Below are 141445 nucleotides of genomic sequence, written 5' to 3'. Positions count from 1 at the left end.
CCCCCCCCCCCCCCCCCCCTCTCTCTCTTACAGACACACACACACACACACACACACACACACAACCATATCGATGTCACAATATTTCATTCGAACGGCCTCTTTCTAGCAAAAACTGCCATCAGAATTTAGTGCCCCTTGGATTTGTCCCATACAGCTGTCAAACGTGGCCAGTCCAGCCATGTTAAAGCATATTGTGCGTCTCTGTCCTGATGGCTCCTGGAGGGAGAAGCAGCGGAATGATCAGTGACACTAAAATGGTAGAGGAGGAAACATGGAGGAGGCCAATGGCTGCAGCACGTAACATAGGAAGTAGATAAGAAGCCTGTAATTACAGAGAAAGAGAAAACCAACCAGGGCGAAGCTGAGAGATGTGCAAGTATGCGTGCGTGTGTGTGTGTGTGTGTGTGTGTGTGTGTGTGTGTGTGTGCGTGAGAGAAAAGAGAGAGAGAGAGAAACTGATAGTGTGCACAGTGTGTGAGAAAGAGAAACCGGACCGAGTGGGAGAGATATCTAAAAAGAGCAGGTGCGCCAACACAGAATAGATCAAAAAGGGTTCAATTGAAAAGAGGAGGAAGATAGAAAATGTGTTGTACTGTGAAGTGAACCAAAATTAATTACACACAGGTACAGAGATTAGCCTATTATCTCAGCACAGAATCATCTACGCTGAAAGTTAAGTCACATGTGTTTCTATAATCACTATTCTTAAAGATACTTAGGTATGCGCCTCTGAGTCGTTTTTCATTGTTCTTGGCATCTCGACTGTACAGTGTGTAATGCACCTGGTTTTAATGACCGTTAGTCTGAGCAGTTTTACATAACACATGGCTGCTCTGGGGTTCAAACTAGAGTCCATCCGTTTATTAGACTAGTCTCTAATTGCCAGACCACCAGATGATATTAGGACTTAAATTTGTGCTCCTCGAACAATAAACTGCAGTCCATGTTTGTTGTTTTGTAACTGTGTAGTTCCTGCTCAAGGGTTTTGCAAATGGATGATCTAAAGATAGAAGGTGTCATATGTTGCAAAGACTCTGACACAAATCTGTGATCTTGGGCTCTGGAAACGTAAATGACTTGGGTATCGTCGCTATGCTTTGAGAACCATTTATCTCCAAACCATCAACTTTTAATGAGCTAAGAAAAACATACGATACTGTACATTTGCCTATTTACATCTTAAAATAGCATTATGTATAAATAAATCATGGCTTCCAGTGTGCAATTTAGAGAAAAAGACTTCTTTTACCTCGTACATTACAGATATAGTTAATATTTACTGCTGAATCCCTGCAGTGAAACCAACAGACAGACGTATGATAGACAGATGAGGAAGAAAGAAATAGAAGGTGAAGAGAGGACTTCGCTAGAAAAACCACCGCAGAGGTTTTCAAAAACACTTCCTATTGGCTCCGAGTGTGTCATCTATGATTGCCGAGTGTGAGGCAGCCATCTTGAATTAGTCTGTCGATTCCCTGCATGTCATGGCTATGGCTGTCGTCTCACTCCACTATGACTAACTGGAGTGATGCCTCAAGGATAGAGAGTTTGGTGGTGTGGGAGCGACGGCGAGCCTTGAGCCAGTGTCAAGACCTGTGAGTAACGCGACACATACTCAGCCGGACAGATCGGCTGGCCTGCGTAAACGCTGGTATGCTCCGCACATGATAAACAACCTGCGATCCCAGAGATAAGAGACGAGTCGTGACTCAACGTGGGCTGCTGCGTCATCGAACACTCGGTGCAGCCAGTGTGAGATGATACCGAGGGCATGCTTGAGACAGAGCGTCTTAAGAGATACATGCTGCCAGCCGCAGCAGCGGCAGGGCCCTGTGCCCGATGGTGGAATTTATCTCTGACAGCTAAGGCCATTAGTTAGATCTTCTCAGGCCGCTCAAATGAATAAGCAGCTTTACCATCTTTCAGGGAGGAGGCAGGTATAGCGAGAGTCATTGTTAAATATCAGCTGACATGTTAGCATCCCAAAGTCCCATAAATGAGCGGAGAGGCCTGCGCAAGGCGGACAACTGTGATGAAGTGTTTTCTATTACCACCACAAGCAAAGCCAAGGTGCAGGGAATGATAAAGTGGCCCGTGCAGGCTGCGGCTGTAATGCACGGGCATGCCAGGTAACATCCGAGATGAGATGAGATCTCATTGAAGGAATAAGAGACTCAAGAAGCATCCTGGGTAATCCTGACACACAGCCAGAAGCTTAAAGCAGCAGAGGGGTGAGTGTTCTCGTCCATCTCAGGAGGATGAAGAACAGGGCAATTAGTCACCTCACAAAACGACCCCCAGCACACACAGATACCGTCAACCTTGTTATGGTCGTTTCCTCTTTGGCACGCTAAAGAAAAGGCGATCACAGCACAGCTCTATTCATTTACTGCAGTATTACATTTGCTCTGTTTTTTTATTTTTTTATTTGGAGATTAGAAATGACATTACGAGGAAGATCTATTGTTGTCGGCGGCAATTATTTCCACAAGGAGGACAAAAAATATTTAGCTGTAGTACAGACAAATTTAAAATCTTCATATAGAATTTGTTTTTCATTTGATGGCTCCCCCTTTTATTTAACTCGTTTATCTCTGGGTGAGACATTATCTCACTGGCATTAAAACGCTATACGTCATACTCTTTCCTCCCTCTAATCACGGACTGGCCGTGTTAATGCAGCAATGACTGAGAGGTCTCTGCTGGTTGCACATGACGTCTTCTTTGCTAGCACAAGAAACACCTGCCTTGTTTTCTCCGGGCATGGCCTTTGCAAAAGCATTGGACCATCAACTTCTGTTCACAGAGCACAATGATGTCACTGCATTAAATGGAGCGGTAGATGATGAGAGGAAGTGAAGAGGACAACAGAGAAAGACATACAAACAGGGCAAGATCCATTTATAATGCACTCTGGTGTGTGTGTGTGTGTGAGGTAGGGGTGGCTATGGCGTTATGCTTACGTGCGTGTTCAAAACATGTGCCTCAGGGTGTGTGTTTGAGCGTCAACGTGCACATGTGGACACATGCCCATACCTGTGTGGGCGGATGGGACCAGCGTTTAACAAGAGAGGCTCAGAGAGGTTTGCCCAGTTGTAAAATATGGTGAAGAGAGATAAAGAGAGGAGAAAGCTCATCACTAATGCAAAGGTTCAAAGACTCGGTCCCCGTCTCATCATCAGAGCCGCAACAAACACAAAGGAGGTGACCAACTGACCCCCCATATTTACCACCAGCAAGCAGAGGTGGACTGTACACTCTTCTGTGAAAAGCATTCAGAAACAGTTTCAAGAAGACCATACTCTGAAATGTGATCACCTCACACCATCTGCACACGGACAAAAAAGTTGAAATACACACAGGTAACCTTTCAGCGTAATTTAATGCCGGGAATATCCCTTTATATTCCACACCAGTAACACCGAAATGGTTCATTTCTGTGTCCTCAAGGTGTAGCTATGTCAGATAAGAAAATTCATCCCTGCAGAAAGAAAGTCGTGCACTAGTGCCGTAAGGTGTGACAATGCAAATTAGTTGGGCTTTAAAAGGTTATTAGCTACAGATATTAGAGCCTGTAATTGCATTTTCATCATGCAATCTTTTCACACCCCTCTTCTTTTTTTTTTTTAACCAATACTGATAGAAAAGAGAATGAAGAGAAAGGAAAGGGAAGGCATACCTTTTATCTGATGGAGGTTGCACACGCAGGCTCTCTCGGAGCAGAAGGCACATCAACGGTGATTATAAATGACAGCAAGAAAATCAATAGTCTCCTACTAAGAATAGGGGCTCTCCCAGTCATTGCGGTCTCCTGTCGCTTGCAGCATGGACTAACGGGGAATACACGCTCTGAATTCTTGCAAGCACATGCTCAGCTTATTGTTACAGCTATTGGCTGCTCCCTCTTCTTTCCTTGTGTATGTTCTCCCCATGTCCTCCAACTGTTTGTGCTCTGATAAAAACCGGGCTATATAAAGTCTATTTTATTTTGTATGATTTGAGTCTGCAGTGAAATCTCATTCCCACCTCTATTTTCAAATGAATCATTGGAGGGGCATTTAATATGGTTTACAGTAGAATCGATACAATTTTTTATCAATTCAGGACGAGAACATAAAATCTGACACGGTGTGGGTCTCCTAAAAAAAGCTGATGGGAGCTGTGACAAATCAAGAAAAGCACTGGAGGGGTTTTATGACCTTGTGTGTGCGCTGACGTCCCTCTTCCTCCTCCCTCTGAATTGATGCGGGGATTCCTGATGCTATTTTTAGCCTCTTGGTCGTGGAGATCCGTGCGTGGGTGGAGGAGAGAAAGAGAAGCAGGAGGAGAAAGAAAAGGAGGGAGAGATGGAAGAGGAGCAGAGAAAGAGGAGGAGGAAGGGGGGGGGGATTTGCATGGGGGGGTTCCCATGCGGACTGCAGCAGCATCAACACAAAGCTCCCCGTTGTGAGGGCTTTGAATCGTGACCAGACAGCCAGGAAAAACAGAAAAGGGAGCGCCGTGTCATTTTCTCCAAACAGGACGGTACCGCTTTCATTGATTTGGCATGATTTTATTTACACCAGACTTACAGTACACAGCTCTTTGTAAAAGATGGTGGGGGGGGGAACAACATTTAGAATTATAGAGTGTAATTATATTGTGGGAAATGAGAGGGATATGAAGATGTTGATCAGGCAGAGTTCAGTAATAAAACTGTAATGGCATTTAGTTTTAATACACAGTATTTTCACAGCTATTATTACTAATGCCAGCCTGTATGTCATAGCTCTTTCTCATTTAAATGCATGATTTTATGTCCACAACCCTTTACTAAGAGAAATATATGAATTTCTTCGAAAACTGAATTTAAATGGGCTATGGAAATGCACACCTGATGGGGTATACCCCGTGTGTCTAAGAACACACAGTGCTTGCGCTTATTACCATTGTAAAAATTCAAGATTTATTAAAGCTTTTAGGTCTATTCTCCCATCTTATAATAGCTGAACAATGCCGACCATAAACAGTCTGAACACTTACATTTCTCTTCAACAAGAACCCAATTTAAATGAAGTCATACAATTAGGCGCACACACTGAAATCAGGAGGAAAGTAAAGCGATGCTTGGCATATGGGGAGGGGTTTTATTATTTATCACCAGCTGACTATTTTTAGCTCATGCTGCCGTGTTGACGTCGAGGGTTTCCGGGCACATTGGTGGCAGGTTTCCCCGTCACCCGCAGGTCACACGGCGGGGGGAGACCCAGGCATACCATACCGCAGAAAGGGGGAGGGGGGGGGGGGAGAACGCAGGCATCAGAGAGGACTCCAGCTGGTTGAATTATTCACTCACGCACTTAATCAGAGGCTTATAATCACTGAGAGAAACAAGAGCAGCCAAACTGCTGCAGAGGGGGCGTATATATATACTGAAGACACTAAAATACCGAAACCTTAAAGCTTGAAGCTAGCCGCAGGCCATCAGACAAAAAGCACACCTGTGACTACATACCAGTTAATTAGAACAGGACATTACTGCTCCAAACTAACACATAGCCACTCATGTAATATGCTATTCAAATGGTGTTTACCACAACCTCATCTTTTAGACATTGTTTAATTAACTTGAACATCTAGAGGCAAGTTTTACTTTCCTTGCTTGTTGTCTGGCATTTTGACTGGACTTTAAGTTACCTTGCTGTGTTTCGACAAAAATAATTAGCCCGAACTTCTGGGAATGAGAAACATCCAGTCACAAGGATTTAGGTTTAGTTCTCAGCATAGAGGCGTTAGGCCAACAATGGTGTGAAAAACATAGCTGAAAGGATCTTGAAAAGTACACTCAATGATGCTGTTTCCACCTCCTAAATACTAGAATAAAGAGAGGAAACAAGAGAAGAATAAAGCAAAAGACATGAAGAGAAAAGATGGAAATTGAGAACAATAGGGGACTCTGAGGTAGTAGGGGATAAAAACATGGTTGTGTGATTGAGTGGGAAACGTGGGAGGGAGAGGGGAGGGAGGGCGACAGTGCATCAGAAATGATTGGAGGGGAGCAATAGAAAGGATGGGGGTAAATTCAGATGTTCTGTGTGATAATGCTGCCTCGTGTCCTAATGAAAAAAAACCCGACAGACGCTATCTGACTGCTGGGAAATGCTGGACCTTTTCTCCCCCCCCCCTCTCTCTCTACTTGGTGGGGTGTAAAGCTACTTTCTCTCCTCTTGAAGGGCTCTAACTGGCAAAGCACAGCGGGGGGATTAGCTTTAGCTTCTCTTTACTGCCAAAGTGTCCTCGAGGTGTGGCAAGGCAGCATGGTCCGTCTCTGTCCCTCCACTCTACCCGCCCGCCTGCATGTCGTCTTATCAGTCAATTTGTGTGTGTGTGTGTGTGTGTGTGTCTCAACTCGGCTGTCCGTCTTTGTCTGGCGAGCTGTTTGTCCAGTCTGTGTATTATTTATATTCCATGTGTATTTTTTACCTGACAGCCTCCCTCTCATGTCTCTCTGTATATTGACGCTGGGTGCCTCTCTCTGTTTGACTACCTCCATTTTGTTGGACGTCTCCGCTGCTCGCTTCATGCCGGGCAGCCCGTCTGCTTCACTGCCTCAGGAAAACAAAATAGCGTAGAGAAAGAAGGACTAAGCCCCGCCCAAAAGCAACGTTACGGCTAATTTTAAATGGAGCTAAGGGAAACACGGAACAATGACACTGACACAGATCTAATTAAGGAATTAAAGCAGCTTAGGTTTAATTTGTAACAAGGTCCGTTCATCAAAGAATTCAACCCGTACATACTTAGAATCAACTGTTGTAGGACGGGGCTCTAATTCACAGCTGAGGTCATCTTCATCAACTTTAAGTATGGTGGAACAACTATTAGCTATTAGCAGCATTGTTTTAACCTTCAGGGGACACAGTGGCATTTCGAATTTTGCTCTGTTGTATTTTTTCACCAAGCCCTTAAGGCTACAGAGTATTTTTAGCAGACAACCACCCTGGAGATTCACTGCGACCACGAGGATTTCAACTTTTTTCAAGCAAAATGAAGAAAGGTATAAAGGATTTTAGACCTGCACACATAGCTTCATGTTTTTGTTATTTTTACGTTTTGTCAGGTGGTTGATTTCTGGGCATTAGAGTCCAAACAGCAAACACAAAATGTAGCAACTACATATTTGGTCAAAAATTAGATACGACCTGAATCTCACAGCCCGAAAATATGTAGCTATCTGATCTAAAACTGGTCTTTTATTCAAATAGAAACGCATGTGAGGACATTAGGATGTCCCTTATTAAAGAAGATGTGTTTCCTAGACACTATAATTATATCAGATATATAACTGGACATAAAATAATGCGGACAGCTCGTCTTTAGTTGACTGAAGTGCAGGAGCCTCTTCCAGACTGCTGTGTTTTGGGCCTGATGCCGTTTGTTGGTAATGGGCCACACAGATCCATCAGCCCACAACATCCTCCATGTGTCACTAACAGTCTATTTCCCTGTGGTGCTGCCTCTCTTTAAAATGTGTCATTTTATTGTTCTGATTCCTCTCTCTTCTCTGGGGAGTGGAATATGATTTCACAGAACATTAAGTGGATGGTATCTAAGGGAATAGTGTGGGGACTGGGGATGGGTGGTGGTGGAGAGTGGCAGTGATCTGGCCTAATTAAGCCCTCTTCCCCATCTCCCTCCTTCTCCCCCCGCTCCTCCACCTTCACTCCCACCCACCCGCCTTACACCCCCCCTCCCCCCCAATCCCTCCGTGTTCTCTGTAGGTCGTGACTTTCATCATGGCGTGTGAAGGGCGAAGGAGTACTCCTCAAAATATAATCCACCTGACATTGGGAGAAAAAGGATTAGTCTAGTGGAAGCCATGCAAAGGCACACGCTTCAGCATCCTGTCTGTGTTTAACCCTTTATGTCATCTATAAAAACACAGAGCAAGTAAATGGACATATTAAGCCATCACAGCGGTGAAGGCGTATTCCTCCATGGTCATGATGGACTGAAATTATATCAGGCCACAAATCAAAGCACTGCATTGCATCCAACCCCCTGATGTAGTGAGTAAGGCAATCTGCTGTCAGGTCATGGTGCTCTCCTTGCTAGCTATATGGGGTTTACATACATTTCATATGAGGGCTTGAACTCATTTTCTAAATGGCTCTGACCCAAATATCGCTGCACGGGTGAGTGGTGCCAGGTGGGTCAAAACCAACATAGTTGTCCCCCCATTCTGCACAATCATTACCCGATTGCCTCCCGTCATTACAAGCACAGGGTCCTCCGCAGTGACCGGCAGAGGTCACGCGCGGATGATGACCCCAGATATAGAACACATATAACCGCACCATTCAAATGACGAATGACCGAGCGTGTTGGCGTCACCATCACAGAGAGGCGGAGGGAGCGGGAGGCAGGGAGTCCCGCAGCCACAACACATGCCCCCCCCCCTGCACATCGGGCACGGGGCTCGGGCCAGCGTAGGGTGATTGATAGCGGTGCCAAGACAAGATCTCGTCAGGGCCCCAGTGCACAAGGGTGCCTTTGCGGAGCAATGATGGACGAGCCTGTAGACGCTACATAAAAATCGAACCCGGCATATATAACACATTCCCAGCTCCCTTTTCTTAACCTGTAATGTATAGTGATAGAAATGTGTTTCGCAGTCCATTGCCGCAGACAGTGATGAATGCCAAAAAGAAAGAGAGGGAGAGAGGGGAGACATGAGGGGAAGGGGGTGATTCAGTTGTGTGTGTGCGTGTAGACACACAGTGGGATCATATCCGCTGTTGAATGGTTTGCAGTCGTACTTTTTGTTTTTTGGCACTTATGCAGGTATCAAAACATACGTATAGAGACAAGTGTGTTATGCAGTGCCAGTGTTTATCCGTTTTATCATTCAATAGCATTTTTTTTTAAGAATATTTACCTTTATTAACACTTCTATAAAAAGATATCTCATGTTGTGCACTACATTTTGTATTATTTACTACATGGCCTATGTATTTGCAGCTTTTCCAATAACTCGCCATGTTTGACCGTCATATGTTCATCTCATGATTTTTGTCACACGTCCTTATCCGATTGATGATTGTGTCTTTTAATAAGATCAAAGAGAAAAAATAAATTAAAATGCAAAGTCACTTTGTAGTGTAAAGATTGGGTTGATGCCATTTTGAAAGTCAAGTGGTGGCATGTTAACATACATGTGATCCATCACATGTCATACTCTCCAAAACACATGCACTGACGGACCCTTTTATTTCAAAATGGTGGTGAATTATTAGCAAATTATAATTTTTTTATAAATAAAAATGCATTATAAAGTAATTTACTACATTTGCATTAAAAGTTCAGTTAACAAATATGTAATAAAATGATTCAAATTAAAAGTAATAATTTCATGTTATTGTGTCTTTGAAATGGTAGATAAATATTCAATTATTCATTCAAATCTTAGAAACATTATTTCAAACATGTGCATACTGTTTGTACCTTGTTAATGTGGACTCGCATACCTGCATGCGCACACATCAACAACGACCACCGCGGTGCATTGTTAGCCCTTCATATTGACGTCGCATATTGAATCTCCCATAGCTGATGAATATTAGATGGTATAGCGGATAATACCTCGACAGAGGAGGCCTCCCCCCCACCAAGGCAAGAGGGGCTGCACACTCAGCAGTGAAGCGCTGCCTGCTGAGACCAAACCCAGGCGCTGCTGAAAGATTTCCTTTTGCAGTTGCGAGCGGGATGCTGTATAATTGTGGGTGGATGTCATCTAACTCTGAAAGTTGTGTGTCCGTGTCTTTGCGCTAGTCCATATTTGTGCATTTGTTTGGCAGAGAGAAAGAGGGATGACGAAGAGAGGTGTTCATCTCCATCCATCTCCATGAAGTCTTCAATTGGATTTTAGAGCAGTTGCCTCTTCATCATGAACTGCGATGGATTGTAGTCCAAAGCCCCAGCTGTCAGAGGATTTCAAGGCTTACATTTTGTTTTAGTTATGCGTGAGAAGGACAAAGAGGGGTGAAAAGCTGTATGTCAGAGATTTTGTATATACATATGGATGTGTGGCCTTGGAACGCACTCCATGCATGTAATTGGCTGACTGTATGGGCAGACATGCAGCTGGGCATATCAGGATGCATAATTGAATTACTCCGCATATATTTGTCACCGGATAGCTTCTTTCTCCAGTTTGCCCATTTCTTAAAGCCAAAATCTGGGATTTGAATACAAACATTTTTTAAAAATCCCAATCTCAAATAGATTGATTCGACACATTTTCAACCCTAGAGAACAACTAAATCTAATTTCATGTTTTAAGACACTATAAAAAGGTTTGATTACGAGAGAAATGTTTGTAAAACTGCTCATTCATAAATTCCGATCAATTATGAAGCAACACAAAATTCTGACTTTTTCATCCTTAACTCAAAACACTTTATTATGTATGTGGAAATTCCTTAACGTATATAGTCAACAGAATTACTGATTGGGCCTTTAAGAGAAGAGGTAAAGATTGAGGTTGTTCCGACAATGTTCCCATCATGTCAAGTTTTTTTTTTTTTAGAAACTGACCAAAGCTCTTGCTGGAGATTTGAATAAGCAGAGTGGTTAAACTGAGAGAAAAACATGGAATGAAACAGAATCCACATGCGATTTATTTAACACTGTGTGGTTACATTTTGATTTGTTGACATCGTTGCTTTTCATTTATTTTGAGATCAAAAAGAACTGGACTTGAGTAATTGATGCTGACACATTACAAGGCTGTTTCATTGTGCATGACTGACATGCTCGGCATAGCAACATATGATACAACCCTAATGATATCCAGCTACGTCCTGGCACAGACGAACCGTACACATGAACAGGCTTGGACTTTAAGTAATGGACCTATACACAATTTTGCAAAGCACTGTACTACCATGCAGATGCACACACATTAAAGAACAAGTTTCCCACAATGGCCTCTAACTTTAGTGAAAAATTGCTTTCACTCGGTGGACATTTCATCATGACTTTCTGTGTAAGGCAGAACGCTGGAACACACTGTTGTGTTTCCACTACATCAGAGAGTAGTGGGTCCAATCTGATCAACCAGGCAACATAACTTGTGCACAATTTGTTTAATTTCCATCTGATCTGTAATGAAGTCCAATTAAAGGATTAGGTCGATACATTTTCTTATTTTATTTAGTTGGATGAGAAGATTGATAACACTCATGTCTGTGCGATGGATATGAAGCACAGAGACTGGAAACACAAGCCTGACACATAGGTGTCATAAAATGTATTCATTCAATTTTAATTATTACATTATTAATGCAAACCAATCAAGTGTAAAACAAATGGTTTTCCACTGATAAGACTTTTGTAGAGGACACTCTCCTGAGGAACGGTATAGGAGTACCAACACATAGCCACATGTACAGGAGAAGGTTTCTACTGGAACACTGAAGTGTGACATCATCGAGCGATCTTTATTCAAATCTTTACTCCACACACTGCCGGAGGAACACCCTTGTGGTTACATTGTGTGTTTGTTCCGTCTGCTTACTCCTCTTGTTTCCAGCCTATTGGGAGCTGCAGCACACTTGGTAAAACTACTAGACTTGGGTTTGTTCCTATATTCAACGTAAAACAAGAAATCAAGAATTTTGCTGTTTTATTAAAGTTGGATGTTGTTGTTTCTTTTGTTTGCTTAGCCGTCTTTACGATTCATTTTCTGCTCCAAATCCTCAATTTCCTTTTGCGAATAAGAGAATACATCTTTAGTACTCAGGCACTTCTCGAATAAACGTTACATCTTCTGAGTGAAAGGTGTTGATGAATTTACTGGAAGTCTCAAATAAACACTGCATCCAACAAGTCACATTCTCACAGATTTTCTCATAGTAATTGTAGACAGAAGACTACCATCACCAAAAATAACAGGATTGGTCATTTTTAAAACCAAAAAGCCAACAACCAAAGCAAACAATGTCATGCTACTGGCGTTACATTATACACCTCAACGAATCTACAGATAATTATTCCCCAACTCTAAAGTTCCAACCAGCTATACAAATCTTTGTATTGGCCACCCACAACTTTACAGTTTAGGTTCACACTCGACTCTCTCGTCAGCTTTGTTCTCAGCAGAAGTAGGACGTTTTTTCACAAGCAGGTACGAAAAAAAGTACAATACTGCACAACAAATCTGGATGGAATTTAAAGAAAACACCGATACAGGTCATAAACGAGCATACACCATCAATGTTTGCTGGGGAAGTCAGCTGAGGGGGGGTCTTCGGTGGACCTGTTGCTGAGGGACGCAATAGAGATGTTTTCTATAGGCTAGCTTTGGTTTGTGGTTTTGGCCTTCGGTCTACTCAGTTTGGGATTTGAGTTTGAAATGTATAGCATGGACCTATTGCTTGTACCATATTGTAATTTTGATATTGTAGAATGACTCAATAAATTTGTTCGATGACGGCGGTGCATGTACATGCTGTGGCCAGTAGCTTCCATAAATTTAATTTCAAATTTCAACATTTTTTGTCTTAATTTGTTGTCTTTTCATGTTTATTACTAGAGCACGTATGGCATATGTTAAAATACATGTGCAGCGGATCATGAGACAATCACCGGCCACGGCCGACCAACCAGCCAGACCTGCCGGACCAAACGCCACCAACCTGCCCCAGGGAGGAGAGCCGAGATGGAAGCTAAGCTAACCCAGCTGGGACGCAAGGCTACTCCACTACCCAGCCCACTGCTGATGTCCGGTCGCAGAAAAATAAAATGGATGAAATAAGACTTCAGGCAAACCCAGCCGACGGAAGGTCTGTGACTGTTGAGCCCACAATCTTTACAGAGACCTGGCTCCATCGTGGCATCCTGGATCAAGATGGTGAACCGCAGGACAGAGCGCAGGACTCCGGTGGGACGAGAGTAGGGGTGGGGGAAAAAATCGATACAGCATAGTATCGCGATATTTTGCGTGGCGATATTGTATCGATACATGGACGCCAAGTATCGATCTTTTATTATATAAAACTATTATTTTTTTTTTTTTTTAGAAAAATCAAATCAATTACTTTTTCAGTCCACTAGATGGTGCTGATTTATTTTCTGGTGAGGTCAGCAAAGGTCCCGGGTCAGCATGATTGGTAGGAAGTTGGTCAAAACAAAGATAGAGACATGTGGCCTCACAACGGGGTTAAATCTGCCAACAGTAGCCAGGCTCATGGGGAGAGTGCGGTGCATAACTGTCTCTCTGCCCTTGACGTCCACGCATCGCAAGTTATACTGAGTTATATAAGTCTTATATCCTACTTATATAAGTTATAGTTCATACACTGAGTCCACACGTTTGCATTTAGTTAAGTTGACTATATAGTAATACAAACAGTTCAGTTTGTCAGGTGCAACATTTATGACATTGTTGGTCAGTCTGTCTGCTTGACAATCCTATTTTGCTGCAATAAAAATGATTGAAGTGAGATGAACAGACTGAAAACTTTATCTTATTAGATAAAACATGTTTTCCTTTGGGGACATAATTTGAAGTTGAAAAAAGTAATAAATCGCAATATATCGCAATATCGTGATAATATCGTAACGTGGCCCAAGTATCGCGATAATATCGTATCGCGGGATCTCTGGTGATTCCCACCCCTAGACGAGAGGAGGTGGACTCCGTTCACACCAATGATGCTTGGTGCTCAAACATATAGAAAGTTGATGGACAATATTTTCCTGATGTCGAATTTTAATTGTTAAGATGTCGGCCATATTATCTGCCCAGAGAATTGTTTTTGTTGCTGCTGTTAACATTCCTCCGTGTGGCTCAGTAATGGTCATACTCTAAGGGCCATTTTCTAAAGCGTCATCCAGAAATGTGCTGATTCGGATTTGCTGAAACACTGTACTGTACATATCCATCATCACAGTAAAAATCACCTGATCTACTTTCCCCTTACCTTCACAAGTAAACGTCTTCCATCAATTAAAAAAACAATTACCAGGTAAATTCACATAGTTAACATAGTTTACCACAGGTTCATTTTAAACTTAATTTATATTAAAATGCATCTGTGACATAGTAGAACTCCCCTATTCAAAGACACTGTCAGGCCTCAACTGTAAAAAGAAAAGATTGGCACAACCTAATTAGCATATTGAAGGATCTACCCAACAAATGGCCTTGGATTATATTCAAGACTTGGCTCAAGTGAGTGCGATGGAAATGTCTGACACAGGAACTGCCTCTGTGTGCTCATGGCTACTAGATACATGTTATAATCATGAATAGACACTTAACTGATCTCCAGTAGAGGCAAGCGAACAGTTAACTTTGAGTGTGTTCTGTTCAAAAGGATGATTTAAGACTGAATCATTCTGTCTGTAGTGACTCGGAGAGAGTAGTGTCCAAGCCTTTGCCAACACTTAAACATTTTGATACAATCCAGACATTCATGCCTATATAATGAATCGGCAATATCCTACCCTAATGGGCTACGGCTGAGCAACCAGCCAGGTACATTACCAGTCTAAATGCTGTAAAGTCTTAAAGCTGGTGACAGGGCCACCAGAGGGTCAGTGGTACAGTAGATGCTGGAAAATGCATTAGCTGATAAGATGGACTATGTGTAATAGTACTAAAACAGTATAGGCTAACAAGGGAGTCATCCGACGTTTTGAAGGGTTGGGGACTGACCCTGAGAGCAAATGTGATAAAGTCCCGGTTAAACTTAAGTAAAAGGGTTGATTACCGAATTGTATTTTTGCGTGAAAAAGCTGCATAGTTGAGTTCTACTTTTTAAATCAGATTATGACAAGATAACGTCTGATGTGAAATATATTTGAGTAAAATGAGTATATATTGTTTTGTCTAGACTAGATTGACTGAAACACCTAAGCCCCGCCCAAAGCTGCCAGTAGCTCCTCACAGAACGCCGATTGGTCCGTGCTCTGGCTTACCGGACATAAACGCATTACTTGAAGCCCGACAAGACGGATCGTCATGTGATCTGTGATCCTGCGATTCTCGCATGATCTCTTGGCATCACGAGAATCCAGCTGAGGCACTTGGACCGACAGCCTGATATAATAGAATGCACGAGTGTATGTAATTTGGCAACACAGTTTATTATATACCTATTATAGAGCTAATACAGCCAAAATGATTGAAAAGGAAAAAAAGCCAAAAATGTCCCTGATGAGCAGCTAGCTTAACATTGGCCTGCACGTTCACACAAGTCTGAACAAAACCATATGTTTCCTGAATGTTGGCGTAATAGTAGCTAATGTTAGCAAGCCAGCTTAAACCACACATGTAAGTAAGACAACTTCGCTGTAAGCTGGCATCACATTTCTACACGTTTGGCTTGCTGACTCAAGCCCCTTAAGCCAACACACATTGTACAGCAGTCTGCCCGCTGAACGTAGAAAGACAAAACTGATACCAACCCTCCATCAAACTCTGAGTAAACCAGTGAACAAGCTGACTCCCTTAAATGTCAGTTACTGGGTTAGTAACTGACATTTAATCATTCGATTTCTCTACCAAACAGTGTGACATTACTCGTCACAGAAAAAAGTAATCACATTACCGTTACTGCTCAACACTACATCATACTTGGCTAAGAAAAGGCAAAGCCTCTACTTTCATTATAACTGGTGCTAAATGAAAGTAGTCAATTAACCTTTTAAGCTCCAACCTTTTTGTAATACCATCATCTAAAACCCATCATTCAGCCCTAGCCCAACAGAGGGCAGCTTTACTTTAAGAGGTTAAACGGCAGACATGTGCCTTTATGTGAGGTGGAGGGTGCAATTCTGTTTCAACAGCTCAAGATTTGAAATTCTAATAAAGTCCCATATCTTAAATCAGTGAATGTTTGCTTTGAGTCAGAGTGGTGCATAGGCTATTCACAAAAACTGACTCTATACCACATGAATATAATCTTGCGGATATTTAAAATACTGTATTCTGCTGTCTAGTGGAGACAGGATGTGGGAGGGAAAATGAGAGACCCTGGATTTGACCCAATGTTTTTACTTGCTGAATAAATGAAAGACATGAAGCTGAAGAAAGGAGGAAGTCCGATACTTCAAACTCATTAACATGCACATTAACATGGAGTTGGTCAGGCCCCAAACATCACCTTGTCTAACGCTCCAAGAGAAATACACAGGCTGATGGAGCTCCTGCATTGCGTATTGATGAGTGGGACTGGATAGGATGACAGAGCAAAGGGAAACCGGAGACCCTTTGCAGAATGAGACGGGGAGGGAGGCGGCGACAGTGGTGGCCATGGTGGTGTGATTTAGCATTTTAACATCATCACTTAACAAGACAGGCCTGGCACTCGGTCCCAGTGTAGGTCCAAGGAGAGCAGGAGGTAAGAGAAGGAAGGAAGGGAGAGAAATAGAGGAGGAAAGAGAGAGGGAGGGTGCTCTTCCACTTGAAACTTAATTATGCATGGCAGGGCAGCTAGAGCGAAAGAGAGGAAGAGAGATGGATGGAGAGAGAGAAAGAGGAGAGGACCCACCTACGCAGAGGGATAGGGGGCAGGTGGAGAGGAGGGGGAGTAGGAAGGGCAAAGGAGATGCACATGAGTAAGAGGCGGGGGGGGTGTTTGCCCATTGTGTCAACTGAGCTGCAGGTGATTCTTCTGATCGGTAAATCTGGTCTGATCAAGAAAGGACATTATGAGCAAGCACAAAAATAAACAACGGCCATTATTCTGTATATTTTCTGCAAGGACGCAGACAGCCACATTAACATGGTGTCATCTATCAAAGAGTGTAGATGTATGCTCAGCAATAGATAATATCATCAGATCATATTTTTATTACTAGACTATACTAAACTAAACTAAACTATTAAAAATGTTGTTTTTTTAAAAGCAGAAAAATAAGATGACTAACTTGTGCCCCCCCCCACCTTCAGGTTCAGGTGAACCCTCTTTAATAGAAAATTTACCAGCGAAAAGCCAAACCCAGAACAATTAAGCCTCTGTATTCATTAATGGGTCCACTTAGCTGTGTTTCAATTTCTTAAAAAGCTACCTCACTGTACTGAGATACTGTACCTTGCTGTTCTATTCCTTAGGGCTGAGGTATCCCACAAGTGTGCTCCACGAAAACACAGAACATGCACACCTCAGCTTGCCAGGAGACCCCATGCACCCTCGTTCCGTCTTCATCACACACCCTGATGGGGTGGAGAACTGGAAGCTACACGAGCAGCTTAGCTTTGATTAGGTAAAGTGTATTGAATGGACTGCTCATGTTTTAACAGCAGCCTCCTGCCTGAGATGGACCCGGCTGATAACAGTGACAGGAATATCGAAGGAGGCAAGCCAATGATGCAGTGTCTGTGTGTGTGTGTGTGTGTGTGTGTGTGTGTGTGTGTGTGTGTGTGTGTGTGTGTGTGTGAGAGTCAATATATAACACACTTAAAAGACAATTGTTTATTCGCCAGAAATAATGTCTACATATTTTAATACTGCAACGCATTTAATAAAGTGATAGACAGCCATAAAGGCAATGATTCCTCCACTCCATCATTTAACAGTGTTTTACCATCACATCAAGTGTAATCATCTCCTACATCCTCACAGCGACGTCTTTAAAAACTGTACATCATTGAAACAGTGCACCGCACCTGCTAAGTACTCCCACTCAGGAGTATTTTGTCAACACTACATCAGCTACAAACAGGCCAGTCACACATGAGTGTATGGAGGGATGAGACGGAGGGAGTGATGGACGGAGAGAAAGAGGTGCGTTAGAGCAATTGGGAGCAGCTGTGAAAGAGCAGCTCGGGTAATCATTTTTCTGGGCCTGCCCACCGCTTTCTCCAACCCTCTCTCTCTCTCTCTCTCTCTTCTTACTCACTCACACACTTTCTACAGGTGTGTGTGTGTGTGGACTTTGAAATACAGAGAGCATCTGTGTACATGTCAAACACATGACGCGGACAGATATGCATGTACAGATGCACCAACCAGCTGAGTCTTGGCGCTTACGCCATTCAGCGTCAACTTCACGAGACAACCGTGACTTCCAGCATCAGACGTTTGACTGCCAGGTGAAGTGGCATCGCGTCACAGTTATGGTCAGGACAGCTCACGGGGAGTTAGCAGTAGATTGATGAAAGGAAAGGGTGCAAGAAGGTACAAAAGTTTGTAATCTTACACAGCTTCTGAGAATATTAAGGGTGGGAATCACCAAAAGCCCCACGATACCATATTAACACAATACTTAAGTTACGATACAATCCTATTGCGATTTTAAACATTTCGCGATATGCCGAGTATCGCTATAACATATTATGCAGTTTGTCTTTTTTCCACTAGGTTCATCTCACTTTTCTGACCGTCTTCCTGCCAATCCCGCTGACTTTACCGCACCAGAAAAAAACATAGCACCACCTTAGTGGAGTGAAAAAGCAATTGTTAGCAAAAAGTTAGGATTTGTATTTGCAATATTTATAGCTTTTACAATAAAAGGTCTATATATCGCGATACTATGCTCTCCGTATTTTTTACCCCACCTCTAGAGAATATAGTTTGTTTATTCAGCATAAAAATAATTTGGAAGTACAGGATTCACTTAAATAGTACCAGCTCACACACAAAAGGTATATGCTGAGGGCAAAGGTGAGACTTCTGAATGGTTCATAAGGGATGTTTAAGAAAGGGTGTATCTAATTAGTTTTATCTTAATCTAATGTAGATCACAGAAGCAACTGAAAATTAGATATAATAACAATCGTCTTTCCAAATAATCAGAAAAGAGAATTTTAAAAAAATTCAGACGAAGCGGACACTATAGAACGAGGTTTAAATGTATCGCTACGGTTCTGGCTTAGTATCTCAAATGCAAAACAAACTATAGAGTCTCAACGATTCAGCATGCAATGCCATCAGATTTGTCTGTGAGCAGCAGTGTGACATTATCTGTGTGCTGCGCGGTGGCGTTCAGCTCTGCAGCTGCAGAAAAGTCGCCTGCAGTCGGTTTAGCGGCGGCTGCTGCTGCCACACTGCCCTCTACCAGCTCAGCTCTATTAGTTCAGCTCCACCACCTCCCCGTGGCCCCAAGGTTGTGACAAAGTGGTAGTTAATGTCTCTGTATGCGGGTGTGTTTGCTGCATGTGCTCCTATTCTTTCACTGGACAGATTAAGCGGGTATAATGACATGCATATGGAAGACTGTATAGGGCGAGAAACTAATTAAGGAAGTTGAGGTAATAATTGGCTTTGGTTCAGAGGCCACCCGCTATGGGAATCTGGGGACATTTAAGTAGTAGAGGAATAAAACTGAAAACAGACACTATACTATACTATACATGGTCGATTAGAACATAATAATAATAATAATAATAATAATAATAATAATAATAATAATGAAGAGCTCCAAACAACAAATGATAGTGACAAAAACAGCAAAATACTTCTGAGGAGCCATATGACATTACACAGACAAACGTACTGTAAAAATGGCATGAAATGTAGAAAGAAATACTAAATGGGCAATTACAGAGGATGATGAGGATGATATGAGACCACCGATGACCTCCAGCGATTTTCTCTTTTCTGTTCCACAGCATCAGTCTCCAGAGTTAAACATTTAGACTGACACAGCTTTAATAGAGCTTTATTATAAGATCTTAATTTATGCGTCTACATTTAATGAAGGGTTTCCTGGCAGCCTGTGATTTATTAGATAATATACTGTTCGGTTTTTTTTCCAATTACAGCATGGCTATTAAAAAGTGTAAACGTGTGCATCATCTGCTAAAATAAGGTTGAATATGGAAAAATATGAAGATACATGTATTACTTCACAACAGTTATCTCATAGTAACAATGCTAAAGATAGTGAAAAACTGTCACCAGGCATGCAGCTAGGTACATGAGGGGAGATCAGAGACAACTAGAAAGCTCTGTCTTCCTCTCCCTCGTCCCCTGGGAGCAGCAACGTCACAATGCTCCATGAAGCCGTCGCTGCTGGTCAGGCCCTCTAAATGTTGTCATGCAAGACCGAGGACAGACCTGTCTCATCCCTGTAGGAGATGGAGGATGGTGCGAATAGAAAGACAGCCAAGATGGGATTATATTAGGGGGCCGGTTTACTAGACATGGATGAAGAATTTAGGCCTTGACTGTAACGTGTGCATTATAGTGGAGGTGTTCTTTGTCTTTTCTTTTTTAGAGCTTTCAGGTTCACAAGCAGGACCACATATATTCAGTTGATGGTGTGTCCATTGGATTATGGAGTCGAAATGGCCTCATCATATGTTCAAAGGTGATCGATGTGAAGCCATGGAGGCATTGAGCGGGGCTGCAAAACCAAGATGCGACGTGAAGGCTTGTGAAAAGAGGCAAATGTGTCATCACCAAAGGACACAGAGCCACAGTGGGACATTTAGTACCTCATGATTCTAGTATGTACGTTGCAGGGGAAGAGGAAGAGGAAGAGGAGGCGCTATTATCTGTACTTTACAAGTTTACATAAAGTCAGGGATTGAAAAAGTACGAGATACTCAGATAAAAGATATTCAAGTCAAATTAAAAGTAAGCATATTTAAGTAAAAATCTAGCCTACTAAGATAAAAAGTCAATTTTTCAAACATGCTCCTTCAGGCTACATAAGTCAAACTATAGTGCCACAATGCCCTCATGTCCAAACCAACAACATGCGTTACTTCTATAGATGGCACCCCGCAGCCAAGTGTCAACTATAATTACCGCCTTCCTTCGTATAGCCTCACCACTACCATTACCAGAAAAAGAGGACAAAACTCCAACAATTGAACAATGTTGACCAACACTGAATAATAGGAGCTAATAGTATAGCCGCTGCGTGTGCAACAAGCAATACAAGGCTACAGAAATGAAAAAGCCTGACACATAGACTCAACAGCCGGATGAAACATCACCAAAGCACACAGCACAGACATTAAGGCCAATAATATAACAATATCAACCCCGCAGCGGCTGCAGCCACAGCAAACACGCACATATCGAAGCAAATGAGTTCGCCGCAGGGAGTTACATGTCCTCACCTGCCTGAACTCGAGTCTTGAGCAACAAGTACGCCACAATCTGCTCCAGGTACAACTTTTCTGCTCCTTAGTCCTCCAGTCAGTCTCTATGTCCCACTTCGCTCCTCAAGTTCCCAAACATCTTGAGCTAAAGGCTCTGCAGTCCCAGCTGTTACTGTCAAGAGCAGCAGAAAGTCCCGACACAGCTCTCTAAACGTGAAGGATCCGCTGCTCGTATTTTAGCTGTAAGCATGTCAACGCTAGCGAGATGCATCTATTGATGACCCAGAGTGGGTGTGTTTGATTTGGGTAACTTGACGTGCTCGCCAGGTGGTGCAATAAATCAGTGAGTAATCAAGCTAGATGTAAGCTCTGCCCTCCTGCTGATAGCAGATGTATGGAGACGGGTTTGATTGCAGGTCCACATGGAACATTGGTTTATTACATGGATGTATACATGTTTATTTTGTAGAACAAAATAGCTACTAACTTTGTTTTTTTTGCCTTGTAACTTATTGCCCTATTGGTGTCAGTGAAACACTGGCTGCATTTGGTTACGATTTAATAATTGTTTTGTCAAATACTTAAATCATTTTATCATTACTGCACTGCCTGCCTGCAGCAATTTTCCAGAAGGCCAGACACGGAAACAATGTATGTAAAGTCATGAGAAAGTTTGATAAAAGTTCAAACTGCGGCATCTGAAATGTTACTTGATATACAAACCTGATGAAGGTTTTGGAGGACTAGAATGTATATGAATGCAAGTAGATGTGTGCCCTACAAAATACAACCTGGTTATATTTCAGACTTTATGTAGTTTGATGTTGTCGCTTCACTTATTTCTCACATAAGCAGAGTGGATCAGGTCTACTGTTTGTTATTTACAGCAGGATGAATTTAATAAGCTTGCTGTGTACATCTCATTTTAGAGTTTCAACTCTCAGTAAAGATTGAGACACTTCATGCACGACAAGACAAAGACCCTGTTTCTGTGGATTTGTTTGACAGATGTTACGTAGAAACATGCCTCCAGCACTAATAATAATGAACACAGAAACGGATACGTCAGTCACAGTCTTCTGCTCCCACACACAAAAGTGTGCCTTAATAGAAAAGTATAGACATGACTATAGCTGGGTGAACATGAAAACATGAATGCACACACTTACACCAAATAAAGCATGTTTTGCTATGCCACTTTTACTGTTGAAAACAAGAGCACTGAGAGCCATTTCATTTACATGCAAATTGACACCCACCGGTACGTGTGTTCATGTGGATGTGCGTGTGTGTGTGTGTGTGTGTGTGTGTGTGTGTGTGTGTGTGAGTATAGTGTAGCTGCTCTGCTGGCACTCAGTGAAGGTGCTTTTCTGTCCTGCTGCTTTTCCTGCTCGATGAAACTAGACACAAAGAGATAGAAAGACAGAGAAAGAGATAGAGGCTCTGATTTCATCTTCCCTATTCAGTTTAGCAGCTTTTTAGCTGGCGAAACCGCCATAAACAGGAGCCATCAAAGAGGCCCCATGCAGCCTGGTGTTTGTCATCTCCTGTTAGCTCTTAATAATGATGGGCTGAGGCCTAGAAGTGTCCTCTGATCAGATTTCTCCTCTTGTCACAAGGAAATAAAGGATCACTTGAGGTGATTGAGCATTTTAAAATAATGAGCTTTGAGAGACTAATCATTACAGCAGGAGGGGAAATGATACAGTTACAATGACATTCAACGGTAACACCCCCTGAGTTGGCAGAATGAACCAGCTCATCGCCAGTGTCAACTGTGAGAGGTAAGTGCTACTGTCAGATGAGGAAAGGCAGTGCAGAAAGATCACCGTTTGAGATCAGATATCTGTCTCTCTCTGCTGGTTAACAGGAGGTACAGCATACAATTTCTCCATTAAATCACTTCCTGCTCTCTCTTACGTGCACTCTGTATAAAAGGTCATGCATGTGTTATATATATTTCTGGTTACACTTTATTTGAGCTTATTTAAAAGCAATTTTCTAATAATTGTAATTATTTGGTTTGGTTTAATTGAAGGGTAAAACGTTTTATACAGCTTTTGATTTCCAGAAGAATATCCGAAAAAGAACTTCTCAATTTTAAACACAAGCAAATATTTGTTAATTATTATTTTGTTATTAAAAAACTTGATTCTCCAGGAATTAATTACCGGTAGTTAGAAGCGTACCAAGTAAACACACTTTCATTTACCCCCTTTAATTAGTACCACATATTTATCTTGGAAAATGATCAGGAAATTATAGACTTGCAATATATAGTGTTAATTTATATTTTCATTTTTAATAGTTTCTTTTTATGAAAATGAGAAAATGCAATTTCTCTGAGTTTAGATGTCCTCAAATATCATAAAATCCATTTATTCACTTTTTTCCTTAAGGCAGATTCAAGGGCACAACTCAAGAAATTGGTTTATTGTTTAAAACATTAATGATGAAACTTCAATCTATTTCATGGCCAAAAGCAGTTTGCTCGATGTAGCCTATAGTTATAAACATTATCAGAGTGTTGTACTCCCTAAGTATCTGCAACTAAACACCTTCCACACTAAATTATCTGTTTACAACTTGATCTAAATTTAAAATTCATCTTGGGGTGTTTTGTCTGATAACGCAGCTAAAACCAATTACACAAAAAACAATTGTACGCACAACGCAATCCTTCCCTCCCCAAATAAAACCAATTAACCAATCAGTCACTGTAGGCTGATTTCATTTGCTATTAAGCTTCATTTAGTGAAGGCTGCAGTATAGAGTGGCAGATAATCAGCAACACATTTGATTATCCATTGAGAGAATTATACACTCCTCAGCGTGAGGAACTAGCCGGTTTACAGAGATTATTTCTGTTATTATGGAGCTAAATGGCTCGGCCAAATGACTCAATCCGATTTAGCACTATTGGAGAGAGCGCCAGTGTTGTAAACTGCACTCACACTGTCGCATTACTCAAGTGTGGGTCTTATATTTGTGTGTGTGTACGTGTTCCTCCATGGGTCTATACTTGCAATCCAGTTTAATTGACTCATTTGCAATTTCAAGGTTAATTTCTCTTCAGGTTTGATTTTTTTAATTAACAATGGAAAAACCCAGTGTTACTTAATGTTGATTGATGCGTTGCTGGGTAGTTTTTTTAATCAAGATGTATTGAATAAACTAACAGGCAACATTTACATATATATATATATATATATATATATATATATATATATATATATATACATACATATATAAATACTGATTTGGTTCAAGTATGGGAAGTACATGGTCATTATCTTGCAGAAGTTGTCCAGGCACCAACGCCCCTGACTCATCCAAAATAGGTTTTAAGCCTCATAGAAATATATTTGGAGTTTAAGCAGTATAGAAATGTCACATTTTAAACATTTTAAAAGGTGCTATTGAGTTGCATTGTGGGAAGTGTAGGATCCAGTGTAATTAGAGCTTGACTATTCTTTGTATGTGTCTTGCAAGCCCCCCAACTTTGTTTTTTTCCAATAATAAATTGTTAGAGTAGCCCTTTGATGTAGTTATCCCATACAATTTGGGTTGCAATGTTGTGACCTTGCATTTATAGTTTTGCTTTGCATTTATTAGGGTGGAAACATGTCAAAAAACAGCTGAGGAATAACAGATAACAAATTAACCTTGATAAATAATCATCAAAAGCTTTATTACAGTGTCATCTGAGGGTGGTAAATAAATTATATTACCACAAAATTCTTCCACAATTTTTTGTATAAAACAGGTTTGTATATAAAACCTGCGTACATTAAGATGTCATTTTTCTGCCCTACGGTATGGCATAGAAAATAATTTATTAAATATAATCACTGATGTGTAGTGTTTGCAAGGATGCTACATAACTGGAAATATTTCAAAATCCTTCTTCTCAAGGATAAGGCAACTTGGTAAAGGTTCCTTTACGGTCATTGCATGACAAGTATTGGACTGCATCTAGCAAAACTGGATCAACTCTTTCATGCTGCATCCTTTCTCACAGCAAATATCAGATATTTTTCCAACAGCTCGTCTGACTCGAGAGGACAGGGGGTACCAGGAGAAGACACCCTTCTCTCCGTCAGATTCGGGAGGGATGTGGACCGTCTCCGTAGCCTGGTGCTCCTCTGCGGAGTGATCCTGGCCCCCTGTGCAGAGGACGGGGAAAGACATCTGGGATTTAGCCCTGGAAATTTATAGTATTGTGCTAAATAAATTCTTGTGGAACTCCAAATAGATTGATTGGAGTTAACTCAAACAAGACACTGTATTTGTTAAATTAACAATTTAAAAGATTCAAAAAGTTCAACAAGAAAAGTAATATTCCTTCAGCAACAACTCTTGAATCTGTCTCTAAATGTTTAAAATGTAGAAATATCTCTCAAATTGATCCACAACACAGACGGTTAAGGTAAGAAATGGCTCTCAATCAATGCACCTGATATTGGAAAATACATCACAAAGTACTTACATTGAGAGGTGTATTGATGCTGCCCAAGCTCTACGTCCGGGATACTTCTCCTCAGCCGAGAGTTACCACAGGACGACACAGCCAGACGTATCAGCTCTCTCCCACACATCTTAATCCTCTCCTGTGCATGAACCACACACACTGCAGCCACCAGCACCACCATGAGAGACAACAAACACTTAGCAGCAGACATTGTATGATTATTATTGCTCCTCGGTTGGTCAGAGTGGACGGTTAGATGAGAGGTGAGGTTGGGCACGCAGAGAGCAATGAGGACATGCGGTGAGTTATGAGGTGAGCTTGAGGGGGCTTATATAGTCAATGTGTGTTACCCGGAGCGGTGGTGTCAAAAATGCTGAGGCCACAGAGTCTTTGAAAATATGTATTCAGCCTTGGTAAAGGAAAAGCATGTCCTGATCTAGAGCTCAACGAAAGTGATGCAAAGTCTTCTCAAGGCTTAAACTCTGATTGAGATAAAAACCTGGCAATGATCTATGGTTCAGTCTTAAAAACATCAGAGGTATTAAGTGAGACATTTTGTGAATTGTTTATGCCATTAAGACTCATTGTACAGCTCTTTGGGTCACAACAGAGGTCTGAATTTGGTCATTCGTTGACAAAAGTAGATGTGAATGCTATAAACCCTGTGCTTGCAGATCTTAATGTGGTAAGGAATCTTGATGTAATTTCATTGACGTCCTCCAAACTTGTTTTTACAGTCCATGGATGGATTACTTACCAGGACAACTGGGCACAGGCCCAGAGGCCCAGAGTGTCAGGGGCCACCCAAGCTTTCACCTACAAAATGTCACTCATAGAGACAGATATCAACCAGGAAAAGACTGAAAATGACCACAAACATAAAATTAAATGGCTATGAAAAGGGGCAAAACAACCTGAAAGAGACTCAAAATGACCACAAAGAGACACAAAACAACCACAAAGAGACACACGACGACAGGTGTGTAACGACTACAAAAGAGACACAACAACAACAACAAAAAGATGCCTAACAACCATAACGCCTGTGCGTCTTGTTCCAATGTAGCAGTAGTGGTGGTGCCTTTTCGCCAAGGGCCCATTGTCCCATGTGAACTATTTCCCTTCAATATGAGTTGCTTTTGCACCTTATCTTGACACATCTTAAGGGATGGGAGCTAATTGGAACAGAGTGTTACTGGCAAAAAGATGTCAAGGTTATTGACGCAACTATTCACACACATGGTCACCTCAGGTCACACTGTAGTTGCATAAACAGCCAAACACAATTCATAATTCCAGCACTGATGAAAGAAATTAAAGGTGGCACTTTAATGTCATAAATGTACTTCTGGCAATGCTTGGCATGTTCACTTCTAATGATGATGTCCTTCACCGGTAAGCAGTGATTATTAAAGAGTAGGATAGTGAATTGAAAACTCCAGCCGTACTTGTTTATTTATCTTTACCGATACCATTACTGCTTTTATTGTCATTATTGTTCTACTACTACTACTACTCTCATTATATGAATCATTTATGTCATATGCGTTGAATGTGTTGTAACTCTGTTATGTTGTTCAGTCTGTACACATCACATCTATCACACTTCTGACCATCCTGGGAGAGGGTTGGACTTTTGTTTTTTTGCTACAGGGTTTTTTGGGGGGAGTTTTTCCTGTTTCGATGTGAGGGTCCTGGGACAGAGGATGTCGTATGTGTACAGATTTTAAAGCCCTCTGAGGCAAATTTGTGATTTGTCATTTTGGGCTAAACAAAATAAATTGAATTGAATTGAATTATTCTATTCTTGTTGAGGCTATCAAACTAAAGGAAAAATATCTACTGTGTCTATGCCTCTGGGTTACCTGTTTTGTTGTTATGTCCTCTGATACATCATTGTTTGCTGGTGAACATATTGGAGCTAAAAGGAGAATGAATACAGGTTTAGATTTGACTCCAAATAAATTCAAATGTTGCTGTGTCTGTTTGAATACCACCAACCTTCAGACAAGTTGTTGATCTTTGTCTGTTCTACAATTGTATGTGTGCATGTATCTGTGTCTGTCTGTCTGTCTGTCTGTCTGTGTGTGTGTGTGTGTGTGTGTGTGTGTGTGTGTGTGTGTGTGTGTGTGTCTGCATCAGTCCTTTGCCTGGTGTCCCTCTTGACTGCATCTATTCCTGTCCTTTCAGTCTGGCTGCGTCAAATGAGACAGCCAGAATCTCTCAGAACTCTTGAGTTTTAATTGATGCTGACGACACTATTAAACCCCTGGCATCTTTCCCATTACCTTATCCTGTAACACCATTAGACAGGCCGCATCGTCTCTGAGACGAATGAGCCAAGTATCTGTTAATAATGTCTGTTAATCTGTCTGGACTTCAAGTTCCACTTCTATCTAAAGGGAATGTGGATGGTCATGACAATAGTTATGATAATACAAGAATGCTAGGCAGACGAACAGATATTTTTATTGAGCAAGGAATACTCTTTTCCTTGAGAACATACATATATTCTTATATGTAATTATAAATCTGTGTTTTTTTAAGTTTTCCAGCCTGTTGTTTGTTTTGGGGTTATATTGTCTTGCGTTTTTATGGTCAACAAAGAAAAATAATGACACAATAAAATATTGACACATTTATGGAATTTGCACGTGAAAGATTTATTTTCTCTTATAGCATTGAGTAATAGATTGGACTCTAATTATTGAAAAGAAATACAAGTCCATGAATTGAAAATGTAATGAAATAACTAAAAATGTCTTTAAAATTAAATACATATCATAGTTATTGTGTCCTTCTTTTAGGACCTTTTCTTTTTACCATATTCATACAGTTACACATGTTAATGCACAAGAGCTGTCAAATTGCTCTTCAGATTTCAATTATTAGGGATATAAAAAAGAATGTAAACAGAAATTTGACACACTAGTGGACAAAGTGGACTGCATGCAGAACACTCGGAAAACAAGGAAGCACTAGTTATGCTATTCTGATGATCCGCCTCTGATCACATCAAACCTACAATAGTCTTTGTAAATATACAGTAATTATGTTCCATATAAGTCAAATGCTTTACAGGTCTCTGCCTTCGTAAATCAGGGGTGATCAGTGGAGGTACAGGCTGTTTCGTCATGACCAGGGACACAACACATCTTCAGTACAGTTGCAAAGGTGGTGTGAATCAGCTGGTGTTGTGTAGTAGGGGCTGGTATCAGACATGATATAAATGTGTCCACCTCTCCTTAAACCATCAGGACGGTCTTGAGAAGATCTACTACAAAAACTTTCTTCTAGAGAAAGCTGTATAAAGTAAATAGCCAACATGGCACGTAAAAATATGTTTGGATGAGATAATACATTTGCTTACTATAGCTCTCTTGTATGGTGGCCATGACAGGAGCTGGTTTAATATACTTAGCCGAAGAGCTGAACACAGCCAGCAGGACACTGCAAGGACTGTTTGACTACAGGACAGGGCCATGCTTGATCCTGACATCTACAGGAACACAGAGCTCAGTTCTTCACTCCCTGCTCGTGATCCCTTGATCATGCCAAATACTGACATGTTAGAAAGTGCCTTTGCCCATGTAACTTGCATGAAAAGCAGTGTTTTTAATTGTTCTGCTTTTACAAATTAATATGCCATCAATCAAACAGAACCTGATTGTGCACACCTGATCCGATTATCTGTGCCACCAAAATAGCCCAGTACATGATTGACTTTTGACCCTGTCTTACCAGGCAGGAGGCGCAAGCGCAAATCCCGATAATCCTTGTCAACAAAATTACACCTATATGGTCTTGATCACTACAGACATCCCCCCTGCTGTACCTCTCCTTCCACTTAGGTGCCGTCAAGAGCAGGCTGAGGGACTGTACAGCGAGAAAGCCAAAACATGAAGCATGGCACATGGAAGAGCTTTCACTGGGGAAGTTATATATTTATCAGGAGCACGTAAATCTGAGGGATTTTTATTGTATTTCCTTACATCAAAACAGTGGAAGAAAATGACTACAATTCACCATGGTGTTTAAAATGGGTGGTATTTAAAAGAAAGTCATACTGTTTGTTGAGTATCAAGAATAAACATGTAGTTATCCAAAAAACATTAATAGCACTTCCAATGAAAACAGTTCTTCAGAAGTATCACACTCATGTTAAAGTGATTGACTTTGTCTCGTTAATAATGTTGCTACTTGACCTACTTGTGTCAAACATCTATTTCCGTTTAGCCGGACTTAGTTGCGGCCGAGGACTATTCTTGGAAACAGACAACAAGCTGTCCAATATGAGAACCTTGTCCATTTGACAGAGGAGTCACCACCCATATAGCATGCAAACAGCACCTACTGTAAAGCTGAAGCTTAAAGCTTAACTCAACTTGCTGCTGCCTCCATTTTCCCCTCCCCTCGATTGTTTATCTTAAATCCCATAGGCTCAGAGTTGGAGGCAGATGGGGTCCTACAATATCCAGACCCGTGGGTAATAAAGCCATTTAGGGTGAGCGAGGTCACAGCAAGTGGGAGGCTGAATCCTCGTTCTCGTCGATAGTTTGCCTGCCACTGGGCCGATAGTGAAACTCGTCATCAGACTCCTCTGGCTGGGGTTCGAAGCAGCTGTCAAACTTGCGCCTCAGACGTTTCTTGAGCTGGAAGGTGCGCTCGGTGTTTGAAACTGTGTATTCCTGTTCCTTCAGTTTTGCGTAATAGTCAGAAAACTTGTTGAACAGGATGGAGATGGGCATTCCGTTGAGGATGATGCCGAAAGAGATGCAGCCGAACGCCACACAGCGGCCGAGATAGGAGATGGGGACGACGTCTCCATAGCCCACAGTGGAGATGCTCACCTGTAGGAAGAAAAGAGTAAAGTGAGTCAGCTTACATGCATTACTTCTACTCTACTATTTTAATCAGAAAATGCAAAAGAAAATTGCACCCCATGCTCAATCCTCCTGGGCTGTTGTTTTAGTCTTTTTTTACATTTAACATGAAGGGCTCACCCTCATGGTGCCTTTCAGTCTTCCTGAAAACAACCCCTTGGCCATGGAGAGACTAACAATTAAAAATATTTATTGTACTGATCAGTTGGTGTGTTGGAAAGTTGAGAATGAACAGGATCAAATAAACCTCCAAGAAAGCCCTGCAACACTTTCCATCTCTTGAATGCAATCACTGTGTCTGCCACAAACAAGACGCATTACATCGTATTAGAGGGGATTAGACACATATAAACTAACAGCTGCCACCAGATGAATAAAATCCACATGTCCCTAAAAACCAGACTGATGACTGAAGACCCTATTAATTAAGTAGAAACGGAATCCAAAGAAGTGGTGGATCCTTTGAATATGACTTCCTGCACAATGCCTATCAGATACTAGAAAGCTAATTAGCTAAATATACTGCACCATATGATTACATGGTCAATTGCCAAATTCTATCAACTAGAATTGAATATATTGACTTTTTTAGCATTCAGATTGGGTTTTCTTCAATATCTTACATAAGAATGAGTCCTTTATATTATATTAGTAAGTCTGGAAAACATCCAAGGCACTCTGATTTAAGTAACAAATCCTTTATTACATAATGGAAATCCAACGTCTTAACAAGTCTTCATCCGGGTATATAATATATCTTGTATTTTCAACTTAAAATCAGAGGGCCAGAGAGGCTGCGTACTAATATCACAGACTTTTTTCTTATGTAAGTTGGACAGTTGTTGTTTTTTACTTGTACTTGATTGCTAGCCCCATCCTTGAAGAGCACCTGATTTTCTACTTCAACATTACAATCACTGAGTGCCTTGAACCAGTGCAGTATTCCTTATTTTTCTAAATTAATGTAATAGTTTCTGAAATACGTTAATTTACTTTCTTGTGGAGAGTTAGATGTGAAGATTGATACCACTCTCATGTTTGTCTGTTAAATGAAGCAAAGCCAACAGGCAGTTAGCTTAGGCCAGCATAAAGACCACAGTGAAAAACATCCAGCCTGGCCCTGCATGTCTAAAATGTTAAAGATCCGCCTACCAGCACCTCTAAAGCAATTAGCATGGAGTGTCTTGTTTGTTTATTACATACACAAACAGAAATGTAGAAACAACACGTAATTGTTTTACAGTGAGTTACACTCTGTTACATCTTGGCTGGGCGCAGAGGTTTGAGGCTGGACACAGTCATGGGGTAATCAAATCACATGCCTTGCCACAAATCTGCTCACAGGAGGAAACTGATGTTCTCAAGTAGAAGGTGCATAATTATAAAGAGCGAACAATCACTTAGCAGAATACCCACACTACCATACTATTAAATATGCCAGGAAAAGATTTAGTATGTACCAATACATAGTATGTCATATGCAGCGTGCCAAAAATACCAGGATGTCATACTACATCCAGTCGCTACATCCACGCTTATCTGGCTATTCTGACCCACAATTCTCTGCACAGTGGATATTTGAACAAGAGGGTCAAAGTTCAAGGTGCAATGTTTTGATGAAGTAGTATATCCCAATCGAATGCATACTGCATGCAACAGTATGTACTTTGCCAGGGCAGCTGCAGTAAAAGTAAAAGTAAAAAGAAAACAAATGCAATTTGGAACGCAGCAACAGTGTGTTGCCCGAAAATAATTAGCTTGGGAGAAGAGAACAGATTTGGTTACCATGTTTCTTTAGTTGTAAGAGATCTGCTGCCCAGTGAAGGTGAGAATTCACTCATTTTTGTAAAATCTCATCATGGGTTCATTGCTTGGTGGAGCCACAAAAATAGCTCAGAACATGCTTCTGTCTAGCACTGTGCACTTTTGTCTTGTCTGACTAGGCAGGCAGCACAAATCATTAGGCCTAATCCTTGACAACTGAAAGCCACCACACTGCTGGATCTTACTGACACCCCCTACTGAGCTCTTCCTCGGTCTCTTCAGCACAGTCAAGTGGAAGAGCTTACCAAGGTTCATAACCAGGCTAATTGATCCGGAAGAATCTCAGAGATAGTCATAAGAGCTTGTCAAATCCTCTAAATGCTGCGCTCCAAATTATAATGCAGTCCAGTGAAAAAACTCCAGGAACCAGAAATTTTACTGAATTGCATGTTGAAGTTTATCCTACTCACCGCAGCCCACCACCAGGCATCTGGTATGCTGCTGAACGGTGTCCCAGGCTGATCCATCTCCACAGAGTGCATCAAAGCAGAGAAGGTGAAGATGCCCATGGCAATGAACAGAAACAAACAGCAAACCTAAAGAACGACACAAGGGTATATGTTAACAACAGCGCCCATTCATATTTGAAAATCAAACAGCAGTACAGTAGTTACCAAGAATTGAGACAGGAGTGACACATATGCTTGTTTGGATAAGGTTGAGGTTTTGCCTTTAAAGAAGTTTGTCTCATATCTGTTATATTCGTCTCACCACAGGTGGCAGCACTGAGGGGGAACAGTTGTAAATTGGACAACAGAAAAGAAGAAGAGCATCCTTAATTCTTATACGATCTATGGATATATAAACCTATTATGCTGTTAAGTGACCGTTTATCCCCTCAACTTAACCACTGACAAGACTATGGCATCTTGCTGGCTATATGAAACGTGTCATAACCTCTTCCATGCTGCTTTTTCTTAGTTAAAGTTTCGGTCCTGCAGCTCTCTACAGGGACTGTTTACCTGCATTCAATCAAAGCTTGCTCAAATGTGATTGGTAAACACAACTCCAAACTCGACTAAAAACGGAAACCATAACGCTTCCACTACCAAAATCTTGTCCTGTTGTCTACAGATTTCGTATATGAATGCAGAATCTGTTCATAGAGATTAGTCCTGAGCAAGCAAAAAGCCAGTGTAAACAATAAACCTCCATCAATTGATTTTTTTTGGCCACTCAGGTGAAAAGGGAAACAAGTTCAAAACCCAACATTGGCATTCTATCATCTTATTAAGTTACTATGATGACTTATTAGCAAAATGTTGCAGACCTACACATCCAGCAGTTATGGAGCAACAGTAGAATTCATTTGGACTTGTGCGTTTGGCCACCTGATAAATATTAGTCCAATATTCACTTTTAGCCACTAAATTCTGTTCATTTTTATATTCACCAGCTAGCAGTTTACTTTGCCTGTCTTCAATTTGGTGTGGGGCAGATAGAACAAAGCTAAAAACAGCTGAAACAACTCTGATAAGAGCAGTGAGAACAAAACAGTAAAGTTCTAGGCTGAAAACAAAAACAACCTGAAAGAAGCTAAAATGGGTGATAATTCTGTGCGAGTTCATTACTACGAGTTTCGTATACAATTAGTCATGTAATCCACTGATAAAGGGCTGATTGTAGCCGTTTTAACTCTAGCTCATGTGGGAGTTACCTCCAGTTCCATTGTTTTATTTGTGCATGTGCTGTAAATAAAGCTCCTATTTTTGTGTTTCTGTTAGATTTGCGTTGTTTCATACTTATCCATACCTGCTCAGAGCACTGTCGGATGGTAAAACCAAACGCCCTCATGCCGGTGGAGTGACGGGCCAGCTTCAAGATACGGAAGATGCGCATCAACTTGACGACCTTGAGCACCTTGCTGATTTTACTGACCCTTGCCATAGTCTTCAAATCTTCCTTTGCACTGACGTCTTCTGAATCCATGACAAATGTCTCAAAAATGATCTGGAGGAAGTAGGGCATCACAGCCACCACATCAACAAAGTTGAGGCCACTCTTCACAAAATGTTTGATGTTGGATGTTGTGAGTAACCGCAAAAAGTACTCCAAGGTGAAGAAAAGGATGGAAGAGATCTCTATCCACTCCATGTAGGTTTTGCCAGCAAGTTTGTACTGCCTGAGTTCATTTACTGTATTCATTGTCATGGCCACAATAGAGATGAGCACAAAGAGACTGGAGAACACAGCAAAGGCTTTGGCTGATAGTGAGGAGTAAGGATTCTCCATCAAGTCCCAGAGGATCTTCCGAAAGCCTCCAAGAAACATGGCTTTGTATCCCTCCTCATCCTGGTGAGGCTTGATCTCATCAATCAACTCCTGGTTCACCTTCAGTTGGTCTCTGATGTCGTCCACTTTCTCCTCAAACAGAATGCGGCAGCACCTGAGAAGAAGAAGATCATTTATTGTCTAAGCAAATAATGCTTGAAATAAACAAACAGCAACAGACCAAGCTAAACAATATAGTGAGTATTAAGTATCTACAGCACACCTTGGAGTGTCCTTCAGTTTCAACCCCCAGAATGACATCTCTTGCTCGAAGTTGATAGGGCAGAGACTATCCATCACCCACAGGACATTACTGCAATAAAAGTGGAAGATGTAGTGGAAAAACCTGGGGTCCCTGTCAAAGAAGAACTCGTCCGTCTGAACATTGTAATCGTCACAGAGAGTCAGACGCTTGACCGGATCATTACAGAGGGCAAGGACTCCAATCCTGGTTTTTGGGTGTTTGAAGACCAAACGCTTCGGGATATGAAACACCTTTCCACCTATGTTGAGGTTGACAATGTTTGATTTCCTTATGTGTGGTGCTGATCTTTCCGTTTTTTTTCTTGCACTGTTTTTCTGATCAGGGGCGTCAAGGTTGTCCATAGATGTCCATGCTTTCACAGAGCTGTCCTGTGAAAAGGGGAATTCACTTTCTTGATCTTCAACGCTTTTTGAAAAACTTATCTCCCGTTTTATGGTCGCAAAAAGACTGGAGCGACGTTTTTTCAGCACTTTCAACTTGGGCTTTGCAAACTCCATTGTGACGGCTCCTTAGAAAGCAAAGCAACAAAAAAAAAAAAGTGTTGTGCCAATCAAGTCAGTGAAAAACAATAACAATAGTATTCCACAAGATCTCCATTTAAGCAAAATATTGTTCTCTGAATAGATTGTTTTCAGGTTGAAATGAAGATAAAGAAAATGCTACCGTGCTTGTCTCTCAGCGTGCAAGAAGATCAACTGCATGAGTTAGGGATTCAGCCTCTTTACTGACTCTCTAATCCTATTGCTGTTCATTCTATCCAAACGCAAGTTAAAAATACTGTTCACGAGGATTAGTGTTGTGATTTAAGGCTTTGAGTTCTGAGAGAGGGGAGGAAAGGCCAAGAGAGTGTTGTGATGACGGTGTTGCATTGCTAACAAGGCTCCGCAGAGCTTTACCACATGACATTTATATCAATGCTGCCAGTACATTGCACTTTCTTGCTGCAGCTATAGTACATCTGAATTTAGTCTAAACTATACAAATAAGCTTGTCTTTGTATTTCAATTCCCAGAATTGTATCTATGGTACAAACGTTTCCCTGTTAGTGTCTATGTTTTCAACAAATATTTTCTTAATAATCAAATCCATTTGGCATGGATTCCTTTATAATAGATTAAGAGGATAATTAGCTTGTCCAAACATAGTCAAGGAATTCAAAATGAAGTCAATTTTGATTACATGACATTGAATGATAATAGCCTACTGACTGTATAGACCAAACTATGATTTGGTTTACTGAATCTATATCTTAAAATGGGAGTAAAACATGCACTGTATGTGAACATGCCACGAAAACAAACATGTAGGCTATTTTATGGCACACTGTATCAATCACTGTGATGCAAAAATCGATCAAGTTCAGATTGCTAATCATGTAGCGTATTGGATTGTCTCATAGTCTCAAGTGTCCTGCAGGTAAACACAATCTGTGGTGTGTGTTACAGACATCCTAATCAGAGAACTGAAAGATTGTCTCTGAGAGAATTCAATACACAAGAGGAAGTAATTATTAATTGTATGCATACATGTTCAAAATAGGGGTTAAACAAACAGAGACAAGTAATTGGCTTGAACATTTCACACTGTAAAGTTAAAATGAGTGGTTTGATTAAAAAGTACTACAACACCGTGTCTAATGGTATGCCCCTTGTTTCCACCCATGACAGTTTGTGTGAATGGTATTGGCCATTCGCCGGAAAAGGAAGTGGGAATCTTAAATTCAACTAAAATTAAAATTAATAATTTCAGGTATCCTTTTCAATATTTAGTTCCATCAGTGGTTTTAAAATGTAATATCAGTTTATTTAAAATTATAACATTTGAAAAAAAATTAGAATTACAGTTGCCATATATCACCGCCGTGCACCACGTGACTTCCTTTCCGGTCTAACCTGACAACATGGACGCCAGCCGCGTGCAGCCGATCAAGCTCGCAAGAGTAAGAAAAGACTTAATATGTTAAAGATAATCGTATCCGAACGGATAAATTGCTACACGAACAACTAATGTTCCATACGGTTCCAAAACAGTGAAGCTACATTTACTTTTATACATCGTTTAGCGGACGGCTCTCGTGCTCTCAGCGTGGAGGCCCGTCCATGCTACGATCTGTTAGCTTCTTCGCTATTAGCCTGTTGTAGACTGTTAGGACTTTTTTTTTTATTCACATCAGAAAACACGATGTATGCTATTATATTGCGTTAATGTAACTTGTATATATGTTTTCTTCAGGTCACCAAGGTGCTCGGAAGAACTGGTTCCCAGGGACAATGTACACAGGTAACGTTCTCCTGATACCAATGATGTCTGAAAGTTAGCGGTTTATACCATTTAAAATACACGGACTCTCTCCGATCAGTCTTTGGGTCGAGTTCACCAATTAACGTTACCTCCTAATTTAAAGAAACGTTACAGTAGGTCCGTAAAAATCTTACTTTATAGATTAATACGTTAGCTGTACGTGTCCTGATGTCATGTCTGCGTGTTTCCCATTAAACCTTGATGCAAGACAGCTTTCCTCTTGGGAACTATCATGTTTAAAGTTGGTGGTTGAGCTCTACTAAATGGCTTAACTGTTAATATTTCAGGTAAACTATAAAAAAAGATCACATCCTACACTCTGTATTTGTTTAATTTTACATCACGTTAGCATTCATCCTTAATATCTGTAGATATGAGAATGGACCACTGACTTTGTGTCAGATTATACCTCTCAACACATTAACTTGTATTCTTTTCTAATCGTGTCACTTAATCTGATCCGGCTGCAGGTCCGTGTTGAGTTCATGGACGACAGCAACCGCTCCATCATCAGGAACGTGAAGGGCCCCGTCAGAGAAGGGGATGTGCTGACACTTCTGGAGTCCGAAAGAGAAGCCAGAAGGCTGCGATAGGTGAGGGAGCACAAATTCAGCCACAGCTGACGGCCTGCATTCACTAATAGGTGTTTCAGGGCAGTTGGCATCGCCTAAACTGTCGGCCATCTTGAAGACTGTTGGTTGGGGCCTTTATTTCAAGTAGGCACTTGTCTTGTATCATTTAATAGAATACACAAAGTATTGATTAATAGATAATGGAAATAATGGTGTTGCAAGACAGCGTGTCGGTGTATGGTCGTTGGTCAGTGACCAGAAAGAAGTTGAACCGCAGTACGATATAAAGCAATGCAACGTTGCACCCCTGCAAAAAATGTTTTGTATGAAAAATCTTAATTTGAGACTAAAATCAGTGTTTTATTGAAAGGTTTTTCTAATGTCCTGTCCTCTGTATGTAAAAAGCATGGACACAACTTTAACATATTTCGATATATATGTGGACACAAAAAACACCAGTTTGTGGCCTCAAATAACCACAGAATTTAATACAGAGCTCCTGACACAGCGTCTACAAAAACTGAACACTAATCCTCTCAAATGGAGGATTATTGCAGAGCGTTTTGACCTATATTGAGTTACGTAACAGAGTTCATCTTTCTTAGTAAGTGTATCTGTGGCCCTCTCTGAGCCCTGATGATGTCGGATTGCTTACCACTGGTAAATGAATTTAACCCAACTGCAGCTGATATGCATTGCTGACTGCACGTTGATGCAGGACTATGCAGCTGGAAAATGTATCTTTGCATTGTAGTGTTGCAACTAACCAATCATGGCCCGGAAACAAATTAGGTTTTGTTTTTTTATCCAAATTGAATTCAGTTAAGTCACGTGACTTGTGGTTTGCGGTGCATTTCAGCCGTGACCTCACATGGGTTTAGTTCTGTGGTTCTCTCTGAGCTGGTCATCAGGACTGCGCTCTAGTCTCTCAATTTCCTCCTGGAACACCAGACGAATGCAGTCAACAGGTGGCTGAGTTAATAAAGAAGTAGCAGACGTATCATTGAGTCACAATATTACAAATGAGATTTAGTCTATTCCATGAACTTAGAACCCTGCTTCTTTCCTGTTCTGTACAGAGGCATTTAAAGGGTTGGTTTTTCGTCTGGTTGAGTTGAATGGTTGATGTTGTTGAGATGGTGTGTGACTGATTTCTTCTCTTCACAGTGTCCGCTGAAGAGTCCAATCCTGTGAAGCAGAAGACGCTGTCGGTTTCACTTGAAATGGCCTTCAATCTCACTTGATCAGATGCGTTGAAATAAATTTGGTTATTAAGATGAGTGGATGTCCTGTGTTTACTGTATGTGTCCAGTAAAGAGTTGTAACAGTGAACTGACAAGTTTTTCTCATAGTTATAGATTTTTAAGTTGTGGTCGAGGTATAAAGGCAATGTGATTTTATTTATTCATTTATGATACTAAATATTTAGCACTACGATGCTAAAATCGTCTGCAAACTGGAGTAATAAATTACTTAATTATGATCCCTTTACGTATCAAATCGGGTTAATTTGAACATGAACTAGTTAAGTCAGTGGAGGGCTGTAAATATGAACAAGTGCTGTAACACAACTACAATTGAGGTACATGAGTATTAACATTCGATGCTAATTTATACAGCCGCTCTCTTTTCTTTTATTTTACAGTTGGTTACTTACTACACCTAATTAATATATTGTATAATATACCTATTCATTAACACAAACTATCAAAAAAATTAAATTTCCTCTGATTAAAGCTGAACATAATCGGATTCAATTTATTTTGTTTAGCGCAAAACTACAAATTTGCCTCAGAGGGCTTTACAATCTGTACACATGCAACATCCTCTGTCCCAGGACCCTCACATCAGAAAAACTCCCCAAAAACCCCTTTAATGGGGCGAAAAGATGAAGAGACCTGTGGGAGAGCAACAGAGGAGGGATCCCTCTCCCAGGATGGACAGAAGTGCAATAGATGCCATGTGTACAGAATGAACAGCATAACAGTTATAACGCATTCAATGCATATGACAACCACGGCAGTAGGCAAGACCAGGGTCCAGGATCCACAGAAACCTTTGAGGCGAGAAAGCACAGAGACTCTGGTGAAGAAGCAAAGTCAGCAATGTGCGTTAATGTTATAGGTAATATAAAATATTAATGTGAGTAATAATAAAAGTGATATTAGCAGTGGGAGTCAGCAGGGCCATGGTGGGAGGAAGGACCAGGGTCTAGATATAACCATGATCCATGGAAACATGTGAGGCGAGAAAGCACAAAGACTCTGGGGAAGAAGCAAAGTTAGTAATGAGCATTAATGGGACATCAATTCATACAGAAAGAGATGAAGAAGAGGTCCCCCGGTAGTCTAAGCCTATACCAGCTTATCTAGGGGCTGATCCAAGGCAAACCTGAGCCAGCCCTATCTATAAGCACTATCGAAAAGGAAAATCTTAAGCCTACTCTTAAATGTGGTGGGTGTGTCTGCCCCCCGGACTCAAACGGGAAGCTGGTTCCACAAAAGAGGAGCTTGATAACTGAAGGCTCTGGCTCCCATCCTACCTTTTAAGACTCTAGGAACCACAAGCAACCCTGATTTTAGGGAGCGCAGCTCTCTCGTAGGGTAAATAAGCCCTCACACAACACTACACACAAATAAGAGTAATAATAAAGAGCAGAGTTACAGATGAACATAATGGCTTTTCTGGTGGTACTACAGTGTAAAACAAGACCACCTTTGTACTAAAGTGTCAATTTCCAGTCGCAGACTAGCAGTCATTCTATCCTTTGTGTAAATCTGAGCTTCCAGGTCACATTCTATCATTTCCTTCTCAGCGGTATATCAAGTAATCAAAATAAGCCCCACCTGGAGCTCCTTGGTAGCCGAGTGGTTACAGCACATGCCATGTAGCCTCGACCTGCCGGGTTGATTCCAGCCTTGGGACCTTTGTTGCATGTCATACCCCTCTCACTCCCCGTCCTATTCCTACACTGTCCTCTGGCAGTTAAAGGCAAAAATACCCCCAAATATTATATCCTTACCTCTTGCATCAATACATTATGCTTGCAAATCAACAAATCTGTCAAACATTCAGAAATGGGTAATTCGTCATAATCAGTTATTATAATAGTTATTTTGTACTTACTTTCTGTTCTGCAGTTCTCTAGACATCGAGAGAAAAGGACATTTTTATTACCATGTTCCCGTTGTTCAGGTTCTATTCTGTCCAACAGAGGGCAGCATCACTCTTAGTTGATTTTAGAGTTCATGTTGACTCCACTAATCTCACACAGTTACTGGATCACTTCACCCACTTTAGTCTTGAAGGATGAGTTACTTCGAAACCAGCTGCTTAAAGAACCTTTTCCAGCCCCCTTTTCCATAACTTCAACTTGTTTTCACATGGATGATAAAAGTCCAATAAATGAAAGGAAAATCATAACTGAAGCCAATTTGGGTGGCATTTCTTAAGTTTCCACCGCAATTCACAACCACTTACCTGTTGGCTGCCTGACTTCTTGGCTTCAGCATCAAAGGTTGGGACTGAATTCATGGCTTCAGCATGAAAGGTTGGGACTGAATTCATGGCTTCAGCATGAAAGGTTGGGACTGAGTTCATGGCTTCAGCATCAAAGGTTGGGACTGAGTTCATGGCTTCAGCATGAAAGGTTGGGACTGAGTTCATGGCTTCAGCATGAAAGGTTGGGACTGAATTCATGGCTTCAGCATCAACGGTTGGGACTGAGTTCATGGCTTCAGCATCAACGGTTGGGACTGAGTTCATGGCTTCAGCATCAACGGTTGGGACTGAACCCATGGAGATGCTGAAGAAACAAGACACATTTAGTGAATTGTTATTTCAAAGTGTTGATTATAGCCAAGCTGTATCAAAGCATGTTTTATGTGACTTACAGTATGTGTTGACAATTTGCTGCAATTCTTCCAGCATTTTAAGAAAGAGTAACAGAAAATTGAGTAAAGATGGGTGTTCTAGCAAAAACAGTGGTACATTTTAGCCATTTAGCATGATCTTTCCGAATTCTTTCCCACCGTCCTTCGTACGCTTCAGTGTATTAGGCCGAATCTGATCCTGATGATCCCGGCCTAGCATTGCTCTGTTTAAATGCAGGGGATCAAAGAACTGAAAGACCATTCGGCCTTTACACTTGGACTCTGGATAATGCATCTAACGTCACATTTATATATTAAAAAAATTCAGTTGAAGGTGTTTTTTTTCCAACATGAAGGCTTTGGGGTGAATTCCATCTTGACATTGATGAAGGAGTCCAGTGTTTGAACAGGAAAGCAGGACTGTTTGAGTTATGTGTTGGGATGTGGCTGCTCTCTGTATTCTGCAGGTTTAATGACCTCTCATTTTCCATCTCAGTTTGACCTTACTTTCAATCGCCCTATAGTTGAGAAAATAATTGATTTTAGTTATAAAATCAATACTGTGTATATGATGTGAAAGCAGTGCATCTGCCAGGCACAGCTCTACGACACCCTCTTTCTTTGATGTGCATACAAACGGGGCTTGGATGAGGGAGTTCATATATTTGTTTAACAGCATTGTGAATTAATAAGTAATACGTTTACCATTTTCAAAAACCCACATAAAAATATATTGACTGCCTTGTGTGCCAAGAAAAAGACAACGTTTCTAATTTTGGTTGTCTTAACAAGACTGTATATTCGTGCCTGGGTACCCATTTTCTTCTCATAGTGCAGATTATTTACCATCATACATACAGTGCATGTACTGCATACAGTATTGCAGCTGCAGTTCTTGAGCCCCATACACTTTACAGAATTACTCTGGCTTTTGCCAAGGGAGCATTAACAGGTCATGTGAAAACAAACTGACACCAACCCACACAATCATTCTTGGCAGCTGAATTAAAACAAGACATGCAAGACTAAGACAAAGCATGCTGGCACTTGAAGTAGAGACGGTAATAGAGTCAACAGTGAGACAGAGAAAAGCACTTCCTCACACCTTTTTACAAATCTAGTATCAATAGAGGCTACAAAACAGGTTAAACAATATTTATCTTACAGAGATCAGCCCACATGCTGGCATTCACCTACAGCAGAGTCCACTTCCAGTGGTGCATGTGAGCATAAACAAGTTGCCAAGCAGTCTGTGGTCGACATGCTGCACCCTGAGGCAAATCAGAAAAATAGCCTGGGTCTGAATATATGATTCACAAAGCTGGAAATTTGGAAAGTTTCCGAATACCTGTTTCATTCTCTGACTGACCTTTGACCTAATAGTAAAAACAGAAAGAAGGAGGCAAGGATAGAGAAAAGGAAAGGGAGATTCCAACCATGTTATTCAGAAGGCTTCCCAGTCAACAACAACTCTGAGCTTGAAAACAAATGAATCACTTTACATCCCCTGTCATCATCATGCCACACCTCTCTATCTCTATGCCTCACTCAGCCATATTGACTTACAGGTGGAATGTGTTTACCATTTCATGCATGCCACCGAGGTCAAACTCGGTGCACATGTCGGTCTGTCTGCAGGAAGTATCTGGGATCTGCGACATTATGCCAGACATTCAAACATCAATCAGAACAAGGATGTTGTTTTCGGTCTAGGGTCACACCTTTGTTAATTTGCCTTCACTCACTGATCTGTAGTGACTGGAAGGTGGGAATAGTGCTATCAATGACAGCAATGGTAAAAGTATTCTCGTCCTTATTTAATGCTTTTAAAATACTGAAGGCTGAAATGAATCTGCAATTCTTGTCAGCTCTTCTGAGCATGTTTGTGCCTTTCAGTTCGTTGTTTTGGTTTTCCAGCCTACAACTACAACGCTAGCTGCCCAGCACCACCAAATAGCAAAGTTAGTGACACTGTGGAGCATTAACAGCTAAAGAGACAAGTATTTTTGAGTTGGTGGAGACCAAAAACAGAGCTCAGCCTAACATTCTCCAACAGGCCAGAAACACTTATGCCAATGTTGCCCCATATCTGCTGGATGTGTAAATAGGCAATTGATAAACATGTCAGTTCTGTGCTTAGAGCTCGTTTCCACTGCCCCACAGTGGCCAAACAAATATGGGTGACACTTTATAATAACTACACACTATGAAGCATTAGTTAAGTATGAGTAAACATTTAATTCATCATTTATAAAGCATTGTTCCTACATTAATAATTCATTGGTATGCAGTTCATAACAACAGTTATAAATGTTTTATTCTTGATTAATAAGCTGGTCTACTATGTGTTTCATGATTGTGTTTTCATACTTTATAAATGATGGCTTCCCCATTTGTAAATGAAGTATTATATATTTTACAAACCAATTATTAAGGAGTTGTAGATGATTAATAAGATAAAGTGTTGGTAAATGATGAATAACTTATTTAGATGGACATTATTCATGCATTTATATATATAATGATTTAGATATACACTAGTGGTTAGGGACTATGTTAATATATGCTTTATAAACGCATATTAATACTGCAATTCATGATTAATTCATGATTTATTAAGGTAGTTACTACTCGTTAGTAAAGTGTTTTGTGTGACCTCATCTAAAGTGAGGACTATTTATGCCTTACAAAGCATTTATAAATGACATTGAAGGGCCAGCAGTGCCTCAAGACACAGTTTTTGAACAGAAAAGGCAAATAGACACAACACAAAGTGATCAAGAACATATCAATATTTATTGCAAGATGCAAACAATATACTGTTAATTAAATACAAATCTCTCAGCCATTCATTCATGTAAGAAACAAACAAACAAAGACATTCTCCTTCAGGAGAACATGGCTGGATACAAAACATTTGTAAATATACGACTAGAGCTAACCAGGAGCTTTGCATATTAGTTTACATTTACTTATTTAATTATTCATTTCATACCAAGCATATCGATCTCATTCACATCCACTCCACATATAACAGCTCGTTAGCCATCTGTCACCTGGATTGCTCTATTTACAACGGAGGTGACGCGTGAGCGTGCGCCTGTCTCAGGACCTCTAGTGTTAGCTGGAAGGCGAGCTGGATACTCATCCTCCATAATGTGTAACGTTACGTGCCAGCAAACTAAGAAACAAACAGACGGGCATTGGAGGCCCGTCAGCAGCCATTATTTCTGGCCCGGATCCGCGCGTCCTTTCAACTTAGGTCGGAGTTTTAGATCGCGTAAGTGCACTACCAGTTCCTGAGCGAAACGTTTGTCACAAAAAGAGTCTGTACAATCTTTTCACATCGTACTGTAAATGGGTCATGATGTGTGGGGTTTTGTGAAAACTGTGCCATGGAAAACATGGTGATCGCTGAACTAGCAAACAGTGAATTCATAAAAGAACTCTTAAAATAATTCAAAAAATGCAAACGAGAAGAGAATGGAATGCTGGATGGAACATGCTGGATGGAACATGCTTGTTCTGGAAAAGAATTAGAATGTTGACGTGTCACAAAGACCTTTTGCCTCTGCTATAGTCATATGCAAGATTCATTTCCCAGGCTTCTCGGGGAGAGACAGTCGCGTCTCTTAACTCCTGCATGGTGACATGTCGCTGTGTTGGACTGCTGTTTCAAGAGTGTCGATGGAGGGCGGTCTGTATTTAAATCATGTGCCAACATGCGTTAGGGTACTTCGATTAACTTAGAGAGCTTTGCTTGTAGGAGGGATATTTTTGAAATATAGTATTTATAATCATACAGTTGTAAAATAATTAACTTAATAATTTAACTATGTCAAATGTTGGGAGTTACTCTAACCTCCTACATTAGGACAGTGTCTTTATGCTCTGATTCACTCACAGGTTATGGATCATATTTATATCTGGCACTGGGCATTGGCCACTGCCGCAATTGTGGCATATGCATCAAGAGATTCCATGGCTGCTTGTTCTGATGCTGACGGTGAGCGTTTGAACTGTCGGGGAGAGACAGTTCTTACATCCTGCATGGTTCGCTGTGTGGGTCAACAGGCTGCTGTCAGTGTTAATAGTGGGCGGTCAGTCTTCTTCCTCAAGTATGTCATATGTTAGCCTGCGTGAGGGTACTTCAGGTGTCCGATGTAAGATGATGGGGTAATATACTCTCACCAAACTCCTGTCGTGTAAACCAGTAGCATATCTGACCTGTAACATTGGATTCAGAATAGATATTGTCCGTTAGTACTTTTTGTAATTTGGCTTAGTATGTTTGGTGCCACCATAATGATTTAAGGATATTTGTGCTTTCTCTCCTCGCGGTACCATTAACGCACATTACTGACTTTGCTCCTTCCCCGGAGTCTCTGTGCTTTCCCACCTCGCAGGTTTCTATGGATCCTGGCGATACCTGGACCCTGGTCTTGCCTCCTGCCGTGGCTCTGTCATATACTGTACATTGAATGTGTTGTAACTCTGTAAATGTTGTTCATTCTGTACACATGACATCTATTGCACTTCTGTCCATCCTGGGAGAGGGATCCCTCCTCTGTTGCTCTCCCACAGGTCTCTTCCTCTCGTCTCCCCCTTCAAGGGGTTTTTGGGGGAGTTTTTCCTGTTTCGATGTGAGGGTCCTGGGACAGAGGATGTCGTATGTGTACAGATTGTAAAGCCCTCTGAGGCAAATTTGTGATTCGTGATTTTGGTCTATACAAAAATAAATTGAATTGAATTTAACCTGCGCCTACTGTTTTCAACAACTCCACAGAAGACACCTGGACAGCTCTGAGGCAATATCTAATTTGCGCTATTTAGTGCCATATATATAGTAACAACGTCTGTGTGTAGTCAACAACTGTCAAATCAAATAAAGAAAGTACACATCAATTATATTTTAACAATTATTATTCTCAGTTTTCCAATTTAACTGGATGGATTATAAATAATATATAGAAATACATAAATAATGCATTTCAAGTAAAATAATGGCTCCGTCTAAAAATAAAAGGGTGAGGGTTAACCTAACCCTTTTACACATCATTTCTGTATTTAAATACACGGCTGTGAAAATACGTAATTATAAAGATAGTTACCTAAATACAGTAAATCATCTGAATCTTGGTATAATACTGGCTGCGTTTATTGGAGGTTGTTTTAATGTGCTGACAGCATTTTCATGCTGAAGCTGATGAAGGTGAAATCACTTTTAACTGCTTAATATACTATTTGGTACTTTAATCTGTAACAATGCATTATATATTATAAACAGATTTTTTTAATTCATAAGGCAACTAGGGACTGTAGCTCTCCAATAGATGTAGTGGAGTAAAAGTACAACTTTCACAGAGCATGAAATGGAAATACTCGAAACAGTAATTGCCTAATGCACTTATTTACTTTCTTCCACTATATGACAGTGGTTTGACAAATGTTAGAATTTATCTCCAGTCATGTCTTTTATAAACTCTTCACAGATTATGAAACGGGATCATCTTGCTGGACCGGTGTCAGTTGGCTCTTTGCAATTGGAGGAACTTGGCAGGAGGCTTTGGGCCTTGTTCCTCCCATGCTGGTTAACAGGATGTGCAGCAGGGAGGTCATGGAGCTGTTGGGGGGAGAGAGGCCTCTGATTTACACACTCTGAACCCGGCTACGATACGGGTCATGGCCCTATTATTTACTAATGGGGCCCATAGGACGCAGAGGGGATGCCAAGAAGAAAATCACCCCAAAGGTAACTAGAAGACATTCCCTGCCTCTCTCTTTCTCTCGCCTCTGTTGGTTTCTGTCCCTCTCTTTCTTACAAGGCTCTCAAACTTTTTTTACCCTCTCTGTCCCGCCTCCAAATACTGAACTGTAGTACACCCAGCCTCTCCAAAGAGTATCCTTGTTTGCAGCAAGTAATTGAGGCTGGTCCAATTAGGCTCGAGGAGAGAAAGCCACGTTTTCACAGCTCGCAGCAATGACGGGAGCTTTAGAAAGGGGGGGGAATGCTGGAAAAAAAAAAAGATTAAAAACATGGCGTGCATGGCACATTTCTCAGCCGAAAAATGATAATTATGTTTACCTGCAAAAGCACAAGGCTTTAATTCACTGCTGTTCAGGAAATAACAGTAAATCTGATCCCGGATGCTCAAATATAGAAGACCTTGAAAGAGGTACATTTTGAAACTAATAGCTTTGGATGTAGGCATACAATTGTATATTTGTGTGAGCAAGAGCAATGAACTACAGAAACCGACAATAAATAAAGAGTAAAACTAAGAGAAGGCAACTTGAAGGATGACTTGATTTACTTTCATGTAAGCGAAAGTGCAAAACATGGTGGCTTCATTGTGCAAAGGTCAGAAAAACAAGCCACTAATTAGTTTTTTTTTAAGGCTCCATCCCCTGCAATGCATGAGGCTTGTAAAAAAATATCTCTTCCCTGCACCACAATGTCATAGCACAAATAGCAGGTGTGCAGACAGACGGGAAAAAGTGGCGAGCTGATACACAGGGTCAGATGCCGTGACTGTTGACAACAATGAGGCCTGTTGTGCAGAGCTACAGAAAGAAACGGTTTGAAGCCCTGAAGCACACGTCCTTAAGTAAACACTGTAAAAACAAATCTTTGTGGACTCTGTACCCCTGGACTGACATGAACACTGGCACAGCATACTGGCTGCAATGACACAGTCGTGTATTGTTCCAGAGGTAAAACTGCTTCTGTGGCACTGAGGGCAAGTGTGACGTGATCCGGCTTGTTTTATGAGAGTTTTACCTGATGAGACCTGTGAGTTTAACGTAGCTTCAGGTTCAACTTCACCTGAGAGACTAGGCTGCGTACTTGCTCGCAGTTAAGTTACTGCTGAGCAAGAGAACCATAGTATAGTATAACATTTAGGGAAATATGCATTTCCGCTTCTTATCTTGTCTTATCTTGCGAGAGACCATTGTCTGTTAAATATGACGCTACACAGCCAGCAGCCGGTTAGCTTAGCTTAGCACAGAGACTGGAATTAGGGGGAATCAGCTATCTTGTCGTTTTTTACACTTTGGATTTTGTGCAGAGTAAAGAAACAACATGTTAATTAATGAGATTTAGAGGTTCTAGCAGGTGGATTTGGTTGCCTTTGGACAGAGCCAGGCTGGCTGTTTCCCCCTGTTTTCAGTCTGTATGCTGAGCTAAGCTAAACGGCTGCTGGGCAGAGTTTCAAATTTACATTACAGACCAAATACGAAGTTTCCACAAACTATCAGCCAGAAAGCAAATTTCCCAAATTGCTGCAGTATTCCTTTAACATGGTGTTAACATATATCTGTACTGAATAGTGGTTGAGAAACACTCAATATATATTCAGCAGGTGCTTTCCAGACTGCTTGTGAAATATTGCAAATAAAATGGTGTAATCTAACATGAATGTAACTTAACATAAATGTTATCTGGGTTAAAGGATCTGTTGATGTCTGTCTGTTTTGTTTATCTACTGAGTGTTCAGGTTTGATCTCTCAGGTGGTGTCGGATTGTGTGAATTTGAATACAAGCACAGTATAATTTACATGCAGCAGAATTTAAACACACTGCACAGCTGGGTCAATATTTAACAGGAACAAACTCAACCATGAGAGGTTACTCTAACCTTCTAGTTACGAAAGTTTGCTTTGACCCGTCATTTACGCCAGTGTTTAAATAGCTATTGAGTGAGTCAGTGGGACATGAGGGGCATCTCTAGTTGGAAATTAGACTCTGGAGTAAAACACAACAACACAAAACACCACAACAGGTAATTTTAGCTCTCCCGGGACTGCTGAGGAGTCAAAATAAGGTTTTCTTGTACCTCCAAAACGACCTGTTGCTACACTTACTTGTGAAAACAGAGAAAAACACAAAGCTGAAAGCACTCCGTGAGGCTATTCAATTTCAATTAGGATTCGGGATTTGAGATTAACATGGATCAGGGCAGTCATTAGAGACCCAGCAGAGAACAGATGGTCAGGGGTTGTTATCTCAACGTGACATCTGATCATTCTTCAAGGGCATAGGTGGCTTTGCCAATAAATGTCTTGTTATAGAAAAAACTCTTGTGTCAAATAACAACCAGACACAATACAACGCCCTTCAATAAAGGTAATATTAAAAGAAGAGTTTGACATCCAGGGAAATACACACTCCTGCAGAGAGTTAAGTGAGAAGATCGTAATCACTCTCGAATACCAGCAGCCGGTTAGCTTAGCTTAGCACAAAGACTGTAAACAGGGGGAAACAGCTAGCCTGGCCCTGTCTGAAGGGAACAAAGTCAAACAATATGAAGGGACCTTTAAATTTCCCTTATTAACATGTTTTGTTTGTATCTTATTTGTTTAGTTCGTTGTGGTTTTATGGGCAGAGAACGGTAAAATCATATCAAAATGTGTCACTGTTTTACTGTTTTAAACAAACAAGATATAATGTGTTAATTGGTGAGCTTCGGCAGTGCTGGTAGGCAGATTTTGCAAACAAACGTGGAGTGCATTGTCCTTTTAGAACAGAAATAAGAGACAAAAGTGCATTATTTCATCAGAAATGTCAGTGCTAGAGAGTGCACAGCTGCTGTTGTATAGTTATGGGTCAAACCCCCTACTGTTCTAGAAGAACACTTTGTAATTCCAGCCCTCCTTCATTTTTCTTCTCCAAACCACCATCTGCTTAGCACTCGACAGTAAGAGGCTGTCTGCCAGTTACACACATTTTTCCCAGAACAGGCCACATTCACAGTCAGATCCCTCTTCAGTTTAAGTGTCTCCTCCATCCGACCTGCTTTCAGCCCCACTCACGTTAATTAAAATGAATGGGGCAATGAATTAGTGTCCCTGTGATCAGTAACCTACACCCAGTGGCCTTGAGTGCTGCTTACTCTGTGGTAAACACAGTATGCGTGTTTGAAACTTCCCAAAGGAGGCCAGGAATTCATGGGAATCAGGCTTGATAACTGGGGTACATACATAGGGGATCACTTATGAGGACAAAGAGGGGGGGGGGGGGGAATGTGTCCTCTGAAACTCTGGGGAGACTAACCAGCTACTGCGTATCACATCTGAGGTTTGGGTCCATGAAATGTAAGAGATGGGTTCTGGAGAGCTCGTTTAGCACCCACAGCTGCCTCATTTGAGCAGAATCCCCAGGCAATGTAGATATGAGTTTGAGTTATTTATGGCTTCTGAATTTAGCATGGAATTCATCCTTGACCTTGGTAACTTGTTTTGGTCTCCAGAGGGATTTTTATCTGAGCTACACTACTGCAGGGTTTCTCGTTATGTTCATAAATACGTGCTTTTGATGTTGTTATGACAAAAATACTTCAATATTTTAGTGTAAAGTTAAATGATTATTTTGACATTTTGAGAAATATGCTTGTTCACTTTCTTGCTGAGAGTTAGATGAGACAATCGATGACACAGTCACGTCTGCCTGTTTGCTTAGTTGTACTTATCAAACAAACTAAATAAAGCTTATGTCTCATTAAGAGAGCTTTAGAGGTGTTGGTAGGTGGATGTTTTTACCTTTGGACAGAGACAGAATAGCTGTTTCCCCATTTCCAGTTTTTATGCTAAACTATAGCATATACTGCTGCGACTTCATTTTTTAACTAGATGTGGAAAGAGTACTATTGTACTCAAGTAAAAGTACTTGTGTCATGTAAAAGTAAATGATACTGCGTTAAAAAGGGGGGGAGGCTACAAAATAGATTGCAATAAATTTCAACTTGTACTGGAGTCAACATCAGCAACAACCCTTTCGTCCAACTGGGCACCACTCTACAGTCTGTGCATACAACTGATTATCAATTATATCAATATACAACTGTCTTCCTCAGTGTGGCCTGACAAGAATTAACCAGGAAAGAGACTAAACTCAAACAATTTAACAAAAATGATCAACAGTAAAAAACAAGCTGTGGACGAAACTTCTTCTTTTAGAAACAACAGTAGAATAAAACATCATCAAAGCCGAGAACACGGACATGTAATCAATGTCAACCCCACAGCAGCTGCAGCCATAAACACACATATTACAGCAATGGATAGACTACAGTTTTAAAGTGTAGCTTTATGGTCGCAGTAGTAAAGCAGGTGCAAGGCGTGCATCCGGAAAATTACGCAATCACGGGTTGTGCTTCCCGCAAAGTGCAAGTGCACGTGTGCACGTGATGCAAGCTGGAGGATACACCAAAACCATGTTAGCATTTAGCATATCACTAGCTTGCTTTTAGTCAACCCTTTATTAAGATGTAGTGTTTTAAAAACTATCCTGAGGTACAATAATGGTAATCACAACCACACCCGATTATGTGATCTTTGATGTGTTATGCTTACCTCCCGACCTGTGAACTCGGCCTTAAACGCAAACATTTAGGTTATAACATAATTTCCGGATTGCCGCGTGTCTTCTCTGGAACTCTGTCCCTCTGCGGCGTGAAGACTGGAAACAGGGTGAAACATGTACTGACTCGGTCCAAAATCAGCCTACAAGCACATCTAAAGCCCCGTAATCAAGACTTTTTGTCACGTTGTTTAATTTGTAAAAAGCAAAAACTAATTGTAAAACCAACAGGCTAGCTGTTTTCCCGTTTCCACTCTTTATACTAAGCTAAGCTAACCATCTCCTGTAGCTACACAATTAAGGGACGAATATGAGAGTGGAATCGATTTTCTCATCTAACTCTCGGCAAGAATGGAAACGTGCGAAAATGTATTTCCTGGAGCTTTTACTTTAAACCTCAGTTGTAATTCTTCAGTAGGCTACAGTAAGCTATCAGCTTGTTTGGTGTCTTGCATGTCAAACATATTAAGTCAAGTTTACAGTCGTTGTGTAACTGTTTTAACTTCCAGATCAAGGCTAGCAGGCAGAAAAGACTCAATTTATCCGTGCAACCTGTCTCCCAACTCACGAAAAAGAATATTTTCTTCAGTGAAGTCTTTCCTAAATATAGGTCACTGCAAACAGCCTAATACTGTTTTCATTCGTACATGGGCAGTGTTTGTTTGCTCAATGTTCAGGGAGGGGGGGGTCCCTAACTCAAAAATACAGTAAATCAGCTTAGATTTCCAGCACTATGAAGAATGACAGCATACACAGCTGCTGAGGTCAACCAGGGTCAATACATATTTATAATATCCAAATTGGGATATATGTACATTCTGTACTTTTTCTGCTTCCTGCCAGCTGGGACACTCATTAAGTCCAGCAGCAGTGAAAGCACAGACGGAACAGCATGAAGAGTGTGGAGAGGTGAGGATGTATATGGAATGTCAATCAGCAGGAGCGTGTTCCTCATGACCAGTCCAAGGAGTAAAACTATCTCATGGCAAACGAAAACCGAACTAGTCAGGATGAAGCAATAATGAAGACACATTCATCTGTATTATGTAACACATGTCTGTGCATGTGTATGCTGAGCATGAGACGTAAGGAATGTACAAGGAGACGGACGTGCATCCAAGCATGCACGAAAGATACACGCAACTTGAAGTGTGTCTATGTGTTGATTAAAGTCAGCTGCACAAACAGGGCACCGGGGCACATTGTCTTTCATCTTGTCTTGTGTGACTTTGGTTTTTGACCTCAAAGAGAAGAAATTGTACAGTGCTTATTTTGGCAAATTCTACAGGATCATAAAAAAGCTAAGCACACGAAGACCTTTAAAAGTTTTGGCGTCACGAAAAAGGCAGAAGTCAAACATTTGTGTGGGAACTGAAAAGGTCTCTACATACTGATGCCAAATGGGGACCATCCTTGTCTGAGGGACAGCGTGTTTGAGTCCTCGCAGGAAATCTCTCATATCCTCTCAGCCTGCTCGCTGTTTGCTCTGAAACCAAACCAGAGGGGGGAAATAATCCCACCTCGTCTCTCAGGACTGCTGGAGGCTGAAAGAAAAACTGCAGTTTTTCATTTGCTTCGGTGCCATGTCGTATTCAGCATGCGGCTGCTGGGACAACAATAGCAGAACAGACCCTAAGAGGGCCCCAGGGGTAAAATGGTCAGGGGTCACGCTGAACAAACAGACACGATATTGCTCTCGCTTTGCACCACTGGGAGGCAGTAGTGTGTCTTAGCTGGCTGCCTGATGTTCTCAACATATTGAATGGGAACTGGTTCAAGGCAAATGTTCTCCTCTGCATGCCTGTATGGTGTGTAGGAATCAGGACCTGCTTATCTGCAACCATGTCTGTCTCTCCTCACTGATTTAATTCTGTTTTTTGACAGAAAATAAAGGCTGTTGAATTTAAATCTTAGTTTATGACGACAATGTGATTTCCTTTAAATGGAAATATCGAAAATGTACCTTGCAAATCCCTAAACGCATCACTTTGAGTGAAACAGTTCAAACAGTGACAATGTTACATTAGCAGGAGTAATAATTAACTATGGCTGCATTCCATTGAGGAGTACCAGTTTCAGGATCCCGGCATTATGCAAGCCGACTCCCTGACATGCCTTTCTGGGACGCTTAATGTAACAGAGCCATTGTTAATGTGAACGTACATGTAGGGCAGGTGACATTTGGCTTAATCCAAGATAAGTGAGGTGGGCAGCAGGTGACACATCCCAAAGACATGGTTGATGTGTGATAATGTAAACGTGTGCCCTATCTGATGGTGGACGAGTTGTAATATTGAGTCTCGCTTGGATATTCACATGTTGAGATGAGATAAGTAAGAAAAATGATTTCAGTAAAAGTTTTATGGAGCCTATTTCTTCCAACTTTCCTTCAGTTTCTTCTTCCAAATGAGTCTACATTTTTATTGGAGGTTTGTTCTTCATTTGAATATATCCAGTTGTGCTTTCTGGCAAACACAAGTGGAAAAAAAATCAGTCAATATAAAATTCAAAAATCTCATAAAATAGTCCCAAATGGAAAAGATCACAGATCACAGATCACAGTTTGTCCGTGGGAAGCATGAGGTTTACGGCTTCCTCCCTCTTCTCATCCCCTTGTTCATGACTGAGTCTGGGGCTGCACTGGGATTTACAGATGTTCTGTGTTTGAATCTGGGTAAAAGGTCACCACGCCGGCTAGGGATGGGAGCGGCCATTTTTGGAAATGGAATAAGCAGCTGTGGGGAGGTGTGGAGGCAGTGATGATCAGTGACATACGACTGTATGGCTTAAGAGTTTGAATGAGAGGATACAGAGGAGACAGATTCTCGCAAGACATGCACATTATTTAAATAAAAATAATAAAAATAAAACAAATGTTTATTGAATCCATTTGTTTAGTCTGTCTTCAAGTAAATATATAGCCTACTGTGACCACAATGAGACTATTAACCTGTTTGATCTTCTTGTTCTTGTTCATCTGTAATTATGATAAAATACATATAATGAAAGGATATAATTTGTAGCCCACTTTTGACACTTTAAGTACACAATGCTCTTTGTACTCAAGTAACATTTTCAATGCATGACTATTGCTTGTATTTATGTATTTTTACACTTTGGTAGTATATATATAAGTAAAAGATCGGAATACTTCATCCACCACTGACACAGAAGTCAAAAGTGTTTATAACACCGACTGACAATATGTTGTTGAATTGTTGTGCTATTATGTTTTTACGGTCAGGATGGAAACAAGCGTGAGTCATCCCATAATTACGGTATGAAAACAATTTCAAGCCGAACTGGATTTCTCTTCGACAGTTTGACTCATGCCAACTATAACTGCAACCTTGCAGCACAAAATTAGGATCACAGTCCACTTCAGGACATTTTATAAACCCACAGTGTACTTCATCACAAGCTCCTGAACAACCAGTTCCTCCTGTCTGACACACACTGCAATTCATCTGAATCAAAGATTCTCCATTTGCCTGATTATGATGCAGACATCAAGCCAAAAGTGAAGGGGCGCTGCTTTTCTTTCAGCCCCGTACTGGTCACCCAGCTCACATACCTGCTGAGTTCAGTAATGTAGAGAAGAACTGCGATAAGGCCAGCACATTCTTTACATGTACAATCATGAAGATTGTGTACAAGACGCTCATCAAGTTTTACTGTGACTAAATTTCTCTCAAGAAGCAGGTGTCTTTTTGAGATGCTCCTGCTTGTACCTGCCACAGACAAATACCTTCCAACCACTTATATATATACATAAAATACTTATTCCATTCAGTAATAATCTTGCTAACTGAAAGGATACAAATCATCAATGCAGTTGATAAAAATCGAATTTGACTGTGATGACCTCGTTGCTCCTATTGAAAGGAAAAGATTGAGCAAGAGACAAGTATATTAACTGGGGCACAATAGGTTGTCAATGTGGAAACCCCTCTCTACCAAGGCTTACGGGAAAATAATGCGTGTTTGTTCTAGACAAATAAGTAAGGGCCATGTAATTCCTCTGCACTGATTGTCCCCTCTCAGCACTGTCAGCAGTCTCCCAGTTACCTTTCACCTACTTAGTCTGGGCTGCAGACAGGAGAGGGTTAAAGCAGCTCCTTCTTTTTGGTCTGGCCCCAGGACCAGACCACGCAAGGCCTATACGAGTTGTAAAAAAAGAAAAAAAAAAAAAAAAAAACCTCCAGCCCCGTAATGTGGGCACTCTCTGTGCTGTGAACTTTCCCCTAATTCTCACAGTCCTCACGTCTCCCCAGCAATAGATCTTTGCCAAGGAGCACCTCAGGCCAAATTATACGCATGCTTCCCTCCTGGCGTGTTCCACGGAGTCACTGACTTCATTCATTACTCATTCATCCCCCCAATTATTAAGAAACCCTTTTTACAATAGCTGCTAGAATTGTTTTTTAAATATGATCTCATCCATCAATCCATCTCTATATTTCTATCTATATATCTGTCTGTCTGTCTGTCTATCTATCTATCTCTATATCAATCTATATCTTATATTTTTAAGGTCAGTTGGAGTACTGTAAAAGCATATGATTATAATCAGGCTAATTCAATTTAAAACAAATTAGGAAAATATGCTCTTCCATGTCCGGAAATCAGATTAACTGTTTTTTAAATGATGGCATTTTACGCTGTGAATAAATTGACTCGTCTTTTTTTGTTTTTTGTTGCACAGATCAATTCAGGTTCATTACTGTATTTCTGCCTGAATTCTCTCCCTTGTGAGGAAAAGACCTCAGATTTAATGTGCAGTTTCCTTGCTAATACAGATTTGAATCATAAATCTCCCTTTTATCCTCACAGGACCAATAAAGTGAGGTTACAGGAGGTGAACAGAGATCTTCCCTTCACGGCTGTGCAAATTAATGACACGGAGAAGAGGCTAAAATTCTCCCCTCAGATAGGGGTGAATCTGCTCTATAAAGGCCTAGGCTTCATCTTTCATGGTGTGTGTGGTCCATTTACAGAGTAATGGAATGTGTCACTTTCATTTTCAGAATTCAGCTCTTTTAAGACTTCTGTTCAAATCAGACCAGTTTCCTGTAAATGATGTCACACAAGGTTACAAAAAGGTCTACAGATGTATTGTGATATGTTTTGGACTATCTATTATTGAATTAAGTCTCCCAACAGTCACACTGTTCCTTATTTTATGAGCTTCGTGGTTCACTTTCAACCAATGTCAGGGTGTTTCTGTGCTGATGAATGCATCAACTCACTTCTTCAGAACCACATTACACTTTGTGTGAATTCAGTAATGCTTCACATAAATTGCACTGCTGAGGATATCAACTGTTTAATGTAGTCCCTATCTCCCACAGCGCATAGATGAATGCCTGTCTTCTTGTTGTATTATGTCCCTGCTCCGCCTCTGACATGAATAGTTAACAGAGAGGTGGAGGAGGGACAGAAACCTGAGAGTAACCGCACCCCTCCCTCTCCTCGGCTGGCCAATGGCAGGCTATTTACAGCTTAGAGTTGAGGGCTGTGAAACTATATAACAGTGGTGCTCTGAATCAGCAAGGAGCCATAGCTCTCAGATTAAAAATCAACCGCACACTTGTGCAACAGGAAAGTATACACCATTTCGAGCAAAATCTCTGCATCAAAATCAACAGCAGCAATGAAGACAATACTGGCAACTCTGACTCTCTGCCTGGTGGTGCTCAACGGCACAGGTTTCCCTTTGGAGAAGAAAGGGGGCTCATCCTCCGGCAGTGCCGCCAAGGAGAAGCGCGTACAGTACGCAGCGTGGGATGACGTGAACGTCATCGCTCACGGCCTGCTGCAGCTGGGCCAGGGGCTGAAGGAGCATGTGGACAAGACCAAAGTCCAGATGAGGGACATTTCCACCAAGATGAAGGTCTTCAACCGCTCAGTGACCGAGCTGGGGAAGGAGAGCCAGAAGCTGCGAGTGGAGGGGGAGGCCCTGAAGGCTCGAGCCCATGGACTGGAGGACAGAGAGGGACAGCTGCTCAACGTCACCGCCGAGCTGAGGGAGAAGGCGGAGGAGATGCAACACGAGAGGAGGGCGATGAGCGAGAGGATGAGCCGGCTGGAGGAGAGGGTGGACGGCATGCTGCAGGGAGAAGCTTCGCTGCCCGACACAAGCGCTGGTGCCAAGAACAACAGTGATGCTCGCAACATCCAGGTGAGAGAATTTGTTTGGGAAGGCAGAAGATGTTAAGATAAGGGGAGTTAAATAAGTTAGTTTGGGAGAAAAAAAGGGGCTAAATAAGGCTCACCACTGTATGCAAAACATAATTCCTATACTCATAAATTCAAGATGAGTCTCACAAAGTACAAACTGTTGTTTTACTGCAGCAGATGGTTCAAGGGACTCAAGTCATGTTACTGGATGTACAGTGCGCATGGACCGTTGGTCTTTGTGGGAGCTCAAAGGCACTAAATCAAAATGCACAAAGGGCAAGCAGCGGGTGGTGGGCATGGCGTTGAGGCAGAGCGTGCAGTACGTGCAGGAACATTTTAAAGGGCTACGGAACAAAGAGGTCTGCACGCATCAGCTGTATGAATGTGTGACTAATTTTTCACAGCTGGAACATTTTACAACCTGTAGATTATGGGTTCCATATGGCACAGTCGAACCGGTTTATGTTAGCTGCGCTTTCTTCTAATTTCTCGGGTTACGATGCAGTATTTGAGCCTGAAAGGCTTCATAGTGGGATGGAAAACCCCGCGCTCCGAGTGTTACATAACGCTTAACAGCAGCACAGAACAAGTGTTTCTCATTAAGGGGTGGAAATGTGCCTATGGTCTATGTCTCGGGTTTTTCAATGAAGCCCTGCAAGTGGCCTGTTTGTTGTGTTTATTCTGGTGATGTCATCTAGTTCTATTGCGCCACGGGCACATTTTACGCACAGGCACCGTGTCGAATAAAAGTGATAAAACGCAAAAAATATAAATAAAACGTGGTTTCTTTGTTTCATTTTTCTGTCAGCTGATGCTGGAGGGTCAGAACAAACGCATTGACGATCTGATGGAGCGAATCAGACTCCAACAGGAGAAGCTCGACAAGCAGAATGTGCGCATCAGGACCCTGCAGAGTCAGGTGAGGAAGACACGCTAACAGCTTGCAAACACACGCACCTGCATTACGCATCTTTCAAATTTTGTCAAATTTTCGGCAATCTCATGTTTCGTAACTTTTTTTTTTTTTTTTTTTAAAGGTGCAACAGTCACGACAGAGACCATCCTTGCGGAACAGCAACACTGACGTGCAAAGTGTCGTCGCCGAGCAACGCGACTCACCAGTCGGTAAGTAAAGCGCTCCAAATCCCCTCCTGACACCGTCTTAAATCCACTGGACAAAATCTGACACCAAATGTGGCGAGGCCATCTGTTTGGTGAAGCTATAAAGAAGCTTAAATCACAAGCAATTAAAGTCAAGGAATCTAATCAACTTGGGACAGGCGTGCACGCCAAAATAGGGTGAACTTTTTGCACAAGCTGTGCCTTTTAGCCTGTGAAATCTTACGGGCATTATTCAACTAATACAGGACACCATTAAGACAATTAAATTAGTGAACAATAAAGTAGACATCTTACAAACTGTAAACTATAATATGCATCTTTATTGTTGCCTCTTTCCATCATCAGGACATAAAGTACTGGAAATAAGAAATACAAAATGAAGATAGTCAGAATGAGGCTCAGTTTAGTCACTGGCCCTCATACCGTGGCCTCAAAGGAAGTAAATGATGCCCTGGGTGTGAAGCCATGCCAAGCAGCTGCTGCTTCCATCTGAACGTGACTGCAGTCATAATGAATGCTTTCATCCAGACTTTACTGGACTGGATATACACACGACGGTGGAAGAATTTAAACACATGTTCAGCTTTCTTACCCACTCACTGAAAGCCAGTTTAGCCCTCAAAGAAGACGAAAAGGACGATGGGAGGATTTACTAGATGAAACAGAATTGTATGCAAATTAAAATGGCAGATTTGAATGAATACAGATTAATTAATTGTGGAATAAATTACACGAAACAGTCACACCTCTGTTTCTGATGGCCATGGATGAGAAGTAGGTGAAAGGTGAACATGGCTGAGGCAAGATTTGAGACCAGTCAGTCAGTACAAATCACAATAAAACCTCAGAGAACTGACATCAGCCGAATTTGAGGAATGAGGAAAGAAACAAGTCTCTCTGGCAATGTTTCAACTGGGGGAAAGTTTGCTTGTGACTGAGGGTGTTTAAGTCAGGTCTCAGAGCTCAACAGGATTACTCACACCGTTCGTTTCTGTGGTGTGTGTGTGTCGGGGGGAGGACCTGGAAATGACGAGGGAAGGCTTTGTACAAATCTAGCATGCAACGTTCCTCAGATTACTGTCCATGTGCCTGAGCCAAGACAAAAAGAGGGAAAATAGGAATCGTAGTCTATATTTATCTGTGAACTTTGTACAGGTATCCTCCACTGTTTTGAAGACTCTCTCCTCCTCCCCCTTTTAAGATATTTTTGAGTAAAACAAACATTTGTATATCCCTCAAGAATGAGTAACCTTTCCCCTAGATCTGTCAGGGAGTCAGACATCCCTCCTCCTCCTCCTCCTCTTCATTCATCCTCTCCTCTCCTCCCCCACCACGACACCCAACCCCCCCAACTCCATCTCCACCTTCTCTCACATTGTAATGAACAAGAAGTGTGCCAAAGTTCAGGAAAACCCCTGACCCCGAGGCAGACCACATCCACAACTGGCCACCAAGAGATCATACCTCTAGGGAACGGACATGACACACAAACTAGGTTTTTGTGGTTCTGCGGTCAGCTGGTGTGGATGGTCACATTAAAACAATATGCAGGCGAATATACAACAAAGATCCATTAAACATCAGCAAAAAGCATTTTGTTGTCGTTTAAAGATATTAAATAGCATCACAAGATGATGTCATCCATGATTATAAAGGGATTACTGGAGAGATGCTATTGGTCCTGTGGTCTGGAGTCCCCTGCTTTGTGTTACCGCCTTCTCCGATGTTCCTATACAGCAGCACCCCTCCCCCCCCCCTCTGATCACTCCCCATGCATGCACCAGCCATGCACTCCTGCGTCACCGACTGGCTGCTGTGCATGTGAGGGAGGTGTGACGAGCCAGGGAGGAGGGGGTTGAGGAATGTAAAGTGTAGTAGAGTGTGCCGCGCAATAGCCTGGAAGGCAAGGCAGCCGTAAACAGGGACGTCTGCTTGGGAACTGGGAGAAAGGTCATATTTATAACCGAGACACAAGTTGTCACTCTCCCTCTTGTTAAGGCTAGGTCAAAGGGTCTGTAGGGTACACATTTATACCTCCAGACTCACAGATGAGCTCACTCCGAACAATAGTCGTTCAGACTTCCTTAGGTGTGAATTACCTATTTATCAATGCAGGATGGAGTAAACAAGTTGTTAGAATTTGGCAGCGGCCCAGCAAATTTACAACCTTAATTATACACTCAACTTTCTTTTTTGTTTACCTTCATCACAACAACAGAGTTCAGGGGAGTAAGGATGAAGCAAAACACACGTGTGAAAAGTGTCATGTAAATAGCATGGCCAGCAGTGTAGTGAGAAGGTGATCGTACTGTTCTCATTACAGTGATACTGTACGGAGCTGGTTGTCTAAACATTGTTTTTTTCCTTCTTCTTCTTCTTCTTCTTCTTCTTCTTCTTCTTCTTCTTCTAGAGATGGCATCAGACTGTCATGAGCTGTTCCTGAGAGGAGAGAGCACAAGCGGGGAATACACCATCCAGCCAATAAATGCAGAGCCCTTTCAAGTGTTCTGTGAGATGACAGCTGGTAAGTGGAGTGAAATTGTTTTCACCTTTGTGTCTTTCTCGGTGCAGGTTAGCCAACAATTGCTGAGCACTTAGACAATCAGTCACGGACTTTAAACAACTCAAGAGCTTACTGATGTGGTTTGTACAACTTTTTCTAATCGTTCTGTTTCTGTCTTTCTGTCCAGATGGCGGATGGACATTGATCCAAAGGCGCCAAGATGGCTCAGTTGACTTTGATCAGCAATGGCATGCCTACGAAAAAGGCTTTGGCAGCTTGAATGGTAAATGCTCTTTTGACGTTGATCTCACTCTCACTAACTAAACAGGTGCTGGCCGTCCTAGCCAGGGTCAGATTAGTTCACACAGCATTACTGTCTTTTACAACCACTGGATCAAAGGGCAGGATCCATCCCCCAAAAGCATCTTATCGCTGATAAGCTTAAGATGGATCAAAGGCAAACAGAAGTCAACACAGCACAAGTCACTGTCCCCACTCTGGGTACATTTCTCACCATTTCTCTTCTTCTCTTTGTCTTCTTCTCTAGGAGAGTTCTGGTTGGGGTTAGAAAAGATCCACTCCATTGCCAAAGATGGCGGCTACATCCTCAACATCATGCTGGCTGACTGGAGCGGTGACTCAGCATCCGTCCGCCTCCCCTTCCAGCTGGGCGGACAGGAAACCAAGTACTCGCTGAAGATTGAGAAGCAAGACGCTTTCAGCCCTTTGGAGAGCTCCCTGGTGACCGACTCCACCACCGGCCTGCCCTTTTCCACCCACGACCAAGACAATGACCAGAAACACGACACCAACTGCGCCAAGCACCTCTCTGGTGAGTTGTAAATGATAATCACAATCATAAATGCCTCTGTTAGTTTATTTTCCAGTTTGGGACCTAACATGATTTTGTCCTTTGTCTTGCCAGGTGGCTGGTGGTTCAGTAACTGCGGTCGCTCCAACCTGAACGGTAGATACTTCCAGAGCCCTCCTCCAAAGCAGCGGGACCAGAGGAAGCAGAGCATCTTCTGGAAGACCTGGAGGGGCCGCTACTATCCTCTGAAGTCCAGCAGGATGATGATCGCCCCCGCTGTGATCGTGAACAAGGCATAAAGAATAGAAAAGAGACAAAAAGAAAAAGTCGAGACAAAGACGAGGGGGAGAAAGACGTACATTTTTGGACCGTTCTTTCTTTTCTTGGTGCTTGGTTGATGAGTTAGAGGTTTCCATTTTCCCTGGCTGTCTCCCTGCGAGGAAGAGCTCACACTAGAGCCAAGGCCCTCAAAATAGAAGCAAAAATAACTCACATTAATGAGTTTCAGGTTTCCACTGCTCTGTTCTCCGAGAGACGAGCAGATTCCTCCCCTGCACCTAGAGCCACAGATGGAAAAAGGGACAAAAAAAAAAAGAAAAAAAAAAAAGAACTTGCAGTGGAAAGTTTTCCGTATGTCGTACTATTGCAGTTGATCCCATCTGTTGGCACGAAGCAGGGGCCCCTAGTCAGGAGAGAATCACAGGGCGAGTCCCGGCCCATCCGCTGTGCTCCAAGCCACAAAAGATTTCCAACAAGTAGAGACGCATCACCAGACATGTGGTGTCAACTGTATGTGGGCTGCTGTTGAGCTTGAATGTGGTTTTGTAGCAAGTAAACTGCACTGTCAGCTCAAAACAGATTCAGAATTGCTTGTAAAGGGTGCATGTAGGAGTGAAATGCAGGTGGATTAAAAACCCAATGGAGCGGACCAAGTAAATGACTTATTTTTTCATTTTCCACTTAGAATGATGAGATTCATTTTCAAAAGCATTATGTAAAGTTATAAATCACTGTAAACTGTGTTCAGACTGATGTTGTTGGGGCAATGAAAACCATTCCAGCCTTTTGTACAATGTATTTTCTGTCTGCAATTTTGAATGAAATTGAGCATATTCTTCGCTGACTTAAATTTTCTCTGGAGATTTTGGTGATGTTGAGTCATATTGACTTATTTCAATACGAGAGGCATGGTTTGTACATAGTGTATGAAGGAATGTCGTCAGAAATGTAATGTTACTGATTCGTTGTGACATTGTCTGTTGTCTCTGTGACTTGAAGGTTTTGCTATTGTAGATGTTCCCTTTCCTTATTTAAATGCTAAAGAATCAATATATATATATATATATATATATATATTTCTGGTGCTACCTGTTTGTAATTTATATTTTCCTTGTCGTGTTTGCCAGATGTAAAATTGTTTTTTAAGAGACTTTAACCGTCGTTGGGGCCATAGTGAGCCAATAAAATTGATTTAAACTATTATTGCTTTTTGTCCGTCTCTTCTGTGTGACTTTGACAGTATTCACCAGTTTGCAACAAATACAACTTAACTGATAACAGAGCTGAAACAGAAATTATATCACAGAAGCAAATAATTGGTTCAGAAAATATTGGTATTTTTTTTTTATACTGTATCGATTTTAAAAACACTACATTTGAATATTATAGCTACATGCAGAAAGATGTGGTAGACAGTGGCTAAGATTGAACAAAAAGAAGTGCTATGATTTGGATGTTATTAAACAGGGACTATGAAAAATGCTTAGAACTCACTGTTCTGATAGCATGCAACATAAACATATCATGAAAAATGTGTTCACAAGTAGAGTCAAGATAAGTGGGCAGGGTTATACTCAAGCAACGTGTTTATCATCAAATGCAAGCTAATTACCCTCAAATGAAGAAGTGTTACAGTTGCCAAACTTGTTCCCCATTACTGGTGGAAAAATACATTTTATGAAGAATGGTTAGTTTAATTTGTGGTTTAAATGAGGGCATTTCAAATTGTTCATTGTTCACAGATTGTTGTTTTACTTGTAAAACAATCAAGATATGCGTTTTGATTTATTTTTAAGATTTGTAAAATAATCCTCTCCGATCGATTGAACATGTCACTCTTTATCAATCCAACCAAATCCGTCTGGATAGCGAGACTTTCTCTGTAAACCCCCTGCAGTCCCAAACCCACAGAGTGGAGCCGATCCTTTTCACTGAGCCACACGTGGCAGATCTCTTCAATCTTTTTAGCAGATTAGATATGTTACGTGGGAGCAAACCTCAGGAGCTTCAAGGTGTCAGCTTTGATTTTTCAGGTTACCACTTTCTGATTCCTTGGTTGGGCTTAATGTTAAGTGTTTCATCCCTACTGATCCGCCTGGCTCGGGATCAACCTGTGTAACACCTGATCTGATGGAGTGTGTGCTCTGAACTGACCTCTCCCTCCGAGCGCATCGGTGCAGCCGTTGAAAGTCGATGCCTGGCCGCCACAGTACGCGTTATTTTAAAACATGGGGACAGCATGTTTGCAGAGCACAGCAGTTTAGCATCCCATCTTCTCATTTTAAATGTTCTCTGAAAGGAACAGGGAGATGCGCTCCTTCGCTTTCTCGATGGTTCATACTGAGGCTCCTCACAAAGCCCGTGTGTGCCGAGGGGATTTATCCGATCCCTGCGGTGCTATCAGATCAAGGTCAGGCATCACTCACCGACGAGGAGGAGAACCCTATTATTAAAAGGTAACCATGGCAACAAAGAGAGGCGACAGAAGAGCCTCGAGCACATGCGGCTTCATATGGTGTGGAGTGCTTGAAAAGCCCTCGTTGTTGCAGCAGTGGTGGCGCTTTGGTCAAGTGCTGCTGATGTGAATAAGAAGACAAAACATGCTGCGATCATATGACATGCATGAACAAGAACACGGCAGGAACAGAGAGCATGTGATTGATTCATACATTTATTCATTATCATGTACAAATTGAATTCCGGTGGTACAAAGCTGTTGTAAGACTCCAGTGCTCACCCTCCTGTTGTCTTTATTGCAGTAAAAAAAGGAAATACCAGCATGATCAAGAGTCAAGAGGTACTTTGGCAAATATAAATTATGTGTTAAGAAGGCAAGCAGACATCTCGAGAAATGTAACGTGAGGGGAAAGAACGGCGCAAAAATATCAATGAGCGGCCGGCTCATGTCAGCAGCACGCATTAAAAAAAAGAAAAGAAGAATAAAAATCCATAAAATATTTAATTTTAAACAACACACAGTTAAAACAAGTGGACAGCAGAAGAGTCTCAGTGTTCTTCCTTTCTTCATCGTTACACAGACTGCGAGATACGGACTCACAGCATGTATGGAGGATATTGCAATTCTGTGTGTGCGCTTGTGAGTGTATGTATCTTACATATGTATAGTGTGTGAGCTCACGTCTGCGATTATGCGTATAGTATTCCATTTCAAATCTGTGAACTGTAGTCCCATTCCTTCCACTGACTCAAGTCAATAAAACAGCGGGAAGAGCGAGGGGGGGAGGGGGGGGAGACAACACAATAACATTTGGCAAAAACCCATCATGGTTGCAGAGGTGAGGACGCGGGTGAGCGATGATGAGTCAATGTGACACAGCCTGCTAATATTTCTCCTTGTCTTTGTTCGGCTTTCAGGGTGAGACACCAAATCTCTGTGCTCGTAACCCCTACCCCAGACTGTACACAGGGTGTGTGGGGGGGGGGGGGGCATGGAGGAGACAGCGCGAACAAGCGAGTAACAACACGAGACAGACCGAGCGAAAGAGGGAAGTGTAGTGGAAAGGCTATGTGACTAGTTCATAGGAGAGAGTGGCTCATGGCTGCAGAGCGTGTGACGCTCTCTCGATGACAGGGTGACCAGTTGGACACTGGGGGTTTTGGGGGAGAGGGGAGGAGAGGGAGAGTAAAGGTGGGCGGTGAGCTGGAGGGGTAAAAGGAGGACAGAGGGGGAAACTAGACTTCACTTCTCCCCTGTTGTTTCATTTCAGAGGTATTGTTGTAGAAAGTGCAGCAGCATTATCTCGTAGTGCTCTCCAGACTCAGGGCAGCGAATGCTGTGTCGCTCGTTGGGGTAAACCTGAAAAATGGAAATAGGGCAACCGCGTTACAGACTGATGTGTGATACATGTATGTATCCAGTAAAATCAACATAACATAACAAGTGGTATTCTTCATATATAAAACCCTGAAATTGTTTTTTTTTACTACCATTTAACATTAGAGCGGTCTAAGGCAATACACAAAACACATTTGTTGTTGGTTTTGTGCATTTTTGTGGTGCAGAGATAATAACAAAAACATTTATGATGAAAAGATATGTAGATTCCCCCTACTATGAAGCATTCATATAACAACTTTAAAAAATGTGTTAAGTGGGTAGAAGGCGGCTTGTGATGCTAACCTGAAGCTGATAGGGCTTCCCAGCACGGATTATCTGTGACACGAGGAAGTTGGTGTGGAAAAAGTGCACATTCTCATCTAGAAATCCATGTAGAATCAGCAGACGGTTGGGTCTGGAATGACAAGGAACACATGGTTACAATATGATGGGCTTCCATACACGAGTAAGACAAACCATTAAAACACATTAATCCATCCACCATTAATCCCTTCATGATTGCAAAACAGGAAAAGCCGAAATAAAAAACAGAAACGGTAAAATACTGCAGCTGCAGGGCTTCAGAGACTCTAGTTTCACTCCAGCATCATAGAGCAGTGCTCCAACATGCCGTTTGTCAGGCCCTCAGGGCTTCCTTAGCCTGCCACTTGTAAATCCTAATTTCACCTTTCTACATTTTAATAACAGCTGTTATAAAGAGATTCGCAATGCAGGGAACAAATCACCAACGTGTCCACACCTGAAAGAAAGAAAATACCAGCTCCACGGCATGGACATGTTTTCATAAAGCATTGCTTTCACATTTTAGGTTCAGGACCATCATGACCCCAGCACAAATATTTGGTGGAAGAATGGCATCCCCCATGTGTAAGAGGGAATGCCCAAATCATCAATCATACGTGTCATCATGAAAACACGTACAGATATCTATGCACCTTGGTTTGAATAACTCCTGAAATATTTAGAAGTTTCAAGCACTAAACTTATAAAATTGTTAAAAAAAGAAAGTGTGTGTACTGACTCGCTGGGCAGCTTGTCCACGTGCAGAGCCACAGAGCCCTCCTCGTAGCCCTGCTGGTTGTTCTCGGGCACGTCCATGTAGCGCTCTGTGTAGCCGGTGTCGTACGCCATCCACACAGTCACCGGGGCACCCGCAATGGCCAACTGACAGGGAAGCACAGCGTAGTCAGATGGGAAAGAATGAAGAATAAAACACTGTATCTTACTCTGGAGAGCAACTCACGAGAAGAAGGTGGTTGCTTAGATTTACTGTATGATTCTAAAGTATATGCTCAGTATATTTTGATGTTTTTGGCGCAGTTTGATATACATTTAGCAAATAAAACACATTGGAATATTAAACTTTCGATCCCTGTAACTCACAGAATTATCTGTGAATACACTTACTGAAGAAACGTTATGAACAAACACATTGTGCAACACAGACACCATGTGGATGTAAGCTGCAACTACATCGCAAGTTCAAACTTTGAGATCAAATACTTCAGGAATTAAGCAATGAATTCTGTGCATACTGTGGTGATACACTACTATGCTCACTCACAGAATGATTGTGTGAGTGTATGGTTTAAGGATAAAGGAAGCGTCCCAACCTTGAAGACGTTGGGTCGCTGAATGAGGCCCATGAGAGAGAGGAAACCTCCGTAGGACCAGCCGTGAATGGCAACACGGCTCAGGTCCACAAATTTAAACTTCTCCGCCACATACTGCAGCCCCTCCACCTGGTCTTCGATCTCCACCTGACCCTGAAGAGACAAGTGTTCATTAGAGTGTTTTATGGCATTCCATCATGTTAAATTACAATCGATTTCTTCGACTGAAGGGATTTAATACTTTACCATTTTGTTTTTCAGAGCTCCTTCAAATTCAAGGCCCCTCTGACAGGAACCCCTCCCATCAATGACGACCACAGCGTAGCCCAGAGACGCCAGCGTGTTCAGACGGAGGTACTTCATCCCCTTGAAGGAGTTGTTCACCAGCTGCACCTGAATACGTAAACAAAATGTTGGTTTGTTTTAATCTACACTGTCATACAGATTTAAAGCTACATTTTGTGAACACTAAATATTGATAACATCCCAATCCCAGATTAAACTGAATGTGTATCCACAGACCTGTGGGCCTCCGTACACAAAGAGAACCGTGGGGTGTTTCCTGCCAGGCTGCAGGTTGTGAGGCTTGTACACCATCCCGTGAAGCTGGAAGCCCGACTTCCCTGGAAAGTCAAAAATCTCCGGTGGATTGTAATCTCCCGGGCAACCTGGAAGACACATGAACACACGTGTTCGTTAGGTTAGCATGTTCTCAAACTATCAGGGATCAACTCCTAGTGGAACTTTAAAGGGATGAGTCAGCAAAACCACACACGAAAGCACGCAAATTACAAGTGCAGTGGATATTTTTTTGTATATTAAAAAAAACAACACTTGTATTTGTTTTACACAGTAAAAGTAAATGGACCAAATAAGTGATTTGGTATTAGATTGTGATACATTTTCTTTTGGAAAGTTAGTGATACTCTGGAACCAGTACTGCAATATGTCTTGCAGTACTGGGGTTGGTATAGGATTATTTGTCCTTTACAGCTGACATTTAAATTCTGAAACTGTTCTGCTTTCCCATTCTTCTACTTCCAAAATAGGGTGTTTAATTGAGAGTTAATAGCACCAACATGCGCCGTGACTCTAGGGGGGACCCCTGTATCATGCTATGTTCACACTACCAGCGAAAAAAGCAACAAAACAGCCAAGAGTAGCCAGCTCCATTGTCACTGAGCCCTTTTAAGTGTTGTCCAAGCGCTCATTAATGTAGCTTTTAACGAAACACAATGAAATGTGTCGAGCGTCAATTTGTAGCTTCATGTCACCGGCTTCCATTGAAAAAGACTTGCAACCTGTTGCTGTGTCGCTCGTGGTGTGAACACAGCATAAAGCCCCTAAACGTCTACCAAAGCAGAAACACCTGTAAACATAATAGCCAAGGATTACCGTCTCACTCCTGGTACTATTAATGAATCATAAACGACAATCAACCCCGACACCAATTGCTGTGGATGTTGAAGGTATTTAAGCAGCACATTATCGGATTGCTGTCAGGATTGTCTGGAGGACGCGACTGTGGATCGAACTGACTGTCCTTGATTTAATCAAAGCCAGACCTCCCCTGTCCCCTACAGACTCCATTGATTGTTCCAAAAATAAAAGCACAGACTGTCGTGGGGAACCTTCAAACGTGGCCAGACTGCTCTCTAAGAAAAACTGAGCGAGCCCAATAATGTAAACACAAACTCTGTCACGTCCTGTTTACCTGGTGACTCCATCATGCTGGCCCAGAATTCAGGTAGCACGTGTAGTGGGTCACCCTCTGAGCTGGTCAGTTTGTAGACGTGGACACATGGAGGCGTACTCACATTACTGTAGTGGCTGACAAAAAAGTCAAAGTTCTGCAGAATAAGAGAAGGGAGAGAGTTGCAAAATATATTAAAATAAAGAATTATGTACAAAACAGAGCTGACAAAAAAGGAAGGGAAAGACTGAGGGAGGAATTATAATGCAACACCACATGCTACAAGGATCTGAGTTAAAACCCAACATGAGCCACCGTCAATGTAAAATACATTCATCCCTTATACTGCAGATCATCCAAACTATGCCTGCCTTTGACAGCTTTTTTTTCAGATTGTGAAGAGAGCAATATCTCAACAACATTGTGGGCTGTTATGAATATGGATAAACGAACATCTGGATGAGAAAATAAATGAATGGACTAATGACATGCGCAGGTATGTATTTGGATGAGTGGTTTACCTGACTGACGGAGCAGCTATGAGAGAAGCCAGGCTTGGTTAGTCTGACCACATCTCCAGGTGAGTCATAGCTGACCACATAGAGGTGGTGCTCCAGAGGAGTGTCTCTGGTGCCCTGGAAGTACACCAACTCCGATGCCTCATTCACCCAAATCTAACAAAAGGGAGAAACATTAAAAGGACAATGAAAAGACAATAGCAGTGAGGCCGAGGCATGACACTGAGAAGTACTGATGATGGAGCCACTGACATATCAACTTAGTTCTGTATCGCTCGTGTTTTAATGTTGAACCCGAGCATGTTGGGAGGAAAAAAACATTTGAGAAACTCTGCAGTTGAGCTCACTGCATTTAAATACATTTATAAAGCTAACCTTGGAACCATGTCTTGCCAGCACCTCCCATTCTCCACTGGTCAATGTAACCTCCTCCTTGATTGCACATTTGAAGTCTCCTGAAGAAAACAGATAACAGAATCAACATGCTCCTTGACACACCGAACACTGACGTGAAACCATGAATATTTGATAGGAAAACGTCAAAGAAATGAAGGAGCATGTGCTAGTTGTTCACCCTCTGTGTGTTGGTAGTCCTCCGTCCAACGGTGGCAGCCCGGTTGTAACGGGGAGGTGATTTTATACAGATGGCTGAAACCCGTTTTAGACTCGTTTACCCAAATGAAAGTAAACTCATCTTCTGCCGTTTGAATAAAAGGATAGAATATATCATGAACCTGCACAAAAGAGAAGAACAGTCAGTTACTGAATCCTTGAAGCATTCACAACCGTAACAATTCGTTGATTATAAAACATCACAGACATTAGTTTAAGGGTACCACGTGGAAAGACCTACATTGATCCAGACGTCTGTAGTCTCTTCATAGATTATGTACGGCTGTGTGTTACTGGGCACGGCCTCCAGACTCTCCTGCCTCTGAGCTGGGTCATCTGTGACCGGGATGAAGAGGGCTGGAGGCAGCAGGACCAGCTGTAGTTTTCTCTGACTGCGGTCCAGTAGCACCGCCCAGCCACTAGAGCGACACGGAGCAGACAGAACTCAGAAGATCGCATTAGAAGAAATCATAAACAGAAGCATCTTGTCCAGTCAAGGTGCGGTCGATACCACAGTTTAGGCGACGTGGTTCAGCGTGAGTTCAACAATGCACAGTGATACATTTTGAACAGAGAGTTTGGTTCAAATACCCAAACCGTCGCAGCCGTTATTATCCGTGTCCACATGTTTCCCAATTCATGTCACTATATTAGTCCCAATACCAGGCTGTATACCTTCTGGTGGTATGTATTTTGAGAATAACCGCACTCACTATTTGCCGTCACTCGTCCAGCCTACTCTGGCGATGTATTCTGTCCCAGGAAACAAGGTGGTGAAGGGGACGACCAGTTCTTTGTCTTGTGTGCTCACAATCTGTAATTACAACCATGAACACACATTAGGAAAGCCTGGATATGATTTTGAAGAAGCGAAGAAGCAAAAAAGACAAAGACAGGCAGTGAAAGACTTACTCTTCCCTGGTGGTCTGTCTTGATCTCTGCCAGTTTGAGGGTAGCCTGGGGATTTTTGCTCCCTGTAAGTAAAGACGTAAGGAAAATGTAAAATGATAGAAATTCATTTGTTACATTTAACTGCTGTGTGCACACAGTGTAGGCAACACTGACCTGTACGGGGATATCTGTATGCGTCTGCTTTACGCTCCTCCAGTGCCGGAGATGGAACATGAATAATCTCTACCTCCGTCTCATCCACCTCTTCATACAGCAGGTACACTGTTTTACCTCCGTTAGGGTCTGACAGGGGGATAAAAAAACTGTTTTGGGGGAAGTGTATACAGAAAATAGTGGATGCAAACTCAAAATGAACTAATTTCATAGATGGAGGTAAAACTATTTAAAAAAAAAAAAAGGTATAAAAAATACCTTCCACTGCCGAGGGACTCCACCAGTAACCGGTGAAACGGTCAAACTCTTCTTGGATGACAAATGTTGCTACACCTGCAGACTTGGGGTCCTCCTTTACATTATCCACACCTGGAGAAAGGCAAGTAGTATGAGATGATGATGAAAATACAGGGGAAATCGAACAATTGTTGTTCTTTTGTAATTTAAAGAGGATACTCGAGCATGTAAAGCTACTTATTGCGCGACATTTTATTGCCTCCAGACCTTTGTGGCAGTAAGTGAGTCTCCTTTCCTCGCCAGTCTTAATGTGGGCTATCCACAGGTCGTTATTGTTGATGAAGGCTAAGAAGTCAGGGTCTCCAGGGCAGATCTTGGGGTCCATGCGGGTCCCTGAGCACTGGGTCTTGATCTCCACGGGCTTTACAGGAGCAGACTGCTAAAAGCAACATACACAATCTTAGTGCAAGGCAAGCGGAAGATGAGAGACCTGTCTGATGCAAGGATGGTCTTCACTGAAGACATGAAAAGGTACACTAACCACAGTGAGGTGCTGAGATTAGAATTATTACTCAATCTCCCTAAATAATTTAACTCTCCACTCATTTAAAGTAGCTTATCAAAGCTACTAAAGACACAAACATGATCTTGATCAGTATCCCAGGTTCAACCCTGCAGCTTAAAGTGGACGACGAAGAGGACGACTGTGACAAACATAACACAACATTTGCTATACAGACACTATAGGTTAAAAGATTGCTTTCGAGCGTATTTGGCATCTCTGAGACAGCCGGAAGGCTGGCCTATAGAAAAGGGTAATATGGTATTTTGATCATCTTTCCTCTCATAACATCGTTTGCATTGCATGATGAATATGATACCACTAGCAGACCAGCAGTGATACAGATTCAACATTTACAATCACAATTATTATAAATAGAATAAAATGCACAGCTCTCAGCTGTCCCGAGTATCTAAGAATTCCAAATTGAAGACAGAAACAGCCGTGTACTCACTATGAAGCCATTGCTGCCTCCGTCCTGACAGTAGAAGAGGCTATTGCTGGCCTGAAAGAGGAACAGGCCGGTCTGGGCATGATAGTCATAGGAGGTGATACCGAAGGCTCCGAGACGTTTGCGCTCTCTCAGCAACTCCTCCTCTCGAGAGTAGGCCCCCTGGTGCGGAGTGGCCTTAAAGAACAGGAAGTCAGATGTAAGCAGATGTAAACAGAACCACATTCAACTGACCCATCACCCCAAGATCATAGAACCGCACAATGGTTGTACAGTGCGAGCATTCCTCTCATAGTTTATACCACGGTGATTTCACCACACCTTCAGCGACTGCTTATCTCAAAGTAGTGCTATTTGATACCGGCCCTGCACGATCGGGAGGAGAAGAAGGGGAATTCACCTGAAAGTGATCCAGCATCTGCTTCCATGACAACACCAAGAGGGCCTCTTTTCGGACCTTCTTGGGGATTTCTGAGTAGAGTAGTGAGTTCTCTCTGCTTCCATAAGGCATTCCTAGTACGCACACGGAAAAGAAACAAAAGGCCTTTTCAACAACAACAACTGGTGCTAGGGTGGAAAAGGAGAAATTTTGACACAGTGATTGTTTTTAATATCACCAGGCAATCATATTCTGCCCCATCGTCACGCATCAATCAGCTTACCGAGGTAGTACAAGCGGTGGGAGTGGGGTCCGTTCTCATCCTTCTTCTGCACGAACTGGAAATCGTGGGGAGCCTTGTTGGCGATCATGCCAGAGTACTTCCTGCTACAGTGGATGATGTCACGGAGGCCCTCCCACGTGTGTTTCTCCACAAAGAACTGAGACGGCACATCCTCCATCTCAACCACCTCTGTGCTGTCCGAAAGGCCGTCCACAGCCGTCATGCTCACTGTCACACAGCTGGATGTGGACATTAGAAAGATTATGGTGAGAGGTGCAGGAACCCACAACTGCACTCATGAATTCTGCACTCATGAATTCCTTTAATGGTTAAGATTGTTTATTCATACATCTATCTAAACATCAAAGCAGTTAAAAGGAGATAACATGAACCCTTTACTGTACCTTTTCCAGATACCCTCTTTATTGTCACAAAGTTTTACCTTCTTGACTCTATGCATTCACCGGTCAGCACACCTCACTCCAATATCGTAACCTATGAACAAAGTACAGTACTAAGATCTTTGAAAATAGAAAACTAATGGAGTAAACAGTGGCACAGACTTATTATGACAGTAGGTAGACACATTTCTTTCTCCTTTCTTAACTGATGAGACATTCGTGACTGGGGGACAGTTTGACTACAACACAATGTGCCTCAAAGACAAGAGGAAAAACATAAATCATTCATGAAGACTTTTAAGAATATTGACTCAGTAACATGGAGCCATACAGCCATAACTACAGACCAGATTGACACAAAGGGATTGTAATTCCTGTTAAATCTCTCATGTGTTGGATGGATATGTACGGATGAAGTACAGGGAATACCTCACATTCCTCCCTTTATCCTTCTGTGTTGGGGAAAGGATTAGCATGACGCACACCATGTTAAAGAAGTAGTGGCAGATTGGTCAGGTGCTGTGGTGAGGCACCTTAACTCACAACAAATACAACCAGCATAATACCTCATCTTGAGTCACCAGCTGAAGAGTCAATCCAACAACAACCAGTATCACAGGTTAAACTGTCACCTGGTACCCACTAGTGGTATCTGTGTAAGGAGTGGGATGATGGAAGTGTATTTACGGATGGAGATTAACCAAAATGTTCAGATCTGACTATTTCTGTGCCTGTATAAGAAGTAGAGTGTCTATAATACTGATTGTGTTCTGCTAAAATCATCCCCTGTACAGTAAACGTTAACTTAACCTCTGTGTTACTATGTAAAATATGTTAAATGGAAAGAATTACGCTGCAACTTGTAACGGTATAATGTTACACGAAAAGGCCCCATTTTGTCTCTGCGGGGTTACTCAATGGTCAACAGCAATCTTATTTTAAGGTGTGTAACAGGTCGGGTGGAATAGTAAAATACCGGAGACGTTAATGTGATCGGCTAGCTAGCTTACAATAGAGCTTTGTTCTCAGATTTCAACTACTCATTCAGACCGGGGGAAAACACCGGTACATTCATTTGTGTTCACATTTTAAACGGTACGAACGTTGGTTATAATTGGCAGTGAATGTCGAAACCCCAGCTTGTTATGAAATGACAGTTAACAAACTACGACTTAAAAAAAACTAATCTAAGTTAGCTACATTTTGACATGACAGACCTCTTCTATCAGTTTTGCTCTTGAAGCTAACTAGCGGTAGCTACCCGTTAGCTACCGAGCTGGAAGCTAGCGAGCCGCTAACTAGCGGCTGCTGGATTTCTGGAAAAACAGACGCTTAGTCGCCCGTCACGACAGAACAAGCTGAAATTAGGAAGAATACTTACCAATCTGGCCACTGTTTCTTTAATCAGGTTCTGGATTGTATTAGCTTGGTGACAATAAAAAGATTGTGCAACTGCTAGAGGTTGAATCCATGGCCCAGAGTGGCCACACACAACATGTAGCTGAGCGAGAGGGGAGGAACCTTAGACCTGATAGAGTTCACACCGGTACTCTTTCAGAGCCGCACAGCCGCTCTGAGGAGGCGTCAGTGATGGTCAGTGCTGCGCTGCATGTGGCAGCACTGTTTTATTACCCAAATTGACTGTTTAGAAAATGTATTTCAACATTTCCTACGTACTACTTTTGACGGTGTATAAGCTTGTGTGACATTAATGCTCCACTCAGATTAACCGTTGAGACAACCAAAAAAAACATAAAAAGGTTAAAACATGACAGATAAGGTACCATACCAGCCATTACAGACTAATGAGTAGTTTTCCAATAAACCAATGTGTTTAATCCACTGGTCTGACTCTGTATCACTTTTGTTTTAATATTTGAATTTCAGATTTTCTGAAATCACTCGATGTCCTATGGTGAGTTGAAACAATCATGTTTACTGAAATATTCAGGTCTCGTAGTACCAATCACAACATTACAAACCCATTCTGTGTATTCATGAGCTATCTTGAAGCCACTCGTATTGTTTATCAAGACACCTCAAGAGGACAGAAGCTCAAACTCTAACATTACACCCCATACACAAGCATTTGATCTTCATTTTGAAATATTATGCTAAAGAAAGCAAAGCAGACAAGTTCTGTGGAGCAACCGGTTTTTTATTCATACAAAGAACACAGCCATTTTACTTCAGTGGGATGAACCGAGAAGAGTGTGTGGCTCCAATACCAGGGCGACCGTGCTTGACTGGCTTGTAAGTAATGGAGAACTCGCCCAGGTAGTGACCGCACATCTCAGGCTGCGGAGAAGAGGAACATGTTAGTAACAAGATACACGTCTTTGGTGTAGTCACAGCTGCATGTACAGTAATGTGGTAGTTACTGATCATAATCTGAGGTCTGACAAGATTTAAAGCAAAGTATACTTTAAAAAAAATGATTGCTTTGCTTAGTGCATTTGACTGGAGGAGCTAGGCGTCAGTTTAGAAGCTCTAGAAGAAGCTTCAGTTGTCAACACTAGATTGTCTGGTCTTAAACCAATTATTTATCATCACTATTATTCTGTAACATCCGGCCTTTATAACGAATTTATCTAAACACATTATTCTAGGTCTACATTTTACAAACTTAACACTGCAATTCTTTGGTCAAGATGTTAGACTCTTGTACTCTAGAGTTCTTTGTGGATCAACTCAAGATGGTTTAACTGACATTTTTGCAAAACAGTCTTACAGAGGCATGCCCATTGCCCAAAATTATCCTTCAGAGTTCTATCAACTTGAGTTGTGCATCAATAACAGTTTAATTAAATTTTATTTATATATCCCAATACCACAAATCTGTCTCAGAGGGCTTTACAATCTGTGAAGCATACGACATCCTGTCCTTTGACATCGAAAAAGGGAAAAACTCACCCCGCAAAAATCATCATATAAGCCCTGTATGACATGCGTTATTTGCAGCAACGCGTCAATGGTTCTGGTTCTGTATTAATAATGGAGCCATTGTTTGATATTGCCTGGCCTGTCAATTGGTCCCGATTGTTGACCTAAAGCATTCTTACACTGACATTAACTAATGGTAGATAGTTTGGTAGACGGGGACAGAACATCACCAACAAGGAACTATAACTTCTAAATGAGACCAACCGTACGCATTGGTGCTTTGAGTTGTGACAGCCGGCTCTGTACACACAAATGCAATATACCACAACCATATAAAGCCTTCTACCTTCTTAAATGTATACCAATTATGTTCTACATTCTCCAACAATATTACATTTTGTTGGAACTGCAAGTGATATTGCTTCCCAGGAATGTGCTCCGAGTAATGATAGGAGGCCCAAGAAATCTGGGGTTTCAAAGAGTACAAATGTCTCTCCCCACCACCGGACCAACACCACCTCACCTTGATTTCAACCTGGTTGAAAGTCTTGCCGTTGTACACTCCGACCATGGACCCGACCATCTCAGGCAGGATGACCATGTCCCTCAGGTGGGTCTTCACCACCTCTGGTTTCTCCATGGGGGGAGCCTCTTTCTTTGCCTTGCGCAGGCGCTTCAGGAGGGATTGCTGCTTGCGGCGCAGGCCACGGTTCAGCCTCCTCCTCTGGCGGGCACAGTACAGCTGCATCAGCTGCTCACTACACAGGGAGAGAGGACAGCGCCGTGTCAATGACGCCCCTGGTCATCTTTGAAATAAGTGTCAAGTACTTTATAATATGCACAACAGTGGGTTTGGTCATCTCACAGTCACTTCAATTGAAGTGTGTGCATCAGGTTGATGATTAAGGAATGTGTGGTCTACTCAGCTCCGGCACACAATGATTATACACCTTTATTTAACTCTGATCTTAACGTGATGAACTGAAAAGCTCTCAATACTCAAACTTGAGCAACAACAATAACAACCTCTTAGGGGCTGATCGTGGGACTTTATCAATGGGAGGAAAGCGAAGATTTACACTGATAAGCAAAGTGAGTTTTCTCTCTCTCTCTCACACACACACACACGGAGTTTGGAAAAAGGTTCTATACTGGCTCCAACTTACTACCATGAAGCATCAACTACTCCAGCTCAGTAGTGCATCACTTACTAGGACATGTCCAGAAGCTGGTCCAGGTCCACACCTCTGTAGGTGAACTTCCTGAAGGTACGCTTCTTCTTGATCTCGGTATCTGCCTGAAAAAGACAAACATCCCACTTAAGTATACAGCTCGCGTGAACATAACCTGAATTCATTGCCACTGATTAACATGGACGAAAGCGCGTATTAACCCTCACTCGAACCTACAATGACATGATAATTATGTAATATTTAGTGACGGGAACAGAACCACCGGGTTAGCTTAGCCACAGACGGCTATAGCTAATACAACGCCTTTAAGCACACATTTATCTGTCACTCTGAGCAACGATTTAAGACTGAATGGCCAGCGAACGCGTGAAGCTGTCGGATGACATAGCCAGCCATCCTCATTAGTTACTTTACAGTTCAGATGCATTCAGATGGTATTTGGGAAAGCTTCTCAAACAGTTATACACCTACCATCTTGCCTGAAGTTCCGGGAGAAAAGAACGGGCAGAAGTCTCGTTAGGCCTAATATCGCGCGATTTCAGGCAAACATCCGGTGGTGTTTTCCGGCGGTAGTTTGCACTGTGAACAGCAGGTGGTGCTGTTGTGCAAAAACGCCAGTTTTTAATTACAGTTTCAAGTTTCTTACCAACGTGTCCACTTTTTTATTATCTTGTTGAGTACTGTAGCTGCACAGCGTTATTTCTACATATCAAGAGGAAGGAAAACTAAAACTAAACAGGACAAAATGCAGACATGCAGCTTAATAACTCAAGAAGGGAAGAACGGTGGAAAGTACATTCAAGTACTATACTTGTGTACAATTTGGATGCACTTTACTTTAGTATTTCCATTTGATACTTCCACTTTATACTTCTACTCCACTACATTGTTAACTGGTGGATAACGCCTACACTTACCCCCTTAGCATCCGCACTAAAGAGACTTTTCCCCCCAGACTCACTCAAAGATCTCTCCAATATATTTATTTTTCATAATTAAGTACATTTAGCTGATTATCCGTCTTTACTTTTACTTAAGTCAAACTTTGACTGCTTGTAATTGAGTATTTTTAAATTGTGGTTACTTGTCCTTAAAGTATGTAAATACTTCTTCCACCACTGTGACTAATTAATATGCATTTATTGAAGTACTGGGACCTTACTTAAGTATTCCCATTTTAAGAGAGACCACCACATTTCAGATAAACATTGTACTTATAACACATTTATCCAATGCCTGTATCAGTACTTACAGTGCAGAATCATTTTTGACTTGAAAAAAAAGGCTCCATGCACTGGTACTGATTTTGTACTTTGTTTTAGCCTTCCTTTTATTAGTTTTGCTTTAAAGGATTCATTCCTGCAACTTCACCTTGAGCTAAATTAGTGAAGCTGAACATCTTGTCCCGTTTGGTCCTATAGGAACTTCTTCTGTGGTATCGAGCCATTCAAAGAGCTTTGGTGGTATTAACGAGGTTTGGAGATATCCTACCTGCCTCCCCTTAATATATTGGGCACAAGATAGATGATTACTCAATTATAATAATATCAGACACATATCTCAAAACCTGGACACTTACAACCAAAACGGTGTGTAAGGCTACATACCTCGGAGTTTCCCCCCCCCCCCGTTTAAACCAACGCTTTAGAAACATAACTTGTCCGTTTTGAATTATTAGTGCGCAGTAATGAAGTGCTGCAAGTTCTGGACTGCACTAAGAGGAAGAGTTTCTTAACCCTTCCTGTTATCTCTGGTCAACTCGTTTCTCATCTCATCAAGTCACCGTTATATATTTTTATGTACAAACTGATGTTGGTGCATTACTTTTTTTAGCAGAGTGCTAAACGACGACTAACTTACGTTGAGTGAATACATGTTTTCATGACATCAGTATTACTACAAACCAAATCAACACATGATAATGACTACACAACTTTATTACACCGTATTCACAAAAACAACCAATTCTCAATTCAAACATTTATTTTTCCACTGGCTGGATTATTCCAGAAGAAAAACAATAGTCCAAAACCAAAGGTTATTCAGAGTCAAGGTAAAAAAACAACTAAAAACAACCCCCATTCAAATCCCAAAATATGCATAAATAATCATCTAAAATGATCACATATAAGTGTGTGATTGGTTTGCATATCAACCAATATCTAAGACTTATTCACTGACAAAAAGAATCCAGTATTCTTGCTTGGAATGTTCAAAACTTCACTTGTTATTGTATCCCCTCCCCCACCTTCTTTAGTCCAAAGAAAACAGCTTCAGTTGGACTGGTTATGCAAACAAAGGAAGTATTTCCTCTGTTAAAAAAGAAATGAGTGAGAGAAAAGACAAAACTAGTAAAGACAAAATGTATATATATTGTTCCCACATCTGTCTGAACAACCAAAAGTGCTCACTACTGTTCGTCGATGAATACTGAGGGGATGAAGAAGATACTGAAGTAACAAACACGTTCACAGGAATTATCTTCATACAGATAAAACAGAAGCATGAGTGTTTTGATCAAAACAGGATGCACGTTCTCAAAAAAAACACTTTAAAAACTCCCCAATGTGTCACTTTTAGTTTCTGTTGCTCTTACAAAAAGCTAGGAATCTCCCTTAATGTAACCAATGAGTCAGCACAAATAAAACAAACAGGGAAAAAGAGAACAGTTGGCTTTGGCACAATATTAACAATCCCTGGGATAGAAAACTAGCTAAGCCAAAAATATTGGCTTTTGTGGTCACTTTAAATACAAAAACACAGTTCATCATGATATGCGTTACATGGTTTCAGGGGCAAGAAAACAATTTCATACTAATAAAAAGGATATGACCAAAAGAACCAGTGCAATATCCTGTGAGCCTTGAGGGTTCCTTTCTGCAGAACATGCCTCCTTTAGACGGACATCTTTCCCTTCCTCAGCTCCTTCCTTCTAGTAGTCCGTCCCATCTTCTTGGTACACCTGCTCTTCTTCGTGGTAACCTTGGTAACCCTCGTCTTGCAACTCCGGGACATAGTCACGGGCGACGGCGGCCCCGTTCTGATCCTCTGCAACCTCTCCGGCTTTGGGACAGTACTTGGCGTCATAGATCTGCCGACCCAGGCCAAAGTTCTGGCCGCTCTGGTTGGCTCCCTGGCTGTAGCCCATCTGTAGAGACATGGTGCTGTTGTCACACTTGTCTGTGCCCAGCTTCTGGTCGTAGATGGCACGTCTTGTCCCTGGAGCCGTCATCCCAGCCTGTGGACCAAGACAATAAGGATCACAAGCCTTAAAAAAACAGCTATAAACAGTATTAAGACAATCCAGGAGTTTTCTACAAGACTAAACATGGCACTAGTTTATAGTAGTAGAAGTACGGTGATGCCCTGAGGTGCATTTCCTATAGTTGTGATCTCACGAGGAGCTGGGAACATGTTGCAGTACCTGGCTCGCCCCCTTGTTGGTTCCCATCTGCAGGCTGATGGTGGTGTTGTCCATGGGGGGCTGGATTTGAACTTTGGGGTCATACAAGTGCCTCCTGGTGCCGTATGCGTTCATACCCGCCTGACTGGCGCACTTGTTGGTCCCCATCTAAAGACAGAAGCACCACAATAAATGGTCGTAAAGGCTTGATAACAAGAGTTTTGCTTCGATCCTCTTGCACAACAACAAACTGGTAAAATTTTGCATAATAACAACAACGTGAGTGAACAAAGTGTCAGTCAGCTGTCAGCCATGACTTCATCATACTCAAATGTTGTATTGCAAGTTTCCTCACCGTCATGTCTATCTGAGATACATCTTAGCGACAGACAATAATAAAACAGAGTTGGAACAAAGAGCAGCATTTAGTCTGAAGTATGCCAGGAGATCATGACGGGTTGCGAATAGTTTCGACACATTCAGCAGTGAGCTCGGCTTTCCAAGCAGCTGAAGAGCCTCACCTCTGTCAGATTCAGCCAAAATATCAAATGAATAAGCTGTAACTAACATTTCAGTCATGTCAAATACGTTTTTCATTTATCGACAACCTGTAAGTGAACGGTGGCCTCCTCGAGTATAAATGTCAGACCTGCACCAACATTAGTGTGTGTCATGTGACCACCGACTGTAAATAAAAGCTGTGTGTCTGTTTGACATTGCAAATAAATGAGAAGTGGTTTAAATGAAGGACTGCGATAGGTTCGAGAGTTTCAGATCTAAAACTGAACTGCTGCCAACTCATTTTAAACTCTCATGCTCACCCAGGAATCTCCAAAAAAAACAAACAAAAAAAAAAAAACACACCTGTAGGCCGATGACGCACTGCCCAGCCTTCATCTTCTCTTCGTCAAACAGCCTCTCCTGCTTGTCAGCGTACTTCACCCCGATGTCCACTCGTGACTGGCAGCCCCGGGTCTTTGCCTGAAAGAAGCAACGTGTAGATGGTTGTAGTAATAACAGTAATAATAGTAATAATAATAATAATAATAATAATAATAATTCAGCTTTCCATGACAGATGAAAGGAAGAGGTCACTCCCACCACTACTGTCAGAGGACTCACCATGCTAGCGAGTGCGAGCAGCGTTGTCTGCACCTGCGTCATGTTGCCGTTCTCAAACAGGTCATTGGCCTCGAAGAGATCGTGAGGCTTCAGGCCAAAATTTGTGGTGGATTTGATGAAGTTCGTCAGGTTCTCCAGCTAAAAACCCACACCAATTTAAAAACATGATCAATAACAATGCGTGTGCAGGATTTTAGAATGACGGAGGTGTGATTACATCCCATTACAAATTCTATCGTTAACAAGAAGCAGTCCTGTAGCTGTGAAAGAGAGTTTCAGAAGCAGTGGCTGTACTTTCAACACGCAAGCATCATCATGACCGAGCAGGATTCAGCGCACAGACATCCTGACACAATACGGCAGCACAGGGAGCCATTTGTTAAAGTCCAAAAACAAGTCTCTAACTGCATGGAACATAATCTCTAGTGTCAATGCGTCGCTGCAATCAAAAAGATGCATTCAGCCGCTCCCTCACCTGGTTAAAAAGCATGTGTCATCCACCAACTCACCTGGTGCCAGTTCAGCGCTGATTGGTTGATCTTTTTCACAGAGCCTGGGGCCAGCTTGTTGATAAGGCTGTGAGGAGAAAGAGGGAAATACTCTAGTTTACCATCCAAACACTGGAGATGATGATGATAATAATATGATGGATGATCACGGTGTACCAGACAATCTGATCTCTGCTTACGTGCACAAAATGACTCCACTCTTCAGGCCTTTCTGGAAGTCGTGGCCGATGGTGGCGCCCGTCTGGTCTTCGATCCAGACCCTCAGCTCCTCCTCTTTCTGAGCATCATACTTCTGTGCGATCTGGTCGGGCAGAGGTCAAAGGTCACATATGTTCCATGAGCAGCAATAAGAGCCAGCAGGTGATTTGTTAAATGCATCCATAAGATACCTTTAGGCTCTTTAGGATTTAGTAGATTTCATTAAGATACCAAAAACTGAGCTGTATCCACAACATGTTAATTATATGTCCGCTAAAGTTTATTAGGACTGCATGTGATCAGGTTCATGGTCACCCGTGCATTTCACTTTGCCTCAGTGCAGCGTCTACAGAGGGTTTTTGTCTTTTTCAGCCCTTATAAAGAAAGGAGACATTGACGCGACCCAAACCACACACACATGGATATCCTGTTTGGTAAGCTGCTAAATTCACCACTGAAACACAGGAAGGCCGGGGCTGAAAGTGGGAGGGAGGGGAGAGTTTTAAGGGGCTTATGGCGGCACAAAGATTGATTTTCTTGTGAAGGGAATCACTGTTGAGGTGGTATGTTTTTTTTAATGATAGAAGTGTGAGAAACATGCTACGCAAGCTCTGACAGAAGCCATTCAGGGAGACCTTTATAGTCACGTAGAACAGTTAGGAGCAATGTGTGACAAACTGGAAAGCAGAAAAAAAAAAAAGATAATAAGGTGTTGATTGAGCTCCGTGCAAACAATCTCCCTCTGTCCCGAGGGCACCGAGAAGCTGAACCACAGAGTTTACCCCCCCATGTACATAGAAGCCTGCCGCACTCTCCTCACAGCTGGTTGTACTCTTAAAGAATGTCTGTCTAATTACATTTTCCTTCATTCGGTTATTATCCCATGAAAAAATACTTTTAATTACCCACAAAGAGTCAAGCTGAACACAAGGAATTTAGCCCACAGTTGTTGGACGGGAGCTGAATGAAGCGTTGATCCAATGAATGAATACAGACCGTTGCTTATTACAAATGGTCAACTTTGAGTTTACACTTCTGATTTTCTACATTAGTTTAAAGCAAAAGTTAAAGGGGTGGCTAAGAGGTGTTTGCCTCACATTTTATGGAGGAGACTACATCCCTGATGACAGGAAATACCACTTAAATCATCAACCACCCCCCTCCTCCTCCTCCTCCTCCTCTCCTTGTCAAGGACGTCACTGGTAACAGAGAGGAAAGTTACAAGCAAGAGCACAGCCTAGGAATGCAGATTCATATTTAAAACAACATTCAGCTGAAGGAGAGTGAAAGAAACACTGACACAGAGCAAAGCAGAGCCAGAAAAACCTTTATGGGCAATAAAATGAGTCTCAGATAACAGTCAGTCTCCTTGTGCATTACTGAAAATGAATGAACGTATTATTAAGAGGTAACAGCACATGTTTAAAGGGAAAGTCCCCCTGGTTATACAGCAGCTCAGTGTGATACACAACGTGGTGAGGACAGTAATCTCCTGCATCAGTCCTGGTATGTTAAGTGGCGCACAGGCAGGTCAAAACAAACAAGGCCGCACTCACAGAAAGTTACACATTACCACAGAGTGGGGTCATGTTGGAGGCCGTTTGGTTTGTGTCCATTGTCAACACAAGGACGTATTACCAAAGGAAAAAAGCAAACCTCCTGCACTGACGTGACGTGATTGGAGCAAAGAAACGTTTTATCAAGAGAAGCAGCGAGACACCTTACCACAAGGAGGGGAGTAGGAAACTATTCATGCAGATAAAAATCACTAAAAAAAGACAGATGGAAGGTGGATTATCAGGATGGACGACTAACGGACCCGGGACTAACTCACTAACCCGGGTAGCAACGAGCTGCAAGCGCAATGGGCCGTCCTTCAATCAGAGGGTCGGCGGTTCGATCCCCGGCTCCGGCTCTGCTAGTCGCATGTCGATGTGTCCTTGAGGAAGACACTTAACCCCAAAATTTCTCCCGTAGCTGTGCCTACGGTGTAGAAATAATACGGAATCTGAATTGTAAGTCGCTTTGGATAAAGCGTCTGCTAAATGACTGTAATGCAATAGAACACTCTGGAAACGGGGGTAAAATTTTTGCCACAACGACATTCTTCTTTGCCAAGAGGGACAACGCCCAGTTTTTAACTATGTCTCGTGCAAGGGCAAAAAATAAATAAATAAATAAAATTAAAAAATATATATATATTCTAGTTTAAGACGTAAACTCAGGGTGAATATACACTTTGCAAAAGTGTTCTCACTGAACTTAAGTTTTTGTTAAAGTTAAAAAGTCAGTTTATCCTGTAAAAAAAATAAACTTTTAAATCTCTCCTGACAGGTTTTTTCCCCCAAACTAACCAACGTCTAAATACCTGACAGTGGCACGCAGATCAAAATGGAGGCCAGGTGAAGAAAAGAGCACAATGAGATGATGATGGGAAGAAAAGTTCAGAGCAAATAACTTTTTGTATTCTGATAAAAGAAAAATATTTACCTTGTTTTTGATTTCCGCTGATAATCCGAAGGAAGGGCCTTTGTTAAAAGACATTGTCAAAGAGTTGTGAGTTTTCTATGCAAGTACAAAGATGGACAGCTACTTGAGGATAAACACTGCACTGAATGATCTTCAACTTTCTCTGCCAATGAAACCTCGAAGTGAACTAAATACTTCCTTTCTTTTTGACGGCCGCCAATTAGAGCGATCCCACGGTTTCTATCAAAGAGCGTCGATTCAACAGTCAAGATAGTTCCCTTCTGGTAGTTCGTTAGAGGACTACCAGCGCGCGAAAACGGAGAAATGCATACTTATGAGTGGGCGGAACCTCTCAGTGTCCTTCATTATTAACATGCCATCATATTCTAGCATTAATAGCAACATAAGTCTTAGTCCCATTGGAATAGGATTACTTTACTCTACGTGGCTGTTGAAAATGTGTAATAACTTAAATTGCTTATTATATTTTAGTGTATTAATTTTGTCCTGTGTCAATTTGGGTTTTTACCAACCTGGAGAAACTAATCGTCAACACTTCAAAACTTTTTAGACACAATATATTTACATTGGACTATTTTTTGTCCAAAAAAATTATAAATAAGAAAAAGGGTTAATTTCTCCCATTTATATTTTATATTCCTTTATCAATGTTGATAGTTAAGGCTTTACAACAGTAGTTGGACCTTCGTGTGGGGAAATGAAAATCATTTATACGAGTGCAAAATTACAAATAAAAACAAATAAATTCAAGTACATCACACACCAGCTGCCTCGTGGAAAGTAGTGTGTAATGACAGTGACCATGTCATGCAGACAAAGGACGTATAATGAAGATGAAACAGGATGTGCCAGCAACCACAACTTAAGAACAACTCCACATTAATTCACAGTATAAACTTGTACATTTTACTTTCACCAATCACGGAAGTACACTGACAGGACTCCTCTTGCCTCTCTAAACTCTTTGCGCGTACTGTTTCGTTAATCGATCCTAGACTCCACCTTTCCTCCTCCTCTTCCTTAGATCGAGATTGACATCAAAAACTCCTTATATGGAAGGAAACTTCCCCAAATTCCTGACTGGTGGGAGTGCTCCACTGGACCCCTCCCTGCATACCAGACGTGCAGCGGACTAGACAGATTGTCGCACTTTTTGAGTCACTGTCGAAAAGTTAAAGTTTATGAGCTACTGGGGTGACGTAATGTCGGCGCTATGTGGTTTTAGATTACAGATAGTTTCCCTCCACACGCCAGGACTCTCTAAATCTGCTCTAGAATAATGTCTGATTTACAACAGTCAGCATTGTTAAACTGTTATTATGAGGTCTATTACAGTGTAACCGGGAGAAAAGATAATACAAATCACTTAATTAAAGACAGAAAGAGTTCCATAAACATATTTCTTTCTAAAAGGAGACACATACCAAGTTGTTTTTCCAGACCAGCCATAATCTAGTTATGGACAATAGGGCTACTGGTAAAGATTTAGACTACTGGCCAGTCAGGAAAATGACATTGACCAAAGATGCAGCTGCTCTGCTTCATAGAGCATTTAGTTTTCTGACACCTGAACTAATTAGTGTTGGGTGTCATCATGATTAAAAGCAGCTGTGAGGTTGGGGAGCTACTGATTGAGAGGTTGCATGCTGAAAATGAACCACTGAAAGTGTGTCGTACATATACATCAAAGCACACATACATGTATTGCATCGTCTACAAAGCGCTGATCTACAGAATGAAAACCATTGTTGTGATCAATCTGCCGACAGTAGTGTGCTGTATATAAGTTACTAAAGCGGAAATGATTAGTTAGTTGATAGAAAATGAATCAGCAATATTTTTTTTTAAATAAACAATCTTGTCAGCTCCTTTTCAAGCAAAAAAAATGTTTGGAGCTTCTTAAACTTGAGATTTTGGTGTTTTTCTTTGTCATATACTATAGTGAATTTATCATCTTTGGGTTTTTGTATTGAAAAGCAAGTTGAAAACATCATATAGAGCTATTCCTCGAAATCGTATTGAAATTTAGTTAGCGAGAAAATCCTCAGCCCATTAATACATAATGAAAATAAGCCAAAACATCAATCAATCATGACATCATTTTGATTTCTTGGAATTGCGCAACTTCATCCTGAGGCAGTGTAGCCTGTACTACTCATCAGCTTCAAGACAAGACGCATCAACTAGTAATGACGTCTCACTACAGCTGTGATTCTGAGGATACATGTGGCAGGTGATCACATCATACAGGTGTGCAGAGGACTGATTCAGAGTACGAGCGTAAACACACCAGAGAGGGGTGGGGGGGTTACTCATCCTGATACCTGTGATGAGATTACATCAGATCACTCAATCACGGCATTGAGTGACGTAGTTTATCAAACATATAGAGACTCATTTCTTTACTGCAGGTGTTGACCAGCCCAGGATGCCACCGATGGGAGGACAAACTAAGTATTTAGTATGATTCTTTTATTTAAAAATAGAGGGCCATATAATCTTTGTGGGCCTTGAAAAACCAGAAGTCTGATGAATAAATTCCCACTGAACTGAAGTTACTCATACGGCCCCCCTCTGATGCAGACAAAGGAGACAAACGGACCTTTCGCACCCCCACATGGATGAACTGTGCAATTACACCACAATGCAACTTCCGACAGCCGAGTTCAAAACAAAAAGCAGAAGTACACAGAGCTCAGAGTGACCATTTAGTTTCAATGGGGCAACATGTTCTACGGTTGTTGAACACAATGGCGCCGTAAAAGACCCACGAGTCAGTCGACTGGGCTGAAGATTTAGATCATTTTATTTTCAAACAATGGAGAGATGTTAAACACTGAACAAAGAAAGATGCCCCAGTCAAAACTCCAGAAAACAGATTCTCATCAACCAGTTGTAGCACTTTTCCTTTATTGCCAGCTGCGTTGTTGTGCAGTTTCTCATTGTCTGCAGCTTCACCCTCTCTGGATCAGTGTGTACAAAAAGTAACAGAAACGGTGCATATACCAGCGGCATACTGATCCGGGACTTTGAAATTCTCGCAACTCACAAAACTCCACGGACAGGCGTGATTTATGCGGAAGCAAATCCAGATTTACCATTTTACCAAGGCACATTGGTAGGGATGAATGACTGAAAGAATGAAAAGACAGAGGCTGCGCAGAAGCCAATCTTAATCTAAGTCATGTGAGAAAAAAATCTGGTAGTGACTGATGAGTATAAAGCGAAATCAAAAGTAAGTATTAGTTGGTACACGGAAAATGCCAAAAATATCCGACGCACACGGCTTTCTCTCCCCATTTTATTTTATGTTTGCTGAACTGGAAAAAGGAAGCAAAAAGAAATGCTCCTCAGACCGTACCTTAAATGTTTTCTAAACTCTCGACAACAGCTGCAAAAACTTTGAATGCGTCTTCAACTCCGAGTAAACTGTGGGAGCATCAGTCACTACATTTGAATTCAGTCAGTGACGAGATGACCAACAAGTTGTCAACTTATGAACAAGTGCATAAGAGGTGTCGATCCCGTACATTCACTAAGGCCGTTCAACTCACAGAAATATTATGATGGAAATCCAGAAGGCAAACGATATCTAAAGGAAAGGAAACAACGCGAGTCCCAGTATTCAAATATCTCATTGATTTAGTCCCTAAATGTAATTATTCATCAATTATTTGACATTATTTAATATCTTAAGCTTTGGGGAGAATTTGTGTAGATTTTTTTGATTAATTAATATTAAATAAACACCGCATTATTTTGATTAAACCATTTTTCTGAATACATTTCTTATTGAGAGCTGAGACGGGCATACAGGAGCTGTGTGAGAGACGGAGAGAGAGAGAGAGAGAGAGAAAGAGGGTGGAGTATGGAATGTTAATGACCAAATGCAAAAACATGTGTTTGCCCCTTTAACATCGAAGATGAGACTGACAGCATTGTGACAGCAACAGGAAAAAAAAACGAATAACAGATCTACTGGTACGTTTGAATGAACGTCCCATAAATGAACCGGTCAAAATAAATAGATGTATACATGATATGAAATTTATAATTTACTCTTTTTATCTCACATAAAGCTTCTTGGAACTGCCCAATATGATCCAGTATTTCATACTCTGGACATGTTTGGCTCTACCTGCGCTAGATGAACTCTACCAACACCGTACTGGGCACCAACATGGTGGTCTGGACAGGACAGCTAAACCCCGGCCTTTCCTCAAATGCAACCCTGGATTGTAAACTAGACAGGTTTAAAAAAACAAAAACAAAACAGAAAAAAAGACAACAGGTATCATCCCAGTGAGACTGAAATAGCGGTACGATTCAGAACATCAAACATTCACATCATAACACCATTTCCGGTTGTCTGGGATGATTCTGTCCTCTCTCTCGCCTTCAGTGTTAGGATCAGCACACTGCAACTAGGGCCTCGTCATTCCTGTGGCTTTCAGTTTGAAAAATAAAACAGATACAGCCCTTGGTATTACAAACTTAACTATTCTTTTAATCTTGACTTTTTTTTAAATCAAAATGTAATTAGATTATCACAGAAAGAGGAGGAGGAGGAGGCATGGGGGGTGGGGGGAGTTTAGCAGGTATGGCTTCCGCCAAACTCAGTGGACAAACAAAATCACAAAGTATCTCATCTCTTTGGGGGAGACAAAAGAAAGGAGTGGAGAAAGACAGCAACCTTCCCAAAACCCCTCAGTCTAGGCAAATATATGGCAGGATGTTCAATTTGCTTCCATCCCCGTGCGGGTCCAATGATATGCACTCTGTCCAATCATACCAGGTGCCCTCGGTGTCATTACAACCATTCACCCCTGGCCAGCGCTGCGTGTGAACCCGGTCCAGGTCCCCGTCCGTCACCTCCCGACTCAAACCCGGTAAATCCCCTACTGAGCTGTCCGTCTGCAGAACGTGTATCTTCCGTGAGTCCTTGATCTCCTGTTCTTCCCTTTTCAGATACTCTGACATGAAAAAGTGTGCACTCGGGGCCTGGACCCCAGAGGAGTTGAGCACGTTACTCTGAAGGTTCAAGTAGGACTGGATGATTTCATTTCTGGACAGTTCCTTCCAGTTTGTTTGATGGAAAGGATTGGGGCTGGGACCTGGGGCCGAGGTTGGGACCGGGGCTAGAACCGGGGCCGGGACCGGGGTCGGAGCAGCGGGCCGTTGTACAGTGCTTTCAGTTCTCTGCCTGGACTCAGCAAGGTCAGGAGTGGAGGCTTCCTCTGTTTGAGAAGGCTCTCTATGTACCATAGGTTTGATCTGACCTGTGACAGGATCAAATGTTAACCTGCGTTCTTTTAATCGTACAGGTTTAGTCGTGTCCTCTATTTTCTGGCCATCTAGGTTGACAGAGTAGTCTCTTGACCTGTACTTCCTTCTTTTATGCTCAGAGTTGGGAATCGTTGTCCCGTCTTTGTTATCAGACACGGGCACGGTCCCCTCAGATGTTGGTCTGTGTAGTTCTGAGTTGTGTTGCGGATGAGACGGCGAAGGGGAGACCGATGGGGATTCCAGTGTTGAAGATGTATCTTGTGGTGGACAATGAGTGGGGACTTCTGACGAACTGGTCCAGTGCATTGAAGACCTATGAGAAGAGTTTGGCAGCTTGTCAGCGGATGATGCTTGGGCTGGGGAGGATACGGGCTGGGACAAAGACAAGGGAGAGTCCGTAGAGGAAGGGCTTGGGATAGGTGTTCCTTTTGGTGCATATGCTGAAGAGCGCTTGTTCACCGTTTCTTGCTTCATGCTCCTTGGACTGGAAGTGAGGCCACGGGGACTTTTGGCTTGATAATACCCCCCTCCACCTCCTTCCTCCAGTCTGGTCTGTTGCTGCATCACAGCGACCTTAATCATAGAGGAAGTGCTAGGTAGTTTGGCCACTCCGGGGGAGCTAGGACGAGGCTTGACAGCATTAACCGGAATTCTGTTGATTTTATCATTATCAAGGTGCTCTATCCGAGATCGGTCAGGAGACGAGACGACTTGCTGGTCGGGCAGGGCATCAGGACTGCCTGCAATCCCATTGGTGGGCGGTGGGGAAACCGAGACGTCAAACGAAGACATCTTGGAGATTTTTTCCGGTAAGTGCACTCCACTGTCCCTGTGCTCTGCTCGTCGTTTGCGGCTGCTGGTTTTCTCCGCTTTTGGCGAGTATGTGTTGTGAACATCGTTTCTGATTTTGACTTCAGGGACACCCTTCCCGGACACAGAAATGTCAGGAGGAGAGGCATCTGTTCTGCAGGGATGAGAACTGCCATTGGTAGAGCCAGGGGCGCTGGCAGCCACAGCTGGCCCAGGTTCAATCAGCTTTTGCCATGCCCGCAAGAGTTTCTTAGCACGCTTAGCAAGATCTTCGTTCTTGGTCTTCTTCCTTACATCATTGATCAATTTTCCAAGTCGAGTTTCCTACATAAAAAAAAATGATTGAGAGTTAGAAACACATACAGCAATATAATTCAACGTGAAGTAGTAGTTCACATATAATCAATTGTCTTACCTCAAGTGCTTCTTTGGTGATAGGATACTTTTCAAGACCGGTAATTACTTCCAATACAGCCACCATATTGCATATCTGCAGCGATGACAAACAAACATTTTGTATTAACGTTACTTCACCTACACGGCTGCTCGAAGAAAGCAAATGTTTAGTGGTCGCCTAATATCACCATTAACAGCGACTGTTAAATGAAAATGTGATTCACAGTCCTGATGAAGACAACGCAAATGACGGACACACACGATTAACAAAGTCTAATATATTAATGTCATGGCTAGAAACGCTATTGAATCGAGCCTGCAACGTGTGTGAGTGAGGGTGCAAGTTAGCTTAGGTAACATTAGCTTGTCTGTATGCTTCAAATCGACGTTGAAAAGTAACGATGGCAAAGTGTCAACTCAAAAGAACTTCATCATTGTAAACTTTTAAACAAAATTATACCATTAGAGAAAAAACTTGAAGCAAAAAGCGCTAAACTTTAATTTGAAGAGAGTTTCTTATTCTGTCAAAAAGTCAACCAGCAGTTCAGTGTCGGCAGATTTGTGTTAGCTAATTTGGCTACCGCTAGCATTTAGGCTAACTAACTTGAGGAGGAAAGGTCCGACTATTTCCTAAAACGTAACATAGCTATTTAAGCTAAGAGTTGCTTAGCTACCTCCCACACTTCAGTATCAATAAAGTAATGGCGTGAGACGGTCTACAACCAAACCCCGGACAATTAGCAGGACACACAGATCATTTCAGAGTGAAGGGTAAGGCACACACATACATTATATTCTTTCAAGCCACACTCTAAATCCGCCTTAGCGTTACGGCTGGAAGCTAACATGCTACATGCACCAGCTAACGCCAGACTGGTGTCTAACCAAGCTTCTGCTAAGTTAGCTTGCGAGCTGTCAAATCGTGAGCTCAACGACAGTCACTCGACAGGTCAATGCCAGCCCAAATTAGAAATAACGCATTTTTTAAAAATACAACTAAATAGTTAAATGACAGCTGATGTTCGAACTGCCTTGTGTAGTTTGCCAGAGTTCAGGTAAACAAGCTAACGTTAGCTTCCTAGCCGGCTAGCTTCACTCACATTGCTGTGACTGTCGACGGCCTGCAGCAGCCGGTCCCTCATCTGCTGCGGGGTAGCCGAGACCGTTGTCATTGCCTGTTCGGTGCGATCCGGGAGGATGGAGGGAGGAATCCTCCAAAATGAAAACCTGGTGACAATGATGACTCAAAAGCCGCTGCGGTAACACGTCGGGCGTCCGAACGGCATTATTTTTCAGTCGCCTGTGAGGTAGACGGCTCAGATGTTCTCACATGGAGAAATGTGTGTTCAGTGTTGACCGTTGGCTGGTGCCTGATGGGCGCTCTAGCAACTCACTACCAGCTGCTGGATCTCTCAACGGCCTCCTGCTGCATGCTGGGATACGATGTGTGCGCTCTGACGTCTGTACGTAACCAAGTAAACATCCCTGCGTTCACCTCCACTCTGTACCCATTGATGTATTAAGGGTTTACTCCACGGCTTCTTTGTTGATGTCCTCCTGATCTGCTGATATATACACTATATGTATATGTCGGTGGTATGTAGCCTATGAAAAAAATGGCAAATGCAACGTAAAAGTCCATCACACATTTTTTAATTAGTTATTTAGTCAGAGGAATAGTCAAAAAACCAAGGTATTCACTGTACAATGGGTACAAAGCAGAAAAAAAAAGCAAATCCTCATATTTTAGAAGCTGGAACCAAATACCATTTGGCATTTTTGCTTGATAAACGACTTATAATTCCTAAGTCATGAAAATTGTTGGTGATTAACTTTGTGTCGATCAATGAATTGAGACTAACCGTTTCAGGTCTAAACTGAACAACAGAGACAAGGAATAGAAAACAAGTAAGCTACATGCCACACTTAAGAGAAATAGCAAAGCTCAGATCACACATTTTCAATCCACAATTAGTTAGAGGCCCACAGGTTTCACTTTCCCTCCTCCTGGAGCACAGAATCATGTCAACATCTGTCGAGTTATTTGTCGATCAACTTTGGCCAAACGATTTCCCCCAATATTGTAGCAGTAACCACACACACTCCCAAACACACAGTTTGCAAAATCTCTCAGCTATTACATATTATCACATTTTAAAACCTTACTAAAGGTCACTTTTGATGCTTTCAAATAAAAGTGTGATATGGATGTCTTTACCACAACATGCAAGTTACTATGATTTATCAAGAATGATGACTTTATATTGCAGCATTCCACCAGCAGAGGGAGTCATTCAGTTGCCAAAAGAGAGTAAAACAACTCAAAGAAAAGATGCTGCATCACTGGACCACATTGGTTGTAAGACACTGTCGAGTCATTTGAGGGCATCAGTGATGGTGAAGCCCGGAACTTGGCCTTTAAATTTGATCCGCTGAACTGCTGATTATTTGGGGGGGATCATTCATGCTTAGTTTTTGTGCATTCCGATATTTTTTGAAAGGTTTTCAAGTGGCTTAAGAAGAATATATTTGTCATATTATTTGCTCAGGTAGAAGTCACTGGCTATATGAGTATTGCCAATAAAGGAAAAAGGGGAAAGCCATATTAGGATTTGTCTGTTGTAATAGATACAGCAATAAATAAAAACCTTCGCAACATAATCATGAACCCTGTGTAGAAAAGACAGAGATCTTACTTCTAGTCACTTTGGTTATTACTGTTGTCATACCCATCCCACATGCAAAATGTCCAGTGTCAACTCGGTAGAATTGTTAGTGTGGACAGAGTGGGAGAGGCCGGGCAAATGCTGAGCATGAAGCTGTGGAGTGGGTGTGAAAGTCTGAGTTATGCCAGTTATGGGGGCTGTTATCATCATCATGTAAATACTGGTTTAGTTTGTTGTTTATTGTTTTTTTTGTAGTCCACCTAATGACAAAAATAAGATTAAAGAAACGTCTTTGCTTAGTCAGATATATTTATTTTCATTTCATTTACAAATAATAATGCAAAGATACAAAGACAGAAGCCTTCACACAAGAAAACTACATCAGGTACAGTTCAAACAGAAGCGTAATTCATCTTTTATATAGCACACATTTACAGCCAACTTGGATTCTTTTGGTCCGATTTAACAGTTTAAATAGAAAACACACAATTTGAAGAACAAGGTTTGAACCACGTAATTTTTAAAGGGTTAGGTCAAAAAAGTACCAACTTGCCAAGCTGTGCTGCAGAATGCTAGATTTTGCATATTCTATGAGCATAATGTTTCCCGTTGCTGCGAGCTTATACTATAGGAGCGTGGTGCACTCCATCACGGCAGTAAAATGCATGTGCAGTGTTTGGAATAGTATCACTGTTCTCAGAAACAAAAAAACATTGTATAACAATTTAGCTGCCATTGTATGAGGCTTGAACCAGCAGCGGGCTGTCCTCAAAATGTACATAAAGGATTCATAGAGTGGGTGACCCACTGAGTGACTGTGCACCACTATTACTCTTCCGTCTTCCTGATTCAGTTTCTGTTTTAATATGTGTCACAAAGTCAATATATCTATCCACATATATATCTATATATATATATATATATATATATAGATATGTGGATAGATATATAGCCTGACTGTAGAGTATTTGTATGTGATGTTTCTTATTTTATTTCCTACGGTATATTATTTATCAAACAATATGTATATAGTAATATTCACTACAAAATAGTGTCTGAGAGCAGATTAATAAAACAAAGCAAAACTAAATACTTCATTTAAAGCAAAATGCAATATGTCAAGGTATCGTCTGAGATATTTTGGAATTCAGCGTCATGCAGAAAAGAGATTCCCCAGGTAGTAGGTAGGATATGTCAGTCGCATCTCTTTAAGTTAAGCTGAAAGAATTTCTGTAATAATGTTCAAAGATGCATTGATACGTTCATAGTTGATATATGAAATAACTCGTACCCCACTACAATATTTTGAAAAACAATGGGAAAGGTTGTGTTTCAACAGTTAGAGGGATAAAATGTCTAAATATTCTCTCATTTATGGCTGTTTTGTACTTTGGCTTCCTGGTTCAACTGTTGATTAATAATATACAGTGCTAATGACAGATTTACTATAAAACTAAATTAAATAAAATCTAAATAGTACCTATTCTGTTAAAAAAACAAAACAACTTCTGATGGCATGTAGCTGCTCATAGTAAGTAGATAGGAAGTGGAATTTCTGATAAATAAAATTCTGTAATTGAAATAAAAAGTGCTTTCAGGGCCTCGAAATGCTTATGAATGAAGACCTCATCAAATATAATGTATTATTTAGGGCATAGTATTGAAATTACATCATTGATTCACTGGTAAATCTAAATAGCAAAATACGTTTGCTATCCTACACTGCAAGTTGTTCATATGTAGTCTGTTATTCCAGATACAGTATTTAGTGAACATGTTTTTATGGAGAGTAAAACAAACATTGCCCTGTTGTAAACTCTTGTCTCTGTAAACACTGGTATAATACCAATGGATGCCTGAACGTTGATGCATAAAAAGGTGGCAGTAACAGGCGACGCATCAGAGCTATCTACATGAGCACAAAGAAAAGCAAAACAGAAAATGGACCTACAAAGATTTCAGGCTCTCTATAAAGTCTGAGGTCCAGCAGAGAATATCGAGCCACAACGACATATTGCAGCGCAGTATTTCTCAGTGCATTTTCTCACTTTGACATCATATCACATAAAGCACGAAAAACATTATTCCTACCGTACAGCAATATACAAAGCTACTCTAGATTTACCATGACATAATAAAGCTCTGTTGGTGTAGCACAGAAAATAAGCACATACAGTATATTGCAGTGTAAAACATAGTACCAAACAAAAGCTCCTACATGTGCATAAAAGGCTGATTACCATATTTCCGATGCTTTTAGGCTTCACTTAGCAGATACATTAGCCTATACACATGACGCTGAATTAAGATAGAACAAAGGACAACATTACCAAACAAGAAAAACAAAACACTTTGACAAACAAAGTCGACTCGACCCTGGAATGAAAATAAAACCCAAGCTGTAAAGGGGAAAACGTATAGATATTCATGCCGTAACAACATTATTAAAGTCGGGGGGAGGAGGAAAGAAAAGACCATAATTCAGAAATGCGATTCATCTAAAAAATAAAAAAGGGGGGAAAATCTTCACGCTCAACAACTTAGTTTTAACAGATTTGTTAACGGACGTTTTTTGAATTGACATTTACATTATGTGAGAATGATGGTGGGATATGCTGGCACTAGAGGACCTTGACACACATCAACAGAAATAATGTTGCAGCTACAGAATGACCTTCTTCATAGTGTGGAATATTCATGAAAATGAACTTATATTGGGCATTTTAGAAAGAATTATATCTGGACTGAATTAAAATATATTTATACCATCTGGCACAATATTGTGATAATATGCAAATTTCAAATGTACTCCTCTGAGAAATCACACTATACTACTTGCAACTTTAAATATTTCAATAATAAACTTTTCATTTGTAAATCAGTAATTAATTACATGTTTTTCTCGATCTATTTTCTCAAACCTGCCATCAATAGCAGAAAGAGCTGCAGCAACGTGATTGACACACCTCTGATCCCCACTGTTCCAAAATACAAATGTTTTCCAAAATCCAGGAAAACTGCAACAGTAAACCGCTAACAAAATACTCACTGATTAAGTAAAAATTCTTATTTTAAATCTGTATATGACTTTTCAAAAAATAACTATAATTTAAACAGCTTTTTTTTCATAATTCTTTTTTTTTTTTTTTTTTTTTTTTTTTACAAGAAGGCAAGTTTAATCAGAGACAGGACAAACGGGTCCAGTGCACATAACAGTCACAGGGGGGGGGGGTTGGTATATAAACTCTCATAAATCAGTGTTTTAAATGAATACATAAAGTGCAATATGAGAGATGAGACAGTTATGATCCACTCACAACACACAGGGGTCCTTTTAAAGAGCAAATGTTTAAAACCACATAAATGCAGAACCAACGGCCGGAGACATGGAACAGATCCATACAGGGCACAGACAACACAAGCATGACGAGGAAACGGATATTCAGTGTCACTGTAGTGCCATGAAAACAACAAAAGTCATATGTAAAGCAGTATGTCACATCTCCTTTGCAGGGAGAAAAAAATAACAGGTGAAAAATATTTGGTCCTACAGTACATAAAGGCTAGATATAAGAGGCAATGAGGATGACACGATGGCAACAACACAGCTGTACAGATGTGACCTAAATACATTCTCATTGCATCAACAATGCTGTTCTAGTATAGAGGCAGTTCAATTGTCTGGAAAAATATATATATTTCAACTACACTGAGGTCACATCTTTGGGAGTAATCCAGGAGAGCTTCTACTGTATGACACACGCACTGAGCCTTTCTCTCTACACCGTACTAGTCTGAAAGGAAAATGTAAAGAGTTTCAGAAGTATCAAAAGAAATATAACATGGCACCATCGCTGTGCATTCTCAAACAACCTTGCACATTTGCCTCCTTTTGAAATGGTTCATTTTTATCTTTTTCATTTTACAGTCCTAAACCAATCGCTGTAGTTTTTGCATAGATACCATTACGCAAAATCTAATCACATTCTGTACATGTAAAATATCAAACGAAACAAGCATGTAAACATCTGTTTCATAACAAAGAACTCATTAATCCTTTTAGATCCGACTGAGGCATGAAAAATGATATGGTAGTGACAACGGAGGAAGTAATGTATAAAGATCAGCACACCTCAAAAATACAATGCAACTGTGAATGATGTAGGCCAAACCACTTATAAAACAGTAACAATGACTTGACAAGTGAATCTTTTTCTGATTTACATAATAGTCGTCTTTGCATGAAAACGAAAATGTCAAGCTATTAAGGCAAAACAAGTATGCACAGTGATTTGTGATTTCATGCATAACCAATGGCTGCTATTTACTATGGTAAAATCAAAATTCAGCATCTCCTGAAAATAACTTAGTGACTCGTCGTCACTCAAAACTTTAGAGGAAATTTGAAACAAAATCAAACCATCTATGACCAACTACACAGGGATTATCACAAAATTTATATCCAAACTGAATGTACTGCTGAGAGCAGTCAGCTTGGCACAAAGGGAGGTTAAACTTGTGTTTCCTCTGAGTCATCAAGCTACTCTTTGTTAACAGGTGTACGATACTGTAGATTAAGGGTTTGCTCTGCAGACGTGGTTTAGTCCGTCATTGATGGAGAATATCAGACCAGCCTCCCTCTGCCCTCATGATACTTTCATCAAAACTCCCTCGAATGAACACTAACCATCTAAATAAATCAAAATTGAAAGTGTCATTTGTAGTGACACAACCATGAAGATCATTCATACCGTAACTTGTCATCAGTCGTAAGCCATCTTTCCAGTTTTCAAGGTTTCCAGTCTTCAATAACATTTGAACGCATGATGTTTCTTTTAAATGCTCTCTTGTGGGGTTTGATTGAGTTGGTTGGGGTGAAATCGATGCTCTGCCCAGACGAGGTGTTAAACCAGCACACTCCAGAAAGCTGCTCCTCTTGGTTCTTATTCTCTCAGATTTGAAGCTCCCCCCCTCGCACCCCCAGGGCAGCAGCATTCACACACACCTGGGCATGAGGTGGTGCAGTGGTTAGAGGCGGTCGAGGCGAAACGCGTCCTCTGTGGCGGGGTCAGCAAGGACCATGTCCGGATCATTTAGCATGTGAAGGCCATCAAGCGTCAGCGGGTCTATTTTGAGATCATCCAGTGGGAACTGGGAGTCGACATCGAAGCTGATATCTGTGGACAACGAGCCAGTCAGGTCCTTGGGCAGGATGGGGGGAGACTCCCCGCTCACTGAGCAGAGGCAAGACAGAAAACATATGAGCATTATTATTATTATATTTATCTCTTTGAGGGTTTTTAAGGGGTAGAGGGAAGGCTCGCTGATAAAAATGAGAGAGGACATGATTGGCAGCAAGAAGAGACTGAATGTTTTTGTACTTTGCTCTGTACGAGCCATGACATCTTAATTACACATTTCCGTTAACAGCGGGCTGCTAATTTTCACAAACAACTGAAGGGAAAAATCCTGTTGCATACAATTTGAATAGGTTTATTATTAATAGGTTTATTATTTGTTGAATACTTGGTGATTGTGGATTGACTGAAAGCTCGCTCTGGATGTTGCATGTGCGTTCCTACAGAACTGGAAAATAATTTCCCTACTTATAAGTGTGGGGTATGTCAGTATCACATCTATTTAGAGATTACCTGCAAATACATTACTCTCCCATTGCAGGAGAGGCAGATTAACATAAACAGCAGACAATTTAAAGCTAGTTTACCGGGTATATAACGGTACAATCGAATGCATTCGTAAGAGTCCTGCAATGAATCAGTGTCCGAGAAACTCACTATATTAAGATAAAACAAGCAAATATGAAGCACAAGCTTTATTCTGGGTTGGGATTTTGGAAATCTCTACAAATGTTTTTAACACAGCTAAAGCCACTTGCTGTAAGACTTAAGTGAGCTACATCAAATGTCGAAGCAGCACCTGTGAGAATGATGTTGGGGATGTTGCCATGGCTACTGTAGCCCAGCTGCTGCTGGTCCTGAAGGTTGCAATGGCCACCGGTCAGACCCATCATAAGCGCCTGGGAGTAGTTGAGGGTGGAGGTCTGGTTGTACAGGCTGTCAGAGCCGATGGGGGTTTCCATCATGTTGAACTGCTCCAACTGGCAATCACAACATGAAGAAATATCACAGCTGTCGCTGCTGCTCATGTAATGGCTCCAAAGCAAGAGCAGGCTGAGAGAAGAACTGAACATTTAGGCTTTGCCTGAAAACAGCCAGAGTCTGTACCTGTTGTGAGAGAGCACTGGCCTGAATGGACGGGAGCTGCTGGTCGTAGAAGTCTGCAAACACGCTGCCCAGTATGGAGTTATGCTGCAACAACAAACAGGCCAAATCTGTTTATTTAGACTAAATAAAAGAAGAAGAAAAAATCTCCCAGTGTTGAGCATCAACTATATACACACTTCATCCAGGCTGCAGGAGTTATACACTTAACATGAAATGTGGAATATGAAAAAGACACAGTCAAAGCAGCAACAATGCTGGAACAACAAATATCACCTCACAGCATCTGGAAATGGAATTCTTTGGGTTGAGTAACTTGACTTGTGTGTATTTTGCAGAGAGGAAAAAGCTGTGCAAAAGTTAAAATAGCTTGAATTTCAAAAAGGACGGCACACACACACAGAAGAAGCAGTTAACAGTCATGTAATAAACACATAATTCAACTGCTTCATTTTCAATGGGTGTTTAAAGCAAGAGACAGACACCAAACATGTGAGGAATTTGAACCCTGCTGTTTCAATAATAAATGCAAACTAAATCGGTCCCTGCAATATTTGCAAAGCTTGCAGTATTTACAGAATTTGCTGTGATATCAGCAGGCATCCACTATCACAAGAAGTGATGCATGAATATTTCATAAAGAGAGCTACTTACAAGACAAGGTGTCACTTTGGCAGCATTTTCCTATCTCAACACTAAAATACTGTATGAATATTAATGAAAACCTGCAAAAGAATGTGAAACTAAGTAAATGACTAAACAAATGAATAGGAATGCAAATACACAAGTAAGGGACTTGATGAATTATGTGAATAAGAACCATTCCATACCATCATCCCAAAGGTCAGTACACACTAACAACTGACCACCAAATGTCCAAAATCAGTCAGCTTAAGATAAGGATGCGGACTTTGAAAATGCAACTCCTTCCATACTCCTTCCTCTGCTGCCTTCTGGCCTTGGTGTTGTAATTAATAAAATCCAAACAGAGAGAAAATATAATCCCCTTTGTGACTTTACTCTCCCTTCACTGACTCATCCAGTGGAAGCTAATTCTCTTCAAGTTCCTCATTTGAATGTCCTCATTGAACCAGCAACAGAAATTCTCCTATTTCATCGTGGCCTCTTAATGTATAAGTAATTGGATCATATTCTCAGCCCCTGCTCCTCCTAGTTCAAAACCAAATTATCTGTGTGTGCTGCAGATGTCCCCACAGGGCAGAACAGAATAATAGAGCATACAGCCTGTCAGCTGTGGTTTAGCCCGTGGATAACCTCAGCACTACGAGTGAGCTACTTCACCTCAGGTCAGAACTGAGCTGGGTAAGCAAACAGGACAAACATTTAAAAACGAATGCACACACACACACACGCACACGCACACATTTCTCTTTTTATGGATCTCAAACACACACAAACTCACCCTTCAGTGTAAGCAAATGCTTATTTAAAATGCTAGCTAACTCTTCGTTTAAGCACTGAATCTAATTTCTTTACATGATGTACTTTTTAATGTGTATTTCAAGGTTTTATTTTGGGAAAGTTTTCCACTAACCCTTCAGCAGTTAACGAGTTACAATGCCAGGGTTTCAAATCTCAAACAGACTAACAACCCTAATCCATGTTTACCTTGGGTGTGTTTAGTTTATCTTCAAGCACCACCCTGCAAGCAAGGTTCAGTTTGTAGAGATTCAACCACCAGAATGATTTGCAGCTTCTCCTAAAAAAAATGATGGTTCAAGGGGGTCGGTTTACCATCTCCCTTCCCATACTACCTTAAATCCCCATGCTGATGCAAAAACCACAAAAACACAAAGATCTGATGAACATAAAAAAAAAAAAAAACTCCGGTACATAGTCTTATATAGCAAGACTGGGAAGGAAACAGTGGAGATGCAACGTAAATACCACAAAAGCAGCAGAGAAGGAAGGTCGGGGACACAGCTACAGAACAACACATCAATGACACTGAGTGCTTAAAGAGACTGGGGGTCAGATCTGGGCAAAACAGGGACTACCTCATGTCTATAACATCTATAACTGTAATCATAGTCATGACATGGATTAAAAACTCTAAATTGTGATATATTATACTTCTATTTTTTTTCTCATCTCCAAGAATGTTGCCTGAAATTCTTGACAATGTAAGGCTTTACTTCCTTCTATCATGGTGTAACCAATAACAATAATTACAATAATTATGTTGCGAAACAAAAAACCTGTGAAACACCTGCCATGACATGTTAAAATGTCAGCTGTGAAAAATGTTTCCTGTGAAGCATACTGAGAAGATCTTCTTGTTCACAAGATTGTCGTCCTTTTTTGCCTTCCATATTTACAGAAGTAATTCAACAGCTAAATAAATAAATAGCCTGTTTGTGGTTTGATTTGCTCGAGTGCTTGAAATAAACTGACATATCACATTGTTTTCTTTGCCCAGATCTGCTAATGTCAACACAATACAAGCAGCTGTAGGAGGGCAGCCACAGAGTCCTACTTGGCAACGATAACCACAGGACTACGATGCAGGGGACGGTGACGTTTATACACAGCGAGCCAGCAGCTCACTGGTTCACACGCCCTTACTTGAGGCGAACCTCCAGGTGAGAAGCCTTGATTGGAGACGGGGGAGGTCGGAGACTGATTGGCAGAGGATCCGACCCTACTGCGGTACTGTTGAAGGGACGAGGCCTGATACAAGAGGATACGTTGGAGTTATTCACATTGGAGGATATTCTTTACTGGCGTCTGTGTGTGTCAGAGTCCTCATGCTGGATATGGAGCTTTGCTTGTATTACTGTAGGTTATCCAGTTTACCTTTCGCCATCCTGACCCGAGGAATCAATAATATATTGATTCACTGTTTTTAATGGTTGTAACCCAGCATACTAGAATCGAATGCTGAAATACAGCATAATTACAGTAATGACCGACATGTACCACATGTCACATCAATGCATCAATAATACTGAGAAAAGATCTGGGAGACACACAGAAAGCTACAGGGGACTAATTAGGAGAGGGGAAATGTTGCCAGCAATCCAAGTTAAGCGAGCGAATATTGTAAAACTGGAGGATCAGTGAGAAACGACTCTCTTTTGTTCTGTTCTGTCATGCCTGCTCTTTTCAATTTACTCATCCGACTAAATCAAAAGAAGAATATTTGCACATGCTCAAAAAAAAAGGAAAGATTTCTATTCTGATCACAATATCAACTACACAACCATAAGTGTGGAAAGAAAATAAAGCTTACCGTCATAGCAAATAACAGATAAACTATCAAGTCACTCAGATTTAGAGGTGCACCAAATGAGATTGATAATCTCTTATCACTCAAAAGCCAACAGGAGTTCGGATCTCCACGTTCCTAATCAATTAATAGACAGATACGATGTCTAAATATTGGTAGCATGAGATAGAGAAGTGATGAAGCAGTTCAAGGCCTCTAGATACAGATATAAACGAGTGCAATTATCATTTATAGAGCAGACCTGTTTGAACTCTCATTAAACTGAAAGAAGTATTTTCCATCTTGCCGTGACTGGATTTGCTTTCGACCTCAAATCTACAGTTTAGAAACGGAGTCAAACATGGAAAGCCACCTCTGAAAACAAAGTGGTACATAACATATATACTGAAGAGTGTAGTGTGTGTGGTTAAATTAACAGAAAGTTAGATGTAAGCTGGTGTCTTGCTGTGTCTCTTCACAATGTTTCACTTGACCCCACGCTGCAATAAGTGAGACCAAGAGAGCGTAGGCCACTTCATCATTTCTGCAGGAATCCAAACACATTCCCACTGCAGCAGAAGAACAGCAGCAAGAGCCAAGATCTGAAGGACGCGCAGCGATTTGCAAAAAGCATTTCGATTCCTTGATGTTTTGCCCATTTTGTTGTGCTTTTTATTTAATTAATTTGTACTTTTTGTCAGTGTGTACCTTCACAATTTCAGGAAGGAAATGCGAACCAACTGGGAAGAACCAGTCATCACTTTGATTACACTGATGTGATGCAGACAGACGCGTCCACTGCTCACCGTGTTCATGTCCATGGTCATGTTGGCTTGTGAGGACGTCAGGTTGTCTGACGTGGAGCAGGAGTTCACGGAGGACGACAGCTGGATCAAACCTGTCTGCTGGAGAATAGAGAGCAGGGTTATAGATAGATACAGACATCGTGTAGTCAGACAAGTATGACTTTATAGTTTTAATATTGGCTTATCATAGATTAAGTACATCACTTTTATAGTATGTTGGCAGACATACTATAATATCTTGTACCTGTGTTTTACTACAATGCTTTCATAAATAGATTTGTGGAATCCTGTCTTTACCTCTTCTTTACATTATGTGTTTACGTCAACGTAAATGTCACTACTCAAATATTGATAACTATATAAAGAGAACATAACATTACTCAGAATAAAACATCATAGAGGCCTCATGTTTTAACTCCTGAGCAAATAAACAAATCATGTTTTGAATCCATTATTTTTATTATTCATGAACTGCTGCTTCTGTGCTTCAGAGCAAATCTTCATCAAAATGTTGTTGTTTTTTTCCAGGAAGTGTTGATCTGAGGACAGTTCAGAGCTGGTTGTGATTGCAAGAATGAACGAACCGATGGAGTGAGTGCTGGAGAGACACTCACTTGCTGGTTCTGGTGGGTCTGGGACGACGGCTGCTGGTTGAAGAAGGCGTACTGGGACAGCTGCTGCTCAAGGTTCATGGCGTTGATGGCCGCCTGGGGGAGCACAGCAACATATAAGACGTGCTCAGTGGAGTGATTTCCCCTATATAAGCTTTAAAATCAATTATTTTATATATAACTAATGAAACATTGCTCATTCTGGGCATTGTTATGCCACAAATAAACAAAAATCAATGTGAATGTGAATGGCCGGGAATGTGTCTAAACTAAATGGTATCAACAACCCATTAAACATGCACGATTGGTTTTCTTAGGAGAGCCGAGGTCATGGCACAGAGCACTCGGCTGTACCTGGGAGAGAGTGAGAGGCGGAGATGTTGGGGAGAGCTGCAGGTTCTGATGCTGGTGGGAGTCTCCCGCATTCAGGATGAGAGGAACCATGTCATCCTGCCCAGGCTGCATTTCCATGGTTACTGAGGGCTGAGAGGTGTTCACTCCTACCCAGTGCACAGAAAACAGAAAAAGAGAGTTTTAATAAGCACACGCAGAGTCAAAAAGAAATTGGCACCAGAGTGTGCTCAATGTTCAAACAAAAAGTAATTAGAATCCATATCTTTGGGAAAATCCAAAGTTGTCTATGTTACAGCTAAAGGTGAGCAGACCGCCGTCGGTGGTTGTTACCTTGCGTGTTAGCCAGAGTCTGCGTGCTGTTGGAGGAGCTGAACGAGGCGACCACTGCATCGTCTGAGTCGATCGGGGTTGGCAGCGGAGGAGGAAACTGGATGTTGGTCAGGTCAGGGAGAGAACCGCCAGTGTTGTGGGCTGCTGGTTTCAGTGAAGTGGTCAGCTGCTGGTCCGGAGACGGGAATATGCTGCAGAAAACAGACGGGTGCCGTGAAACTTGTTGGCGAAGACGAGCCTAATACGCCCAGCTGGCTGATGTCAACGACGAAATGAAGGCACGGAAACCTAAACACTAAGCATCTTATTACTGAGCAGCACTTGGAAATGTTTTCCAATACAAACAACTCCAGAGATATTTGGACATCATGCATTTGGCCAATGGTGCTTTTGCAAATGCTTTGCCTCCAAGCTCTTATTGCTTTGGTAGAGTGAATGAAAATGATGTTAATTACAGTCAGATGGCTTCAATTTAAAGCTATTTTGTATTCATAGGTTGCGTTTATCGGATGTGAGTAAATGTGCACTTAATTTGAATAAATACCATTTACACTTCACCATCCAAGATTAGGACTTAGGAAAACATTTCCTCACACCAGCTCCAAACAGGAAAAACAGGAAAATACTCACTGGATCCCTGGACACTCGGACCTTGAAATGTTCTATAGAGAAAAAATAATTAGTATTGTGATGAACACAAATGAAAGTTGATAGAGAAAAACAATTATGTGGATGTAGATGATCCACCTTTTTGCACTCCCAGTTCTGGTTTTGGCCATCTTCATCAGTCTCTTGTTTAATTGCTTCAGCCCCTGGTACGGTGAGCAGGAGAACTGGAGAGATGGAAAAATAATAACAAAAATCTCCTTCTTCTCTTGGGTTTACAGATGTCCAGACTGTTTGAGCTTATAATAATCACAGCCCACATGTCCTCGGTTAATATGATCCAAGACAAAAGCACAAAGAAAAAAAGGAAGGAAGAAAAATGAAAAAAGAGCAAAAAGATAAAAAACTGAAATACTGAATGGCAATAATGGCCAAACACCAAATAAATGTCTCCAAGGAGATTTATACAAAGTCAATCAAAGTGCTCCTGAAATTGAAATTCTTCAGACACTTGGATGCACTCCTCCTTTTCCTCCTCTGCCTTCAAAGCCACATTCAGACCCTGACATCACAAACGGTAGTGCACTCGACTGAACCACCAAGAGACAGCAGCAAAACACCACATCAAACAGGCTGACATCAAAACAGCCCCACCCACCAACAGCTACTGCAGATATTAAGATTTTAAGTTTTAATTAACAACGTTGACATGTACCTCTTTTTGGCTGGAGCTCCTGTGATCCTCCAGTGAAAGAGGCTTGCTGGGCAGGAGTTAGTGTGCTCTGGTGCAGTGCTGAGTCAGAGTTTGTCCTGCAGCACAAGAATAAAAAAAAAAAAAAAAAAAAGATATCACAAAGTGAATTGTATAGTCAAATCTAAGAAAGAAATACTGTCTGTTGTTAAGCAAAGGAACTATACATCTTATATGAGTTCAAGCTTCAAACCAGGTAGAACCTAGAGCTGCAACGAATAGTCGACTAATCAATTAATCGATCGAAATAATCACTAACTGTTTTGTTTATGAGCCATTTTCGCTGGTTTAAGCCTCTCAAATATGGAGATTTCCTACTTTTCACTGATTTATATTAAACTGAATATCTTTGGAGTGACAAAACAAGACATTATATACATAAAGACATCATCTTGGACTGACTGGGATAGAAACTGGTATCGACATTTTTCACTATTTTCTAAAATTTGATAGACCGAACAATTAATAGATTAAGGCCAAAATGTATCTGCAGATTAAGCGATAGATTTGAGATTTATTTGTGTGCACAATTAAACAAAGCAACAGAAATACAACAACAAAGAAAACAAAGCAAGTTGTAACACAAGGATCTAGAATAATCTGAATGTGATCCTGTATATTTTAATGGTTTATGATTAAAAAAAATCTAAAGGCAGCATTTTGTCCATGACAGCAATCTGTGAAAGTAAGTCACTAAATGTGTGATTATGCAACATGTTTCCATAAATCAGTTAGGAGTATAATCACTATGTTCCCAGTTTGTTTTGTATTGACCTGACCTTGCATCTTCTATCCTCCAGGAAATAAATAGTGCAAAGCAGTGTGATTTAAGTCAGAATTAATAAGTTTAAATATAATCACAACTAGTAGAAAACACTAAGATATGAGTTTTTGAGGTCCAAGGACAGAAGATGTTGTACATATTGGAAAAACCCCTGAGGCAAATTTGTGATATTGGGCTGTATAAATAAAGTAGAATTGAACAGTATAAACAGGGTGCGTGTTTCATCCCTAGAGGCTGTCTTACCTCCTCCAGCTGGTATCAGGTGGTGGTGACAGATATACTGAACCATATGGACAGCTGTCAATGTGAGAGCGCAGGTTAAGAAAATACAGCTGGAGACTGGAAGTCTTGGCACATTCGATGTGTTCACACAAGCAGATGAAATCAAGAAGCACAGTGCTGGCGGTGCTTTAAATAAACCAGCGGTGATAGCAGTGAGGCATAATGAGCAGTGAGCTTAACATCACGCTCTGATATTTGTCGAGGCCTAATATATAATACTGACTGGCTCATTGTACATGCTGCTTATTACGAACACAGTCATCATTTGGCTTTAATTAATTGCAAGCGGAAGTCGTTTACAAGCATGCAAAAAAACAAGTTCAGTAATTCTGCAGCTATATAAACATCTGTAACACCCATGAGCAACATTTAGGCACGTGTGTAACCAGAGTAAAGAAATCCTACATAACAACATGCATCTTCTAAAGTTTTATAATCTCTAATAAAATTATTTCATAGTAGCCCAGTGATCCTATGCAGAAACAAGGAGCGCCTGCTCATTAACTTGATTCAATTACACATAATCAACACACAAACTAAATGTAAATATTAATATTACTGTTCCTATAGCTAATTTTAGGCCGGGACAACTTACAACTTAGTTATTTTTTTACTACGAGTAAGAGTGACATCAAAGGTCTATTCAACCAGAATAATCAGTTTTCTGCATCTAACCTCAGTACCTCCATAAACAGCATAATAAGCAGACGGTATTATTATTATTAAAGGATATCTGGCGTCCATGTTTGTCAATAGACAGGGGTTTTTGGTGGGGGGATGTGATACGGCTCCGGTCCCGGTAGACTCTGTCCACCAGCCCGTGGTGTCGCGTCGATCTGTTCGCATCAAGCCCTGAATTCTGTCAAACAAAAGAAAGAAAAAATAAACTGAACTGCATTACATTTCATCTCCAAGTCACCTTTTTTTTGTGTGTGTGTGAGGGTTTAGAACATCAGTCCGCTGTATTGGACAGTACTGAATATGAAATTAAAACACAACTAAATCCTTTCTTACGCTTGGAAGTCATTCATTTAAATAAAAGTATTGCAGTAGTTCATGTAGTCAAGCTCCGTAACACTGTCCTTGAAAATAAACCTGTGATCTGAGCTCTTGCATTAAATGAGCTGCATGTAGAACACGGATGAAAGTCTATAGAGCTTTGGGCAAAAAGGACGACAGGAAATTGGAAAAAATAAGTATTTTCTTGAGTAATAATTGCATGGGTCATCATTCATCATGATTCATGGAGGAACTGCGCCTTGATGGGGAAACAAAAGCCAACTCCCACCACCCTCCATCTTTAAACACATCCATATAAGTACTTCCTTTACTTGAGTTTTTGGTTATCAATGGGAGGGTCTCAGTCAGATTTACCTTTATATTATATTATATACCTTTATGAAATGATGCGGCGGCACTATAACAAGGATTTAATGATGAAAAGCAGTCTGCATCATTTTTATTCTTGTCATCACATACAAACTTGAATATTCTTCATTTTTTGAATATTCATTATTACGCAATTTAAAAAAGTTTCCCTTAGTAACCTTGTTATTTTCCTTCACAAACTTAATAAAAAATAGAATTTAACATTTCCCTCCATCTTTGAAACTACTAAAGACGGAGTTAATAATGTTTCTATTAACTATTAACCACAGAAAATATTTACTTTTGGTGCTAAAAAAGAAAAACCACGCTGCGTGGTTGATAAGTTGTGAAAGCAATATATGAAGTTCAGAGTTATGGATGAATTCTCTTTCTCAAGACTTTGGAGACAACGGTTATTAAAAAACACACTGTTATCTTGACTTAGAGCTCTGTTGTAAAACAGACACATAATGTAGACGGTGGGTCGGTATATTTACTCTGCCTTCTGCCATTTATTCTAAACAAAGTACTCTTGTTGCTTACACATATAAACATTAAGTATGTCACTTCCTGTGTAGAGTATTTAACCCAGGAAACAAGGATCTCATTAACCAGCTGTTTAAAAAAGCAAATGTAAACATGTGCCCCGTGTTGACTAAATACAGCAGGATATTACTCAGCCACAGAGATGGGCAAAAGGGATATTTATTTATAAGAAACAGCTGTGGATGATTACTAAAACAAATCCTGGTACAAATTAAATGTTCATTTGACAACATTCAATGGACATGTGTTACTCTGCATCCACTAAATTGTTGCTGAAAAGAAGAAAATAAAATACTCCCTCACCTGAAAAGACATATCCATCGTGCCGTTTCCAATCTGATTGACATTTGGCAAAGATCCTCCATAGTACTGCCCACGGTTCGGTCCCAGCTGCAAGTACTGAGTTTTCTGAAACTGTAGCTGGAAGCAGAGAATCACCAGGTAAGACAAGAAGCCACTGTGGGAACTTTACAAAAGGAATAAACGGCTGTTTCTCAGTCAAGGTAAGTTGAGGCTCCAGGGACAGAAACACAACAAACTGGAGTAAAACACTCAACAGGCCGACATCAACCAGATGGAATCAACAATACCATTAATGATGACAGCAAAGGCGGACATTTATACACCTTCATAGTAATCCAACCTCAATCGCATGTCTTATAATTGTGTAATAGTGTTTTACAGACGGCACAACTGAAACCACCATGCTTATTGATGTTTTCTGTTTTGATAGACATCCTCTGGCTAAGCTTGATGCAGGCCAGCGGTGCAATGTGAATGTAATACATTTTACATGTGAGACACTTTAGGCAGAAGCACAGCTCGTCTGAGATAATTCAACATGGACCGAACTCGCACATGGTTGAATTTCCAAAATGCCTTACTACAGTGTTCTTGTCCTAAAGCAACCTCCAGTTCCATTTCCCATTTGAGAACCCATAACCGGTCAATTAAATGTTCTCATGCAAGCCCACTGCTCAGTGTTGGCAGGGCAGAAAATCAAATAAGAACAATTACTACGCCTGCATCGCTGGTGTAGTTTGATAAGCCTTCGACCTCAAGAGTGCATCTCTTCAGCCACACGTGTGCCTACTCTGAGGACAAATGACTACTTATTGTAACACTTCAGGATCAGGAAGACGACGATCCAAATCTTTTTCAACCACAGCAAGACAGGAGCAGAGAGAAGAGAGACAGTGAGAAGGTGAAGGGGAGAGGTGGGGGACAGTGTGAAAAGGATGAAACTCTAAACCAGAGGCCCACTTCACGCAGGTCTGACGTTGGCTCAGACAAGAGCTTCCTTCCATTTGACAATGCATTAAATGAAAATACATGAGCTCTCTGGCTAACATGTCTCGACGTGTATCCTGAAATACGTGGTCATCCTGATATAACTGAGTCATCAGTTTGAAGAAATTAAACTAAATAAAATTACAATTTTGTGTTACACTAGGACCCCGACACCAAAGCAGCTAAATGGAATTCAGCCATCATTATTTGTATTCACCTGCGCTTTTCCTACTGTGACACATCAAATGGCTTCTGTGAAAAAGACTCAGTGGAAGAGTTGTTTTTTTATTTTTATTTTTAAGTTTTAGTAAATTTGCAGTTTTGAGAAAGAGAGGAAAAAAAAGCTTATAAGAAAACAATCCTGTAGCAGCAGGATATCACAGGATGACAACAGGGATGTATTCAGATATTGTTTGCACATTCTTCTTCTATATATTTGAATCATACAACAAGCACTGCAGTAGCTCCATGTGTGCTGTGTCGTTATAATCTGTCTGCCCCTCTTGCTTCCAACCAGCAGCTAGTCAGTATACTGAATCCCTGCCTCCGAAGGATTTATTTTGGAGGCCTGCACTGTATGTGGCTTAAATTTCGACATAATCTGCCAGCTTCATCTTTGGTGTGACTGTCTATCGTCACGTTGCAGTGCACACAGGCCTGAAGACCTGTCAGACAAGTTTACAAAGCCACGGTGCAGACACGCTTCGCCATGTATCACTACCGTACCTACCACACACACCACCAAGTATTTACCATTACAAAATATATGCACATTTCTATTACAGCCTGTGACATCTTTTTGATTAATCGCCTCTTCTCTGAGAGCACGAGACGAGGAGAAAATCCTCGCTGCAGTTGGACGCGCGCTGTCAAATACGCATGCACGCCCCTTTGCTTTCCACTTGCGTGGGACAAAAAAAAAAATGTAATAACTTTTTCGCAAGAGGGACCCTGTCATTCATATCTGCATTACAGGACTGGTGCCTCCTGCCAGCTCTGTTGGTTGTCAGCTGTGCTAGAAAAAGGCTACAGCTGCAGGAAGCGTCGTTTGTTATTGTTTACCTATGCTGCCCTGGCTGCGTGCGGCTCCGCGCTACAAATGCATATTTGACAGCTCGATGAAAACAAACGAAGAAGAGGTGGGAGACCAAATAATGAAAAAAAAACACAAGATGCGGCGTCGTTACCCTCGCTGCCCGAGTAATGCTGAGGTCTTTCATCACTTCTTCAAACGCCGCCGTCTCCTCCGCCTGCTTCTGGTTATGCAAAGCGATTTTCTCGCTGAATTTCCGCGGATTGTTCGAAGTCGCCATGTTTCGCTCTTCTGCTCCGTTTTCCTTCAATGGTCAGTGTCAAGAGACACGCAATGAGGACACACGGCTTCCGGTTAGAGAGGTTGAAGTGAGTAAAACAAAACAGCACAGCGCAGAGTAATTGCAATTTTAAAGTTGTGTTCGTGTTTTTGACCACCGGAGAGGGACACACAAGGCTGACAGAACCACTGGCACATTATCAGATTGTTATGGCTACAAAACATTCACCTGCTTTGTCTTTGCTCGGTTTTCACAGAGACAAAAAAAACTAAAATGAAAATAGACAACAATAGATACAATGTTGACAATTACAACAATGAAATGTTGAAAATAAAGACAAGTAAATAGAATAAAATAAACACCAGGGATGGGAAAAAAAAGAATAATAATATTAAAAAACATTTTTAAAACTTTAAAAAACCTGAGGCTGTAACATTGCTCGAAATTTAAATCCAGATTTGAAAAAATAGTTAATTTCCTTTTTAAGAGATCGCTTGCCATAGCCAGCGTTTTCCTCAGTTTAGTTGCATAAAAACAGAAGGCACTTTCACCAGTAGACCTGTCCTTTTATGGGACAAATATATGTCTAGCTTGCTCATTCATTCGCAACCTTCACCCCTTCACGACACTCAATAGTGACGCTGTGAACAGCAAATGCAGGTATTGATCAAAATATTGAAATAACTAGACCTATCAACACTGCACCTGATCAGTTGACTGTTGGCTGTGTCATTATTTAGTCAAGGTATCCTTTTTCGCTTGACTAAAACTGAACAATTATCTTTTTTTTTGCGACATGGCATTCTTTTATTTTGAAGGCAAAATCAATCGTCTTGTTTCTTGTATCTTCTTATCTCTGGCGGACTTGACGCAGCTGCCTCGGCTTTGCGTGCTCACGTCGCAGCGCGGGGGTGTTGTGGAGGCGCTCTGCACATCTGGACTGCGGAACAACCGCAAATTTCCCCCTTTAACACAGATTTGTTATTATTATTATTATTATCAGTTTTATATTTTGATTATTATTGGAAGTATCATTTCGATAGAATGTATTTTTAGGCAGTGAGGTGATGTTCTCACCCGGTGTGACAAGTCTAACATGATTATTAGTGTCACCAGATGGTGGATTCTGGCAAACTTTTTCACACCTAACCGGGGGTTGTGAGGAACTTGGGGATGTGTTTAAGTAATAACCTAAATTCAGCTTACTTGCCTTTATATTTTTGAAGAATAATTTACCTTTCTTGTCAGGGTTGGCCTAAATGTTTGTGACATTATGTCTCAGGCCAGAAAGTGGCAATGTCTGCCTCCTCTGGAGCTGTATGTGCACCACTGCTGACTGAAGATCAAAACTGTCACAACAGTGTCTCTCCCACTGCTTTCCAGATGAATACATTCCAAAGGTGAATGAACCGTCTGTTAGAGACAAATGAGCTCTAGATGACTGAGAAATAGGTATTTCTGTCACATATTCGTGAAGCATTTACCCCATGAATTATATGATACATCAGTTGGGAGAAAAATACCTTTGTGTCCGTTTTTGTTTTCTCTCTGCAGTGAGAATCTCATTTTCATTTTCAGCAGCAGCAGCTTGTTCGGCCATGAAAACAGCTATATATGCACGACAGAAAGAGGTCAATGGGCTTTATATATGATAATATATGTTTGATATGTGATAATATATCCAGTTCAGTAAAAACAACACATGCAAATGAAAATTCATGAGACACATTCAACATCTCAAGCATTTGTCCAAACGCCGTGCACGCCTGCCATGATTGTTTATTTTTTGTTGTCCTCACAGGCACCGAAGGCCCAGTGGAGCTGTTTCACCTGCCGCCCAGGAGAGTGTAATTTGGTTGTAAGGTAACCATGGTAACATAGAAAAAGGAAGCGACTGCAGGGCAGGTGGAGGGAAGGAGTGTGTGTGTGTGTACATTGTATTATTGCTGAATAAGTCCTCGGGGGAGGGGGGAGCCTTGAGGTTGAGCCTGTTTGTAATGCCCTGTGAAAGTGAGGAAAACCACTTTATGCAGCATGTCCTCCGCCAGATATTGTTAATGTTTATCTTATATGCAAACATCCTGCGCTAACATTATAGCAGCAACATCTCTTAGGCTTGAGTTAGTGAAGTGAAACTTTCACTTCACTTTCTCAGTTAAACCTGTATGTCTGAAAGTTTCCTCTCTTGCACCACTTAACCACAATTTTCAGCCACTTTAGTTTTCCAAAATATATTTGCCGGTGTACAGAAAGTTGCTGGAACAATAGTGAATGTTTGTGGTATTGAGTGAAGAAAGTTCATTGGTGAGGCCTTCGTCATTTGGATTATACTCTTCACTATGAGCCCATAATGTTTCCGTTTTCATTTTAATGACACATCTTTTTTCTTGGTTCAGAAAAAACAGAAGCTTTTCTCCTAAACATAGAAACATTTTTGTGTCACCAACAATAACTGACTTTGTTCTCTCTCCCAAATCATAATGTTGAGTTGAGTCCACTAATAATAACAAGAGCCAAATATGAATCATGTTCTGGGTAAATAAAAAGAAATAGGCATCGTAACACCCAAAAATCCAGTCAAGTCAAGTTTATTTATACAGTATACAGGATTAGGATAATACACATAAAAAATAAATACATGAGGAAAACCTCAGCGAAAGCAAAAGAGGAGGGATATCTCTTGACTTGGCATGATATGAAGGATTAGTGAAGAGCTGAAGTGACAGATGGACCCGCCATATAGGATACCTGCATTTCAGGCTACTTTAATACCGTTAAGTGATGTGAGATGCTGCTTCAACAAGATCAAAACTCTCTCACGACACCTGAGCCCTCACATGTGTGACTTTTGTTAACCAGCAGTGAGAAAGCAACCAGACAGTTGTGGTTCAAAGTTAACCATTAGTTTATCCCCTTTCCTTCACATTTCCACGGAACATATATGATGGCAATAATATTCCAAAAGAAATCTAACAATATGACTTGGAGTATTGTGCATGTGGCCAGTGAAAGTAACAGCAGGGGGAGGTAAAGTACCGGTTAAACAGCCAGCATGCTTGGGTTCGTGTGTTGAGGAGCTTGGTAGCACACTGAATATTTCCTTTTAACAGCTACATGATAGTTTCTCACATCGTTTACTACTGCAGCTTGATTGACAGATGAGACATAACCCTACTTTAACATTGGATGAACTTAAGCTTGTTTTGATCCCTGTGTGTTTATTGTTTATTGGAATAATAGACATTTGCATTTAACATTGCGTGAAATAATGAAATTACATCATATTGACGGTAAAACAAAACACCAACAATAATGTCAATTTATCCAAACATCCATATTGCAAAAAATCAAAGGAAGCCTATTTTACTGATCTATTTTTCGGTGCTGTCTTCAAGAACCTCTTTACTGGCTTCTTAAAATCTTTTGTGTGGTTGCATCAAAACGATGACATTTCTGAACAAAGTTAATATCTTCAACCTTCAGCTGCCTGAGATCAGTGTGCGTTTTATGTATACTTGCTCTTACTGAACAGCAAAGTGCTAATCATGCTGCTCTATTGAATCTTTGCCCAATTTTTTTTGGCAGCACTTCACCAGATTACTGATCAGGAATGAAGATAAGACAACTATGGCTTGTATCACCTGCAAGGTGCAAATCGGACTAAGACATGGGGAGCGCCTTATGGAATAGATATCCCTCTTCACATTTTTTGCAGCTACTGTTTGTGTGACGTCCCCAGGACAGTTGCTCATCAAGCGTGACCCCCAATAGTTTAGCGTCACTGACCTGAGAGACATAATTGATTTATCAATTTTAGTTAATTCTTTAGTATATTATTTAAATCAGCAACATTATAGTTTACGATATATACACAGTTGTATCGTTAACAAACATTGGCTTCATCTAAAACAAGTCGCAAATAATTCATAAATATAGAGAAAAGTATTTCCCCTCGGGACACCATACTTTACCGTCCTTAATTCAGACCAAAACTACCGTTTTAGAAAATCTTTGTGTGTGTGGTGTGTGTTTGTGTGTGTGTGTGTGTGTGTGTGTGTGTGTGTGTGTGCTATAAACTAACTTTTTCTCATTAAAATTTTTATTTGTCCAAACACACCAACATCATACACAGAACGTCCAAAGTTCAGATTTGTGTTCTGCCAACTAGCACATATTTATTAAAATAATGCCTCGTTGCAAAACAATTGATCAGGGATGTGCTGAAGTTCACATGATGGAGAATATGTGCAATGGTACAGAGATCATATAAATCTGTGAATGTAGGTTTTATGTGTTGAAGCCGGTTCATGAAACTCTGATATTGATCATGAATTTTTGATTTAATTTGATTGTTTTTCTAGAATATTTTTTGTGGTTATCTTGTAGAAATACATTTTGGGTCATGACTTTATATTTATTGCTGATGAAAGTGGTTTGAATATAAAAACAACAACAGTGATTTCTTTGAACTTGTTTGGTACTTTTTATTGCACTTTATACAAATGAATCATCAGAACTTATAATAATTTCAGCTCTTAAAGAAAACCGATAAGTGAGATGAGCACATTCAATTAAATCTTTTTGTTTTTGTTGATGTTATTGAATTATTTTTTAGAAGTTCAACTGGGGGAACCGTGCACCCGGAGAAAACCCGATCCTGCCACCACAGTAGTCGACACACAAAGTGAGAGAGGCTCAGGTCCGTGGAATCGAACCCTCGCCTTCTAGCTGTGTGTGGACCACTGAGGTGGCTCTGAGAGCTCGAGTCCTGCTCCACATCTGTAACCTCCTGCTCCACTGGTCTCTGTCCCTCTATGATGAAGGGCGGAGGACAGGAGGAGACCTGCATGTGATGCAGGACTGTAGCTCTTTGTTGGACTCAAGGTGAAAAAGAAAACCCTAAAAGTTGCCTTCACCTACACGACACCGCCCTTCTCTCCTCGCCTGCAGACGTTGGCAATGGCTCGGCCCATGGACGAGAAGAACTTGCCATCAAAAGTTTTTTGTTGGAGGAGGCGATGCAATTTTCAAGTGCCACGTCCCCACATCTCAAACAGAGCAGCACCATTGTTGCATTGCGGCGAACGTCCTGGTATGTGTGTGAAGAGGATGTTACTCGGCTCCTGTGTCATTATCATGGTGAGAAGTCCCTTCGTCATCGGAACCACACAATCCTGGTTTCCAGCCTGTGGTTTGTCAGCAGTCAATTTGTACCAGTTCTCGAGGTATTCGAAGTAGTTGTTTGACTCTCTTTTTCTGACACATTTACGTAAATTGTCAGCGATTGTGCTGAGGTCACTGCTGAGTTCACTTTTGGTGTCTCTTTTGAATTTGGTCTTCAGTTGACCCAGTATGCGACCCAGACATGTCTTGGCTTTCTCCTGCAGTTCTTTAATATCTTTCTTACGAACATTATTGTCCAGGGTCCTGTAAAATTGCAGACTCTGAAACTCAGAGTTTGACATGTCATCCAAGAGAGGATCAGTGATGTCACTCAACTTTCTCTTAATTATTTCCTCGGGAGATGGAATACTTTCTGTCTCAGTCAGGTCTGATGAGACCTTCTCCGGGGTTTCTGGTCCCTCATCACTGTCTGCACTTTCACACTGGACTTTGTCTTTGCTGTCCAGAGCACTTGTAAAAATGTCACCGATTGTGTCTCCCAGACTGTCTTCTTCAGAGACCATGTTTTTGCTCTTTACCTCTGTAAAGTTTGTGGCTTCGTAAGCGGTCAGCATGGCTTTGGATAACGTATTTATTAGGTCCAACAACAGTTCTACCATCAGAACTCTGGTGGTGGTGTCTGGCGTGCTTTCACCAGTTCCCACTGTTCCTCTGTCAGCCTATTAAAAAAGGCCTTGAACTGTGGCAGAAAGATCTCCTCCATCTCCTCTGTCTGTGCTGTTTGTGATGCATTACAGCGATTGTTGTTGATTTATTATGGCCGATGATCTTGAGCTCTGAGACTTCTCTCTAAGTCTGTTTAAAAGTGAGAAGACGACATAATGTGTCCTACTTATAGAGTTGAAAGGATGAAAGCCATGAAGTCACACATGAGCCCAGCTGAAGACAAACAACTCCCAAGCAACCTTTGCTATAGGCAACGGCGGTGCAACCAACTGGCTACAGCTGATCTACTGTCTGAGCGATTATCGTCGCTTTCAAAATGAACCACAACGACAGAAGTTAAGATGCCTTCACACCAATTCATCGAGGAGTGTTCACTGTGTCGAGCTGGTTTACTACAGCTGTACGGACACGAAATAAACTCATTTAGCTGCGATTTAACTGCAAATATTTATTTATTTATTTGGATTACTCCTCCTCTGCTGGTGAAGTGTCACTTTCTATAATCAATCAGTTAATCAATCCATGTGTTTGAGGCTTGTCAGACTGCAAAAAAAAAAAAAAAAAAAAAGAAAAAGATAAATAACCGTGAAAATAATAAATAAAACCGCAGAATGAATGAAATAAAATAGAAAAATAATAATAAAAAAAAATAATATGAATAATCATAACATAAAATAAAAATAAATAAAAAATTACATTCATCACTTAACTTGAAGGCAGCTACAAGAGCTTTTAACTATAGTCAGAGGGGAAACATATCTATAGAGTCATCAGATTTAATATAATAGTAATTCAGCTCCTGTCAGCAGCTGTCTATTTTCAGAAAGAGCTTTTACAGGAAATCTTCTGGTTTTAGCGCTTTCATTGTCCATTTCCACGATTTAACAAAAAGGGAACTCCACTGTTGCGAGTGTAAGTGTTAAAGACGAACTACATGAGTTCACTCTCGACCCAGACCTGGACGCATAACGTTGAAGCCTTGTATGGTACGTTCAATGATTTTATTTGTGTACACTTGGACAGAAGAATGTTTGACTTGGCTTACAATACATGTTTTTTACAGCATTTCCTGGAGTGTATTGAGAAGTTAATCATTGTTGACTGAATTGAATTATTTTAATTCGTTTTTCTATTTTCCTGTAATAAGACTTCATGACAATGTAAAGTTTTTTTCTTTTTAAATAAACAATAATAACCGACAAAAAAAATTTTAGTAGATTTTCAAGAAATGTTTATTCTTTCAAATGACTATATACAGTATGATAGTTTGAGCAATGCCATGCACTCACTCAGTTTCATTCCTTAACTTTCATACTTGCAGATCATGATTGTCAACAACACTTGTGTCCATGGAAATGACACCGCCACATGTTCGGCCCCCAGCAGCTCCAGTACAGGTCTGGCTCTTGGGCTGACATTCTTCTTTATACTGCTACTGAGCATAGCTGGTGCGATCGTGTACAAATACCACAGTAAAATGAGGAGTATGTTGCAGTTTGGACAAAGGAGAAGCCACAAAAAAAAGCAGGACTACACAGAGACACCACCACAGGATTCCCATCAGTACGTCAGTACGATCAGTGAACAGTCAACAGGACAGAACCCTATTTATGAAAACCTGACAACTCGAAAGACTGGATACAACAGGCCTGCTTTAAACAGGTAAGCTGTGCTTGAAGTATTTTCATATTTTAAGTCTTAGAGTTTTAGAGGAAATGTTGAGGCTGAAATGACATGAAACTGCTACGGTCCTAAAAGAGATCAGAACGGAAACCGATGAAGAAACATCTGTCGTTGGTTTGAATTTCCCCATTTTGCACAATCATGATGTTATATATGCACACAATTTGGCTGGCGTCTTGATGTGATCTCTTCCCCTGTTGTTTCCTATGTTTTAGAATCAATTAATCAAACATGCCAGCTGATGACTCAGTGTGGGGTTTTTTTTGTCTGCGCAAGAATAGAAACCGGGAGAAGAAATGCACACAGTTTCCTTAATATTTGCCTTGTGTCACAATGGTTTTTACATCAGAAAAAGTCCTCCATTATCTGCTACACTTAATTGCTTCTCTGCAGGTTGCCCAGTGAAACTGAAGAGGATGTGTACTTGCAGTGTGATTCACCAGATGATGCAATATACGGCAATGATCCGGCGTGTAACCTCTCCATCCTCCCAGACTCCCAAGAAGAAGATGTGTATATTGTGCCAGATTCATAGGACACATCGCTATTCATTGCTTATGCTATAAATGTGCATTGTTACAAGGCAAAAAAAGGTGCTGCTGCTTTTTGATAGAGCTGACCTGTAAACAAAACAAAAAATACTGTATTTCCTGGAGCATATGGATATTATACAGATTATTTTATCGCTATATCTTATTGTTTAATAAGTGTAAATGGGATTACATGCATAAACTGTTCTGTATATTCTGCTTACTGTGATCTTTTGTTGCTCCTGTTTTTGGCACAGTTATATTCAATGCACTGTACTGCAAATTACCACATCTTGACAACAATCCAAGTTAATAATGTTTTTTATATGGGTTGATCTATTGATACTTCCTGAATTACCGATTCACACGTGTGTAGTAAAGCCATGCATGTATTCTGCTGTCCTTTTTTTGTATCAGCAATTTTGCATTTGCCCTGAGAAACATTCTAGCTGCATAGACAATTCATATTTAACTTGAGTTATTTTCCTAGTTAACAGATAAATATATAAATAAATAAATCTATAAAAAACAAATGACTTTTTTGATGCATTGAAAAATGAAGGGGTATATGTGAATATGAAATGCTCAATATGCATGCATGTCTAAGTAGGTGAATTTGTGTACATTTAAGATTATGTAGTATTCATTATGTTTTGTAGAAAAGCGACAGATCTCCTTTATGTGGCCAATATGCTTCTTCCACGAGCACATTTTTAATATTTTAAAAGTTGTTGGAATTAAATTATTCTGTTTGATCATTGAAACTTGATTTGCTCTCATTAGAAATGTTCCTAATGGTTATTACCAGCCACAACACAAATTATATACATTTAGTAGAATTACAGAATAGTTATGGACTATTTGTGAGGGTTGTGTTATTATGATAATTAGATTATGAAAATGAAACACAAATAACACAATATTTAGAACATTTTCCAAGTGCATTTTAATTTCAACTGTCATGTTCATCTAGGCTTTAACTAATAGCCACACACACAGAACATTGTGCCTATAGGTTTTAGAAAAATGTGAGAAAAATAATCTACTTGTTCACTTAAAATTACTTTCAATAAAATACTGTAAATGCAAACAACATGTACACAAAAATCCACGTTGTTATATGTACTATGTGCCAAAAACAATTGCAACATGTTTAACAAAGTCACCATCATGACTTGTAAAACATCCGATATCAGCACCACTTTGTGTGTTTTGCGTCCATCCGTTTCTGAGAACTGACTTGTAGACAGGATGTGAAAACCGTTACCGTCTCTTTCCTGAAAAGATCTTAAGGGGGAAGAGAGATAAAGCTTTGTCCAAATGTTACAAAACGAGAGGTTGTGCTTCTCTGGATGGGTGATGACCAGAGACTGACGGGGAGGTTTACGGGCCATGACATTTTCTTTGCTTTTCTTTTATTATTTTGGTTTCCTGTCATTCTGGAATCATTTCAGCAATAGTTTTCCGGTAAGGCTGCGTGATGATTAAAGCCAAATAGCGGCTAATGAGTACATGCTGTCAGACACAGAAGCTCCTTGATAAATACTGTCCCTATTTCTTTTATACTTGTATACTTTGGGTGTATACTGCAACTCAGGACCTTTCAGAATCTAAGATTGAGGACCTTTACATCATCCCACAGTTGTGTAATAACTGAGGGTGTCATCCCTGAAACAAATAGTAACAGGACAAAAACAAAGAAGTGAGTGAGCAGTTTCTCGGCACAGGTCTGAATTTACCAGAAGAAAAGTGTAACTACAGCTAGCACTTGTGTCTGCAGCTGTGATTAATCACCTATTTATTGGTCTGCCTATTTATTCAGTCGTCCAGGGTCACTCAATACGCCCCACTCTTTAATGCATCTACTTTATTAATTGTAAAACAACACATGCTCATATTCAAGTGACCTTTACCCAACTTGGAATAATTCAACTAGAAGTATTTCAGAGGAGCTTTTTCACTAATTTCCTTTCACTTCAGTTCCCTCACTCAATAGCACACTTCTCATCATGGTGCTCTGTGTATTGCCCAAAATCTTGAGCTGCACTTTGGCACATTTTGAGCTCCACTTATGAGCAATTTTTTCTAATGTGAATTATTTTTTCTTGTCTTGGCAATCATACTTATCGTAGGATATTGCACATGATCGTTTGTTCTTTTTCTAGTAACTTATCTCAACAGCACTTGAAAGTAAATATTATCAAAGAAGCTTTGATAATCTGTAATGAAAATTGCATTTACAGTATCGTTATTGATATGTAATCTGAGCAGTCTGGAGTTTACACAGCAAGCAGCTTTTCCTATTTTCCCTTTCAAATTAAACCAATGATGTGTTCCTTCACCAGCTGGTCAAGGCCACAGTGAGCACAACTTCAAGGTCTTTAATGAGAGATAGAAGTTGTCATATCTTTACAGGCGGATTTCTCTGTCACACCGTGACCTTTGTAATATACAGTGGCTGATGTCTTTGGATAGATGACAAATATGAGAACGTATCATGCTCGTGTGTTTATTATGAAATGTACAAGTTGGTATATTCAAGTGCAACAGTTTAGTGTGAATAAATCAAAACATTTATTTATGTTTTCATATCATTATTGAAATGTATAAGACAACAAACTAAATATTAAAACCCTGTGCCTCATAAAACAATGCAGTACTTCAAATAATGACAATCAAATTAAATAGTACTAAAATATGCTGTAACATAAAACAACGACAATAATAAAACACAAATATAAGTTTAGGTCCATAAATACATTTTAAATAAATTAAAAACATGAATGAACAGATCTACAGCTTGATCCACAATGCAAAACAAAACAGTGCCTCTGCGCAGCAGTAACATGATTTTCTTTAAAATAAAGTGGATCATTGCAATTTTTACTTTGTTAACCAGTGAAAAACAATAATTATGCAGCTGTGAAAAAAATGTTCCTTAGACAACACAATCAGCATGTAACATCTTTTAGTGACTACTGTCTCCCAAAGGTTTAACTTAAAAAAGGCACACCTCCTCAGGCACAGTGACATTTAGTGACAATCAAGTCGTCGAAAGGAGTCAGCTTCAAGTTTCCCCTACTGTCATAGTGCATTAGGACCATTGGCTCGTAGGCCGCCGGCACGCAGCAGGGGCGAGGTGACCCTCCTTTGTTAATCTGATGCAGCCGAGACTTCACCTGCGTGTGCATGCTCGCAGGCTTGTAGTTGTGGGGGCAGGTGCCGTCGCAGAAATGCATTGTGTACTCAGTCGGGGCCACCACCCAATCCGTCCAGCCGATGTCTTTGAAGGACACAGTGACAGACTTCCGGCAGCACCATCCTTGATCATTGCAGACGTCTTCCTTGTTAGAGCGACGCAGCCTCGTCTTCAGGGCCGGTTTGGGCTGTCTGAGGCCCAATTCCAGAGAAAGGGTTGGGTTTGCCTTGAGGGCATCTTTTATGCCCACAGCTATCCCCACAACCACAACTAGTGCCTCTCCAACATCAGACTTCAACCACCTCTCCACCTCAGGGCTGATGTCCAGCATCAAATCTTGAGTGCTTGACACATTGGCACGTATTGGAGAGTTTATGTGTGTCCATGCAGCAGAGTTCATCGGTGTCCTCCTTTTGACTTTAACTTTGATCTCTTGTCTTGTCCCAGGCAGAACTGAAGTGGGTTTATCTAAAATCTGCCTGGAAATCTTCAGCTCAGCCCGAGTTAGTGTCAGTTCAGTCTGGATATTGGGGTTTTTGTGGAAAACAGCTCTGTACCACTGCATGCGTTGACCTGAATGTGGATGTTCTCTTCTCCGGACCACTTTTATTGACTCCACTAGAAAACAAATATATAAAGAAAAGCTTCATTAGAACCAAAGTTGGCAACATCCTGTAATGATTTGACATTTGGGCAACATCATGATGTGGAACAACTGAGAGTGGAAAAATGAATCATACAGTTTTATTTTGAATTCCAATGCTGACATTGATTGCTTTATCATTGATGACACTGTGGAAAAACATGTGCTCAAAGTGTAACATAAAGTACAAGGTGTGCCTATCACGCTCATGGTTTCTAAAAGCACGCTGGTACAAGACCTTTTGTCTGAATCTGCAGAGGTACTTGAACTATTCATGTAACGTTCTTTCCTACTCCCACTCTAACTTTCCAAATTGGCTTTATACATCAATGACTAAATTAGGCCTAAGTGTCTTCCGATGTCGAACAAAAATGTATCTCACCTGTAGCTGGAAAGAGCACAGTAGACACGGTTGATTGCCAGGTTTCCTTCATCAGCTGGCTGGAATTTCCTCTCATCTCTCTCACTTTTTCCCTGTAGAGCTGATACATCCTCCTCAGCTCTTCCTCCGAGGCCTTTCGGGTTGGCCTGGGCTCCCTGTCCATACCCAACGAGCCGAGGATCCCGGTCTTCACCGCCTCCAGAAGTAGCACCCTCTGGCTGTGCGCATCAGGTGTGCCTTTGTGGGCCTCGTGAGGCCGGCTCTCCCCTGAGCTCGAGAGGGAGACAAGGAGCAGCAGCATGCAGGAGAGGAGTTGGTGGAGTGTGCGTGATCTGAGCATGGTGAGCCTGACAGGTAGGTTTGGTTTGAGACTGCTGCAGCTGGGGTTATGAATGAAATTCTTTACATGCTTTTATTTATAGAGCTTCTGTGTTGCCACACCCCTGGTTAGTCAGGTGAGCCTTTGATGGGCTCAGCAAGGGCCAAATGTCATTATGTGGCAACATTTTGCAGCAGTGTGTCAACAACATGTGACTTATTAAATAAGAAATCTGTGAAATTAATTTCAACATTAGCAGCTTTTTTTCAGTTATTTTTTTCAGTTTTAGCAGATCCTTTAGATATCCAGATTAGAGAGAGGAGAGACATAAAATAAAGGGAGTTCTGGATGTGATTTGGTTACGTCACAAGTAGACAGTGTGCACCTCAGCATGCCAAGCCACCATGATTTGCCAGTTATGCATCACTTAATCAAATAAATTACCATATGTCTTATAGTTACCAGTTTGAAGGAGGAGGAAAATGAGCAATTACATTAGCTCCGCCAGGGTTGATAATGATAATATGATAGTGTATTGATCCCTGTAAGGCTGAGTCTCTCTGTTCCCTTGAAACTCTGCCAGGTATGGTCAGAGGTCAGAAACAGGTTCAGACCATAGAGGCATTTACAGTCTCGTTCACACGCTGACTAGACACTGAAACCTGAGGGCCTGTCTCCAAATGCTATAGACTACCTTACAGCCAAAGAAAGCAAGCCACTCGAAGAACAGTCAAGCCTTGTTTTTTTTCTATCAGCTTTTTGTGACAACATACAATAAACAAAGAAAGAAAAAGGTGGCGAGAGTTGATTATCTGTATTACCTCTCCTACCTGAAATAAGCCCACAGAGGAAATGCCTCAAGGTTAAAAAACAGATAAACAAACAAAGAAGTTGTCTGTTGAAAGAGGGAACTGTTCCGAATCAACTATCTCAGTCTATTATTACAGTAATCACATCGTGTATGTGATGTAAGGAGCTCGTCAACGATGAAATAGAGCGCCCCTGTGAATGTGCTCTCTTTTTATGATGATTAAAATAGACTGAAAACATCTCTGATCTCAGACGCTATCTGTCCTCTACGGTTGGATAAAAGAGCAGCATTCCTGCTCTTTCAGTTGCAGTTGTTGGGACAGACTGAAGAGGTGTCTGCACCGATGGGCGTCGCCAAGCAGTTATCAGTATGGAAAAACCCTCACTTCTATCATTAAATAGGGTCAGTGCCCTGCTTAATTAAGCCTGTGTCATTGACCCTATTCTTTCTACGCGAGGGCGTTCCCGCCACAGTGATTGCTGACTGATAAAGATCTCATTTCATGAAAAAATATCCATGAAAGTGCATTTATGGGCATTTTTGGCAATTTTGAGCTTAGAATAATAACCATGTATGGAAAACTGTTAGGTCATTAAAGGTTTAATGGAAATCTAATTAAATGCTAATATGTACATTATAATAAAACAATAAAAGTAAATGCCACACAGCCACAAAATGTACAATGTGAATGGTAATGTAAATTTTAATTCACATTAAATGTCATAATTCAAAGCTCATGCAATACAATGTGTTTCAAGATAATTGTGAGGGTTTGTGAGATGACTAACAAAAAAGGAACTAATGAAAAAAAAAACATATCTGTTGCACAAAAGTATGGGTATTTTTACTGACTTGTCTCTTTTTATATGTGACATTCTGGAGACTTCCTCTTTTGGACTATATGAAACTAAATCTTTGGCTCACGGCTCATAGACATAATGTAAAAAGTGATGGGGGGTTGAAAGGGGCTATAAATGGCCACAAGCCAAAAAGGTTGGCAACCAGAGCTACAGAGTGTCTGGCACTTGTCACAACATCAAGAACAAATTGTTAAATTAAAAGCCAGGATATTATTTTAGCATGTGGAGAAGGAACCAAAGAAGATGTGTGTGAATTTCTGAGCAGTGAGTCACTGAGGTGATGATACAATCATGTGCTTTGGCAGGTGAACCTACCTTGCAAGTTGAAAGTGTGTGAAAGTGTAAAGTGACTCGTGCAAATTGGCACTGTTGTTTAAACTGTCACCTAAGACTCTCACTCTCTTTTTCTAGCTATTTCTCCATCTCCTATTAGGATAGGCAGGATAGAGAGGAAAAAACTTGTTCTGACACCATGAGAAAGATAGGTTTTGGAGCAATGAAGGGGAATTTCATAATGCACACTGGTAACAGACAGAGACACTAGCTGTTACAAACATAAAGCCAGATAAAGCACTATTCTCAAGGCATCCTGGGGGTTTGAACCCCTGCAATGAGTTATGAGGTGAAACTAAGAGGTATGAGATGAAACTAAGAGGTAACCAGATGATAGGATGGAAACCAATGAAAGAAAATGTCAAATTATGTTTTTATTTGGTTGCTTTTTCTAGTTTTACCTCTCCAGGCCTGTAAAAATGATACAAATGCAACAATCTAAGAACTGAAAACTCGGTTTTCTTGAACTGCTCACAACTCAGACACGCAATCTGTGACATGGGTTCACAATTAGCATGACTTTGTATTGAGGGGTCACAAGCAATAAAAGGTTTATATCACTTGCAACAGTTCACTAGCATTACTTGCTTGTTGCTTCTATTTTTGCCAACGTAGATAAATGTGTTAGTGGTATATAATGGAGAAATTAAGCTTGATGTGGAATTAAACTATACACTTCATTAATTGTTTTGTTTTTTCATCATTTTCGGTTTTTTTCTCCATTTCCTCCTTCCTTTACTATTAATTATAGTGCATTCAGACTGGTGAAGGGCTGAACCATTCCCAGGGTGCACATAGCAGAAGAGAGGATAACTTGTCCTCTCCAGAGTGAACATAAATAGACCAACAGCTCCATTGCGTCCTCTAGCGGCCCTAAAGCTGCAGTACAGACTTCAATAAGCTAAGTGCAGCTTTATTTGTTGTAAGGAGCATGAAAAACACATTATTAGTATGAATCTAAAATATTGAGCTAAGATGAAGAAGTCTTCAGGCAGCATTTAAGAGGAAATCAATTGTTTGCAGAAACTCAGTTAAAGGCCAGATGTATGAGTGTGATTGATTGATTGATTCTTATTTAGTTCGAGTAGGTCGGACCAGGTTTGTGATTTGACCCCTCAAACAGTGGTTGTTGATCATAGATCAAAATAAATTGTAGATCAAAGCTAAGCACCAGTAAGCTTGGGGTATTTTTAATCAGAGTTGGTTTTGTGTATGTTTTTATTTGTATTATTACATTTGCTTCCTTTTATTCTTTATTTACAGTTCACTGATGAGTCGCCGCATCCTGAGCAGCTGGACTGTTAGAAAACTCTTATTTCTACTTTTCAGCCTTCCAATCCAGATAAGTGAGCTAAGATCAGAGATGCAAGGTAAAAAGGAACTCATGACTGTTAAACAGGGCAGTAAAAAGAGGGCTGACTTTCATGCCTGACTGGTTTCACAATAGAGCATGGACAATTTGAACACAATCTATGCTGGAGCATGACAGAAGGACACATAGAAACTCTGTCTTTCCTTTTGTAGCTGCAAACTCCACCATTAGTCTGGTGAAGAGCAACCTCTATAGATAGACGTCCCACATGGACATTTTATTTTTTTATTTTGTCTCACTTTGCGATAACATCCATCTGAAACAAGCAAAATGAATCATACAAATGCCACAAATGGAGCATTTTCTGCATGGCAATTTAATACAACAAAAACACACGCTTGCTTCATGTATGACAAAACATTTTACTGTATTGGTATCAATAATTCATTGTTAAAAAAAAGGCATTTTAAACAAACAACCAAACAAAAAATGTCAATTCACTGATACATTTATAAAATATTAAGCTTCAATCATTCAAAAATACATAATGCATTTTAAACACACGGTTAAATTTAGAACACATTTTAAAAATGTAAATTGATTTTATTGATACTTCTACACTGCAGTGGACCAAAGCTTAATTATTTGCCCTTATCAAAGCATTATTGTTACCATCATTTTCTACTGAAATACCACGAAATACATTTGGTCAGAAATGCATTTCATACAAAGTAGTCACTTGAAACAAATCTTGAAAAGCCACTGGTATCTAACTGGTTTGATTGGTGAAATACACTTACTCTGTAGAGGCTTGATTTGCAACATTTGGAACAGTTTCAGATAAACATTGAACTTCAGAAGAGAACAATGAAGGATTCACGTCCCTCTGGCCCACATAACATGTGACATCCCAGAACAAAAGACGAACCATTGTTCTATATGAAGGAAAACACATCATGGTACCAGTGAGTGACAGATCAATCACTGCTATTCAGCTGGACTTCAAAGCACATTTGTTCTGCATCCTCTCTGTCTCCACCAGGCAGACACTGTGTTAGTTTATGATGGCGGAACATAGATTAACTGCATGCACCACGACATATGGTAACAAGTAGGTTGCATTAGTTTCTGGAGGGTGTAGTGCATGGATATAGCTTTACAGTTGCAGGTTATTGCTGATCATTGTCAGGTTTGTTAAGAAGATCCATGAGACTGAAGGCTTTGCCAAAATGTGAACCAGGGACCTTAAGAGAACATGAAATGATGAGGAAGTGACGAGATGTTTTGTGTATTTTGTGTATCTGATGATCTGAAAATGCCAATCACACCCAGGAGAACCTGTGACCTATATTTGCATTTTACAACTGAATATCAATAAAAGGGTGGTGTCGACACGCCTTCTCACTTAATTAGTAGGTCGAGGTTAGCTAACCACCCACCCATCCTCTTCCTCCCCCTCATCATCATCATTAGCTGGCCGAAGTGGCCACCTTTTTCGGGGCCGGTCGTGCAGCTCGCCCCGGGGAGGAGGGGGGTGGTGGTGGTGGTGGAGCAGCAGCGAGCAGCGAGGAGCGAGGAGCACTCTATCCATGCTCCTGGGGAGAGGACCCAGCGCAGTATGGGATAACTGATCGGAGATCCGCTTTTTTTTATTTTTTATCGTCTTCAATGATGGATGAGCCGAATATCCTGAGACGTCGCGGTCTACAGGTAGGCTAAATGGAGAGGGTCATGTCAGCTCGGATGTGTGGCTGTTTCCAAGCAAACAGGATGATGATGATGATGATGTTGGCGACGATAATTATCCGTAAAAATGAGTGACATGTATTCGTTGTTCTTCCTGATAAATATATGGCATTGCTTGGAAATGTTTATTATCTGTAGCTATACTGATAATTTTCCCTTTATGTCTCGTGTCCATTCTTTGCAACAAGCGGTCGCCACATCATGATTTGTGGCATATAAGTGGTGCACATAATGCAATTAGTTAATGTAGGTCTTATGTGTTTATTTTGGGGCTGTCCAATGGTTCTTTTGTGAAGCCTGTTGCCTTGGTGATAGGCGCTTAAACCCAAGGGTGACTGTATAATTGGCAAAAACAAACCTTCTCCTGGTGCCATGTTTATTACTCATGAAAGTCCAGAATGGTAATAATTAATATTTTCTCTCCTGCTAGTTAATATATACAGTATATATTTTTGTTTTGCCTAAATGAAGTAGTAAACGCTGCATTGTTTCTTGCCCTGTTATATTGTGGAGGATGTGAAGGTGTGATAATGATGGTTATGGTAAAATTATTCTCCCTTAAATCCACTGTTGTGAAAAAAAACACCATGTAAGACTTCATTAAGTCCACAAATTGATATGTTCTGATTAGTGCTGAAGCTTAAAGTAATTAAATCACCTTTTATCTGCCCTCGTTTTATGTTTTTACCTTGTTTTTAAATGTGTCTGTGACAGTAACCAGTCCTCTCTCAGTCTAACAGAGTGGCACCCTTCCCTAGTTTTCAAATCCTGATTGGCAAAAGTAGTTTTGCAGTTGCCTGAGCTCAAGCACAATAGCCACGGGCTAGTAAGGATTTGTATCCTTGCAATTAAAAGACCCACTTGTCATGCACGAAACTAGGCCATACTGCATCTAATGAGATTCACTGAAAGGAAGATGGAGTGAAGGAGGCGCGTTAGTATTTAGGAACATTCATCCGAATAACTGCTGTTGCCTTATTTTTAAAAACATTTTATTAATGTAAAGTTTTCATAATAGCTGACACATACAAAGATATTAAAAATTAAAACTGTACCCTGCTAAGAAAATACAATTTATTTGTGAAGAAGTCTTTCAGCCAAACAATGAATAGCCCTCTCTGCTCAAGCAGCGATAGGGCTTATATCTGCATTTCAAAGGATTGTTATAATGAAAAGAAGAAAGAAGAAAAAGAAGATATTCTTATTTCAATATTTCTCATCTTTTCTTTTCTAGAAAGAACTGAGTCTTCCTCGCAGGGGAAATATGTAAGTATTATTTAATAATACACCTCCCTTTCTCCTCCTCAAACCTGCAGACCAGCCAGGTGCCTGTCACTTGTCGGCTTTATTGTACATGCATGCCGCATTTCACACCAGTGTATTTAATTGACTCTTTCCTGAGAGGCAAGAACTTTTTAAATGGTTATCTGCAGAGCCGTCTCACCGCCCAGACAGCTTTTACATACTTAGAGAAGGAGAGCAGAGACAGAGATAATTTGCACAACTCTCTGATGTGAAGACAGTGGAAGAGTTACTGTATGTATGAATGTTACAGCCTAAAAACAAATCATGCTTATTGTGAATTCACATTGAATATCTGAAATAGTCACAGCAGAGCTAATAATGGTGTCCATAAAATATGTGAACTGAGCAGAGCCAGCTCTTAACTGCTCAGTAGTGTTTGTTTATTTCATTGTTTTCTTAAACGTATTCCTGCCCAGAATTCAGAAATAATAGTTTGATGATTAATGGGACTTTTACAAAGTGACAGTTCATATCATGTTCCGTAAACAGAAGGGTGACACACATGAACAGCACGAAAAAGTTTGCTTGTTAGTTTCCTGCTCAAATAGGAGGCTCCCCAGTCACAAAGTCAATCTCCTCCCTGTCTCTAACCTGTTCAGGGATTTCCCCCGGTCTTTAGACACAACACTACGCCATTCTACTGTAGTTTCACCATATGTGAGTCAGATGGAATAATTGCATTCACTGGAAATAATAACAGCAGATCACAGGTTATGGATTTAAAAATTAAATACGTTACATATGTCTGTGCCGCTCACAGACAGCCTTTCCTCTGCCAGTCAAGGTGTCCAAAACAAACAAGGGAATTGTCATTTTAGTTGTATCAAGGCAGGCAGCATTGCTGTGTTACACTCTGTATGTCTGAGTGTTTGAAAATTAAATAGATTTTAAATAGCTTACTTCATTTAGTAATATATGTAATTGATAAAGGTGAATGGTTTCTCTAAGAACAAAAATTCTGTAGGGACTTGTAGTGTGTCTGAGGAAAAGTTCAGTAATCTAAGTGATCTGAGGATGGTGTATTAAACTGCTATATAACGTATATAATAGCCTACCAGGACTGCATTAACTCAGTAGGGGGCTAAATCAGCCGTGGGCCCCTTTTGACCCAATGTTTTTATTAATTTAGTTTGAAAAAGGAATATGCACCGTGTACATTTTGACTTAAGCACACAAACTGATGTGCACGTAATACAATTTGCCCTGCTTGTGGAACTGTTAATTTCTGTTTCTTATGCTTCGGTGCCTGAAAGGAGGCTTTGACAGATTGTCAAACAAATCCAGGAGGAGCAATGCGGATTCTGTCCTGGTCATGAAAAAGTGGACAAGCTCTTTACCCTTGAAGGTTATTAGAGGGGTCATGGCAGTTCGCCCATTTAGTCTACACATATATTGTGGGTTGGAGAAGGCATACAACCCCCGGAGAGTCCTGTGGGGCCAGGGTACGGAAGTGTGGGGTCGTTCTTATACAAGAGTGTCTGGTTTTGGCTTCTCTGCTCTTTGCAGATGATGTGGTTGTGTTGGCTTGACCTTGAGTGGAGCCCCTGCCCCCTCACATCAAAAGTAGTTGAGGTGGTTCGAGCATCTTATAAGGATGCCTCCTGGGTGCATTTCTTAGGAGGTTTTCCGGGCAAGTCCAACTGGTAGGAGACCCAAAGCAAGCTGGAGAGATTGTATCTGGACTACCTTGCTTAGTCTGCTGCCACCGTGACCCAGAAAATATATGATTTCAGTTTTATCACAAATTTTTTTTTTAAATGTAAGAATCTCATGAGGATCTCAATATTACCTGGTTACAAAAATGCATCCTTCATACTCGTGAAATTGTATCCTAGATGCAACTTGCTATACACGTTTTTACATTCATATATGTTTGAAACGTTTGAATGCCGATAACGGTGGAAATACACAATTCCTCAGTCTTCTTTCTGTTTTTCGACCAGGGGGTTTATTTGCGTTCAAGTCGTTAACACCTATGTTTCCGGCAGTACTTGAAGGTGTCACTAGTCCCTCCTCCCTTCGTCGCGCGCTGACGCGGCTGCGCGTTACAGCGTTGCTGGTGCGACTGGAAAGTTTGTATCACTCGTCTATGTTGGCTGAGATATCACTGGATAATGTCATATCCCGCGGTAGACGGTCTGTTTCGGAAATTGTGCCGGTAACGGAGAGAAAGGGGTCAGGGCGGACATGGCCAGTGCAGACGCGCATCATCACCGAGCTGCCGAGCCGCGGGTCTGGGGTCAGTTTGTACCGAAGCTAAACGGAGTCCCAGCAGTCGTACACTGCGTACTGGCCTAACCACCATCAACGGTAACAACTCCTCCAGAGAGAGACCGCTCAACATGATGCTCCCACTCTAACAAGAGGACAATTCTTATATCTGGATTGGATTTATCGGTCACCGCCATCAACATGTCTGACCAGAACTACTATTGGACCGTGTTGCCGAGCTACAAAACTAGTTTTGTGACTGGGGCCATGATGAAAAGGTCGAAAAGGTAAAGGCAACATTATAGGATTTCTGAATGAATCTGTGGCTGTATGCAACAGCGCCAACGTCCGAGCTGCCTGTATTTCGTTGACAAATGTCAATGTGTTGAACGTGTATGTTTACCTTATTGATTCACTGCACGTAAACGCGCCCCAAACCGTGTATGGTAACATAACCAGAGCTCAGACTGATCATGCCATTGTGTGCTGTCTGCGGTAGCCGTACGTTACTGTATGTGTCGGCTGCTGCTACATCCGCCCTAGTTTTTGTTTCTGACGGAGAAACGTGGCCATTGTAGAGTGTTGTGTACGGGGGCTAGACTGCATTGTCTGCTACCAGCTGTCGCATAAAGCGACATAGAGTCCCAGTGCGGATCGATACACTGGTGTGGGACTGTAGCGTTGTAGATGTGCTTTTAACTGCGAAGATAAATGTAATCAGCCCTCACAAAGTAGAGCTGTACAATTAGCCTTTAACGTCCTGTAGGGACTCCGTGCGTCTTTGGCAATCAATGCGTTCATTGTGACCTAATGGTAATTTATGGATTTTAAATTTTCCCTTAGTCATAATCTCAGTATTTTACTGCAAACGTCGTTCTGTTGTGATTCTAGTACACTGCGAGTCTGCTGTAGCTGCTGTCAATGGCATACACTGCAAGACCGATTGCTAATGAGCTAAATCTTAAGAAACCCCTCTCATCTTCTAAATGTATGCACAATATATGTGTGCTCACCATTAACTGCCCACTAGTGTCAAACACTATCCCCCTTTTTTCCATGTAGCTTTGGTTCAGACGTGTTAACCCATTCAACACAGCGTGAGTTTGAATGGAGCTCAGTGAATAAATGCAGTCCTTCACCATCAGCAGCCATGTAAAACACGCAGGCCTGCTTCTCAGTGGCCCACATTCATCATGCTACATGGCTGCCTGCACGGCCCCTACAAGCCACTATTGTTGGTCTCAAATATGAGTGGCCAAGTGTTGGTCATGGTGTGATAAAGTGAGGCGTCATGCCAAATTTGCCCAGGCTCTATAGTATGAAAAGGGTGTCTGTTTATTTATTTCCCCATAAGAAGAAGATGGTGCTCATGCACAGCATCTTCCTGTGGTTGGTGTGTCGTTGAAGCCAAAGTCGAGCATTTATTGGCTCTCCCTTCTCCCTGTTGCTGTGCCGTCGCTGCCGCTTTGAGTCTATTTGGGTTGGGGGCCATATACTGTTTGAATCCGCCTCGGCATCGACCCAGAAACGTCAGGCTTTGTTGTTGTCTCAGACCCTCGATTATTTTAGGTCATTGCCAGAGAGAAAGAGAGATGGCTGAAATGGAGATCGTGATGGGATTATATCCAGTTTAGTGGGGAATGTTAAAATAAATGAAAAACGGAGCCCGATGTCTATTCTATATGAAGACTTTGGCACATTTCAGGTGAGCACCCGGCATACAGAGCACCTCCAGGCACCATATATGCACACATATACAGGAAATGGACAAAGTATCATTTGAAAATAAAAGTGACAACATCCTAATTACACTGGCATCTTTGTGGGTGACTCATGCTCAGAGAAATGCCACCTAGTAGCATCTGCCAGCTTTTAAACAGGTCTGCCAGTCATCACCTTTCCAAGAAAAAGGTTTCTTTACAGGAGCTCCAAAGAGGAGTTGACTGATTTTTTTTTTTTTTTTTTTTTGCATTCATCAGAAAAAGCTGAGCAGTAGCAATGTAATGAATTCTAACAAAATATACCACACTTGGAACAAAACTGGTCCAACAAAGTGGAGCAACCAGCAGGGCAGAAGGAAAACAACAGCTATATACTGTATGTGCTTTAAAAAAAAAAAGTTTGACAACTGCTGAACCAAAAAAACAATCTGGTCATTGATTTTCTTGCCTATAGATCGGTTTGTGTTGTCTATCTGTGGTCATGGATCTTTAATGCTGTGGATAGCATATTATGTCATGCGAGTCATTGGGTCCACATACTTCTTTGCATTTCTTTGTATAACAACCAGCCACGGCTGTTTTCATAGGATCAGCTGCTCCCACTGGCACAGTCACTACTCTTTCCAGATGTTTCCCATATTCTCACATGAAAATACCTTCGGACACAGGAGACACATCATCTGATCACCGTTGATACGTGAATGTAATACTTTACGACACTCATTATTCACAGGATGTTGATTTATGTCGGTATATTTCCATTGTTTTGGTAACTCCTGCACATTAGTCAAATGTAAATACACTGTACATTGTGTTTGTATGTTAACATGCACACATGTTTGTAGCTATGCGTGTGTATGTGTGTATACAGTGCATCTGGAAAGTATTCACAGTGCATCCGGAAAGTATTCACAGCGCTTCACTTTTTCCACATTTTGTTATGTTACAGCCTTATTCCAAAATGGATTAAATTCATTATTTTCCTCAACATTCTATACACAACAACCCATAATGACAAAGCGAAAACTGTTTTTTGCAAATCTATTAAAAATAAAGAACGAAAACATAACATGTACATAAGTATTCACAGCCTTTGCCATGACACTCAAAATTTAGCTCAGGTGCATCCTGTTTCCACTGATCATCCTTGAGATGTTTCTACAACTTGATTGGAGTCCACTTGTGCTAAATTCAGTTGATTGGACATGATTTAGAAAGGCACACACCTGTCTATATAAGGTACCACAGTTGACAGTGCATATCAGAGCATAAACCAAGCCATGAAGTCCAAGGAATTATCTGTAGACCTCCGAGACAGAATTGTATCGAGGCACAGATCTGGCGAAGGGTACAGAAAAATTTCTGCAGCATTGAAAGTCCCAATGAGCACAGTGGCCTCCATCATCCGGAAATGGAAGAAGTTTGGAACCACCAGGACTCTTCCTAGAGTTGGCCGCCCAGCCAGACTGAGCGATCGGGGGAGAAGGGCCTCAGTCAGGGAGGTGACCAGGAACCCTATGGTCACTCTGACAGAGCTCCAGTGTTGTTCTATGAAGAGAGGAGAACCTTCCAGAAGGACAACCATCTCTGCAGCACTCCACAAATCAGGCCTGTTTGGTAGAGTGGCCAGACGGAAGCCACTCCTCAGTAAAAGCACATGACAGCCCGCCTGGAGTTTGCAAAAAGGCACCTGAAGGACTCTCAGACCATGAGAAACAAAATTCTCTGGTCTGATGAAACAAAGATTGAACTCTTTGGCCTGAATGCCAAGCGTCATGTCTGGAGGAAACCAGGCACTGCTCATCACCTGGCCAATACCATCCCTACAGTGAAGCATGGTGGTGGCAGCATCATGCTGTGGGGATGTTTTTCAGCGGGAGGAACTGGGAGACTAGTCAGGATTGAGGGAAAGATGAATGCAGCAATGTACAGAGACATCCTCGATGAAAACATGCTCCAGAGCGCTCTGGACCTCAGACTGGGGCGACGGTTCATCTTCCAACAGGACAACGACCCGAATCACACAGCCAAGATAACAAAGGAGTGGCTTCGGGACAACTCTGTGAATGTCCTTGAGTGGCCCAGCCAGAGCCCTGACTTGAACCCGATTGAACATCTCTGGAGAGATCTGAAAATGGCTGTGCACCGACGCTCCCCATCCAACCTGATGGAACTTGAGAGGTTCTGCAAAGAAGAATGGGAGAAACTGCCCAGAAATAGGTGTGCCAAGCTTGTGGAATCATACCCAAGAAGACTTGAGGCTGTAATTGCTGCCAAAGGTGCTTCAACAAAGTATTGAGCAAAGGCTGTGAATACTTATGTACATGTACATTTTAATAGATTTGCAAAAATTTGAAAAAAACAATTTTCACTTTGTCATTATGGGTTGTTGTGTATAGAATGTTGAGGAAAATAATGAATTTAATCCATTTTGGAATAAGGCTGTAACATAACAAAATGTGGAAAAAGTGAAGCGCTGTGAATACTTTCCGGATGCACTGTATGTGTATTAACACCACTACTAGTATCATTACATTTATCATTGTTTTCCTTATCGCGATCAACAACTCAAGTTCATAGGTGGACTGTTTTTATTCTACCTGACTTTTTACTGCCCTGATAAAAGACGATTGTGTTTATAATTACCTCGAGCAATAAGCAAATGCTTTCTCTCTGCTGTTTGTTTTTGCTCCTCACAGTTCCCGTAACAACAAGAGAAGGAGTTTGGCTGTCGGGACCCCGTCGCCCACGCTCTCCCGGCCTCTTTCACCTCTCCCACTTGCCACAGGTACTTGCATGTTGTTTATGCTCGCGTGTCTGCTCGGCTCAGTGTGCGATACTGTTTTAGCATTTAGACCAGAGGCTCATAACGCGTACTTTACATAGACCGGCCGATCACATGGAAAACAAGACGAGCCGATGAAGACGGAATGAGACCACCACATTAGCTTTTTTTGTTTAGTGTATGTGCCTTCAGCCTAAGTCACACAACTAGCTCTGGTTTCCCTCTAGTGTGTTCATCAAGTTTCCGTTGCGGTTGGATCATAATGTGCACAAGAGATACAATAGTTTTCCTCATGATGATATCTTTCATGTAGCTTCCTCGATGCGTCTCATTCCTTCATCCAGGTGCCTGAAGTGCTTTATTAGAGACTCATTCATTCTCTAACCTTATTTTTAAGTGATTCAGGGTGTGGCAGTGCTTTGCTGGCATGAAAACGCCTTTAGCGACCCTTTTAAGTGGTGTGATCAACATCAGGAGTCCCGGCTGTCTGCTGAAACTGAGGTTCTTTGATTAGGCGGGGTGGAGGACTAGTTAACCTCTGTGGGTGTGTTACTGCAGTTTAAAAAAACAAGGTTTCAGGTTGAGCTGTGAAGTAAAATCAGTTGCAAAATGATCATAGAGTGTATTTCAAACCGACCATGTAAAACAAGGGGACAGCTAGTGGAATGATTAACCACACACGCACAGTCATACACATTTTAAATTAGTTTATGCTCATTTTATAAAGTTTGTTTTCTTTCTTCAGCTGGCAGCAGCCCTTCAGAAAGCCCCAGAAATGTTTCTGCCAGCACCTCGGCCAACTTCCAGTTTGCCCGCAGGTAAGAATTAACTCAATTTTAATATCACGTTGTTCTAGGGTACCAGAGTCCAACCACATTACCACAGTAGTAGTTTCCCTGCCTAGTACAACAACTGAAAAATGAGTAGGATTATAATTAGTACTACTGTCATTGGAAAAGATTTGCCTGGGTTTTCTCTGTTGGATGATTTTTAAAATCTAGTTTACTCTCGCTTGTTCTTAAGATTACCAACCTCAGAGTTAACATTAGAGTAGGTTCATCTTTCTTCCTGTAAAGATGACATGATTGTAGTCAGCTTAAGTTCAAAACACAAGAAATAAACGCCAATTTACCAAAAACAAAAAAATTAAGCAGAGCATAACTAATAATTTTCACTTATTTGAAGCTAAGTACAATAAAAAACATGCTAAGAATAACCCAAGATACTTGGCTTTGGAGGAAACTTGAGTAGCATGAGCGAAGACTGTGCCCTGGTTTGTTCCTTTTGCCCCTGTAGTTGAAATGAGGCAATGGAGAAGCAAGTCCAACCGGCGAAGAGGCCCCAGGGCCATTTGCTGGACACAGGCCTTGGCATTTGTTAAGCCAATTAAGGCAGCTAGTCATTGCACACACTCGTTACTCAGGGCGTCTGTGATTATGGGGAGGAATTGCAACGCTTGCCCTCTCATCACGCGTCTTACAGCTGTGTACAGACTCACTGGGCTTTAGAGGAAAAGTAGCCGTAACTAGTACCCTCAAAATACTGAGCTGCTTCTCTCTCACTGAAGGTACTTTAAATGTACACGCTGCTTATCTGAAATATCATGTGTTCTGAATTAGCATTTAATGTTGCCGTGCCGGAAGGGGACGGGAGGCCTCCTGATAGAATTGCCACGCACGAGCCCGCATGACTCATCTATATTTATTGAGACTTTTTAAAGCTTCCAGTGCGCAGACCGATGCTGTGGCTGCACTTTTGAGAGCTCCACTGGGTTTATTTGTTATTCACACGAGCTGTATAGTCTCGCTGTGTGTGTGTGTGTGTGTGTGTGTGTGTGTGTGTGTGTGTGTGTGT

General features: G+C 41.2%; 11 protein-coding genes across 22 annotated transcripts in view; 3 read left to right on the top strand and 8 right to left on the bottom strand.

The window, feature by feature from the left end:
* Positions 1–25021: 25021 nt before the first annotated feature.
* Positions 25022–25740, bottom strand: insl3 (insulin-like 3 (Leydig cell)). The gene is made up of 2 exons (XM_031854529.1): positions 25536–25740; positions 25022–25212 (listed from the first exon to the last, which is right to left on the bottom strand). Exons 1-2 carry the CDS (start codon positions 25726–25728, stop codon positions 25022–25024), a joined length of 384 nt encoding a protein of 127 aa, XP_031710389.1. The 5' UTR covers positions 25729–25740.
* Positions 25741–29916: 4176 nt separating this feature from the next.
* On the bottom strand, positions 29917–35257 carry LOC116387620 (potassium voltage-gated channel subfamily V member 2). Its single transcript, XM_031854881.1, has 4 exons — positions 34719–35257; positions 33977–34610; positions 32635–32760; positions 29917–30367 (listed from the first exon to the last, which is right to left on the bottom strand). Exons 1-4 carry the CDS (start codon positions 35255–35257, stop codon positions 30032–30034), a joined length of 1635 nt encoding a protein of 544 aa, XP_031710741.1. The 3' UTR covers positions 29917–30031.
* Positions 35258–36629: 1372 nt separating this feature from the next.
* Positions 36630–38913, top strand: rps28 (ribosomal protein S28). The gene is made up of 4 exons (XM_031855053.1): positions 36630–36699; positions 36993–37040; positions 37532–37654; positions 38801–38913. Exons 1-3 carry the CDS (start codon positions 36661–36663, stop codon positions 37652–37654), a joined length of 210 nt encoding a protein of 69 aa, XP_031710913.1. The 5' UTR covers positions 36630–36660; the 3' UTR covers positions 38801–38913.
* An 18508-nt stretch (positions 38914–57421) lies between these two features.
* Positions 57422–63961, top strand: angptl4 (angiopoietin-like 4). The gene is made up of 7 exons (XM_031855346.1): positions 57422–58046; positions 58854–58964; positions 59083–59170; positions 61578–61691; positions 61858–61953; positions 62218–62502; positions 62596–63961. Exons 1-7 carry the CDS (start codon positions 57519–57521, stop codon positions 62778–62780), a joined length of 1407 nt encoding a protein of 468 aa, XP_031711206.1. The 5' UTR covers positions 57422–57518; the 3' UTR covers positions 62781–63961.
* A 1453-nt stretch (positions 63962–65414) lies between these two features.
* On the bottom strand, positions 65415–76552 carry LOC116387733 (dipeptidyl peptidase 9). Of its 3 annotated transcripts, none has more exons than XM_031855078.1 (21): positions 75815–76552; positions 74437–74527; positions 74033–74271; positions 73771–73883; positions 73374–73547; positions 72625–72796; positions 72379–72489; positions 72121–72249; positions 71968–72029; positions 71769–71869; positions 71297–71474; positions 71018–71177; positions 70819–70898; positions 70447–70599; positions 69947–70082; positions 68755–68900; positions 68479–68625; positions 68233–68385; positions 67641–67783; positions 66902–67013; positions 65415–66577 (listed from the first exon to the last, which is right to left on the bottom strand). In XM_031855078.1, the coding sequence occupies exons 2-21, from the start codon at positions 74490–74492 to the stop codon at positions 66485–66487; spliced, it is 2658 nt and encodes an 885-aa protein (XP_031710938.1). In that variant the 5' UTR covers positions 74493–74527; positions 75815–76552; the 3' UTR covers positions 65415–66484. The 3 variants fall into 3 exon arrangements, with proteins under 3 accessions (XP_031710938.1, XP_031710940.1, XP_031710939.1); XM_031855080.1 differs by having other exon boundaries at positions 74475–74527; XM_031855079.1 differs by having other exon boundaries at positions 72625–72793; positions 74437–76552.
* Positions 76553–76573: 21 nt separating this feature from the next.
* On the bottom strand, positions 76574–79041 carry rps15 (ribosomal protein S15). The gene is made up of 4 exons (XM_031855081.1): positions 78981–79041; positions 78528–78613; positions 77840–78074; positions 76574–76731 (listed from the first exon to the last, which is right to left on the bottom strand). Exons 1-4 carry the CDS (start codon positions 78981–78983, stop codon positions 76618–76620), a joined length of 438 nt encoding a protein of 145 aa, XP_031710941.1. The 5' UTR covers positions 78984–79041; the 3' UTR covers positions 76574–76617.
* Positions 79042–80428: 1387 nt separating this feature from the next.
* cnn2 (calponin 2) lies at positions 80429–86447 on the bottom strand. Of its 2 annotated transcripts, XM_031855364.1 has the most exons (7): positions 86232–86439; positions 83723–83844; positions 83544–83610; positions 83035–83172; positions 82777–82893; positions 81934–82080; positions 80429–81747 (listed from the first exon to the last, which is right to left on the bottom strand). In XM_031855364.1, the coding sequence occupies exons 1-7, from the start codon at positions 86283–86285 to the stop codon at positions 81442–81444; spliced, it is 951 nt and encodes a 316-aa protein (XP_031711224.1). In that variant the 5' UTR covers positions 86286–86439; the 3' UTR covers positions 80429–81441. The 2 variants fall into 2 exon arrangements, with proteins under 2 accessions (XP_031711224.1, XP_031711223.1); XM_031855363.1 differs by having other exon boundaries at positions 82777–83172; positions 86232–86447.
* Positions 86448–90715: 4268 nt separating this feature from the next.
* crsp7 (cofactor required for Sp1 transcriptional activation, subunit 7) lies at positions 90716–94206 on the bottom strand. Its single transcript, XM_031854653.1, has 3 exons — positions 93824–94206; positions 92743–92817; positions 90716–92651 (listed from the first exon to the last, which is right to left on the bottom strand). The coding sequence occupies exons 1-3, from the start codon at positions 93893–93895 to the stop codon at positions 90939–90941; spliced, it is 1860 nt and encodes a 619-aa protein (XP_031710513.1). The 5' UTR covers positions 93896–94206; the 3' UTR covers positions 90716–90938.
* Positions 94207–95531: 1325 nt separating this feature from the next.
* crtc1a (CREB regulated transcription coactivator 1a) lies at positions 95532–113951 on the bottom strand. Of its 4 annotated transcripts, none has more exons than XM_031854655.1 (15): positions 113776–113951; positions 111602–111718; positions 110118–110243; positions 109346–109407; positions 108283–108377; positions 107709–107866; positions 107592–107623; positions 106962–107152; positions 106632–106777; positions 106281–106373; positions 105667–105762; positions 104218–104322; positions 101635–101718; positions 101327–101507; positions 95532–100623 (listed from the first exon to the last, which is right to left on the bottom strand). In XM_031854655.1, the coding sequence occupies exons 1-15, from the start codon at positions 113899–113901 to the stop codon at positions 100418–100420; spliced, it is 1818 nt and encodes a 605-aa protein (XP_031710515.1). In that variant the 5' UTR covers positions 113902–113951; the 3' UTR covers positions 95532–100417. The 4 variants fall into 4 exon arrangements, with proteins under 4 accessions (XP_031710515.1, XP_031710514.1, XP_031710517.1 ...); XM_031854654.1 differs by having other exon boundaries at positions 105667–105765; positions 113776–113950; XM_031854657.1 differs by having other exon boundaries at positions 95533–100623; positions 105667–105765; positions 107709–107794; positions 113776–113948.
* Positions 113952–124907: 10956 nt separating this feature from the next.
* gdf15 (Growth differentiation factor-15) lies at positions 124908–126528 on the bottom strand. Its single transcript, XM_031854668.1, has 2 exons — positions 126189–126528; positions 124908–125781 (listed from the first exon to the last, which is right to left on the bottom strand). The coding sequence occupies exons 1-2, from the start codon at positions 126526–126528 to the stop codon at positions 124982–124984; spliced, it is 1140 nt and encodes a 379-aa protein (XP_031710528.1). The 3' UTR covers positions 124908–124981.
* Positions 126529–131230: 4702 nt separating this feature from the next.
* mast3a (microtubule associated serine/threonine kinase 3a) overlaps positions 131231–141445 on the top strand; it is a 28808-nt gene continuing 18593 nt past the window's right edge. For 4 of the 6 annotated variants that reach the window (XM_031854638.1, XM_031854635.1, XM_031854634.1 and 1 more), the window contains exons 1-3: positions 132868–135372; positions 139506–139594; positions 140337–140409. In XM_031854638.1, the coding sequence (XP_031710498.1) occupies positions 135287–135372; positions 139506–139594; positions 140337–140409 (248 nt within the window). In that variant the 5' untranslated portion in view covers positions 132868–135286. Of the gene's footprint in view, positions 131534–132803; positions 132836–132867; positions 135373–139505; positions 139595–140336; positions 140410–141445 lie in introns of those variants that run through there. The other 2 variants (XM_031854636.1, XM_031854633.1) reach the window with 1 other exon arrangement.

Source organism: Anarrhichthys ocellatus, unplaced genomic scaffold (assembly GCF_004355925.1).
Source record: "Anarrhichthys ocellatus isolate YVR2014 unplaced genomic scaffold, GSC_Weel_1.0 scaffold15, whole genome shotgun sequence".
NCBI classification, from domain to species: Eukaryota; Metazoa; Chordata; class Actinopteri; order Perciformes; family Anarhichadidae; genus Anarrhichthys; species Anarrhichthys ocellatus.
This window is presented reverse-complemented; position numbering and strand designations above follow the sequence as displayed.

Excerpts from the sequence above, each read along its gene's own strand:
- gdf15 (XM_031854668.1), bottom strand. The coding sequence starts at position 126,528 with ATGCTCAGATCACGCACACTCCACCAACTCCTCTCCTGCATGCTGCTG. Across the intron at positions 125,782-126,188 it reads TGTGCTCTTTCCAGCTACAG|TGGAGTCAATAAAAGTGGTC; the intron begins GTGAGATACATT and ends TTTGTTTTCTAG.
- crtc1a (XM_031854654.1), bottom strand. The coding sequence starts at position 113,901 with ATGGCGACTTCGAACAATCCGCGGAAATTCAGCGAGAAAATCGCTTTG. Across the intron at positions 107,153-107,591 it reads TCCGAGTGTCCAGGGATCCA|CATATTCCCGTCTCCGGACC; the intron begins GTGAGTATTTTC and ends TGTTTTCTGCAG. Across the intron at positions 101,508-101,634 it reads CCAGTGCTCTCTCACAACAG|TTGGAGCAGTTCAACATGAT; the intron begins GTACAGACTCTG and ends TGTGATTGCCAG.
- cnn2 (XM_031855363.1), bottom strand. The coding sequence starts at position 86,285 with ATGTCTTTTAACAAAGGCCCTTCCTTCGGATTATCAGCGGAAATCAAA. Across the intron at positions 83,173-83,543 it reads CAGCGCTGAACTGGCACCAG|CTGGAGAACCTGACGAACTT; the intron begins GTGAGTTGGTGG and ends GTGGGTTTTTAG. Across the intron at positions 82,081-82,776 it reads AGTGCGTCATCGGCCTACAG|ATGGGGACCAACAAGTGCGC; the intron begins GTGTGTTTTTTT and ends TTCTGTCTTTAG.
- rps28 (XM_031855053.1), top strand. The coding sequence starts at position 36,661 with ATGGACGCCAGCCGCGTGCAGCCGATCAAGCTCGCAAGA. Across the intron at positions 36,700-36,992 it reads AGCCGATCAAGCTCGCAAGA|GTCACCAAGGTGCTCGGAAG; the intron begins GTAAGAAAAGAC and ends TGTTTTCTTCAG. Across the intron at positions 37,041-37,531 it reads CCCAGGGACAATGTACACAG|GTCCGTGTTGAGTTCATGGA; the intron begins GTAACGTTCTCC and ends ATCCGGCTGCAG.
- insl3 (XM_031854529.1), bottom strand. The coding sequence starts at position 25,728 with ATGTCTGCTGCTAAGTGTTTGTTGTCTCTCATGGTGGTGCTGGTGGCT. Across the intron at positions 25,213-25,535 it reads GCATCAATACACCTCTCAAT|GGGGCCAGGATCACTCCGCA; the intron begins GTAAGTACTTTG and ends TCCTCTGCACAG.
- rps15 (XM_031855081.1), bottom strand. Across the intron at positions 78,075-78,527 it reads CAGCTTCTGGACATGTCCTA|TGAGCAGCTGATGCAGCTGT; the intron begins GTAAGTGATGCA and ends CTCCCTGTGTAG. Across the intron at positions 76,732-77,839 it reads TCAACCAGGTTGAAATCAAG|CCTGAGATGTGCGGTCACTA; the intron begins GTGAGGTGGTGT and ends TCTTCTCCGCAG.
- LOC116387620 (XM_031854881.1), bottom strand. The coding sequence starts at position 35,257 with ATGGAGTTTGCAAAGCCCAAGTTGAAAGTGCTGAAAAAACGTCGCTCC. Across the intron at positions 34,611-34,718 it reads AAACTGAAGGACACTCCAAG|GTGCTGCCGCATTCTGTTTG; the intron begins GTGTGCTGTAGA and ends TCTTCTTCTCAG. Across the intron at positions 30,368-32,634 it reads ATGCCTGGTGGTGGGCTGCG|GTGAGCATCTCCACTGTGGG; the intron begins GTGAGTAGGATA and ends TTCTTCCTACAG.
- crsp7 (XM_031854653.1), bottom strand. The coding sequence starts at position 93,895 with ATGACAACGGTCTCGGCTACCCCGCAGCAGATGAGGGACCGGCTGCTG. Across the intron at positions 92,818-93,823 it reads CCGTCGACAGTCACAGCAAT|ATATGCAATATGGTGGCTGT; the intron begins GTGAGTGAAGCT and ends TCATCGCTGCAG. Across the intron at positions 92,652-92,742 it reads TCACCAAAGAAGCACTTGAG|GAAACTCGACTTGGAAAATT; the intron begins GTAAGACAATTG and ends TTTTTTATGTAG.
- LOC116387733 (XM_031855078.1), bottom strand. The coding sequence starts at position 74,492 with ATGCATAGAGTCAAGAAGGTAAAACTTTGTGACAATAAAGAGGGTATC. Across the intron at positions 70,083-70,446 it reads ATAGCTGCTCCGTCAGTCAG|AACTTTGACTTTTTTGTCAG; the intron begins GTAAACCACTCA and ends CTTATTCTGCAG. Across the intron at positions 68,901-69,946 it reads CAGCATGATGGAGTCACCAG|GTTGCCCGGGAGATTACAAT; the intron begins GTAAACAGGACG and ends TGTGTCTTCCAG.
- angptl4 (XM_031855346.1), top strand. The coding sequence starts at position 57,519 with ATGAAGACAATACTGGCAACTCTGACTCTCTGCCTGGTGGTGCTCAAC. Across the intron at positions 59,171-61,577 it reads GCAACGCGACTCACCAGTCG|AGATGGCATCAGACTGTCAT; the intron begins GTAAGTAAAGCG and ends TTCTTCTTCTAG. Across the intron at positions 61,954-62,217 it reads AGGCTTTGGCAGCTTGAATG|GAGAGTTCTGGTTGGGGTTA; the intron begins GTAAATGCTCTT and ends CTTCTTCTCTAG.